General features: G+C 39.9%; 1 protein-coding gene across 12 annotated transcripts; it reads left to right on the plus strand.

The window, feature by feature from the left end:
* The first annotated feature begins 867 nt into the window (after nucleotides 1–867).
* RIC8B (RIC8 guanine nucleotide exchange factor B) lies at nucleotides 868–107070 on the plus strand. Of its 12 annotated transcripts, XR_548290.2 has the most exons (13): nucleotides 868–1444; nucleotides 9377–9424; nucleotides 37150–37758; nucleotides 50997–51091; nucleotides 61767–61995; nucleotides 62743–62838; nucleotides 68308–68452; nucleotides 79887–80031; nucleotides 91058–91177; nucleotides 94379–94462; nucleotides 98710–98847; nucleotides 99499–99675; nucleotides 105675–107070. XR_548290.2 is itself a non-coding variant. In XM_070599812.1 (11 exons), exons 1-10 carry the CDS (start codon nucleotides 1361–1363, stop codon nucleotides 94416–94418), a joined length of 1611 nt encoding a protein of 536 aa, XP_070455913.1. In that variant the 5' UTR covers nucleotides 868–1360; the 3' UTR covers nucleotides 94419–94462; nucleotides 105675–107070. The 12 variants fall into 12 exon arrangements, 5 of the variants coding, with proteins under 5 accessions (XP_070455913.1, XP_008539697.1, XP_070455914.1 ...); XR_548292.2 differs by lacking the exon at nucleotides 99499–99675; XR_548293.2 differs by lacking the exon at nucleotides 94379–94462.
* The last annotated feature ends 37109 nt before the right edge of the window (nucleotides 107071–144179 follow it).

The raw sequence follows: 144179 nt of genomic DNA on the forward strand, positions 1-144179 counted from the left end.
ACAGTACTGAACTGCATTCAGCAGTGCCTGGCACGGCATAGGTTTCCAAATATTTGTAGACTGAATTTGTGAGAAACTGAGATAACACACGTAAAGTATGTAACAGAATGCATGCACGTGGTAAACACCTAGGAAACGCGAGCCTCCACCCTCGTCACTACTATTACTTGTATATCAGTATTATTACATTACTGGCAGTCGTGGAGCAGCCCCCTTTGAGGAAAGACCCGGATTCAAATCTCGAATTCCTCATTTACTAGCTACGTGGCTTAAGACAAATTACTTAACCTATTTGAGTTCCTTTGGTTCCACAAAAATCTGTGTCGTGAGAATCTATATGGAAACCCCCTAACGCTGAGTCTGGAGCCCCCGCGGCACGCGATCCAGGGCAGCGATTATTATTAAGGCACAAAGTCGCCGAGTCCCCTTTTATCTAGATAACTGCCTGCAAGTTCCCACACTACTGTGGCTGGATACACAGCATGACCGCAAACAAGGGAGGAAGGAAAGAATTTCAAAGACACCGAAACCGCTAAACGAGAAAAGAGAGAATTAAACCGATGCTTGGCAGTTCCCACCAAGGGGTGCCAGTTTCCGCGACTGTCAACCAGTCCAACCAGCCAAGGCTCCAGCAGGACCGTCAGCTCCGTAAGGAACAAAAAAAGAGGCAGAGCCCATGCTTGGACCCTCCCCTTAACGGTCTCTTGGCCGCTGTCCTCCGGCAGCCGCCGGACTCCGGTTTCCGGCCCTCGGAGGACCACAGTTCCCAGCATGCCTTTGGCGGGAAGTCTTTCCCGCGGGATGACTACTAATCCCGGCATGCCACACGGCACTCCAATAAATTAGATGGAAGCGTGGAATGACCCCATTGCACGCAGGGAATTGTAGTCCACATAGCTGCTGGCTCTTAGAGGGGCGGGGAAGAGTCGGGTCGCTCTCGTCAGCTGAGGAGAATGATTCATAGAGGAGGGTCAGGAGAGAAGAACAATTCTGTCTGTGAAAGCCCACTTAATAGGCTGGACTCTTCGCGGAGGGAGGGAGAGGCAGGAGAGCAAGCAGGACTTCTGGCCTGACCCCGCCTCAGGTCGCTCGCCAGGCCTCTCTCGAGTCCTGGGCCTTGTCGGGGGCGGCCGCGAGGCGCCGGTTGCTGGGGGACCGGTGACGTAGCGGGGTGAAAGTTGAGGGGCGGTGACGTCGGGCCTGCCCGGGCGGAGGCTGGCGGGTTGGAGGCAGGAGGGAGGGAGGGAAGGAGGGAAGGAAGGAAGCTGGGAAGGAGCGAGCGAGCGGGGGCGCGAGGCGTTTACCTGGAGGCAGCGGCTTGGGCGCGCAGAGCGGCCGCGGCTCCCCCGCACCTGCGGCCATGGATGAGGAGCGCGCCCTCTACATCGTCCGGGCCGGCGAGGCAGGGGCTATCGAGCGGGTCCTGAGGGATTACAGCGATAAGGTAAAGAGCCCTGGCCCCCGGCGTGCGGTAGAGCACCCCCCGGGCCGCCCTCCGGGCTTGCACATCGCATCCCTCCCAACCCCCTTCATTCCGGGGATGCGCACTGCTCTCCCCCGAAAACGTTTCCGGCTCGGGCATGCGTGTTTGTGCCCCCAGCCTTTCCCATCCCTGCATCCTGCATCCCCCCGCCCCCACTCTGGCGCCCACTCCTCCGATTCCGGCCCAGCAGCCTGTCCTACGGTCCTCCTCCCAAGCGTGCAAGTCACACCCCCGGAATCCCTAGATGTGCCCCTGCGTCGTGTGCCCCGCTCTTGGATGCATAAATGCACGCGAAGCTTCCTCACCTGTGTAGCATAAAAATCTGTGTTTCTGTGCGTAAACACGGCCCTTGACATGCATAAAACGTATCAGCCACGATGGCAGTTCTTTATATACCTACAGCACTGTACCGTTTTCAAGGCGTGATGTCTCATATATGCTCTAACTTGATTCTCAGAGTGTTTATAGGGTAGATGGTATCATTCTCCCCATTTAATAGATGAGAAAACCGAGGCGCTAAGAACTGAAATCATGCCAAGGTCATGGACATGCTATGTTGTAAGTGGGGGGGGGGAGACTAATTCCTAGTAATGCCTGTTATTTATATCTCATTAACAGCTTTCCCGTCTCGTTTAATCTTGACAGCGATCCTGGGAGGTTTTATCTGCGTTTTGCGATTGAGATTCTAGATCGGTTAAGTAACTTGCCCAAGGTCATACTTCTGAGCTGGAGTTCCATCCTAGGTCTTAAAACCATTCATTGCTCTTTCCGCTTTATAACTGCAGTAAAAAGGTATCTTGTTGTAAATCCTGGTTACTTCTCTGAGTGTCTCTTTAAGAACCGTTAGCTCTCCATTACTTTTCCTTCCAGGAATTTTACATGCTCACTTCAAAAGGTAGCATACCACACCTTTATTCTTCCATTTGGAAGACTACTTTATGGGAATGACCGACTACTCTCTCCTGTGAAAACACACCCAACTCCCAAGTCACACCCTAGATACAACATCTGTCTTCCTTTCACTTGCCTCCATTCATAATTTCCCCTTCTGTGTTTGCTACAAGCCCACCACTGTACTTTCATACACTTTGCATTATTGAGCTTCCAGGATGCCATTTCTGCCCTGGGTGGAGAAGTTTCCAAAATAAGACGCTTTCATTCCCCTTTAATCTTCCCAAAAACCCTGTGAGGAAAATGGTGCTATGCCCCACTTCACAAATCATAAAACTTAGGATAATGTTGCCCCAAGTTCACAAAGCCATTGAGAGATGGGGCTGAGATCTGAATCTAGGTTGTCTGACTGTTCTTTCTACAGCACTGTGCTGCTTTCTTTGGGAGGATGCATGGATTCAATTCTACTATTGTCTCAGCTCCTTCTCTTTCTGATATGCTTTACTGTTGTGTATTTGCCTAATTTAGGAGAAGTTTAATGCATAGGTATACATATTGTGGAGATTATATTCATTTAACTTAATTTATAACTACTTTCCAAAAAGATTTGAGAAAGCCAGAAACTGATTTTCAAAAGAAACACAACAGAAAACTTACCCATTGTGCTGAATCAACTAGTATGTATTTAGCACTTTATCTGGATATGCCAGATATCCAGCAATAAATAGGAACTTTCTTCTCTAGGGAGGGAAAACCTCTAACTGGATCTTGTCACCTTCTTCAGTATTTCTCCTTCCCTTCATAGCTAAACTAATTAGAACTCCAGATTTGCTTCCTCCAATTTATCTCTTCCTCTCCTTGATCTCCCTCCAGGTTGGTTTCCACTTACCACTCCTGGCCAAGTGCTGTCAAAGCTTCAGTTCTGGACATCTCCAGCTCCCCTTCACATTGGGAATGTTTTTAAAGTTATAATGCCCGAAGTATGTTGTTTAAGGTGGTTCCTGAAGTGTTTGGGAATCCTCCCAAACTCTTGCACTTTTTTGGCCAAGTGTGAGAATGCTGTGACTTAATGCGAACTTGGTCAGTCAGCTCCTTCCGAGAAGAGCTCTCGTATTTAATGCTGGTTATAGCAGGGCCAGAGTACAAAGAAAATAGCTGAATTTCCTGTTGGCAGTGGGGCTTTGCCCCTCAAGGCGAGAGATCTTGGAGGTAGATTAATAGGAAGAAGAAGTATGATGGCAGTGGTCTGGCAATAAGAATGGGGAGGTGAAATTAAATTGCCCAGCTCTATGGGATGTGGAGTCTGAAACCTTGAAAAAGTAGCTAGATACCCTGGCTTCATTTTCCTTATTTGGAAAAATGGATTTGAGACATGTTTAGAATAAGAGGTGATTATGGGGCATTGAGGAGTCTAACCAAGAAGGGAAATGAATGATGTAGAGAGAGAATGATCGGTTCATTGTTTGGGGAAGGACGTTCTTTATGCTCCCTTTATTTCTCTAATAAAGCCATTCCTCAAAAGGAGGCAGTCAAGTACAGTGGAAAGAAGGTGGAATTCGGAGTCAGATAAACCTTGGTTAAAATCTGCTATTTATTAACTTCATGACTATGGATAAATTATTTTAAGCCTGAGTCTCAGTTTCCTTGTCTGTAAAATAGGGATAATATCACCTAAGTTTTTATTAGGCTTAAATTAACTGAAATATAATGCCACACACTGAGCACAATGCACCTAAGAGGCATTTACTCAGTTGAGTTCTGGTTCGAACGATGAAGGTACTCAAAAGGTCCTGTGGCCAGAGCAAGGCTCTGGAGCCAGACTGCCCAGCCTTTGATCCTTAACTTACCATCCGTGTGGCCTAGGGCAAGTTACTTAAATTCACTGTGCCTCAGTTTCCTCATCTGCCAAACAAGGATAATAATAGTACCCACATCCTAGATTTGTTGTCAGGATTAAATAAGTTATATGTGTAAAGCATTTAGAACAGTTCCTGGCACTGAGGAAGAACCCATAACTGTTAGTTTTGAACAAAAAAGGCAGTTACTAAACATGACACTGAGTTGACATAGCCTGATAAAAAAATTGGAGAATACGCACCATTCTTTCTCTTTTTTCTTGACCCTTGCACTTTCTAATCAGTAGCCAAATACCTTGTACCAAGTTTGGAGCAACTGTTACCTGTCTAGCTCCAGGTAACATTTAATTTCTACTTTGTTACAGAGACTCTCATTTCCAAGCCTTCTTGCTTCATTCACTGACCCTTGTTATCTTGAGGAGAAGGAAGACCTATTTATCCCAGAAAAAACAAAACTTGTCTGTTTCTCAAGGGCATAATGCAAGTTGACTCAGCATAGGAAAGTATTAAAAAAAAAAAAATAGGAAGAGTGTAATTCTTTTTCACTCCTCTCAATTTACCTAACGTTTATTGAGTGCCTGCTATGTACTATCTGTTGTCCTGAATGGTTTCACGTCATCATATATGATCTTCTTATGTTAAAAGTTATGATGAAGATGGAAGTATTCTTTTTTTTGAGGGAATAGGAAATTGGGGTTCAGAAAGATAAAGTGACTATCTATGGGCTCAAGGGCACATAGCTAGAAATGGCAAGCCTCATCTTCAGATTCCATATCCAGGGCTCTTTTTGCAAGGCCATGTTGCCTTTTCTTTGTCTATTCTGTGTTTTTGAGCACGGAAGAGAAAGGCTTTTCAGGACCGGTTCTTTTGGCTGGTCTACTGGGGCCCTAATCACCCTCACTCCAGTAATAGAATGAGCTATTAATTATGGAAAATATGTATTGTTCTAGTCTAGGCTGTACAATCTCCTTCTCTTCCTTCAGGGCCTGTTCTGATAACAGATTTAGTAGAGAGATTGGTTGCCTTCATCATGATCATCAACAATAAACAGTGATCAAGGGCTCCGAGGTGCACAGGTAGTATCTTAGTTCCTTGAATCACAGGATATTTAGACTAGAAGGAACCTCAAAGATAATTGGGTCCAATCCTCTCAGTTAATAGGTGCAGAAACTGAGGCCTAGTGTCGTCAGCTATGATAACCAGAGAGGTGGCTTGGTGGTCATAGAGGCCACCTGGGCATATGATTACCCCATAGCAAGCTCCAACAGGATTCCCTTTTGGAAGTGTGTCGTGTTTATGGCCATATGAAAGGTAAAAGTTAGTTAAGATACAGGCAGGTAGGTAGGTCTCCAAGGGTAGTCATCATAAGAGAGAAAAACCACACTGTTAGCAGTGAGGTCTTCATTTATGTGCTGCTAGAAGGACCTGATTGATAGGGACCTGATACTGGGACAGTTCTGGAAATACAGCCTCCGTATTTGAATAGGGTATGTAAATATCCCGGACCATGTAAGAGGACTTTTTCCTTTCCACTTTGAGGTTGAGTTCTGACTCTGAGTTCATTCCACAGATTTTTCAGAGGAGCATGTTTAGTGAACTGTTCCTTTGTTATACCTTTTACTAATTTCCAGATTGGGTTATATAATCTCAGATACTGGCTTTTAGTTCTAGAAGTGATCTCTATTTATGAGACATAGCCCAACACACAGACACAGATCACTGTAGTTAGGTTAATTCCTTTGTATTGGTACTGTTTGAGTATATCTTTAGAAATTGATGAAATAACTCCTAGTTCTCTAGTAGGTCAGTATTTGGCCAGATGCTACATCATAGGCCATGCAGTAATAACAACAGTGGCCACTTCTTGAACACCTGCAATGTGCAGGGTGCTAAACATAAAGATAAGGAAACTCTGACAGGTAGGTCAGTTGAGTAACTTAACCAAGGTCACATTTTTAGTAAGCAGCGGGACTGGACTCAAACCTTATGTTGTCTGACTCCTGAGCCTGAGCTTTTTAGAGTCTATTCATAAGATACAGAAACATAGGATACAGGAGGGAATCTTCATAATGAGTCTGGTGTGTCACTGAGCTGTGGTCTCTAAATTGAACAGTGGTTTTACTCTTTATTTTATATTTGATTTGTTGCTCCTGTTCATCTGGAAATAAGCAATTAAAAAAAGTGAGATGGTTGACTGTTGGTTAGCAGTTCTAGAAAGATATTTATAGCCAGAAATGCTAGTTCCCCTTCCCCTCCCTATCAGCCTTAGAAAGGGGAGAGAATTAAGGGTTAAAGTAACTGAATAGGTTAGGTATGATCTAAGTTGGATACAAGAAGCCAGCCTTAGAGAAGCCAGCATCTTTGGATGCAAACAGTCTTAGAGGGCTGAGCTTCTGAATAGATTGGCACATTCAAAATTCAGTTTGTATTCCCTCACATACCAGTATATGTCCTAATTAAATTAGGCCCTCATGCTAGTTAGATGGAGCTTTTGACAGCTTTTCTTGCTTGCTTGCTTGTTTTTTTTTATGTTGTGGTTTTCTGACAGCATCAGCCTTGCATTTAAAAAGCAGAAAAATTATTCCTTGGTACTATTCTAAATTAGCACTTTAAAAGGTTAATTCTCCATAGAAACAGTTTAAAAGGTATTTTTATAACTTAATGAGGGTCTCTTCAAAAGATGATTTCTTTTTCTGCTCCCTTACCATAAATGCCAAAAAAAGTTTAGGAGAACTGTTATATCGGCAACTAGGTACATTTATTCCAGATAATTTATGGAATTAATATTTCACATATAATGGCAAAAAATAAGCTTTCTTGGTTTCTAAGTGCAGTTATTCATTTTCATTCGTATGGGGCCTTTACTAAGCCTCAGTTTACAACCTTAGCCTGGTGTCTGGTTCTTCTTTATCTTTTATCTAGGGTTTTTACTAAACCTCAGGTCTATAAATTCCTAAGTTATAACCTTCAGATTTACAACTTTTTTCTTCCTTCCTTTTCTTCTTTCTTTCTTTCCTTGTTCATTCATTTATATTTTATTTTTAAACTTTCCCTATTAATTATAAAAATAATATACTAACAATGAATTTTATCAAAGATCACCAGAAATTCCACCACTCTGTGCAATTGCTTTTATTTTTGCGTTGTAACACTCGAGCCTTTGTTCGAATGCATCCCTACATTTATATAGGTATTGTCATCAAAGACGTATAATTTGAAGTTTTACTATTTTTCCACTTGATGCCATCATAAGTAATTTTCCATGTAGTTACAGAGCTATTTAGTCATCTTTTTTAAAAATTGCAATATAAATAGTCTATCAGGTGGATATACAGCAATTTATTTCATCAGTCTCCTGTTGTTGGATATTCAGGTTGTCTCTGTTTTTCTCCCATAATGTTAGATAACACTGCAGTGAATATGCTTACATGTACAATTTTTCTCTCCTTCTGGATGATTTCATTAGGATAAATTCCTGGGAGTAGAAATTCTGGGTCAAAGCGGATGTATATTTTCATGGTTTTTAATATGTAATGCCAAATCACTTTCCCTTTTAAAAGTTTGTGTCAATTTATACTGCTGCCAGCAATATCATGCCTGGATTATTGATGCCTGTTTCTCAGAGGGCTTAAGGTCCTCAGTCTTGCTCTCCTTGGATCTGGCCTGTAAACTACTGCTCAAAATATTCTTCCAGAATGCTCTCCTCTTCACACCTCCCTGAGAGTCTTCCCCTGGTTCTTGTCACCTATCTGCCGGTTCAGGTATAAATTTTTAAATCCAGGCCCTTACCACCTGACATCATCCATTTTAATTTTTTTTACAAGCCATATGTGAGGCAGCCTCTCCTAGGTTTCCTCAAATGACCCTTCTGTCTGACCTCTAAGTCTTCCCTCTGACCATCTCTTACATTCAGAACTACTTCTCGGTCAACATTTCTCCATCTCATTTTATTTCAAAAATTGCTTCTTCTACCAAGCTGTCAATGCAGAACCACCTGTAATGATGATAGCTTTAGAACTTAGTGTACTTAACTTGCCAATAAATGTTTGTCAGTGTAGCCATGAGAGAAATACAAAGGAAAGGCAGAGACATGTTCAGTGGAGACTTTTTTAAAGGAAAGCTTAGGATTCATAAGAGAACTTGGTTCTCCTGAATAAAACTTGAGAAGAGAGTGAGGAATTGTGTGCTCTATTTTGGGGGTACCTTTGCTCTCTCTATGACAGTGGGTAAGTCAACTTACTGCATCCTCTATTTCAGCTACAGAGTGGAAAACATAGGGTTGCTAATCATTTCAGGAGAGTCATGACACTGTCTTCTCTTCCAGTTATTTTTTCCTTAATATCATTGGTATCATCATCATTATAACCCTATTAGTTACTGAGTGTTTACTATTTGCCAGGCACTGAGATGGTGCGTTATATGCCTTAGCTGTTTTAACCCTCACAGCAGCTCTAAGTAGGTGCCTTCTCTTTTCCCATGAGAAATCCAGTTATAAAGAGTTTGTTACTTGCTCAACTAGTAAGTGGAGAAGCCATGATTTAAACCCTCTTTCTTACAGAATTACTTTTCTGAAATACCAATCTATCACCTCTCTTCCCTATCTACAATTCTCTGATGATTTCTTTATTGCATATGAAAAAGAAAATACAAACTCCTCAGCAACATTGGAAGACCCTTCCGAATCTCTCTCCAGTCTCATCTTTCTCCACTCCCCTTATCCCCTAACATGTGTCCTATGTTTTACTCTGACAGAGCTCCTTATTTCACAAATGTCTCATACCGTTTCACACATACGAGCCTTTGATTCTGTCCCTAGAATGCTTTCCATTTTGCCTCCTGGCAAACTCCTATTCATCCCTCAAGGTCCAGCTCAGATGCTCTATATTCTATGCACAGTGTTCTAGATTTCCCTGGGCAGAGTTAGTGGCTTGGTACTCTGCTCCTTTGTGTATATTTCTGCTGTAGTCTTTTCACAGTGCTTTATAATTATTTGCTTATATGCCTCTCTCTCTTACTTTAATAAGAATACTGAGATGTGATCTGGGAAAGCAGCGTTTTTACTGAGACATTTTGTGTATTTAAACATAGTCAAAATTAAAAATCTATGTGTTTAAAATGACATTATTTCCCTTTTTTTCCCCTTCAGCATAGGGCTACTTTCAAATTTGAATCAACAGATGAAGATAAAAGAAAGGTAAGCCTTGGTATGTGTATGTGTGAGCATCTGTGTGTGTGTATTTCTTTGATGGACTTTCTAAACAGTGGGCTTGTTTTCATCTGAAGATTGTTAAGTTTTCAGTTTCCCTTTAGTTTGTTTTTTAAGAATTCTGAGGAGAGAGACAAGTGCCAGGTTTAGTATGGATTACACACACCTCCCTCCTGTTCTGTCTTCACAGGACCATTACACTTGTATAAATCAAGGGAATGGGAAGGGTTCAGAGAGGACTGTCTCTCCATATCTTCTCACTTCCAGAGGTTGACTTTGTTTGGTGGCAGGACTGCAGGCTGCCCAAAATGTATTGCTAATATTGTAAAGCTTGGCTTTAAAATAACGCTTGGCTTTGGGTTAAGTTTTAGGAAAGTAGCTGTTTATGTTGCTGCCTCTCAACCACATATCATTCCCTATACTGGCAGTTAGTTATCTTGTCAGCAGTTGTGACTGGCTTCACAGGCATAGAGGAAATGGAGTCAAGAGACTCACCAAGAGAGGAGTTACTGTAAGAGAGGGTGCATCAGAGATACGACCATGATGTTATGTTTGCCTGTTGGGGTTGCCTGTGGTTGCTTTACTTAGTTGAGTAGAGCATGATGCTAAAGGAGAAGCTCACCAGCTCTGCCTGAGTATTTTGCTGGGCCCTGTACATCTATCCCTGGCCTCACTAATGCCAAGACCAGGTAAGAGAGCATGACTGAATCAGTGTAAACTATCACTGCTGCTGGAAAAATAGCTTAAATCTAGTGCTTTGCTGGTAGTGGCTTGAGAATAGCTTCAAATCATCCCTCTATTCACCTCCACCTCCCCCCACCATCTCATGTCTATGTCCTGCTTATTTTACCTCTTAAGATTTCTTCAGTCCATTCTCTCCTTAACCCTTGCTCCAATTCAAGCCTTCTAATTCAAGCCTTCATCTGGATTACTGTACCAGTTCCCTAACTGTTCTTTCTTTTTCTGCTTATGTGCCCTTCCAATCCATTGTCCATAAATCTAAAACTACAATCTGATCATGTGCCCTTCGCCTCCATTGTCCATAAATCTGAAACAACAATCTGATTGTGTCACTCCCAGCCTTAAAACCCTTGAGTGACTTTCTTTGCCTATAGAATAAAGTTCAGGCTTCTTAACATGACATCCTAGATGCTCAGTGATCTGATCTCTGCCTGCATTTGCAGTCTATCACTTATTTCTCTCCTTTGTATTTTATGCTCTAGCAATGTGAAATGTTTCCAGTTACATACATATATACATCCCTTCTTTTTCTTACGTCCTACCCTTGCATATATTGTTTTCTACCTAGAGTGCCCTCTCCCTCTTATATACCTCTTCTCCTTTTCACCTGGTTAATTCCTACTCAGCTCCAGGAGCACTTCCTTCAGGAAGCTTCCTCTGGCATTCCTGTTAGGGTGAAGTACCCCTCTTCAATATTCCCTAAATTCTATGTAAATGTCTAACACCATGCTTATACGTTGTCTCTTAATTATAAATCTATGTCTCATTGTTAGACCCTGGGAACTCCCTGATGACAGATACTGTTATGTATCTTTATATCCTTGACATCTAGAGTACCTAGCACATAATAGGCAGTCAAAAATTATTTACTGAATGAGTGACATGGAGTATAAACTTTGGAGGTTGAAGATTTAACTCTGCTTTTATTTTGGATTTGAACAATGTAAACAAGACTAGAATACTTTTAAGACAGGGATTCTCAACCAGGAATGTGCTGTTTGGGGAGCTTTTTCAAGATAGGCCTGCTCAGGCCCAACTTCTTATCTACTGAGTCAGAATTTGGGGCGTGGAATCCAGACATGTGTATTTTTATAAATGGTCTTCAGGAAATAAGTACTCACACAATTGGTGGGAGTGCAAAATGACACAATCCCTATGGAACAGAAACTGGCAGTATCTACCAAAATTACAGATGCATTTTGCCCTTTGACCAAGCAGTGTCACTTTTAGAAACCTATCTTGTAGATAGATTGAACCCAAGTAAACAGTTATTCACTGAAGCACTGTACATAATAGCAAGAGATTGGAAACAAACATGTGTCCAGCAATTAAGGCGTTTTTGAAGAAACTATGGTACATCTACCTAATGGAATACTATGGTAAAGAGAGAGGGAGAGGGAGAAGGAGAGAGACTGTTATTTGCAAATGGGAGACAGTTAAATGGAAAAAAAGATGTGAAAAAGAAGATTATTTTTTACATACTCGTGATAAGTATTCAGACTAGCAGGGCAGCTGCTGTTTGTTTAGTTTAGTTGGGAGAATCCCTACCACGTCTGTAGATTCATGGTGCCTTGGGAATCTGACACTAGAAATTTTGCTAGTGCTTTTACTGGTCAAAATAAGTACATTCAGACAGAGATTCCCCCACTCCTTTTAAGTTTCAGCTGAGAGAGAAAAATTTCCCATACAGTTATTAATAAAGCATGTTTATTTCCTGTAGGATAGTAACAAAACCTAATATTTTTAAAGTAATCTTTTACTGCCTTTTAGATCTTTGGAGATAGTAACTTCAGCACTGGTGTTATTTTCAGTATAGTGTATAGATTTCTGCTCCCTGGGAGGTCTGATAGAAACAAATGTCATTAGGGACCTAGCTAGGTAATCTTCGTTAATGGGAAAACATTGGCAAACAAAAACATATCAGTCTCCAAGGCTTAACCATTAGTGACTTTTTTATGCCCAAGGCCCTAAAACTACTGAAATCAAAGCTATTGGACTGCTCTGAAGTATCTACATCCTAACAGCTTTTTAACTTCTCAATGTAGAGAGACATAGAATGTAGGCATGTCTCCACATTAAACCCAATCGGAAAATAAGAGGAACTCAGATTACTGTCCAATTTGTTTTGCTGCTCTAATTCTCTTTTTCCCTTTCCTAAACATGTCTCTGGAGCCTTCTCCCAGCAGCTTCTTGGTGACTGCAGTGCCCCTTTCAATAAACCACAGATGCTGTCTCTGAAAAAAACACCTTTCTTATCTAAAACTTTTGTGACAACTTAAAAAAAATAAAACTTGATGATACTGAGCTTTTTAGGAAATGGTTATAAATTAATGATCCTTAGACCTAATTCCTAACAATTACGTAGTGTTTTGCATTTTTACAAAGATTTGCTTTGCAACAGTAATGCAGTAATGTTGCGAATATGGTGAGAATATCACCATCCCTATTTTATGGATAAGAAACCTGAGGCTCACAGTAATGACAGCTTGCTGACCACTAGTAAGTGGTGGAGCCTCAGATAGAGAAGAGATTTTCTATTATGTGTGGCTCCTTCACTGCTCAGTGCTCCATAGCCCCTACTCATTACCACTTGAGGTATATTTCAGAAGATTTGCTATTATGACGCAGTATCATGTTTTACCTCTTATTTCATACCTTGAAAGACCATTTAGTCAACTAGACTTAAATCAGAAGATAGTGAAAGAAATTACCAACTAGGAGTGCTTAAATTTTTCCAGAGAAGTTTGAAGTCAGATACAACTGCTGTTTGTGCATATAATGCAAATACTTCCAAGTACATGTGGGTCATTGATATTTGGATATGAGCACCTGTGCTTTTTGAAACATTTGCTTTACATCCTCTACCTAAATTGGAGGACTGCGATTATCTACCACCACATAAACAAATATATCATGCAAATATGTAGGATGAGGGGAGATAGGATGACTAATCTGAAAATTTACATCTTGAGGAAATAAAAGCTCTTATATTGGCTTCTAAAACACATCTGATCTCAAGACCAATAAAGAGTACTAATTGCAATAAATGTTGAAAAGTACATATCATAAAATGAGTAAAAGAATTGGAGCTCTTTTGCCTGGAAGATAAGAATACAACCATATCAAATGTGGAAAACTTCAGTTGTTGTCTGAGATAAATCTTTGTGTATATAGTAATTTTCCTCAAAAGAGTGAAGTTAAAAATAGCCAAATTTCACGCATTTATTTCATTACCTTCAAACTCACATAGGTAAGCCCATATTTCTGTGAAGGCAGAAGGTAATTGCTGAGTCGAGAAGTTTTTGAGGACAAGAATTCTGGCTTACTTTTCTTTGTATTTTCAGCCCCCAGCACTGCATGTGGCACAAAATAGGCACCTACAATAAACATCTGTTAAATGAATGAAGGAAACTTGGAGATTGAGTAGAAGCCAGAATTTCTATGACTTGTACATGTTATTTAGTTTTGAGTTTGATATTCTCTTAACTATTCAGCAGAATCTCAACACATCATATATGTCGTTTACTGAAAAAACAGGATACAAAAGTATTTATACCATGTGATCACAACAATGTACAACTAATAAAAATTATAGAAATAAAAGTGACTACAAGGAAATTCACTAAATGATGGCTGTCTGAATATTATTACTGTGGATGATATTTTTCTTCCCCTTTTTGGTATTTTAAACTTTTATATTATAGTAGATTATGATGATATAAGAATATATATATGTTATAAATATATATGTTATAATGCATATTTATATATTTTATAAATATATATTTTTATAATATAAGTATAAAATATTTTTATAATATAAAAATATATTTTTATACACTTTTATAACAGTGTGATTGGAGGCATAAGAAAAACCAATACTTTTTTTTTTTTTTTAAGATTTTTTTATTTTTTCCTTTTTCTCCCCAAAGCCCCCCCGGTACATAGTTGTATATTCTTCGTTGTGGGTCCTTCTAGTTGTGGTATGTGGGACGCTGCCTCAGCGTGGTTTGATGAGCAGTGTCATGTCCGCGCCCAGGATTTGAACCAACGAAACACTGGGCCGCCTGCAGCGGAGCGCGCGAACTTAACCACTCGGCCACGGGGCCAGCCCCGAAAAACCAGTGCTTTTTAAAAAAATCATTAATTTTCTCTAAAATTGAGCATTCTTGATTATCCTACATATTCCTTTTAGGGAAGCATAAAAAAATATTATTAGGTTTGGAGGTAGTATTACTTGTGGAGCCAGTTTATGGAGTGAAATAAATTTATATGAACACAAAAGGCCATTCTACCACGTGAAATATTTCTTCTTTTTACTTTTTACCCCCAGACTTGGATGTACTTGGCATACTTGTAGATATCTCTATAGTCCACAGATATTTTTTCAGTAATTCTGTGTGCCAGATCTTGTGTTAGGCTTTGGTTCCTAAGTTGGCTATTTGCCTATGGTGTTGGGGTTGGCGCTTTCTCAGCTACAGATGCATACTGAGGATTGCCATTGTGAACTGTAGAAAATGAATGGGTAAATTTCCTTATTAGATTCCCCCAAGGAAAATGTGCCAAGATAGAACCACCAGTCCTACACTATGAATCCATGCTTAGGAATAGCTTGAGGCATGGATGCTTGTTCTGAAAGCCCTTTACATTTATTTTAGTCATTTGAAATTGTTAAACTCCAATTTTCACTAAAGCAAGGTGATTTTTTTGTGCCTTGCAAATTTGACTCAAATTTTATTTGATGTCTTTACCTTAGTGAATACTTTGATACGTGATACAAGTACAGTTCTCATTTAGAAACCAATAACTTTTAAAGATAATCATTTTCAATATGTCAGTTTCTTTAAAACACATACACATACATACATACATACATACATATACACACACATACTACCAAAAGCAACCTAAAACCTCTTCCTTTTTAAAGTTCCTGTCCAGCAGGGATCTGGCATAAAACATGACTAGAAGGGTTCAGGTATATTGTAGGCCAGGATGAATGCCTCATAGTAGTTCAAAATAAAACAATTTAAACTTTATGTCAGACTCCATTTTTTATTTTAGCTGCTTTGCCAAGGCATTGAAGGATGAAATGAGGGAGAAAGAACAGAACGGCTCTCCTGACTTAGAAAGCCACAGATGTGGCAGCCCATAGATGCCCTTTGCATCACTTTTTAGGATTTCTGCCTTGGAATGATGAGAATAGTATCTGTTTTGTACTTTTGGAATTTCAGATCCATTTTCTCACACAAAAAACTCATCAAGAAGTTCCACTTCCAGCTATGACAGTGTGAGGAGCTCTATGGACCTGCTCCCTAATGAAACTCATGAAAATTATTTTTTAAAAAACAACTATTTAAAGTCTCTGTAGATAATCCTAAGAGCATATAGTCAATGGAGAAACACTTGCTCAAAAAAATCTATTAAAACTCAATAAAAAAAGTGAAAGTGTATAGTATTTGAACTGAGACCTGCTCCCTACCTTCCCCCTCAGCTGAGTGAGATGGAAACTCTCCTCCAAACTGATGGAGCCAAGAACACAGAACTCCCTCTTCCCTCAGCTCTCAGCTGGAAGGCTGTCTTCCCAGTAGGTGCAGGGGGAGGTCAGCATTTCTCATCCTGCCCCGCTACCTATTGCTTTGACTAAATTCTGGGTGAGTGCAGCTGAGAGGTGAGGTCTCCCTCCTTTCACCTACCCCCGGCTCATGGGACAGAGAGGCTCTCCCTTGGGTATGGCACCATTGAGAATAGTGGGGCCCCAGTTGTCCTTTCCCCAGCTGGTGGGACACAGGTTCCACCTGGAGAGGCAAGCTGAAGAGATCAGCTCGAGCTCCAAGGAGCTCTCCAATTGAGCTCTCAATTGGAGGTGTCACCAGAGAGAAGCCTGCTATTGTCTCTGACCCCAGCATCATAACCAGGGCTCAGAAATTTTGCCCAGAGGGACAAGCAGACTTTGTAACAGAGAGCTCTGAATCTCTCCCCAAAGGAACTGACTACATTTGCCACAGAGTGTAAAGTTCATGCCTGAGGATGCAGGTTGTGGTGAAAGGCAGTTGGGAGGAGATTGGAAATAAAGAGTTGGAGTTGGAAATAAAGGCTAACCAGAAAGTTGGTGAGCTTGTTAGAGAGAAAGGGGGAAAAAGACAGCTGGGAGGAACCCTCCTGTGATTAGAACAAATGTTAAATACTGACCTCAGGAACTATCTCTTCCAAGAAGCTCTAATAGATTGGTTTAGTTTGTGGAGGAATTTATACCCCAGGACATTGTTAAAGACAATAGAGGAATCAGCTAGCAGTTAGTGGAGCTTAACAGCTGGGTGTGTTCAGGGAAAGAGAAAGTGAAAGAGAGGCCTGCCAAAACCACTGTCACTTCTGGATGATTGTGGCATACCCATGGGTGAGCCACCTGAAGAGCAACATCTGCAGGGAGGGAGGGAGAGAATATACTTCACTAAAAATAATTCAGCCAGTCATTGAGCAAATAAACAAGTAAATAGCAATAGCAAGTCTTAGAGGGTAGGGGCAGTATCCAGTGTTGCTACAATATATTCTCTAGAATGTCCAATTTCCAAAGAAAATTATGAGACATGCAAAGCAACATGAGAGAATGACCTATACACTGGGGAAAAATCAGGCAACAGGAACTGCCTGTGAGAATGACCAGATGTTGGTTTTAACAGATAAAGACCTCAAAGTAGCCATTATAAATATAATCAGAGAACTAAAAGAAACCATGATTAAAGAAGTAATTCAAGGTTTGATGACAATGTCACACCAAATGAAGAATATCAATACAAAGATAGAGATTATTAAAAAGAAAAAGAAGAGGAACCAGAAGAAATTTTGGAGTTGAAAACTACAGTAACTGAAATAAAAATTTACTAATAAGGTTTAACATTAGGTTTGAACTGGCAAAAGAAAGAATAAGTAAACTTGAAGATAAATCAGTAGAGAGTATACAAGGTGAAGAACAGACAGAAAAAGGAACAAAAATGAAAGCATCAGAGAAATGTGGGACAAAATTAATGTACCAACATATACATAATGGGAATATCAAAAGGAGAGGAGTGAGAGAAAGAAGAAAAAATATTTGAAAAATTGAATACTAAAAACTTCCCATATTTTTTGGAAAACAGCCTACACGTTCAGGAAGCCCGATAGTATCCAAGTAGGATACACTCAAAGAGATTCATAAATAGATACATCATAGTAAAAATGCAGAGATGAGGAGAAAATTTTGAAAGCAGCTAGAGAAAAATGACTTCTCACTTACAAGGCAACCTCAATAAAATACGCAGCTGACTTCTCATCAGAATTGTAAGTCAGAGACAGTGGGACAACATATTCAAAGAGTTCAAGAAAAAACCTCAACCAAGAATCCTGTATCCAGCAGAGCTATCTTTTAACAAAGACAGTTCCAGATAAATGAAAAACTGAAAGAATTTGTTCCAGAACCACCTTACAAGAAATAGTAAATGTTCTTCAGACTGAAAGCAAATGACAAAACAGCAGTTTGAATCCACACAAAGAAATAAAGAGCACTGGTAAAGGTAATTATGTAAGTGCAAAAGACAGTATAAATACATATTTCTTCTCTTAACTGATCTTAAAAGCATTTGTATAAAACAATATATATAATGTGTTGTTGAGCCAATAACGTATAGAAATGTAATATATGCCAAAAACAGCGCAAAGGTGGATGAGAAGAAAGCTGTATTGGACTAAAGAAGTGACTCCAGATAGTAACTGGAATCCTCAAGAACAAATCAAGAGAACCAGAAATGATAAATAAGAACGCTAATATAACAAAAGCTGTAAGTCTATACTTGCCCTCCTTTCTCTTTCAGCATTTTAAAAGACAAAATTATATAAAGTAATAATAATGTATTGTTGGATTTAACATTTATAGATAGAATGTATATAACAATCATGCCACAGAGGGGAAAGGAATAGTATCATAAAAGTAATGTTTTTTATATTTCACTGAAGTTAATATAAATTTAGAGCTGATTCTGATAAGATGTATATGCTAAGTAAGCCCTAGAGCAACAACTAAGGAAATAACTCAGACTCAGGAAATAACTCAGTTTTATAGAAAACTACAAGACGTTGAAAGAAGTTAAAGAAAATTTAAATGAATGGGCAAATATCTCACATTCATGGATTGGAAGATGTAACTATTGCTAAGATGGCAGTAATTCCCACAATGATCTACATATTTAATGCAATACCTTTTAGAATCCCAGGTAGCTTCTTTGTAGAAATTGACAAGGCAGTTCTAAGATTCATATGGAATCTTATGAATGAATCTGAGATACAGAATAGCCAAACAATCTTGGAAAGAACAAACTTGGAGGACTCACAATTCCTGATTTCAAAACTTACTTCCAAGCAACAATAATCAAAACAGTGTAGTACAAGCATGAGGATAGGTAAATACAAATATATATACAGTCATCGCTTAACAATGGGGATACATTCTGAGAAATGCATCCTTAGGTGATTTCATTGTTGTGCAAACATCATAGGGTGTACTTACACAAACCTAGACAGTTAAGCCTACTATATACCTAGGCTAAATGGTGCTAATCTTATGGAATCACCATTGTATATGTGGTCTGTTGTTTACCAAGACATCATTACGTGGCACATGACTGTATATAGATGTAGATCAGTGGAATAGTCCAGAAATAAACCCGTGTGTCCATGGTCAACAAAGTTTTGACAAGGGTGCCAAGACCATTCAATGGGGAAAGAATAGTCTTTTAAGAAATCGTGCCGCAACAACTGGATAACCGCATATGAAAGAATGCGGTTAAACCTTTACCTCACACCATATACAAAAATTAACTCAAAATGGATCAGACCCAAATGTAAGAGCTAAGACCATAAAACTCAGAGAAGAAAACATAAGAATGAATTTTCATGACCTAGGATTTAGCAGTGGATTCTTAGATATGAAACCAAAGCACAAGCAACAACAACAAAAATATATAAATTGGATTCCATCAAAGTTAACATTTGTGCTTCAAAGCACACTATCAAGAAAGTGAAAAAAACAACCGACAGAATGGGAGACATATTTGCAAATCATATATCTTATAAGAGACTTGTATCTAGAACATATAAAGAGGTCAGTAATAAAAAGCAACCCAGTTTTAAAATGGATAAAAGATCTGAATAGACATTTTTCCAAAGAAGATATACAAATGGCCAATAAACACATGAAGAGGTATTCAATATCATTAATCATCAGGGAAATACAAATCAAAATCACAATGAGACATCAGTTCACACTCACTGGTATGGCTAGAATAAAAAAGTCAGATAATGACAAGTGTTGGCAAGGATGTGGAGAAATCAGAACCCTCATACGTTACTGGTGGGAATGTAAAATGGTGCAGCCACTTTAGAAAACAGTCTGGCAGTTCCTCACAAGGTTAAACAAAGTTACCATGTGACCCAGCAATTATACTCCTAGGTATCTACCCCAAAGAAATGAAGATATATGCTCACACAAAAACTTGTACATGAATGTTCACAGCAGCATTATTCATAATAGCAAAAAGGTAGAAAGAACCCAAATTTCCATCAGCTTGTGTAAGGATAAACAAAATGTGTTATCTCCATACAATGGAATATTATTTGGCTATAAAAAAGAAAAAAGTAACTGATAAGTGCTACAACATGGATGAATCTTGAAAACATTATGCAAGGTGAAAGAAGCCAGGCACAAAAGGCTGTATAGTCTATGATTCCATTTATATGAAATGTCTATAAATGGGCAGATCTGTAGTGGCAGAAATTAAATTAATGTTGCCCAGTAGCTAGGGGGAGTGGGGAATAGGGAGTTACTGCTAATGGGTATTGGGTTTCTTTTTGGGGTGATGAGAATGTTTTAAAATTAGATAGTGATAATGGTTGCACAAATGTGAATATACTAAAAACCAATGAATTGTATACTTTATGGGTCAACTTTATGATATGTGAATTATATCTTCATAAAGCTGTTATTAAATACTAGTAGATAACATACACTACGTGGTCATCATCATTCCAAGCACTGTATGAATATTAACACATTCAATCCTTACAACAAGGCTATAAAGTGTAGGTACTATTATTTGGCTTATTTTAGAGATGAGGAAACTAAGGCACTCAGAGAAATTGCTTACCGAAATTAATGAAGTGGGATGCCATGATACAAGCTTCGGCATTCTGGCTACACAGCCCATCTGCGACACTGTATTGCTACTCATTAATAATTGAATTGACTTGTTGTATAGCTTATGAATCGATTCTATTCATTTTCTGATTTTAGGCATTCAAAATTTGAGATTTGATGCAGAGCATAAACAAAGCTTTGACATTGAACTAATTATTGGCATTGACAGGAAACAGAAGAGCATGCTTTGCAGTGTAAATGACTGGATAGAATAACTCGGGAGGATATCTAGTGTCAGCTCTCCCCATAAGCAGTATAGTACTTGACCTATAGGAGTTAGGCATGCTGCAGATTTTTTTTTTCAGATTCCTCAGGTTTTTTTTTTGCTGAAAATGTAAGGTTTCTTCTTCTCAGCAGTTACCTCTTTTCTTCCTTAAAAAGTTTGATCATGTACTAAGGAAAGTGGAGAACTTGTGCATCTTCGACTAATTAAAAACTCTTAGGCACCTAAAAGAGTTCATGTCTAACCAGACATTTCCAGTGTTTCCAACTTCCCCATTTATAGAAGAAAAACTGAGAGGTTGACTTGCCTAAGGTTACAACGGATGAGTGGAAGAGCTGGGACTCAAACCAGCCTCTGTCTCCTTGTCTGCCTTCAGTGATCGTCTTTGCAGGGCTCCTCCTCAGGGAACTCCCAGTGTAGAAAGGGACCCACAATGTCTTCCAGTGCCGTGGTTTCTTCTAAGCTATCTCACACCAGGGGTCATCACACTGACTGAATACTTTGAGTAATGGGAAGCTCACAGCAGCCACTCTGCTGTTGGATAACTTTAATTGTTAGAAAGCTTTTACTTATATGAATTCCAAATCTGCTTTGGTTGATCCTCCTACCTTACCCATATCCCTCTCTGCCTTTGCCTTTGTCCACCATTTGGCTTGTCCTCCTACCTCCTTTCTGTCACTCTGTCTCTTTCATTTTTTTTCCCCCGCTTAGTACCCAAGACTCACATTTATCAAGAAGCTTTCTCTGGCTAAATTTCCTTCAGTCTTTCCATACTTGGTCTAAATTGCTATATATTTACATTCCTTATTTATTTTACATATGTTCAGTCTCTCTAATATTATTAATAACTTGAGTCATGTGCTTTTATAGCTCCCCAACCCAAAATAGACTTCTTTTCACTTGGTTGGAATTTATGTCTCTTGAATAATTTGCGTGTACTTGAATTTTAAATTTGGAGCATTTTGAGTTTTGTGCTTGTATCAGGATTGTGTACACAAGTACTCAGTTATGAACTCTGTAGATTCCGAATGGACACTATAGAATCTATAAAATTAATACAAAATTGCAGTGTTATAACATCAGTACTTTCCTTTCTCAGGTGGCTTTGCCATTGAAGGCAAGTATTGTACAGATAAAAACTTCCTAGCCCTATTGTGCCTATGTAGAGTGTGCCTGTTAATGTTTTTTGATCTGTTTGTTCATCTGGCCATCTTTATGATGTAATGTACATTAGCCTCTATCCTACCCCAACCGCTATGGTAGGGATTTTTAAATATATCATCTCATTTAATATTTATAAGCCCTAGATGTTATGCCTATTTTTAGAGATGAGGAGATGAGCCACAAGTGTTTGTAAGAAATTTGCCCAAGATCACATAGCCACAAGGGACAAAGCTAGTGTTTGAACCCAGGTGCGTGCTTCTTTTTTTTTTTTTTTTTTTTTGAGGAAGATTAGCCCTGAGCTAACTGCTGCCAGTCCTCCTCTTTTTTGCTGAGGAAGCCTGGCCCTGAGCTAACATCTGTGCCCATCGTCCTCTACTTTATATGTGGGACGCCTGCCACAGCATGACATGCCAGCGGTGCCATGTTCACACCCAGGATCTGAACCAGCAAACCCCAGGCCACCGAGAAGCGGAAGGTGTGAACTTAACCACTCCGCCACCGGGCCTGCCCCAGAACCCAGGTGCTTTCTTTATTTCAATTGTACTGTTTCCCAATAGGTAACATATAAGATGTCTTACACCTTACAATGTGTTTGCTCAGATGCTATCTAAATTAAGTAAATACAATAACTCTGTGAAATACATATATTTCTGCCTTACACATGAGGAAATTTAGCCTCAGATAGATTAAAAATTGCTCCAGATCCAAGTTCAGAAAATAGTAGAACTAGGGACTAGAAAGACCCAAAATAGTGTGTTTCTGTGCTTTATCTGCTATACCAGTAGTGTGTTCCTGTGCCTGTGAAGACCTCTAAAATCTCACAACTGTCTCATTGAGAGAATTTCTTCTTGTCCCTGTTCTTGGCTATCTTAGTCTGCTCAGGCTTCCAGAACGAAATACCATAGAGTGGGTGGCTTAAACAACAGAAATTTGTTCCTCACAGGGTTGGAGGCTGGAAAGTCAAAAATCAAGGTGTTGGCAAGGTAGCTTTCATTCTGAGGTCTCTTCTCTTGGCTTGTAGGTGGATGCCATCTCACTGTGTGCTCGCATGACCTCTTTGTGCAGAGAAAGGAGAGGGGAGAGTGTGAGTGAGTTAGCTCTGTGGCATGTCTTCTTATAAGGGCACTAATCCCATCTGACCAGGGCCCCACCCTCATGACCTCATCTAACCCTAATTACCTCCCCAAAGCCCCTTCTCCAGATATCATCACATTGTGGGTTAGGGCTTCAACATATGAATTTAAGGGGGACACAGACATTCAGTCCATAAGGTCAGCTTATCATCAGAGCCCGTAAGTATTCTCTATATGTTCCTGGGCTACTAGTGCTGAGAACTGGGGATTCAGAGAGAATAACTAGTTCAGACTAAATAGTTGAGTGATGTGGGATAGATCACATTGGAGACAAAATAAATTCCACAGAGACTGTGTATAGGAAAGACTTTGATACAGTGGAAAAGGCAAAGGGGCTATAGAGATCCATGGGACCAGGATCTATCTATCAGCCACCAAGATATGAGGTGTACATTATGACAGAGCATCCATCTTCCAGCTTTGCTAGTATACCACATAATCAAACTATAGTTGTGCTAAGAACTCACTAAAGATTAAATGAGGTAATGATCCCTTATTTGCTAAATTCTAATATGTGACAAATGATGATACTTCTGTATTTGCCAGTATATTAAAATACTAAAATATGGTCTATATACATAGTGGAGAGAAGGGTTTTCTGAAAAATAAGGACTCCTACTTAAGTAGTAAGAGAAGCAGAGTTGGCTGGTACTGTATTTGAAGAGAAATAAAAAGTTTTGGCATGCCAATTTCTGCCCTCAGTCAAGAAAGGAAGGGCAGTTGATTGGTTTTGTAAGCTTTCATTTACACCTAAGCTGTCTTTCCCATCTGTTAATGAACTCTTGATGATGCAACATGTCTTTCTCAGGATTGCTAATTAGAAAGAAACTTGAGCCAAACTCACATAATTGTTGTTACTCTGAACTCTCTTTTCAGTCTTCCTGGCAGGATCACCATGATATAGAACATAGCCAGAAAGATTGCATTACTGAAAAATGTACATGTGCAACAAGGGAAGTAGAGGTGAAATTTAGGAAGTGAGGTAAAAGCTCATTCACAAGGACAGTATCCATTAAATAAAAGGTGAGAATTACCATTGCCTCCCATACTACAAGTAGGAAAAAACCCTAAAGTGTATAGACATAATATTAAGCTAAATAAATGGACCCAGCTGCATGAATATTCATTTAGAAAATCTCTTTAGTTTTTTATAAAGAAATTCCAAATTTGACCTCCAGAATCCTCTCTCTCTTTTATGAAAAGCACATTTTAGAATTCTGGCAGTAAGTCATTAACTGTTTAATATTTTGTAAAATACCATTTTTTAATAGTGGAATTGACAACATTGTTCCAACTATTAATTATAGTAAGCTTATTTTAGAATTTAAGACCTCTCTGTCTCTGTCCTGCACGCAAACACACATGCTCACACACTCACATGTGCTGTATACAGAGGGCAAAAGTTTAGAACTATCAGATTTAGGTGGCTGACCTTCAGCTGTAGTTAAGAACTAAAATTAGATCCCTGTGGAATATATATCCAATGACGTCCATCAGAAGAGTGTGTAGGCATAACCTTGAGAGGCCTGGGACCATCATTCAAGGGATCCTGTCTTAACTGTGAAATTCCTTTGATGTCTGAAAAATTTTCTATCTTAAAAATTCATGTGATTCTTTTGGAGGCTGGCTTGGTGGCATAGTGGTTAAGTTTGTGCGCTCCACTTTGGCAGCCTAGGGTTTGTGGGTTTGGATCCCAGGCACAGACTTACATACCACTTAGCGAGCCATGCTGTGGCAGCATCCCACATACAGAATTGAAGAAGATTGGCGCAGATGTTAGTTCAGGGACAATCTTCCTCACCAAAAAAAAAAAAAAAAAAAAAAATTCCTGTGACTTTTTGTATTGTGATTTATAATGTGTTTTCATGTAATAATTCTTCCCCACCCCTACCCCCAATAAATTGTTTAGTAAAACAGTGGTTAAAGAGGATGCATCAGGGGGCAGGCCCCGTGGCCGAATGGTTGTTTGCATGCTCTGCTTTGGCAGCCCAGGGTTTCACTAGTTCTGATCCTAGGCGTGGACCTAGCACCACTTATCAAGCCATACTGAGGCAGTGTCCCACGTGCGCCCACAACTAGAAGGACCTACAACTAAAATATACAACTCTGTACTGGGGTGGGGGGCTTTGGAGAGAAGGAGGAAAAAAAATTTTTTAAAAAAGAGGATGTACCAGGATTGTCCTGTGACTTTAAGTATCCCTGGCACTCTGCCACATCTCCCAGATGAATGTGCATAGCTTATTTTAAGATCAGGGTTCTATCGCATCACTATAGGAGTACTGGTTGATTGGAATGAGAGCATAAATCAGTCATGCAGCTGACGTTGTAGACATAATGGGCAAAAAAGTTGGGGGGAGGGGAAGTCCATTCTTATTAAAGAGAAAATGGCAGACTGCAAGGATAGGTATTTCACTACCACTACAATAGAAGAACAGAAACATTGAAGAATAATAATAAGTACAACCATGTTTACAGACTTAGTCTGTTTATTTAAGGAGGAAGAAAATCCTCAGTAATTTGTTTTACATGCCTAGCTTAACCTAGAATTGCTTTTAATGTTGGGACACCCAGTTTTGCTTTATTTCTTATATATCACCAGGTACCAGTAGAATGACGAGAGAGTAGGACTGAGAGTCAAATAAGGATCTGAGTCCCCTTTCCCACTGTTGTTTTCTGTGCCACCGTAAGCAAATCATTTAGCCTCTCTGGGAGTCGGTTTTCATATCTAAAATGAAAGAAATATTCCTTAGTCCGGAGTGTGTTATTAGGTATTATTTTTTAAAAGGATTCTGTGGTCAAATAAATAAAGGAAATATCAGTTTTAAAATATTAAACAGGTTTCTTTTCCATGGTACATCTGAGAATCTTAATAAGCCTTATAAGTTTCCTAGACTTACTCTCCCACAAAACCCTTTTTTTATAGAACCTTTGCACTGTTGTTTGTTAATATTAAGTCACTAAAGCCTCTTCTAACTCATAACATTCTGATTCTGGAAATTACACTCATTTTGTTTGGCTCTTCACCTCTTTTCTGGTCTGTAGTTATCATAGAGTTAACTGCCAAGTTGACCTCAGTGCCTGTGCTGTGTCTATAGCCTGCCCCTCTTTCCAGATGAACTGGGAAGTTATTGCATTTTCATGTTTCTTATAAATAAAACAGACATTAGTCCTTGTCTTTTGCAATGATCACTTTCTCTATTCAGTGTTGTTTCATTTTGATTTGGTTATTCAATCATTGGCTCCATTTTTATTCTAAATTAATCTGTGAATCTTTACCTGAATTTCACCAACTAATAGTAAAGATTTTTGAAAACCTCAGCTCATTAAATCCTTTTTTTTTTTTTTTTTTTTAAAGATTTTATTTTTTCCTTTTTCTCCCCAAAGCCCCCCGGTACATAGTTGTGTATTCTTCGTTGTGGGTTCTTCTAGTTGTGGCATGTGGGACGCTGCCTCAGCGTGGTCTGATGAGCAGTGCCATGTCTGCGCCCAGGATTCGAACTAACGAAACACTGGGCCGCCTGCTGCGGAGCGCGCGAACTTAACCACTCGGCCACGGGGCCAGCCCCATCATTAAATCCTTTTGATAAGCACTGATGGTGGAGAGAAAATTAGATGTCAAATCTATATGTGGTCTTATTATTTCAATCAGAAAAACAAGCCTCCTTCAAGATACTGCTATTGACTGAGATCTTTAATTATAAGTCTTGTTCTTGGAAATGTACAATTTTAGCTCTTAGTATATACTGTCATCTAATTTAATGAAACAACACTGTAATACAGAGAGTATTATCCCCATTTTACACATAATGAAACTAAAGCTCAGAAAAGTCAAATAACTTGCCCAGATCTCACAGGTAATAAATAGCAAAGTGAAGTCTCTCTGACTCTGCTACTCATATTCTCTATTATACCATGTAGCCTCTTACTCAGATGTGTGGTAATACAAATGTGGTACATGCATTATAGTTTTAATGTTAAATAACATTTATGGAGTATTTATTTTATTCTAGGATAGTACATACACATTATCTCATTGAATTCCTCCAACAACCCTATGAAGTAGGTACAGTTATACCCATTTTATATCTCATTGAATTCCCCCAACAACCCTATGAAGTAGGTACAGTTATACCCATTTTTTATCTCATTGAATTCCCGCAACAACCCTATGAAGTAGGTACAGTTATACCCATTTTATAGATAAGGAAATTTAAAAGTTGACCAAGTTATTCAAATATGTGGCACCTGGCAATTAAGCCCAGAGCTTTAATGACCTGTTGAATGTCTGGCCATAGTACTTTATAGCAGAAGGTGCTTTGAAGATGTCATACTTAGTATATATGCGTGTAAGTATTTATTCAGTGTATTTGACAGCATCTTTGTACCTGTGGAAGAAAAAGAAGTAGACAAATCCTGCTCCCCGTCCTAAAAGCTGATGAGAGAGATAAGTTGCCATAAATATAATTCAAGGTCGGAGATGTTAAGTGTATAAAAGTGGTAGAGATTAAGTACTCTGAATTTAGAGGTGGAAGAGGTTACTTCCTGCTGGGAGATGGCAAAGGAGATGACACTGGCTTTGAAGACAGAAATGATTTGGGAAGGTCAGGGTGTTTTGAGAAGACATTCTAAGTATGGGAAATAACATGAGAAAAGGCACATAGGTTCACCTAGGTAGTAGAGAGTAGGTTTTTCGGCCTGGATCAAGGCTATTGTGACAACAAGTGGAGTATGAGTTTTGGAAAGGTGAGTTATGGAGAATCTGACCCCTTCCTAGTTGATGAGTTTGGATGCATTTTATTTGAGGTGTCCACTGTGGGACAGGTAAAGAGAAATGTCTACCAGGCATAACATTTTCTTTTTGCTGCCAACTTTCGGAAATGAGTCTCCTATCTCATGAATGAATGATACCACCATCAACCAAGTTGTCCAAGTCAGAAACCTGAGAGGCTCCTTGCCTCCTCTTTCTTTTCCACCCATGATAACCAGTCATTCCACCACTCATTCAGTCACTTCCACTTCCTTAAAATCTCTTAGCTTTCCACTTCTCTGCTTTAGGTCAGACCTCCATCATTTCTCACTTTCTTATAAAAAATAAATGGCACTACGTTGCTTAAGCCAGAAACCTTCCTTTCCCCCACAAACAGCAAGTCCTGTCAATTTTTCCTCAAAAATGCATATCAAATCCATCTACTTCTCTCCCTCTCCACTGCTTATACTTCAGTTGAAGCTGTGTTTGTTCCCCTCCAATCCATTTTCCACTGTGATTTTCCACATTTTCCAATGTGATTTTTTAAAACTTAATTGGGTTGTATTTCTCCTTTGCTTAAACTCCTTTGGTGACTTTTCATAGCATTTAAAGCCTAATCTCCTTATCATGGCCTTTAACACTCCACATGGTCTGGTCCCAGCTTACTCCAGTTGCATCTCACAGCACTCTGCCACTAACATCACCCACACTGGTTTTCAGGACCTTAAACACACCAGGCTCTGCCTGTGATGCTCTTTCTTCTCTTTACACATTTAGCAGCTTCTCACCATCAGAACTTGGTGTAAATGTCACTCTACCTAAAATTGATTCTTTCTCCAGTTATTTCCTGTCATAGCAACCTATTCATTTCCCTTATAACATTTTAGTTATTTTTTATTTATTATCTATCTTCCCCACTAGACTATGATCCCTGTAACACATAACAGAAATGTGTCTGTTTTGTTCACCACTGTACACTTACCACACAGCACAATGCCTTGAATATAGTAGGCACTCAAATATTTGTTAAATGACGGAATGGAAATTGAACATATGTTTCAAGTGTCATCTTAGATGCCACTTCCTTAGGAAGTTTTTTCCTTGAATTGGCCCATTTTCCTCCCGTAAGGTTGGATTAGGTGCCTTAGATTTGTATTGTTGTAGTTTTTTACACTTAAATCAGTTGTTCTTGGGGTGGAGGGGCAGTTTTGCTCCCCAGGAGACATCTGGCAATTTTTGGAGACATTTTTTATTTCCATGACTGGGTGGTGGTGGTGGGAGGGTGTTACTGGCATTTAGTGGGTGGAGGGGGCTTGAGATGCTATTAAATATCCTGTAATACACAGAATAACCTCTTACAACAAAGAATTATCCGGTCCAAAATGTCAACAGTGCCAAGGCTGAGAAACTCTGGCGTAGATCTATTAGAGCATTTATCATGTTAATCTATAATTTGTGTTTCTTTGTAATTCTCTGCCACTCAATTTTAAGTTCCTTGAAAGTTCACCATTGTCTCCCCAGTACCAAGGACATTGCCTTCCATTTATGAAATAGATACTTGATGAATTCTTGGTAAATAGATGAATAGATAAACAAATGAATATGCAAACCATCCATGGCACAACCAGGCCATATTGGTCTAACTCTTGATATTACATGTAAAGAGTAGTTACTTAGTCATTGAGGTGAAATGTAGCTTCTGTTACTTTTGGAGTGATAGTACAAGAGGGTCTGTATGGGGCATTGATTGGACACCATATTTCAAAGGTGCATTCTATCTAAATTTAAAGCTAAGTTGTTGCAACAGAGAGACCCCAAGATAGAAGTGATTTAAGGAATATAAGTGTTTATTACCTTTTCAAGTAACAGTTCTGAGATGATCAACCAGGCTGGTGGGTGGCCCTGCTCTATAAATTTATTCAGTGGCCCAGTTTCTTTGTAAGTTATCAATTCATGCTTCACCATCTGATCATTGTCCTAGCTTATACTGAGCTGCCACTTCTAAGTTCTGAGCTGCAGAAGAGGACAAGAAAGTGGGGAAGGCATGCCCACTGTCTTGAAGACCCAAACCTGAAAATGGCACACAGTGTGTCCACACGCATTCCATTGGCAAGAGCTCAGTCACGGCCATGAAGAAAAGCTGAGGAATGTGATGTAGCTAGGTAGCCATCAGCCTTGCCACAGTTCTGTTACTATAAAGAAGGGGAGAATGGATTTTGGTGGACAACTATTCAGTTTTCACCACAATGCTTAACAATTAAACTAAGTCTTAAATAAGCATATTTATGAGGCTTTATATTATTTCCTCATTACCCTGGGATCTGAGTTAGTTTTACCGCCTTGGGTTGTATAGTTGAAGGAAACTTATACAGGATAAAATGCATTCTCTAGAACAGTGCTTCTCAAATTATTTTTGATTGAACAACCAAAGTTTTTGTTTGTTCATTTTTCCCTAATTTGCGGTAGGCCAGTACTTTTGTAAAATACAATAAAAATGAATCCTTAAAAGAAATGATCACATCTTTGTATATCATAGCAAACTCAAATTCTTACAAAGGTTTCTAAATGCATACTATCAATTTTTTATACCTATCTCAACTTACGTACCTATTGCAATGTGGTCTTGTAACAAACAGTTCATGAACTGGCACCTGTCCACAGACATTTTTGAGTAACACTTGTCTCAAAAGTGTTTTCTAGCAACCTCTTTTGGGTTGCCGGAATATAGTAGACTAACTGTGATGTCTGTCTTTTAAGCAAATACATTTCCTTTATATATAAAACCTGACTTCTAATTTTTTAATGTTTTTAGAAATCACCTTTTAAGACAGTATATAAATCATGATAGATCATTTGACTGCTCACATAAACCTCATAGCATGTTTCGCTTGTTTCATAGCTAAAGCCAAAGCTGATCCTAGTTTTACACATTCATAGTGAAAAGCCTACCATTCCGGAGCTGGAAGAAGGTTGCCTTAGAGAGTCTTAATGCATGGTATAGATGAAGAAAGGGGCCTAATAAAGTACATGCTCAAGATCACGGTTAACAAATGAGAGGCAGCTATGGTATGATCCTTGACTTACAGTGGAAATCACATTGAAGTCAGATCATCTGAATTGAATCCTGGCCTTCTGCTTCTTAGTTAAGTGTCCTTAGGCAGTCGTTTAAAGAATCATATGGTGAGTGTTGGTTCAATAAGCATTTCTTGGATTGAGGAACATATATGAAAGTGTTTGCAAACTGTAAAGCACATAAGCAAACAATATTACTGTAATTATTAAAATTATGAAGCCATCCCTTCTGATGCTAAGTCCACTGCTCTTTCTGGACTCTGCTGTATTTCATGGTGGAGACTTGTTGAGAACCGGAGTCATATTTAATACTGAATTCATTTAAAATTGTATTTATTAGGACTCTGTAGCAATGTGGAAAAATGCTTATAATTAAATTAAAAATTAAATTTAAAAGTCAGGAAAAATTATATACACATGATGATTGTAATTCTTTATATAAAAGTAATATGTATGTTACTGATAACCAAGTAGATTGACTAAGGATAAACCCTTCTGTCCACGGCATATAAAATATACTAGCTAGTATAATTATGAATGTTTTTGCTATTTTCTTTAATAGTTTGAGTCATTTTACATTTTAAAAAATATATATATTTAAGTAATTTAAACTCTTCAGAAAAAAGAACTTTAAGTGAAGAGACATACTTTCTGCTGCTCATATGAAAAGACTTTTACCCAATAGGGCAAACCATCCAACCAGTATAATCACAAGAATAGCCTTTACTACTTCTCTTTTTCCTTCTTAGAAAGGAGAAGTGTTAAGACAACACTAATAGACCTCTACTAATGCTTTAGATTTGGGGAACTTCTCAATCCAGTCAATTTATATTTTGGGTGCTTACTGTGTGCTAGTTGCTCTGCTGAGGGCTACAAGATTATGAAGAAATACAATATAATCATCATCATCATTCACAAGTGTTTATTATGTTCCAGAGTCTGTGAGATATAGGTGATATTATTCACATTTTACAAATGGAAAAGTGAGGCTCAGAGAGGTTAAATAACATGTCTGAATCACACAGTAGCAAAGCCGGGTATTGAACCTAGGTCCTTCTGATTCGAAACCCACTACAGTACATTTTCTTCTCTCATAAAAACAGATGTCCTTTCTGCCTTCAGAGAGCTTTTAGTAGTTGAGGCAAACTCATAAAAAGAAAACTAACAGGAAGAACGTGCTGAGCACTAAATGATTGCTACAAATTGTACTTTGGGTATTCCTTGGAGAGAAAGAATGTTGGGGACTGAAGTGGTTAAGGAGAAAACTTTACATCAAAAGTAAATTTTAAGCTTAGCTGTGGAGACTGTTTAAAACTTAAATAGTCAAAGAGGGAAAAGGACTGATGCTTGTAGAGAGGAGGTGGTAAGAAAGCAGAAGAGCTCAATGTGAGATAATTTGGAAAGGCATATATCTAGAGAGAAGAGTTCGATAGGGGAATAGTATGAAAGAAAAGATTCAAAAGCAGGTTGGAGGATGTTAAATGCTAACTGGAGGACTTTGAGATATGGTCTTATAATAATATATCAAAGATAACCTATACTGAACACTTACTAGTGCACATACTAGGCACTGTTCTAAGTACCATACATGTGTGATGTCATTTAACTCTTAGAGTAAATGAGGCCCAGAGAGGCTGAGTAACTTGCCAAGGCACACCATTAGAAGATGGTACAAGAGCCAAGGGTTTGAACACAAGTAATTTAAATCCAGAACTCCTGCTCTTAATCACAACACTGTTCTGGTTCTAGAGTCTATGGTAAGTTGAACAAGTTTCAAGCTCAGGACCACTGAGCTTAAACAAGTAATATGCTTCGTACCTCTAGACGTTTTTAACATTTAAGTTAAGAAAGGTAATGTGACCAGACCATGACATCCCATCCCTATGCCTGGCACCTTATACATCTTCAGGACAGTCAAGGAGAAGTTAAGGTATTTGTACTAATAGCTTTCAACTCTGCCTGCTTTTCTATGCTCATCTGGTCAGTTACTCTCAGTTAACCCCTACACCCTAACATCCAAGTTGTGTCAGTTCAATGTTAACCATAGTTCAGTGGTTCTCAGAGTATGACTCCTGAACCAGCAGCAGCAGCATCAACTGGGAACTTGTTAGAAGTCCCAATTATGGACCCTCACTCCAGACCCACTGAATGAGAAACTCTGGGTGGGGAGGGGAGGTGCAACAATCTGTGTTTTAACGATCCCTTTACATGATTATGATGCATGCTGAAGTTTGAGAACCACTGCTGTAGAATACCCTAGGGTTTCAATATAGGAACAAACTACTGAAAAACTTTTTAGCAGTACCTGGTAGTAGCATTGGAGAACCAATTGGGATCTTACTCTTGAGTCTCTGCTGCTGAGTCTTGCAGTCTAACTTTATAGAAGTAGCCATGGCTTACTAAGCTAATGAGCATTTTAAAAGGGCTTTTTCTTAGACTCTTTGATTCTTGTAATTATACTTTGTAAGCATACCTAACCTTTGCTTTATGACTTTACTGTCCCTGAAAACCTGACCTCTAAGTAAAAAGTTAGTAAGTCAGAAAATATTTCCATTAATCTTAATGGAATAAATTATATATTCCATGATTATCTATGATACCAAAATAATTTTCAGATTAAAAAATGTGTCAGTTGAACAATGAAAACAAGTTTGTATAAATAAATACTCTGAAAGTAAATAAAAACACTTTGTAAATGTAATGTAATATAGGATGGTTTATTGTACTTGTAAAAAGAGGAAGAGAAGGGGCCGGCCCGGTGGCACAGTGGTTAAGTTTGCACGTTCCGCTTCTCGGCGGCCTGGCATTCACCAGTTCAGATCCCAGGTGCAGACATAGCACCGCTTGGCAAAAGCCATGCTGTGGTGGGCGTCCCACATATAAAGTAGAGGAAGATGGGCACAGATGTTAGCTCAGGGCCAGTCTTCCTCAGCAAAAAAGAAGAGGATTGGCAGTAGTTAGCTCAGGGCTAATCTTCCTCAAAAAAAAAAAAAAAAGGAAGAGAACACTTGATAGTGGGTAGTGGCTGGTGGAGGAGGAATACAAAGGAGTCATTCTTTGGAAGGTGCTGGAGAGTTAGGCGGTAGACTTTAAGGCAGGTAATCTTTGGGAGTTCATGGTTATCTTGAAGTTAAAAATAGTTATAGCACTCCTGGGCCAGCCACTGGGATTATAAAGGCAAAAACTAAATGCTTATTGAAGGCACAAACAGAAAGAGAGAAAAGGAGGGATTGGCTGGGGAGGCTTATAGACCCCTCAGTGCTTGAACTAAACCTTAGAAAAAGAGTGAGGTCCTGACTGTTGGATATGGTGGCAGGCCAAGCCATTCTGAAGGAGCAGTGGGGGAAAGGCTCAGAACTTAGGGTCAGGGTACTGGGACTCAGTTTGGAGCACTTGGAAAAGAAAGAGGAGGGGATCTGTGACAGAGACAGCAGTAGGAAAGGGGATATTGGGCTGTTTTCACCTACATTCTGTGGGCAACAGGGAGCTATGGAAAGAGTTGGAAATGAGCGGGGCATGTTTTAGAGTAAAATCAGCTGAAAAAATAGTCATAGCACAGAAAGGTATTGTTAGGACAAAATAAAGATGAAATACAAGAGCACCTTTGAAACATAGAAGCAATGTACACACTCAACAGATGGAGGAATCCTAAAGAATGCTGCATCTTCAGTCCTCTTGCTTGGTGTACGTATGCAAAGCGAAACTTTTCTCATTCATCCAAATGTGGTACACGATTTATTAATTTGTTCTTTATAATATTCTCTGAATAGAAATTATTGTATTGAGTACAGCAATGAGTATGTCTATTAAATATCACTTATTTTGTTATGTTTTGAGTATGTCTTTGATTTCTAAGTTGTAATACAGAAAAAGGGGAAGGAAGAGTCATTGTCCAAAAAGTGGTATTACTTTTCAAGAGACATTATGGCAAAAAGCTACTTAACACTCATTATGTGAGGCAACTGTGTAATGAGAAATGGCATGTTTAAGACAGCTATGATTGAAAACTGTGCTTTAAAACTAGAACTCTTGTCTTTGGTTGCTAGTGGATCTCCTCCAAGCCTTTAGATGAGGCAGTTTTTAACTATAAATTTTATGGGCACCTCTAATCTCTTTCATGTAGGCTTCTTATGTCTCAAAGTTTCACAGTCCATTTGGTTTATAGTCTTGGCTAGTCCAATTTGCATTCATGCTTTGCTCATTTCCTTTCTTGAGTCTGAAGGTAGAGGAAGAAAGAAGCCATATTGCCCATGGATTTCTTTTGGATTTTGTTGTTGCTGTTGTTTTTGGGTTAGAGAGGAAGGAGTTAAAGATGTCTTTGTTTTATTACATATGTAGAACTCCAAATTCACATACAATATTTTATAATACCTTATTTGTTACATATTTCTTAATTTAAATAGAAATGTAGATGACTTCTCTCTTGAGCAAAATTATATGAGAGCAAGGTTATCTGACTCCATCCCTGGGAATATACCACATAGGAGTATGTAGAATGTATTTTTTTTTGTCTGGAATGTGAAAGATCTGAAACCGGAGAAAATTTTCCCTCTGGGCACATTGTACTTTCCCCCTACCCCAAACTTCATTCATTTAAAAAAAATGCTTTAACAATGATATTAAAACATTAAATCAAAGTCCCTTCCACTTATCAGGTATGGCAGGGATAGAGTTGACGTTATTATGAAATTGTTTTAGCTTGTCAGGGTAATCCTTCCCACCTCCATCTAGAGAACGTAGTACATTTAAAATTGGCATTTCCATAGCCATACAACTAGGATGTACTGAGAAGCTAGACACAGCCTGGGATTCCTGCCAAGATCATAATGCTTGACCCACAGCCCTCTTTTTAAAGAGTTAAAGTCTGATGATAGGTTAATAGAAACTTCGTAAAATCTTATTGGTCATAGTTGTTGTTGCTGTTGTTTTTCTAAAGTATAACAGGTACAGAAATGGTCAGCAGTGGAACGGTTATACTGGCTTACTCCACATTTCAGGCGTGAGCTTGAGGGACCCAGACCTGCAGTTTATGGAGAAGAAAGCTGGACATTGCATTTTGAGAGAATGAACAGTGGTTCTTAAGTTTGGCAATGATAGAAATAAGTTTTGGGGGCCGGCCCTGTGGCTGAGTGGTTAAGTTCTCGCACTCCGCTTCAGCGGCCCAGGGTTTCGCCGGCTTGGATCCTGGGCGTGGACATGGCACTGCTCATTAGGCCACGTTAAGGTGGTGTCCTACATACCACAACTAGAAGGACCCACAACTAAAATATACAATTATGTACTGGGGGGATTTGGGGAGAAAAAGCAGAAAAAAAAAAGAAGATTGGCAACAGTTGTTAGTTCAGGTGCCAATCTGTAAAAAAAAAAAAAAAGAAAGAAGTTTTATTCAAAAAATACAAGATAGAGTACACTTTGGGTTCATCCTAAAAGAATTGTTTCTGAGATAGTGGTAGCAAGGTTTGGAAACAGGACTACTACATGTATTTGTATCATCTGTGCCCTACACCAAGAGAACAAAGAGGAACTAATAAGATCCTGCCCACACTCTGAGCTTCCCAAGCCGTGTGTCCTGGCACAGGGCTGCCCAGAGGAAGAGGTACTTTTTTGTCATTTGTTCACCCAGTAGGAACACTTTTTTGTGGTTAGTAGGCCTAGAGAGGGGTAACTTCTTGTGATTGGCTCAAAGGCATCATATATGCTAGCTGAGCCCTCTTTGGAACCCTACACTTGAAATAATTTTTAGCAGTTTTGTCAAAAGAAGATATTCTCTGGGGTCATTTGATGATTGAATCTTATTACATGTTAGCTAAAGAGAGTTCTAAGCTTTATAAAATATGAGACTACTGCCATAGAACTATAAATCCAGAAGATATAACACAGCTGTAACTCGGCAGAAGTGCATACTTCTTTGTCTTTTTACAAGAGCCTGTACTTGTGGGCAATTGTGAACCAATTCTTGAGGCCTTAATCTTTACTTCCGGGAAGGGAACAGCTATGATTCAGACTGATTGCCCTCCATCCTGATATTATGTGTAGTCTGATGTTAAAAACCATTGAGAATGAAGCTATATAAGAAATTTGAAACTAGTCAATTTAAAAGAGAGTAAGTGATTTTATGGAAAGACTGTTGGGCTGGAAGTTAGGAAACCCATACTGCAGCTCCTGCTACCTCACTAATTCGCTCTGGCCCAGGACAAGTAACTTAACCTCAATTTCCCTATCTGTAAAGTGAAAGCAGTGCACAAAATATAAGTTCTCTTTCAGTTTTAACATTCTGTGATTTTAAAAAAATAAAAATCTTTTCTAACCAGATCCAGAACTGCTATTAAATACATTCGTAGAGAAACGTTCTGTTTTAAATCATTTAGGCCAAATAATGATTTTTGCATACTCGTTCTTATTTTTCAGAAACTCTGTGAAGGCATATTTAAAGTCCTTGTAAAGGACATCCCAACAACATGTCAAGTGTCCTGCCTGGAAGTTCTCCGCATTCTCTCCAGAGACAAAAAGGTTTTAGTTCCTGTAACAACCAAGGAAAATATGCAGATACTGCTGAGACTAGCCAAGCTAAATGAGTCGGATGATTCTTTGGAGAAGGTGTCAGAGTTCCCAGTTATTGTGGAGTCATTAAAATGTCTGTGTAACATAGTGTTCAACAGTCAGATGGCACAGCAGCTCAGCCTGGAACTTAACCTTGCTGCAAAGCTCTGTAACCTCCTGAGAAAGTGCAAGGACCGAAAATTTATCAATGACATTAAGTGCTTTGACTTGCGCTTGCTCTTCCTCTTGTCACTTTTGCACACCGACATCAGGTCACAATTGCGCTATGAGCTCCAGGGACTACCGCTGCTAACCCAGATCTTGGAAAGTGCCTTTAGCATCAAGTGGACCGATGAGTATGAATCGGCCATAGACCATAATGGACCTCCTCTCTCACCTCAGGAGACAGACTGTGCCATTGAGGCCCTCAAAGCTCTCTTCAATGTGACGGTAGACAGTTGGAAGGTGCATAAGGAGGTAAGGCTGAGAAGGTATTCTTATCTACCTGGAATTTAATTGGTCTGGGGCATCCCAAGAGCTGCCTGCGAGGAAGGAATGCTAAGTTTCCAGTTCCCCCATTAATCAGTTGTATGACTCAAGATACATTTCTTTAACCATTGTAAGTCTTATTCTTTCCATTTGTGTAATACTTATCAGAAGAATAGGGTGAAGATGGAATACTGTTTCATAAGATGTCAAATAGAATTCCTTTTCTGAGTTGTACTATCCCGTGTCTTTTTTTTTAAGAGTGCCTCTTTCAGGAACAATGTTTAAATGATAAGATTTGAAGGGAAACAAAACAATGTCGTTCATAAAGGTATAGGCATTTTCAATGGTTGCCATCTTAAAGAAAAGATAAATCAGGCCAGTTGAAGTTGATCAGTCAGAGTTGATGTCTACCCAGAAGAGTAAAACATGCTGTGTGTGTCACCTATGATCCCAGCCTCCTAGTGTATTACTGTATATTGTTAGATAATTATCAGAAGTGTTGGACTACAACTAGATATCCATGCTTGTACACAATCCTAGAAAATAAGCATAATTACATCAGAGTATGGAAAAGAGTAATTTAAACAACTTGACTTATTTCTAGACCAAGATCCTTTTCTGTGGTTTGGACCTTCCAGCAACCCAAAGTGAGGCAGATTTGATAGTTTATATTTAAGTACCCAGAAGAACAATATGCTAAACAAGAAATTTAGTTTAAGGAAGTCAACAATTTTAAGTGAAGTGGACGTAAACTGTTTTCCTTGCTTCTAGAATCCTAACATTTCACATTTACCCTCTCTCTTTAACCTTAAATAGCTGGTGAAATTCAGCCTCTGCTTTAAAAAAGAAAAAAGGAAGAAAAGAAGTATTTTGGTGCCAGAGCAAATTATCTTTTCTGACAATTGACTTTACGAGTTATGCTAACATTTTGCTGTGTCCATTTGAAGCAGTTCTTACCATGAATAAAGATCTGTTTTTGCCAGCAGCCTACTTTGAAAGGATTATCTCAGTGTAGTGCTATAGTGGGAGTATGCAGGCATCTGAGTTTTAAAGTGCAAATAGGTCTATATTTTGAAACCAAATATTTGAAGATCAGTTCTAACAGCTGTTTCAGATGACTGTAGTATGGTCAGTTTTTCCTGGGACTTGGCAGGAGAAGATGTGGAAAGCCCACATGCTCCATTTATGCTCTGAAACCAAATATTTGGAAGTATTTAAAATGTTATGTCTCTATGCTTATTTGGTGCCTTCTATGGTTATTTTTCTTACACTGTTTGTTTTGGTGTTTTTAAGTTCTCCATTTAGTTGCAAGAGCTCTTCTGAGTCTGTTGGTTTGCCATTGTTGGAGCCCCTGTTATTTAAACTGTGTCCAAAATAGTAGCTCACACTGTTCAGATTCCTGACAAAAGGGTTTATAATTCAGTGGCTGCACATCAGTTTATGTATGAGATGACATGTAATAAATATCAGTAAATTGAAATGAGCCCTCATTAGTGTGCTTCAGTTATAAGTAATAGTGGGGCTGTAAGAAGCTTTAGAAAATGTTAAAGTGGCAAATACTCATTCTGTGTTAGCATGTTTATTCTCCAAAAGATATGTGAGAAAGGATCAGTAGTCCTGAAGTAGGCATCTTAACAGACGTAGTGCCTCTTGTCAATCACGGATCAGTTGATACAGCCTTTATAAAATGTGGCCAGTTAATGTGGCTCTGGGCTATTATTGAAGTTGTCAGAAATTTAAACAGTATTAAAAACAGCATCTTGCCAACCCATTTAGGCAAGAGTGTGGGAAAAGTTATTTCAAACCACTTGAGTTTCCATGAGTCTCCAAATTCAAATTTTAGCAAACATTTATTCATTCAGTCAACAAATATTTATGGACAACTGCTAGGTATTATGTTGGGTGTTGTGTAATATATTAGCAAATAATAGGCATAATCCCTATCTTCATGAAATTTCAGTTTTTTTGGTAAGACAAGAATAAATCAGTAAACAAATTATGTAATTCAAATTGTGTTAAGTGCTATGAGAAACAGTGCAATGATTGAGAATACTTCATATAGTCAGAGAAGACTTCTAATGGTCTCTTCTGAAATCTGAAGACAGAATGATTCAGCCATTTGAAGAAGGGGAGGATGAGCATGTCCCAGAAATTGAGCAGCATGTGAAAGGCATGGAAGTTAGAGCATGGAGTACTTTTTAATGAGGTACTCACAACTTAGCATAAAGAAAATCTGTAATAAGGGTGCAGAGAAACTTGCCACTAAGAGTCCATTTACTTGGAATTTAGTATCTCCTTGACTGTCAGACCAAAGACATCTTTCTCCAATTAAGCAAGCACTTAAAGAATTGTTATACTTTAAAATACCAACTGAAAGAAAGGAATATGGAAAACTTACCATACAGAAGAATCTAACTTTAAAATATAATTTAAAAATAATATTATTTTCCTTATGAACATAATACGTGCTCATTGTAGAAGATCTAAGGGGAAAAAGGCATACAAGCAACAATACAAATTACCTATAAAACCATCACTCAAAGATAAGCACTATTACATTTTGACGTATATCTTTCTAACAGTTCTTCACTATATAATATATAAATATAAACATATGTATAATTTTTTTTTTTTTTACAAAAAAGCAGTGGTTTTATAATCTTGATCTTTTTTTCACAATAAATGTTCTTGAAGAGTAGTGGTTTTCAAAATGTGTTCCTTGAAGCCGTGAAGTTCCTAGGAGTACCTAGGAGTAGCCTCTGGGGCTGAGTTGGCGGTGTTCCAGGTTCCCCACCCTCACTTTAAAAAGAGCACCTTTGTTGTTGCTTCTCTTTAAATTTAGGTTATAACTAGATTTGATTTGGGAATAAAAAAAGTTCTGCAACCCAAAGAAAATTTTGACAACCACTTTCTTCTATTTGTTAAAGACTGATAAATCCTTATAATGGAATACTCTCAAGTATTTTTATACTTATGAGTATTCCTTCAATAAGGATTTATCAGTCTTTAACAAATCCCCTGTGTGTAGGCATTCAGATTGTTTGCAAATGTTTGCTATTTTAAATAGTATACAGCGAATTTTCTCTTTGTAAAATCATTGGTGGGCCAAAAAGTTTTTCAAAACTTGAGGGTTTTTGATATATATTGTTAAATTGACCTTCAGAAGAATAGTGCTGGTTTATACCTTTTCAAACCCTGGGCATTTTGCTTTTAAAATCTTTACCTATTTCACAGTTCAACCATTACAGAAAATACAGATCTTTGGTTTTGGTTTTAACTGTTTTAGTAGGTATTTTCATGACTGTTCATTTATAATTCACTAAAAACAGAAAATTAATGTCTAGGTTTTTCTTGAGGTTTAGCAAATTAGTGCCATTTGCTCATTTTAGGTCCGTGCCTCAGAGTTAGATTCCTGCCTGCCTGCTGATGCCATGAGAGGTTAATTTGGAGATTCCTTTCCATTCAGTAGGAAATGTAACTGGTCTTATTTCCACAGGTGTTGTCAGTCTGTCTTGCTCCCTTGCTCCCACTTTCTTTCTCTCTCATTCCTAAAGGTAGTAATGTTTAAGAAGGTCAGATGATTCCTTTAGCAGGATCTGAAGTCAATTCTAGAAAAGTTAATTGAAATGGGCTTGTCTTTCTCCTGCTTTAACACTTTGCTAAATCTTTCTGTTGATGGAGCAATCATATTATTCTAGAGATCCCTTGCTTAGCACATATTCCCTTCTGCAGTGTTTCTTGGGTATCAACGCAGTGTAATGAGAAAATACAAGGATCAACAGACATGTTAGAGCCAGAAAACTAAGTTCAAACAGAGAAGTAGTACAATATCTAAGTAGTGAGAGGATGCTATTTGAATGAGATAAAACAGTGAGTGTCCATAGAAGTTAACTGTGAATGTCACATTGTAACAGAAGTTACTTCCATGATTATTTTAGCGACTGAAGGAAATGTGAAAAAAGTACGTGGTATTAATTAAATAAAAATAAAGCTTCAAGCTGTACCATATTTTTTTGCTGAATCATTTTTTCAACAAATGTTTATTGAGTACCCAATATCTGCCAACTTCCATGTTAGGCACACAAGATGCAAGATAAAGCATCATCATCTAACAGACTAGTAGGAGTATCAGACATATAAACACAGGTGAATATACAACTTTGTTACATTATTTACTGTTCTTCACAATATTTTCTATATGTTTGAAAATAAAAAAGAATACCTCACCAATGCACAGATGCTTCAAGTGCCATATATTCTAGATCTTTGGGGGTATGTCTGACCTCAGTGGCATAGTCTTTCTGCCAAGCAACATACCTAGCACAGAGTAGGCATTCAGTAAATATTTTTTTAGTGAAAAATAAAATGTGATATAGTTTGATATCTCTATAGCAGAAACATATAGGAGAAATAGCCCAAAGTTGACAGGGAGGAAGGAAAGTTTATGATACCTTTTGAATTTTCAAAGCTATTAAAAAATTCTCTAGAAGTCTAAAATATGTAACAACATTGTTAGAGCAGCAGATTTCTAGCCTTTTTGGAGTTATAGCACTCTGTTTTATGACATTTATATCTCCTTTCGTAAATTAATTCAGAAAAGCATTTATTTATGCCCATTGCTATGTTAGATGCAAAGATCTGGAGGTTAAACACATAATCTTTGCCTGTAAGGAGACAGATATTTTTTAATATATGCAGTTTAGTAGGACAAATAACTATGGCAAAGGTGAGCAAAAGGGCTCGGGTAAAACAGCGTGAAATACTACGTGAGGTATAGCTGTATTTCTAGGTAAGTGTGCATGCGTTTGTGTGTGTATGGGTGTCTGTGTGTAGGTTTCACTTTTTATAGAATTGAAATTGAATTTTCATAGGACAAGTTTCCTAAACCTTCTTGAAGTAATTAGGACTACACTGGGATAACAAAACCATATTAGGACTCAATGGTGTGAAGTATTCTCCCTTCAGACTCTCTCTCTGGCATTGATTAGATCAGTTAAAGCTTTGAATGAACAGGTGTGAGAAAATTGATACCTCAAACAAAAGTGAAATCTTCCACAGTTTGCACAGGAGAAAAAAAAGCAACAGTACAGTAGTAGAATCTGTAATTAAGAAGTGAAGGCGTGTAATTAAGAAGTATAAAGAGATCCCAAAGAATTTCCCAAGTTTTTCTCTCTCTTAGCGCTATCTCATTTTGATTTCCTCTATCACAACAAGCCTGCCTGCTTTCTCTCTCTTCTTCCTCCCTTTGCCCTTAGGGACTTTTTTCCTTCTCACCTTTTGGAGATAGTATGATATCAGAGGAGAGGACATTGATGCTCTAAAGATGTCAAAACTAAGATCATGAAGCAAGTCAGTGACAGTTGTATAAACTGTGTTTGTATGTTTTATAAAGAGTAGTTATGTTTAATCCTTCCAGCATCCTTGTGAGACAGGAGCATTGACCCATTGGCAAGTAAGGACTCTAAAGCTCAGAGAGTTTAATTATTTATGGAAAGTCACCCAGCAGAGTAACCAACACTAGGAAGTAGTGTCCACTCTCACCTTTGTGAAGACTTCTTACATGATACCGCTCATTCAGCAAATATTTATTGAGACCTAGACTAATGGAATAGAATAAAGAATCTAGAAATAAATCTACACATATACAGTCAAATGATTTATGATACAGGTAAAATGGACATGCAGTGGGGAAAAGATGGGCTTTTTAAATAAATTACTCAGGATCAATTGTATGACTGTATGGAAAAAATGAATTTGAATCCCTACCTTGTACCATACACAGAAAATTAATTTGAGATGGATAAGAGACCTAAACATAAAAGGTAAAATACAAAGCTTTTAGAAGACAGCAGAAGGTTATCTTCATGACCGTATCTTTTTATTTTTTTATTGAGTTATTGATAGGTTACAATCTTGTGAAGTTTCAATTGTACATTAATGTTTGTCAGTCATGTTGTAGGTGCACCACTTCACCCTTTGTGCCCACCCCCCACCCCACCTTTCCCCTGGTATCCACTAAACTGTTATTGGTCCATAGTTTTAAATTCCTCATATGAGTGGAGTCATACACAGATTATCCTTCTCTTGCTGGCTTATTTCACTTAACATAATTCTCTCAAGGTCCATCCATGTTATTGCAAATGGAATGATTTTGTTCTGTTTTGCAGCTGAGTAGTATTCCATTGTATATATGTATCACATCTTCTTTATCCATTCGTCTGTTGATGGGCACTTAGGTTGCTTCCACGTCTTGGCTATTGTAAACAGTGCTGCAATAAACATTGGGGTGCACAGGACTTTTGGGATTGCTGACTTCAGGCTCTTTGGATAAATACCCAGTAGTGGGATGGCTGGATCGTATGGTAGTTCTATTTTTAGTTTTTTGAGGAATCTCCATACTGTTTTCCATAGTGGCTGCACCAGTTTGCATTCCCACCAGCAGTGTATTAGGGTTCCTTTTTCTCTGCAACCTCTCCAACATTTGTTGCTATTAGTTTTAGATATTTTTGTCATTCTAACGGGTGTAAGGTGATATCTTAGTGTAGTTTTGATCTGCATTTCCCTGATGATCAGCGATGATGAGCATCTTTTCATGTGCCTATTGGCCATCAGTATATCTTCTTTGGAGAAATGTCTGTTCATGTCTCCAGCCCATTTTTTGACTGGGTTGTTTGATGTTTTGTGGTTGAGTTGCGAGAGTTCTTTATATATTAAGGATATTAAGCCTTTGTCAGATATATGACTTGCAAATATTTTTTCCCAGTTAGTGGGTTGTTTTTTTGTTTCAATCCTGTTTTCATTTGCCTTGAAGAAGCTCTTTAATCTGATGAAGTCCCATTTGTTTATTCTTTCTATTGTTTCCCTTCTCTGAGAAGACATGGTGTCCGAAAAGATCCTTTTAATACTGATGTCAAAGAGTGTACTGCCTACGTTTTCTTCCAGAAGCCTTATGGTTTCAGGACTCACCTTTAGGTCTTTAATCCATTTTGAGTTTATTTTGGTGAATGGTGAAAAAGAATGGTCAATTTTCATTCTTTTACATGTGGCTTTCCAGTTTTCCCAGCACCATTTGTTGAAAAGACTTTCTTTTCTCCATTGTATGCCCTCAGCTCCTTTGTCAAAGATAAGCTGACCACAGACGTGTGGTTTTATTTCTGGGCTTTCAATTCTGTTCCATTGATCTGTGCACCTGTTTTTGTACCAGTACCATGCTGTTTTGATTACTGTAGCTTGTAGTATGTTTTGAAGTCAGGGATTGTGATGCCTCCCGTTTTGTTCTTTTTTCTCAGGATTGCTTTAGAAATTCGGGGTCTTTTGTTGCCCCACATGAATTTTAGGATTCTTTGTTCTAATTCTGTAAAGAATGTCATTGGGATTCTGATTGGGATGGCGTTGAATCTGTAGATTGCTTTAGGTAGAATGGACATTTTAACTATGTTTATTCTTCCAATTCATGTACATGGAATGTCTTTCCATCTCCTTATGTCGTCATCCAATTCTCTCAGAAAGGCCTTGTAATTTTCATTATATAGGTCCTTCACTTCCTTAGTTAAGTTTACCCCAAGGTATTTTATTCTTTTTGTTGCGATTGTGAATGGTATTGTATTCTTGAGTTCTTTTTCTGTTGGCTCATTACTGGAGTATAGAAATGCTACTGATTTATGCAAATTGATTTTATACCCTGCAACTTTGCTGTAGTTGTTGATTACTTCTAACAGTTTTCCAATGGATTCTTTGGGGTTTTCTATATATAAGATCATGTCGTCTGCAAACAGCGAGAGTTTCACTTCTTCCCTCCCTATTTGGATTCCTTTTATTCCTTTTTCTTGCCTGATTGCTCTGGCCAGGACCTCCAGTACTGTGTTAAATAAGAGTGGTGATAGAGGGCATCCTTGTCTCGTTCCTGTTTTCAGGGGGATGGGATTCAGTTTTTGCCCATTGAGTATGATGTTGGCTATGGGTTTGTCGTATATGGCCTTTATTATGTTGAGGTAGTTTCCTTCTATGCCCATTTTGTTCGGAGTTTTTATCATAAATGGCTGTTGGATCTTGTCACATGCCTTCTCTGCATCTATTGACATGATCATGTGGTTTTTATTCCTCAGTTTGTTGATGTGGTGTATCGCGTTGATTGATTTGCGGATGTTGAACCATCCCTGTGTCCCTGGTATGAATCCCACCTGATCCTGATGTATGATTCTTTTGATGAATTGCTGAATTCTGGTTGCCAAAATTTTGTTTAGAATTTTTGCATCTATGTTCATCAGTGATATTGGCCTGTAGTTCTCTTTTTTCGTGGTGTCCTTGTCAGGCTTTGGTATCAGCCTGATGTTGGCCTCATAGATTGTGTTAGGAAGTGTTCCATCTTCCCTAATTTTTTGGAATAGCTTGAAAAGGATAGGTATTAAATCCTCTCTGAAAGTTTGGTAGAATTCTCCAGGAAAGCCATCTGGTCCTGGGGTTTTATTCTTTGGGATGTTTTTGATTGCTGTTTCAATCTCTTTCCTTGTGATTGGTCTGTTCAAATTGTCTGCCTCTTCTTGAGTCAGCTTTGGGAGATTGTAGGAGTCCAAGAATTTATCCATTTCCTCTAGGTTATCCATTCTGTTGGCATATAGTTTTTTGTAGTATTCTCTTATAATCTGTTGTATTTCTGCAGAGTCTGTTGTTATTTCTCCTCGCTCATTTCTGATTTTGTTTATTTGAGCTTTCTCCCTTTTTTTCCTTGTAAGTCTGGCTAGTGGTTTGTCAATTTTATTTATCTTCTCAAAAAACCAGCTCTTTGTCTCATTGATCCTTTCTACTGCCTTTTTCATTTCAATAGTATTTATTTCTGCTCTGATTTTTATTATTTCTCTCCTTCTGCTGACTTTGGGCTTCATTTGTTCTTTTTTCTCTAGTTCAGCTAGGTGTGCTTTAAGGTTGCTTATTTGGGATTTTTCTTGTTTGTTAAGATGTGCCTGTATTGCGATGAATTTTCCTCTTAATACAGCTTTTGCTGTATCCCATATGAGTTGGTATGGCATGCTATCATTTTCATTTGTTTCCAGGTATTTTTTTATTTCTTCTTTAATTTCTTCAATGATCCATTGCTTGTTCAGTAGTGTGTTGTTTAGTCTCCACATCTTTGTGCCTTTCTCAGCTTTTTTCTTGTAATTAATTTCTAGCCTTGTAGCACTATGATCTGAGAAGATGCTTGTTATTATTTCAATTTTTTTAAATTTGTAGAGGCTTGCCTTGTTTCCCAACATATGGTTCATGACCGTATCTTAAACAAATCAGATATTTCTTAAATAGGCAAAGATTTCTAAAACAAGACAAAATAAAGGTCAAACCATAAAGGAAAAATTGACGAATTGGTCTTCATTGAAATGAGTTCATCGAGAGAAGAAAGTAAAAAGGTAGGCCACCAAATGGGAGAAGATATTTGCAATGCATATATATAATAAAGGACTCCATCCAGAATACATTAAAAAATCCTACAAATCCATACAGATAAAGTCAGTCACGGGGCCGGCCCGGTGGCGCAGCAGTTAAGTTCACATGCTTCGCTTCTCGGCAGCCCAGGGTTCGCCGGTTCGGATCCCGGGTGCAGACATGGCACCACTTGGCAAGCCATGCTGTGGTAGGCGTCCCACATAGAAAGTAAAGGAAGATGAGTGTGGATGTTAGCTCAGGGCCAGTCTTCCTCAGCAAAAAAGAGGAGGATTGGCAGTAGTTAGCTCAGGGCTAATCTTCCTCAAAAAAAAAAAAAAAAAAAGTCAGTCAACCCAATAGGAAAATAGGCAGAAGGCTTGAACAAGCACTTCACAAAAGAGCTATCCAAATGACCAATAGATATATGAAAAGGTGTTCAACTTTATTAGTTGTCAGGAAAACTCATAATAAAACCAGACCACCACACACCCACAGAATGACTAAAATTAAAAAGGCTGAATATCAAGTGTTTGCACGGATGTAGAGCAACTGATGGGAGTATAAATTGATATAAATACTTTGAAACTGTTTGGTAGTACCTTCTAAAACTTGACTTATCTATATGCCCTGTGACCCAGCATGCCAAATGACATGTAAAAAAGTATGTTCATAGCAGCATTCTTCAGTATAGCCCCAAACTGGAAAGAATCCAAGTGTCCATCAAGCGCAGGGTGGATAAGTAAACTCTAATGTATTCATTTTGTTCAGCAGTGCTTTCTTAACCCAACTGTGGTGAAGGACCAGATTCTTTTCCCTAGCTGTCAGAATGAAACTCTTATATAACAATATTACACAGAATGTCAAACTGCTCTAAAAGTTTCTAAATCACACCTTCTGTAATCATTGCATTGGGAATCAGTGGCAAATAGGGTGTGGGCCAGCAGTAGTCCGCAAACTGCACTTCAAATAGCACTGCTCTCAAGCAATGAAAATGAACAAACCGCAACTACACACAACAACGTGGATGAATCTCACAAGTAGACACAAAAGGGTCTATATTTTATTATTCCATTCATATAAAGTCCAGTGACAGCAAAAAATCACTAAACTGTGATGTTAGATATGAGGATTACCCTTGAGGAGTGGAAAATTGTCATTCGAAAGGGCTATGAGGGGAATTCTGGGCTTCTTTTTGTTTTTTTGGTGAGGAAGATTGGCCCTGAGCTAACATCCATTGCCAATCTTCCTCTTTTTGCTTGAGGAAGATTGTGACTGAGCTAACAATTGTGCCAATCTTCCTCTGTTTTGTATGTGAGACACTGCCACAGCATGGTTTGACGAGTGGTATGTAGGTGTACACCTGGGATCTGAACCTGCAAACCCTGGGCCACTGAAGTGGAGTGTGTGAACTTAACCACTATGCAACCAGGCTGGCCCTGGAATTCTGGGGTTCTTAATCTTGGCATTGCATCATTTTCATGTTGGTTATATATGGATGTGCTCGTTCCATGAAAATTTATCTAGCTGTACACCTATGATTTGGGCACTTTTTTGTTTATGTATATTTTACTTACCATTTACATTAAAAATTATTGAGCACCTATTAAACACATGCCTTCTAAATTCGTAAAGGATATAGATTAGTGGAGAAAGCAGTGTATATGCAAGTATGTAAAGAAATGTGGAATTCTAAAGTATGATTTCATAAAAGAAATCATAATAAAATACAGTGATAGAGAATAAGGAAGGAAGGAATCTACTTAGATAAGGTGATCAAGGAAGGGGCTTCTCTGAGAAGATATTTTAGCTGAGACCTGGAGGATGAAAAGGAATAAGTGATGCCAAGAGTGGAGACAAACAATCCAGGGATTTCAGTAGTTGCTTTGGTAGAGAAAAAGAATTTAGTGGATTTACGGTAGAAAGAGGGCATTGCAGTCATGGAGTACAACATGGGAATTGGTATGAAAATTGGGACAGGAGGAAATGGATGTAAAGAAGTAGGATTTTGGTTTACAGTTGCAAGTAATAGAAAGACCAAAATGGATAGTTTTGCAAGAGGCTTGTCAACATCAGCATGAGAAGAGAATGATTGTATATCTAGAATAAAGGAAAATCTAGTTTAAAAGGAAGTGCATTCCCAGTTAATTTTCAAAACCAAGGAAAATATGATCTTATTAAGAGTTGAGTAATGGATAGGGTTACTTAAGAACGCATGATAGACATGCATTTCAGTGTGCTTCATGTAATTTGAGGTAAGGAAAAACACATTTACATATTAGAGAAGTTTGATTCAGCCATTTGAAGATGGATGGCAAGTGGGACAGCATTCTAAGTGTCTGTGGCATTCCACTGGTCCCTCTTCTTCATTGCCTCTCCCCCGACCCCCCAACACCCAGTTACTTCCTTATCACTCATTTCACCTCTATCAGTCTTACCTTTTATTTCCTTCCTCCCTCATTCTTCTCCCTCACCTTCAAATGTTTCGTTGAAAGTACACTTTCATGTGTATCCTCTTCTTTAATTTAATCTTTTTATAACCCTAACAGTTTCACGTTTGTGGAGATGTATGTGGGGAAACTTTGGCTCAGAGAAGCTATATGACTTGTCTAAGGTCACAACCTAGACTCCTGACTTCAAGAGCAGTGCTTTTTCCATTATGCCACTGAGGCCTTCATCTCTTCCAAATCTACACATGATGGTGTTATGTTTAAAATATTGTCATCTGCATTATGAGTAATGAAAGTGTGTCCTATTGTTAGATTTTATGTTAGATTTTATAAGAGATATCTTCTAGAAGGTTGAGTTATATATATGAATATAGGCTATGTATAATATGTGAATATATTTCACTTTATATCAACTTGAAATAAATGGTGTATATAGTAAAGTTTTAAAATTTTTATTAGCTTTTGAAGTAAACAGAGCCTTCCTCAAGTGTAGCATATCCATGGTCTCATAATTATCACTAATTTCATATGTCTTCTTAATTACTAAAAATCTAGAAGGAGAGATGCTATTGAGGCAAATGATTAAAGAAATTGTAGTGGCCCAAGATCTCACTAAAAATGAGGAGGTAAAGCAAATGATTGTTCAGAGCTTAGTTTATTTCCAACTGTTTGCCTTCTTCCCTCTGACTCTCTCTCTGTGTCTTTAATACCACTGCCAATGAGTAAACACTGGAAACACAGGAGGTTAAACTCAGATCAGTTGTTTTATCACTTGCTGGTAGCTCTGGGGGAACTAGGAGATTAAGAAGATTGGTTAAAATGAAGTTGATAGATTATAGATTTTAATCCATTACTTTTGAAAGTTAAGAGATGAGACATTTTTATTATGGATGTGCAACCCACTCTTAAAATATCTGATAATATTACATCTGTTGGAACTTTTATAGTGGTTAGTAAACTGGAACAGTATACTATCAAACACAAGAGTCTAGACTTTGTAAAAGTGGAGAAGATCCCTGGCTGAGTCGCAGCTTAAGGTGAAGTAAAGTCTAGACACATGGCTGCTGATCCTGCCTCTCTTTGCCTGATGTGCCGTCAGGGAGTGGCTGGATCCACAACGTCTGGTTTCAGCCGTTTCCGGAGGTGGTCGTAGCTGTACATATGAGAGAATGACTGTTACTTAATACTGCCTTGGGAATTCTTGCTAGAATATCCTGACTTCTACCATGCATGGGATAAGAATGACTGTTTGGGGAGGCAGAAGGGCCATGAGATGACTCCCAGGAAGTGGTAATGCACCAGACTCCTTCACTGAGGTATTCAATCCCCAATTTTTCCTCTCCTCTTTTTTATTTGCCGTAGAGTGATTCTCATCAGTTCCGTGTCATGGCAGCTGTCCTTCGCCATTGTTTACTAATCGTAGGTCCAACCGAAGACAAAACAGAGGAGCTGCACAGGTAGGTAACTTCTGTATTGATATCTCAGTGAAGGTATCATCAGTTCTTATTGTTTTTATGCATCTGACTTTAATTGTTACAAGCGTAAGAAAGTGAAAGTATTACAGTAAATCAGATAAATCAGAAATCATTACTATACCCTGAAGAGAAATTTTCATTCTGTCCCCTTGACTTTGTTATATTGAGCCCCAACAAGACAAGTAAATTTGGCATTTGTTGTATTCAGCAGTAAAGCCCAGAACACAATAATAATAATAGCACTCAGTTATTAAATACTGTGTGTAACATTATGCTAAGTGCTTTATAAAGATTAACTTCTTTTAATCATCACACCAACCTTAGGAGGTAAATACCGCTATTTTTCCCTTTCAGTAGATGATGAAACTGAGGCATAGAAAGATCAAGCAATTTCTCAGAGGTCACATAGGCCTAATAAGTGAAAGAGCTTGGATTTGAACCCTGCTTTTAATTACTACACTTAAACTAATACTCTCACTAATTTCGTTGTAAGAGTATTTACCAAAAAGTGTATCTTTTTCTTTTTTTTTTTGGTGAGGAAGATTGTCCCTGAGCTAATATCTGTTGCCAATCTTCCTCTTTTTGCTTGAGGATGATTGTTGCTGAGCTAACATCTGTGCCAGTCTTCCTCTGTTTTATATGTGGGATGCCGCCACAACAAGGCCTTATAAGTGGTGTGTAGGTCCACGCCCAGGATCCCCAGCAAACTCTGGGCTGCCAAAACAGAGCGAATGAACCTAACCACTACACCACTGGGCCAGCCCTCAAAAAGTGTATCTTAAGCACTATAAATTAAATTTTTTTAAGTTATAAGAGTTGGGTCACAGTCTCAAGTATTACCGTATGAAAAATGGTTCAAGTTTTGTGACTTGCCTGTTAGAGCTATTGATGGACTGCTGTTAAAATTTACTATTCTCTGAGAACTGAGTAAGTATTAATGCATTTTTCTAGTTCTCTTACTTTTATTCTGTGTCGGATTTGCAGTAACAACACTTTTGACTTTAATATGAGACTGCTCAGGGTGCTTGAGTCTGTAAGAATACAAATGGTATTTTAAACAGTTCAAATCTGCAAAGAACTCTGGCATTAACTTTGCTTTACAAATAAATTTAAAATTGGGTTCTCTTAATAGTAGAAATTACCTTTAGGACATTTACAGTATTCTGTTTTCCAAAATATGGCTTAAATAAAACTTTATAGAAGCACAAACAGAGTGTAAAATGAAACTTACCCTTAATTGTTATTTTTCCATCAAATCCATGTTATTTTAGTTATGATCAGCTATTTATTATTTGATATTGCACTGAGTTTGTTGGTAGGTTGCCTTTATGTATTCTCACCTACAAGCCTTCAAAAGATTGTTTTCTTCACAATTAAAATGTATGATTTTTTTCTGCAGCTACAGATCAAAAGTTCCTTTCATTTTCTTGAGACTGTGCCTTTAAAAAATAATCAGAGTAACTGCAATAAATCATATGCTCTAAAAAAGATTTTATTAAGCATTTTGATGTACTGTAATTTCTCTCATAATCAAGAGACAGTAGAAATCTAGGTACTAAAACTAAAAGAAAATGGGTTTATAAGCCTAGGAGTAAATTCATATATTTTTTTTTTTGGAAATCAGATATCACAAGTTAAATAGCATTCATATAAGAATGTGAGGAGAAAGCGTTTTGACAGGAATTGTTACACTAGTCACAAAAACATTGTTAAGGATTTCTGTGAAGAATGAATGTAATATTTTAACCCAGCATTTGTCAAAAGAGAGCAAAACTATATAGATGTTTTAAAAATAAGATTTTTTTTTTTTTGAGGAAGATTAGCCCTGAGCTAACATCTGGTGCCAATCCTCCTCTTTTTGCTGAGGAAGGCTGGCCCTGAGCTAACATCCGTGCCCATCCTCCTCTACTTTCTATCTCGGATGCCTACCACAGCATGGCTTGCTGAGCGGTGCCGTGTCCTGTGCGAACTTAACCGCTGCACTACTGAGCCGGCCCCTTAAAAAGAAGATTTTTTTAAAAGTCATCAGATTTATTTTCCTTTCTGATGATATTTGCTTTAAATATTCATTTTTCTTAAATAAACTTTAAAGATATTTTTCTTTAAATTTGCTTTTATCTTAAAAGTTACTTTGATAAAATATCTGTTAGCTACACCATAAATAAGGACTATCCCTAGGGCCCCAGCCGGGATTTACGATTATTTCGCAAAGGCTTTCCTGGGAGATTGAGGTTGCTGCTGACTTGACAGTTTATCCGGAATGGCCTTGCATGTCCCTTTAATCAGAATTAAAGTGATTAGTATCATTTGAGCAATCATGACTCTAGGCTAATCCATTTAAATACAGAGAAAACTGCCCCAACCTCAAAGGGCTATTTTAGGAACCTTACTAGAATTGTAATAACTACTAATTTCTGCTCATTTGTAGTGACCTTGAGCAGTTTGTGTGTGTGTGTTTAAAGTATAAGTTTAAAACAAAAGCAGAGTGTTTCATAGTAACATCCCATTCCATTTTTTTTAAGTTGTTTTCTAAGTTTGTTTTTTTGCCCTTTTTTTTGGACACTTTGATTTGTTTAAAGGAAAAATGTAATGAAATAGGTGAACCTAGATAGTATAGTGTACAGTTTTGCATTATCATCAAACTCAAAGGGTTATAATCATGATTAAATGAAAAATTAATACAGCACTCTGTCCCTGGCACAGAGTGAGCTCTCAGTAAACAGGGGAGCTGCCACTCACTGCTACTTCTGTTACTATTATAATAAGCATATTGGCTTTTAGATCCAATATTTAGTTCCAAATCTCTCTTTAAAAGTTGTTTCTTGATTTTGATATTTGTTTAGGAACTTATTTCTCTGTATATCCTATGATTGTGTAGCAAAATCTGTTTTCTGTTAATCTGAGTTTTTCTCAAGCCAGATGGATTCTAGGATACATGCTTGTCGAGAGCCTATTAAAGTGCTGTAGGAGACATGTGAGTATAAGACTGGCCCGGCAGCAGCTTTTTCTGATATGTTGTCTCTGTAAGACAGTGCCTTTTTTTTTGCCCCCCAGAGAAATCAAGCGGCTATGGACATAAAGATAAAATGAGTTAGCTCACAAAGACAGCTGACCTTGACCTTTATTTCCACTAATCAGTATCTTAGATAGTTTTAAAAATTTATTTGTTCTCTTTCATTTCCTTTTGTCTGTTCTGATGGTAGCAAGTAAATTGTTGGCATGATCCACCTTTTTTGCTACAGTAAAGGACATCCTAATTCTGTTTGTCTCTATTATCTGCCTGAAAGTATTTTCAGCCCTCTTGTCCATAATCAATAATCTTATGCGTAAACACTTAGCCAAAAGTTGCATCTGGATGTGGTTGTGGCTTTGTTTTATTTTGGAGAAGGGTGAAGATGGGGATGGCCTATACGCTGGAGAGGAGAGGGCAGGAATAAATCTTATTTAATTTCTTTTAGTCTCTCAATCTCATTTCTTTCACTTAGCACATTGGCATCTATAAAGCTTTTTTTTTTCTCTTCCCCCCCTTTTTTTGGCATCCAAAAGAGCCAGTGAGTCTTTAAAAAGTACTTACCTCTCTGCTTTTTTTGGTTGGTGTTTCTTTATTTAGACCAATTCATTTTCTTACATATTGAAGGGGACAGTTTAGTATCTAATGATACCTCATTACAATTCTAAGCATAATGCCTTTTTTTTCAGCTTTATTGAGACATAATTGACATATAACATTGTTTAAGTTTAAGGTGTACACCGTGCTGATTTGATACACTTACACATTGAAAAATGATTACCACCATAGTGTTAGCTAAGGATAATGTCTTACACGTGGCAGACTTAATGTTTGAAAATTGGATGATTTCATTTTGGTTTCTGTTAACTGAGCACTTACTATGTGTTAGGCACTGTGTTGAGCTATAAGGCAACAAAGATGAATACAATGTGATCTGTGTTCTCCAGGGCTCACCAACTAGGGGATAAAACAGACTTCTAAGTAAGTAAGAGCAGTTGTTTCAGTGAGTGTTGTGTCAGACATGAACAAGTTTACATAGTGGACAGAAAAAGGAGAGTTCACTTTGGAGAGATTGGGGAAAGGTGGGTTTATTTTTTGTTGTGTTATTATTAAAGCTCTTAGCTCTTTAACCTGATTCTCACTGTGAATAGCAGTTATCTAGGTGAACAGATATTTTCTGAACTATAGATAGTCCCCAATTTATGATGGTTCAACTTATGATTTTTCAACTTTACAATGGTGGGAAAGCACTAATCACTCATTAGAAACCATCCTTTGAAATTTGAATTTTGATCTTTTCCTAGCTAGCGATCTGTGGTGGGATATTCTCTGGTGATGCTGGGCAGCGGCAGCGAGCCACAGCCACACCATCATGAGGGTGAACAACCGATACACTTACAACCATTCTGTTTTTCACTTTCAGTACAGTATTCAATAAACTACACAAGATATTCAATACTTTATTAGAAAATGAGCTTTCTGTTAGATGGTTTTACCCAAATGTAGGTTGATGTAACTGTTCTGAGCACATTTAAGGCAGGCTAGGGTAAGCTGTGATGTTCAGTAGGTTAGGTGTATTAAATGCATTTTTGACCTACAATATTTTCATCATCTTTCTTTGGGATATAACCCCATCGTAAGTTAAGGAAGATTTGTATAGCTAAGCACCATGCTAAGTCCACGAAGGACTCCACGTTACATACTCTGGAGGAAGATAGAGTCTAACTGGAGAGACAAGACATAAATATTATGAAAAGTTAAATAACAATTCAAGATAAGAATAGAAGAGATATCACAAGATAGTTTTTGAATAGTTTCCCAGTGAATTAATTATCCAAATACTAATTGCTAATAGAATCTGAAGGACAAGCTCACTGTGGTCTAGCACGACGAGGAAAGTCTTCCTCACTTATACTATACCTGTTCTTCATCCTCGTCCAGACCTCTGGTCCCCTCCCGATTCCTTTTTCTCCTATCGATAAGCCCCCTTATAGGTTTACTTTCTTCCCTCTCTATTCTAAAGCACTGATTCATCATTTCAGCCTCTCTCCACACCCTCATTGTCATGTCCTGCCAGTCTTCAAACAGCTGACCCCAGATCTGTCAGACCACTTTCCTTCTCCACTTCTAAACTCAGGCTGCTCAGTCCTGTGGGAAAGTTTTACCTAACTTGACAGATTGGCCCATCCTCTCCACTGCATGCAATCATTTCTCAGTAAGCAAATCTCTGCTTAGAATCTTCCCATGGCTCCCCTCTGTCTTTATGATTAAGAGCAATCTTCTTTTGTCTCTCTGCATTTATTAATGATCTGCAGCTTCATCTGAGAAATCTATATTTCCCTGGCTTCTGCACCTACTCTTTTTCCAGGACAACTCTGGTTTCAGGTCATCAGTAACCTGTCTGGCCATAATGTCCATCTCATTGTGACAGTCCCCTTACGATCTCCCCCACTCGACTCCACACACACATACACACACCTTTCTGGTCTTGTTGCCTACTAAGTCCCCTCCTTTAGAGGCCTTGTCCTTTGCTTTAGACTTAGGGACCTGTTTTCAGTTCCCCACAGATAGCATATTCTCTCCTTCCTCCAAATTTTTCCCATTCCCTCCTATAGTGCAATATGTCTACTGTTCAAAAGCTCCTTAATAGTTGCCATTTACTATGTACTGGGCAGAGTACTTTGCATGCCTTTTTTCTTTTAATCCTCACATCAACCTAGTGGGATAAATTTATTTCCCTTTACTTTAGAGATAAGGACACCAGGGCCTAGAAGAGGTCCTGTAATTTGCCCATGGCACTCTTTTACTAAGAGACAATCTAGAATTCAAACCATTGCTCTACAAGTTATGTTATGCTGCCTTCTCTTAGGAAAAGAAGTGTGTGTGTGTGTGTGTGTGTATTATTATTATTTACTTATTTTTTTTGGTGAGGAAGATTGTCCCTGAGCTAACATGTGTAGCCAATCTTCCTCCTTTTGCTTGAGGAAGATTGTCCCCGTGCTAACATCTGTGCCAATCTTCCACTGTTTTGTATGTGGGACACCACCACAGCATGGCTTGATGAGCAGTGTGTAGGTCCAGGCCCAGGATCTGAACCCACGAACCCCAGGTCACCAAAGTAGAGTGCACAAACTTAACGACTGTGCCATCAGGCCAGCCCTGAGGAGTATATTTTATTTATTTTTGTATACTTAATGCCTAGCAGAGGGCATAGTAAATATCTGTTGAGAGTGAAGTGAGGTTTGAGGTAGTCTTTTTTTTTTTTTTTTTTTTTTGAGGAAGATTAGCTCTGAGCTAACTGCTGCCAGTCCTCCTCTTTTTGCTGAGGAAGCTGGCCCTGAGCTAACATCCGTGCCCATCTTCCTCTGCTTTCTATGTGGGACGCCTACCACAGCATGGCTTGCCAAGCGGTGCCATGTCCACACCGGGGATCCGAACTGGTGAACCCTGGGCCATCAAAGCGAAACGTGCGCACTTAACTGCTGTGCCACCAGGCTGGCCCCTTGAGGTAGTCTTGATGAGAATGTTCTAAGCAAGAAAAAACATGGACAAATACAGACATGAGAATATGTCTCTGGCACATTTAGAGAACAATGACCAGATCACTGTGGATTAAAAAGATAGACTTTGCTGAGCGTAGCATTCAGGGGTCTTTCCATCCATAACTTATCCAGAGTTTTCTTGACACTTCCCTACCTGCTTCTGCTCCAATCTCTCTCGCCTTTTGCAGCAAAACTCCTCTCAGTGTTGACTGATTCTTCTCCTATTCTCTCTACTAAGGTTTTAGTCTCACTACTCCACCAGAATGGCAATTATTAAGGTCACTAGTGACTTCTGTGTTGCTAAATCCAGTGGACATCCTCAGTTGTCATCTTACTTGATCTGTCCACTTCATTTGACAAAGCGATCACTCCATTCTTACTTATATACTTTCTTCAAAGATACCATACTATCTTAATTTTCCTCCCACCTCACTAGTTCTAATTTCTTCCTCTACTCCGCAGCCTCTGGACAATGGAGTGCTCCAGGCTCAGCCCTCGTAGTCTTTCAGTTCACACTCATTCTCTTACTGATCTAATTCAGTTTTCTGTCTTTGAATACCACCTACATGCTGCTGACTCCTCAGTTTATATCTCTAATCCAGATCTCCCTCCCTGAACTCCACACTCTTACTAACGTCCTACTAACATCTAATAGACGTCCCAAACTTAACATATCCAAAATTAAACTCTTTATCTTCCTCTAAAAAGCTACTTCACCTGCTGTGTTTCCCATTTCAGTTGATGGCAACTCCAGCTTTCCACTTGCTAAGGCTAGAACCTTGGATTCTCACACTCTACAATTAGCATGTAAGGAAGTCCTTCAAAATCTAACCAGTTCACTGTTAGCACCCTGTTCACCTCACCTGAATTATTATAGTAACACCCTAACTCATCCTTCTCCTTTGTTGTGCTAACAACTGTTCTCACTGCAGTAGCCAGAGTGACCCTTTTAAGATAGAGTATTTATCACCATGCAAAATTCTGCAATGGCTCTCCATTTCACTCAGAACAAAACTAAAGTTGTAATAGCCTGCAAGACTACTCTGGCCTCCCCATACCTGTATGATCTCCTGTCCTACTCCTCTCCCTGTGTATGGTGGTTCAGCCACACCAGCCTCTTTGCATTTCTTCAAACATGCCACTGCTCCTGCCCTGGGGCCTTTGCTCTTCTTCCTGGAATGCTCTTTCCCCAGATAGTCACATGGTTCACTCTAACTTCCTTCGAGTTTTTGCTTAAATGACAGCATCTCAGTGAGGTCTGCCCTAACCTCCCTATTCAAAATCGCAAGCCAAATGTACTATCTTACCCTCCTGGGTTTTCCCTCCAGACTCCTTATCACCTTCTAGCATGCTATTCAATTAACTTTTTGTTTTGTTTACTTTTCATTGACTGTTCTCTCCATGCTGGAAAATAAGCTCTATAAAGGCAGGGATTTGTCTCTGTTTTCTTCATAATACCTTCCTAAAACAATGCCTGGGATAAGTAATTAATAAATAATTACTGAACTGAGTTAAAGTTAGGTATTTACATCTGAAAATCTTTTGGAGGTGTAAAGGTTCATTTAAGTAGATTTTCCAGCCATGAAAAAAGATATGTGAACCCCAAATATACAGAAAATACATTTGACCTCGAAGATTTGTTAACAGTTGTAGGTCTGCATGTACTATTATCATGCTCCTCAATGTCATTTGGTATTAAATTATGTTTAGTCCAGTGATTGATACAGGAGTGGGTTTTAGATTGCCTTCCCTCTCCCACAACCAACAAGGCTTTAATCAGGGCATTAAGGAGCTCTAAATAGGCCTTGTTTTTGAATCTGCATATCAGGAGGGGGCTGGGAGCATGAGTAGGAGGATGTCATGTCCCAGTGATTAATGATCTCTAGGAAGCTGAAAAGGGGAGAGTAATATACACAGTATTTCTACCCCCTGGAGTAGGAATGCAAACACCATTGTGCGGATCTGTGCATAGTCACTGACTTCCTGGTAGCTGGAGAATTTCATACACTCTTCTACCACAAATAAAACTGTCAGAGAAGTGACAGAGCTCAAAAAGCTGGCCTTCCTTACTTAAAAAGAATAGCTCAAACACAGTGAGCCAGAAAATTAATTTTGTAGTTGTTTGGGAACCCAGTTGTTTAATAAGAAACGAGAAAATGGGAACTTTTCCTGAAAAGCCTAAAACCTCCAAATATTTGTTGAATCAAACTCTACATTTGGTTTCTTAAATTTACTGAATTCCTTGAAACTGCTTATTTTAAATGAATTTAAAGGGAAACATTCCTTTGTAATGAAATGCATTGTCTTAAACTTTTCAGTGTGGTCTCTGGTAGATTCTGAGAATCAGACTATCAATGGACTCCAGAGCCTATTGCCCTGTGTGTTGAAAAAAAGTCCTAACGTTTCACAATGGCTTATACAGTTTTAGAAAGTAATTCTAAGGTAGAATTCTTTAGTTTTTTTTTTTTCTTTTAACCCCAGTGAATCTATGATATTTGATAACAGTTTCCAAATGCTTAAGTCAGAAGCAGAACATTTTTAACTCTGGATAAGGAACTACAGATGTTTGCAAAAATTTTAAAACGAAAGTTTGTGGGAAAAGCATTATATTTGGACCAATTGTGACTATTTACAAATAACCAAAATTAGGAAGCTTGTTTAACAGTAATAGTAGTTACAGCAGCAGCAGTAGCAGTAGTAGATTTTTAGGGGGGACAACCAGATAGCTTGTATTTTACGAGGAACCATTCATTTATAGGACTTGTTAAATTACTTTTGTTCTTGGTTCAGATTTTTTGATACCCTTTACAGTACCACTCGTTCTGCACTGTCTCATTTTTAAACTGTGATTTCTTATGAATTTTTTTCCCCATAATATAAAAAGAAAGAAAGGAAATGTTCATTCTTGGGGAAATGGAACCATACTTCACGGTAAAGGGAAGAAAAAATTTTGTATTTTATTTCTGTTTTGTTGTTGTTTATTTTGTTTTATTTTTTAGGGTGTCATTATAATCTAAAATAAAATGAACTACTATGGTCTAAATTAAGATAACATCAGATAGATTAAGCCCTGAACTTGGTTCCCAAGTGGTTAGACCTTTAAATTGCATTTGGACGAGTTTATTTTTAGTCAGGATGTGGTTATTTTTAGATCTGCTTCTCTGTCACTAGGAAATGTAATGCCTGTCTTTCCATTGTTGTTTATCAGGAAGTTCTGAGGCACAGGCTTGTAAGATCCAGTTAGCAGAGAATACCCCCTCTCCTTTTAGGTGAAATAATATGAAATAATGCATGAAGGAAAATATATTAATTGAGAACATGTCTAATTTTTAAATGATTAGTGTCATTTTAATCTCTTATACACTGAGCAACAGAACCAGATTTTTAGAGAATACCAGAAATACAAGGTTTGGGTTCCCCCTGCTGGTGTGCATCCCCGGCTCGTGTATTCATTAATACATAGCAAGAAGGCCTTGGGAATAGAGATTCGAAATTGCTACTTCGGCCTCTTTTAAAAATACTTGATGATGAGAGAGGGAGAAAAAGCACATTACCCATTTTCTACAAATGTCTTACAAAAAATGGGATGATCTAAAAATTGTATTTTCTACATCTAAAAAGAACAAAACTTAATCCTACAATATTTGGTTTTTAATATTGTTGCCTCTGTGATAAGCTGCTTATATACAGCTTCTCAAATGCTTTATGTTGTAATCTAAGGAATAATAAAACACCAGTGGCTTCACAAAAGGATTTAAAACCCCAAGGAAAAAATGCAAAGCTAGCATTGTGTCATAATAAAATTAAAGAGCTCATGTTAAAGCTTACTAATTCCTATTTTAGCATTTCAGAGAGTGACATGACATCATGTGATTGTGTGTCCATTTAACATCTGTTCTTTCTAATTTATCATATATGTATTTGAAACAGTTCTCTTTATTTTCTGTTTCTTAGTCAATAAATGCTAAGTAATATTAAAGGCTCATTTTGAAAAAGAAAAATTTTAATTGACTCCTAAAAGTCACTTCTCAACTTACAATTATGTTCACATTTTAAAGGACTATTCAGTCAAATTAAAATATTGTATTTTTAAATTGCTTTTCAGCAATGCAGTCAACCTTTTAAGCAATGTTCCAGTCTCTTGTTTGGATGTTCTCATTTGTCCATTAACCCATGAAGAAACAGCCCAAGAGGCAACGACTTTAGATGAACTGCCCAGTGATAAAACAGCTGAGAAAGAAACAGTTTTGAAAAACAATACCATGGTATACAATGGTATGAATATGGAGGCCATTCATGTTTTACTCAATTTTATGGAGAAGAGAATAGACAAGGTAAGGCTGATAAAATGGAGGTCTTGGGAAAATGCTTCTAAAGAACGTAAATGTGCCATACATGCAGACATCACAGGACATAATTTTTAAATCTAAACTTTTTTTATAGCTGACATCTTACATAATTGTTCTCTGGAATGCATTTTATTACAATATATGATAAATTACTGAAACCAAGTGAGTTTATTTTTTAAAGCTGAAAATTGTGTTGATGCAACACCAAAATTCTGACTGGTGCCAAGGAAAAATTAATTAGTTTTCCACGTAGGTATTTTCTAAGTCCTAGGAGTAAAAATTATGCCCCTAAAAAAGCTTGATGATAAATACATTCTATAATGCCTAAAAGACATCTTTTTAAAAAAAAAATCATCAACTCTCCATTTGTCGTGAGATGCTTATCTTCTCTCATCTGTCACTTCCTTTGTCAGATAACTATATTAAAAGGCAGCAAGGTAGTATGGGTGGGTCATCAAAACCTTTGCCTCAGTTAAGCCCATTGGCTGAGCCAGTGAGGACCCTACAAAATCTAGGAAAATCCAGGAAGGATAAAAATGGGCATTAGTAAACATGAAAAGTTCGCTGATGAAATGGAAATATTGTTGGGGAAATAATTTTTAAAATAGTTTGTAAAGTTTTGGTAACAAAATATTGTCTCCCCCTTAAAAAAAGGAGTTATGCTCAGTTATATGGAACAAAGTAATACTGTTAGAAATTAAACTAATGTAGCATGTATGATTTTCTTTATAGGGAAGCAGCTATAGAGAAGGTCTAACTCCAGTTCTCAGCTTATTAACAGAATGTTCTCGAGCCCATCGAAACATCAGAAAATTTCTCAAAGATCAGGTAACTGCTTAATGTCTATTACATCTTAAAGTTAATCTTCTTATGTGTTTTTTTAACATAGAATTAATGAGTTGAATTCTTTCATAGGGTTTTCTGTCAGAAATTCAGAAACTCAGAAAAGTTAGTTTTAATCTTTGAAATCTTCCTAGTCCAGAAATAAGTGGATCCTGTATACTTTTTTGTTATTCATTCATTAATTCAGCAAATGCTTATTGAGATCTACGATGTTCTGTGTTGTAAGCATTGTTCTAAGCTTTGAAAGGCAGATGAAGTCTTTGCCTTGTGGAGTTTACCTTATAGTTGGGGGACAAAAAGTAAACAAATATATGATGTAATGGCAAGTGGTGGTAAGTGTTCTGAAGAAAGATACAGGAGAAGGAGAAGAGGAGACTTAGGGTGATACGGGAAGGCCTCTCTGAGGAAATGACATTTGAGCAGAAACTTGGATAAATACAAAAAGGATCTCTGAGAATGTCTGGAAGAGGATATTCTCTGAGAATATTCTGGAACAGGAAAATACCAGAGAGAATAAGTTCAAAGTCCCTGAGATGAGAGGATGCTTTGGTATGCTTAAGGAAAAACAAGAAGGCTAGACAACAATACACAAGGGGGCAGAGAGGTGGATGGAGTAAAAGATGTAAGCTAGAACCAAATAACAGAAGGTTGTGTCGGACTTTTGATTCTCTTCTAAACGAGATTGGAAAGCATTGGACAGTTTTGAGAAGAGAAGAGATGGGACCTCATCTATATTTAAAGATACTCTGGCTGCTGTTTGTAGGATAGACTAGAGGAGTGTGAGGAGACGTGAGGAGACCAGCCCAAAAGAGAGCTGGTGATGAAGTTTGGAGCAGGATGGTAACAGAATTCATGGTAAGAAATCATTTTTCCACCACTGCATCTAGTGTCTGTCTGCATCCGTACCGCCATATCCTTTGTCTCCTTTCTATCACAATGGATGAATTGTCCCTGCTTCCTTCTGTGGCCAGCCTCTGCACTCGTATCCTGGATCCCTTTCCCTCTCACCAAGAACTTTGCTCCTGCATTTGTTTCCTCTCTTTCTTCTTAGGTTAATCTTTTTTTTTTTTAACGTATTGGATCATTTCTGTCCACACCCAAACACATCTTCCATCTTAAAAACAAAAAAACCTTCCCTTAATCCCACTTCTTAATCTGCCTCCCCATTTCTCTGCTCTTCTTTATGCACTGTTCCTCAGAAGAATTTCCTATACTCACCCTCTCTGTTCTTTTTACTCATCTTTGATTCTCTCCTGAACCCACTGAAATGAGGCTTTCATGCTTTCTACCCCATTGCAAAGGTGTTTATCAAAAGTCATCAACCCAATATTGCCCAATCTAATAGTTCTCAAATCTTTCTTTTTAATTCTCCAATAGCATTTTGATGTAATTGAGTACTCCCTCCTTTTTGAAATATTTTCTTTACTTGGTTTCTAGGACACAATAGGGAACCTCTTCTTTGCAGTGCCCCAAGGCAATATTGTCTTTGTCTCCATTTCCACTCCCTTGGTGATCTCATTCAGCGGTCATGGTTTGGAAAATCATCTGTAGGCACATGACTCCCAAATTTCTATCTCCAGCCCTGATCTGTCCCCTAAGCTTCAGACACATAACAAACTGCATACTCATCTCTTCTCCTGGGATGTAGTAGGTATCTTAAGTTTAACATATCTCAAACTAATCTCTTGATTTCCCATCCCCCACCCTCTTTCTTCCTCTTCTTTCCACATTTCAATACACGGTACTACCATTGACCCTGTTGTTTATTTACTGCCATATAGAATTTCCTCTAATAAATGAACCAGGTTCTTTTTTCCCCTCTGTGGTCAAGCTTTAGTAAGCACTTCACTATGTGTAGAGCACATTAATAGATAATGCTGATAAGGGGACATTAGAAAGTAGGGACTCTATCTTTGAGGAGTTTACAGTCTATTGGAAGAAGAGAGAGGCACCATGAAAGCATAAGCAATCATTTAAGCAAAATAAACTAGTTAATTAATGAATTAATGTCATTTCCAAGTTTGATTATTTTAAGACATTCTACCATGACTAGGAAGACTTGGTGAAGAATAATAAATGAAAATACTTTGTTTTCTGTATTTTAGCTTTTTCACATAGAAGATCCAGTTTCGACTAAACTGTTTAGATTTTGCTATCTCTAACCTGGAGAGCCAAAAAAACTTACTTGTTAAACAGCTTCTTTATATGAAGACGTTGGGCTACTCATTATGTATATTCAAAAGATTATGAGACCCACTCCTTATCCTCAAAGAAACACTATAGTATAGATAAAGAGATGAGACGTAACAAGTAAAAGATAACTAAAGATACAAGACACAATTCAAAAATCAACTTTCCTTCTGAGAAGGATGCGCTGTAGACCATGATGATCAAGAAAAGCAGAGCTTATGGGGCCAGCCCAGTGGTGCAGCGGTTAAGTTTGCACATTCCACTTTGGCGGCCCAGGGTTCACCAGTTCAGATCTTGGGTGCAGACCTATGCACCACTTATCAAGCCATGCTGTGGCAGGTGTCCCACATATAAAGTAGACAAAGATGGGCACAGATCTTAGCTCAGGGCCAGTCTTCCTCAGCAAAAAGAGGAGGATTGGCAGCAGATGTTAGCTCAGGGCTAATCTTCCTCAAAAAAAAAAAAAGAAAAGCAGGACTTAAAGTAACAAATGATTAGCTTTGATAATAATGTAAAGGGAATCATGGCTAATTAATTATGTGCTATAGTTGATACCTGATTAAATCCAATTCATGCATGCCAAAGAAAATTGGTTTTGACTATTCTATATTTGGGCAGGTAGAAAGAGAACAGATGGTAGAAATTACTGACCCAGGTTGGATTAGTCTGGAGAGGCTTATAGAAGAGATGAGGATTCTGTGGGTTTGAAAGAGGAACTGGACAAGATTTGTCAAAGAAAAGAAAAAATTAGTTGGAAGGTAGTATTTAGGGGGAAATAGAAAGGGTCTGTACATATGCAGTTTGTCGGGGAGTGATATATATCAATAAAAACAACAAAATTTCACTTTAAAAAACTTGTTTTAAGGAATCCCAAACATAGCTAACAAAGTTTTTGTGTGATACCCTTGGTTAATAGATTCTTGACTCTGGAACTTAGGCACATACTACATGAAGTCACTTGTTACATGCCTCATTCTTCTAAAAATAGGAGATAAACTCAGTCTGGTTGGCTGAATCAAATAATCAGAATTTATCATATAATGAGTCTTTGCCTATAGAGCACAAAGAGCATTGTACTCTCCCCACCAGAGGTGTTGAAATATGGATTCTGTAAACACTCGGCTAGACTCCTCAGTTTTCTGAGATTTAGTTTCCACTTTTGTTCACAGTATGTCTCCAGTGCCTCCAGGACCTCCTGATACATGGTAGGCACTCAGTCTAGAAAGAGAGGCAAGAAAGAAAGTCAGTTGAATGGATTCAATAAAATAGTATACATGTAAAGGGCCTGGCACTGTAAATTATTATTTGACTTTGTGTCTATCCTCATTTCCTAGCATAGTGCCTAGCTTATAGAAAGCACTTTTAAAAAGTGACTTGAATTAATTCATTCTTCTTTAATCAGCAAATGTTTATTGAACACCTGTACTATGACAGGCAGTGAGAGCAATGAACAAAACAGAAAGAAATCCCTGCACCCATGGAACTGACTCTTGTGGAAGAAGAAAGACAGTAAAGAAATCAATATATACTGTGTCAGGTGGTGATAAGAGCTTTGAGGAAAATTAAAGCAGAGTTGGAAGAGGGATAAGAAAGAGAATGCTAAAGGCTAGTTATATAGAGTGGTCAGGAAATGTCCTGCTATAAATGACATTTGAACAGAATCCTGAAGGAAGTAAGGGAATGAGCCATGCCAGTTTCTAGAAAAAGTTTCTGGGCAGAAGGAACAGTAAATGCAAAGACTGTGAGGCAGGAAAGTGTTTGGTATGTTTAAGGAGCTCCATGGAGATCTGTGTGGCTGTAGCGATGTAAGCAAGGAGTGTAGTAGAAATGAAGTCAGAAAAGTAGAAGGAAGCTGGATTATGTGAAACCTAAGGGAATTGTAAGAACTTCATCTTTTACTGTCAGTAAGCTGAGAAGCCATGGGAACTGGAGGACTTTGAGAACAGGAATGACATCATCTGACTGTCAAAAGATTATCCTAGCTTCTATGTAGAGAATAAATCATAGAAGGACCAGTATGGAATCAGGGAGCACTTGGGAGGCTGTGGTAATAATCCAGGCGATAAATATTGTAGTTTGGTTTTGGTAATACTAGAGGAGGTAGTGAGAAGTCGTTAGATTATGAATATATTTCAAAAGTAGAGCCAAAGTAATTTGCTGATGGATTGGATGTGGGGTATGAAAGAGAGGAGTCAAAGATATTTCCAAGGTTATTGTACTGAACAGTTGGAAAAATGGACTTTCCATTTAGTGAGATGGAAAACTGCAGAAGGAACAACTTTGGTGGGAGCATCAAGAGTTCCATTTAGGACATGCTAAATTTGAGAGGCCTATGAAAGTCTTGAGCTCAGGGAAGAAATCAAGGTGGAGATATAATTCAGGGCATTATCAGTAGATAGAGAACGTATAAAGCCATAAAACTGGATGAGATCACCAATAGAATGAGTGAAAATAGTAAAGAAATGTTGTGCAAGAGCTCAACCTTTGAATATTCCAACACTTAGAAAACAAGAAGAGAAAAGAGAATTGGCAAAAGAGGCTGAGATGAAGCAACCCATGAGGTAGGAGGAGAACCAGACGAGAAGGGGTCTAGGTCGATAGATGGGTGAGTAAGTGAGCAAACAAACAGAAGAACCAAGCCCTCTGAGGATCAATGTATAAAATAGGGATGATGGTGATGTTACTACCTCCTTTGCAAGGTCACTGTGAGGACTGATTCTAGAGAATGTATGTATACAGCAACTAGCGCATAGGAAGTACTCAATAATTAATAGCAATTTTTTTATTGTAAAATAAAACAACTAGACAACATAAGTACAGATTTTTTTAGTAAATACTGAAAGTGCTGCAGGAATTAAAAGAGGGAGAAAATCAATATGAGTCAGGGTATTAAGGAAGTCTCCATGGAAGAAAGAGAAACTTCACCCAGACTTTAAAATGAATTTTGCTAGAGGCAAGCAGAGGCATTCCGGGTGCTGAGATGAGGGAAAACTCAGAAATGGATTTGAATATATCATGGTGGTATAGTGAAGAGATGTTTCTCTTCAAATGAAATTTCATTACAGTCATGAAATTATTTGAGGTTTGTTTTTTGTTGTTGTTAGTTTTATTTTATTTGGAAGCAAACCTATTTATTTTTTTAAATGTTTTTTCCACTCATAAAACTGAGCTCAGTTGACATTCAAGACTGACCAGTTGTGTGGTACCACTCTTGCTTTCTCTAGTACTTATGACTGATGATGGTTTCTGCATTTGTGCCATTAGGTTTTACCACCATTGAGGGATGTGACAAATCGACCTGAAGTTGGCTCAACTGTGCGAAATAAGCTGGTGCGCCTCATGACACATGTTGACCTTGGAGTCAAGCAAATTGCTGCTGAATTCCTTTTTGTCCTTTGCAAAGAGAGAGGTAGGTTAAACTCTTTGCCCTCTAATTTTTTATCTTTCTGGGGGAATTTGAGAAATCTTTTTGTTAGTAGTGCCCATCTCATTCTACTCTTTTCAGAGTTTTCTCTTTATCTGTTCTATTAGAGGGCTTGAGGAGATATTAAAAATTAATAATTTAAAAACGCTTTCTGTACGCTTCTGAATTCATTGAGACATGGGGACAGAAATATTACCAAACACACTCACATTTAAACTTTGCCTCTGTTTCCTTAACCCAGACTTCTTAATCTTGATGAGTCAGGACCTGGAGCCATTATGAAAAACCTCTCTAAGTAATTCAAGTGCTACTATTTTGATAACCATGCAAAGACCCGGGTTAGTTCCCCTTTAATTCCTCTCAGAATTAAAGCTATAGGAGTTTTGGTTTTTTCATTAAGTTCTTTAATCAATTGTTATTGAATGTGAGCTATACAATATATTGGATGGAAGTACAAAAATATCTAAGAAATACCCCTTACCCTTGAGATAAGGGTAAGAGTAACTACTACAATATAATAAATAATACTCTGTAAGTATATAAAGTGATTGTCTTCTGAGATACGTCCAACAATTAAAAATATTTCCTAAAATTGTATGGGTTATTTTTGCTTGGCAAAAGGCAAGTTCTTCAAACAACGAACTTTTACTAAGTTATTCAGATATTCTTACCTATTTCTTTCTTCATCTCCTACTTTATAAATGTGCTAGTATAAAAGTCCCATCTAAGCAGATTTTATATTCTACTTTTTTAAAGTGCCCCAGTTTTGTGAAATAGATAATTTGGAGGTAGAAAACTTCACTCACTTCCTCAAAATCTTAAGTCAGTTGAATTCTTTTTTCCCCCCAGCTTTATTTAGGTGTAATTGATGAATAAAATTGTATATATTTAAAGTATACAAAATGATGATTTTATATACATATACATTGTGAAATGATTACTGCAATCAGGTTAATTAATAGATCCACCACCTCACATAGTTACCCTTTTTTTTTGTAGTGAGAATACTTAAGATCTACTCTCAGCAAATTTCAAGTGTACGCTACAGTATTATTAACTATAGTCACCATGCTGTACATTAGATCCCCAAAACTTAGTCATCTTATAGCTGAAGGCTTATATCCTTTGACAAGCATCTCCCCATTTCCCCCACCCCCTAACCCCTGGTAAGCACCATTCTACCCTCTGTTTCTATGCATTTGAATTTTTGGGAGGCTTCCACATACAAGTGAGATCATAACGGTATTTGCCTTTGTCTGGCTTATTCATGTTGTCGCAAAGCAGGATTTCCTTCTTGTCATGGCTGAAATTATAAAATATATATATAATATTCCATTATATACCACATCTCCTTTATCCCTTCATCTGTCAGTGGACAGTTAGCTTGTTTCCATATCTTGGCTATTGTGAATAATGCTGCAATGAACATGGGAGTGCAAGCATCTTTTGGGGGTACTGATCTCTTTTCCTTTGGATATACCCAGAAGTGGGATTACTGGATCATATGGTAGTTCTATTTTTAATTTTTGAGGAACCTCCATAACTGTTTTCCGTAGTGGCTACTCCAATTTACATTCCCATCCACAGTGTACCAAGCTTCCCTTTTAACCACATCCTTGCTAACACTTATTATGTCTTGTCTTTTTGCCATCCTAACAGGAGTGAGGTGATCTCTCATTGTAGTTTTGATTTGCATTTCCCTGATGATTAGTGGTGTTGGACACCTTTTCCTATATCTGCTAGCCATTTGTATGTCTTCTGTGAAAAAATGTCTATTCAGGTCCTTTGCCCATTTTTTAATTGAATTATTTGCTTTTTTGCTCTTGAGCTGTATCCATTGAATTCTTAAACTTCATTTCTGACTGATTAATCTAACCACTTCAGTTTCTAAGATGGTATATTAGCAACATAATTTGATCAATATCATAACAATGATAATAAACATATCTATTATGTATTGAGATATCATGTGCTGGACATTTATGCATAATTTCATTTAATTCTCATAAGGACTCTGTAAGCTAAATATTATTGTTATTATTTTAGTATCATAAATGTGGCAACCTGGCGCTTAAGAGCCTTTCAGTAATTTATCCAAGGTCGCACTGTTGCTTAAGGCTGAAGCCCAAATTTGAGGCCTGTCTGTCCATTCTGCCAGATTTCCTCTCATAATAATCTCGACTACTATCATAGACTAGTTTATTTAACATCCGCTCTTTTAAACACTTCAATTCTTTCATGACTTTTAAAAAAGATTGATTTAGCATCTTGGAATTAAGTGACTGGTATAGTGTCTTGTATATAGTACTCTGTAAATACTGGCTGAATTGAATCAATTTTTCTGAAATCAGAAATTAGCTGTTTTTTTAAAGTGTAATTATGTATGTATATACATAAATCTAAACCACACATATGTGTATCTATTCATTAAAAAAGATTTACCAAAATATTATCCAGTTACCTCTGAGTAGTAGGATGACTGGTGATTTTGTTTTTAGTTTCTCTGTATTTTATAATTTTTCTGCAGTGAGTATGCATTTCTTGGGTATTTTGTAAAAAGTGTTTAAAAGAGGAAAAATAAAGTTTATTTCTTCTAGAATTTCATATCTAAGTATATAAGTTAACGTATCTAAATATAACCACCTTACTAATAAGTTTAGTGAGTGTCATAGCAAATATGGTATATACATTTATAAATGAATTTGTTAATTGTTTTTCATTTGAAACGGTTAGCTTTATCTCTATTGGACCCATTATTTGAGGTTTCATAGTCCTAACTTTGAGCCCAAAGCCAACTCATGTTAACAAAATTGTATCTTTTTCATTTGACCTGTAACAATTCTATATGTACTCATCTGCTTTTCCTTCCAATTTGATTTTAAGTTTAGTAGATGTATTCTTCTGGATAAAAATTTACTCATTCATCAAATACTTTTTGAGCTAGACCCTAGGAATACAGAGGTATACAAGATAAACGAGATCTCTGCCCTCATATTATTTGCTTTCTTATCAGGGGTCACAAACTCAAATGCCTACAAGTGCCAAGCTGGTAATGAAAGTAAGTCAAATGCACTGGACATAAGATGATAAATGAAAACTGACACTTGGCTCATTGTTGGGGAGACAGTGGGTTGGGAATGGAGGAGCAAGGGGACTGGAAAGAGGACATTGCTGCTATCTAGCTCTAGCTGATTGTTACTATGAAGGCATATGTGGCCACTGTTAGCAAATCTTTCATATTTTTTAGGAAAAGCCAGGACTCTGGATTTTCACATAAAATCTCCCAGTTTTTAAATGCTGTCAACGAATTCTAATTTAAAACCTTCTGGCAGAAAAAAAGTATTTGTAGTCCGCATTCAACTTGTAAGTCAATTTTTGGAGTTTGGGTTGGATTTTGAGGCAGACTATATCAAAATCAAATAAATTTCAAATAATTTATCAGAGTGGCTGAACTTTTCTCTTAAGGATGTTCAAAGCTAGGTTTGAATGTACCTGATCAAAGGTCAGACCACTAAGTAGAGACAGCAAGCAGCAATCAATTTGGGTTAGGACCACAGAGACTAGATTAAGAAGGAAAATTAAAAATGGGGCGAGATACAAAGGGCAAAATTTTATGGAATACTTGGCACAGAAAGAGCCATCCAAGTGTCTTAAATACCGATCTGTGCCAGGCTAAACAGTATCTCCAGCTGATAGTGCCTCACAAGTTAACTTGTGTCACCAACTTGTTTTGTTGAGCTCTGACAAAACTAAACTTATTATCTGCTCTGCAAATTGTGTACATTCTACAGGGGGCCCAAAGATAGGCCTTACATAGTTTAAGAAAAGAAAATAATTTGTAAAACAACCCGCTGCCAGGGTATAAAATCAATTTGCATAAATCAGTAGCATTTCTATACTCCAGTAATGAGCCAACAGAAAAAGAACTCAAGAATACAATACCATTCACAATCGCAACAAAAAGAATAAAATACCTTGGGGTAAACTTAACTAAGGAAGTGAAGGACCTATATAATGAAAATTACAAGGCCTTTCTGAGAGAATTGGATGACGACATAAGGAGATGGAAAGACATTCCATGTACATGAATTGGAAGAATAAACATAGTTAAAATGTCCATTCTACCTAAAGCAATCTACAGATTCAACGCCATCCCAATCAGAATCCCAATGACATTCTTTACAGAATTAGAACAAAGAATCCTAAAATTCATGTGGGGCAACAAAAGACCCCGAATTTCTAAAGCAATCCTGAGAAAAAAGAACAAAACGGGAGGCATCACAATCCCTGACTTCAAAACATACTACAAAGCTACAGTAATCAAAACAGCATGGTACTGGTACAAAAACAGGTGGACAGATCAATGGAACAGAATTGAAAGCCCAGAAATAAAACCACACGTCTGTGGTCAGCTTATCTTTGACAAAGGAGCTGAGGGCATACAATGGAGAAAAGAAAGTCTTTTCAACAAATGGTGCTGGGAAAACTGGAAAGCCACATGTAAAAGAATGAAAATTGACCATTCTTTTTCACCATTCACCAAAATAAACTCAAAATGGATTAAAGACCTAAAGGTGAGTCCTGAAACCATAAGGCTTCTGGAAGAAAACGTAGGCAGTACACTCTTTGACATCAGTATTAAAAGGATCTTTTCGGACACCATGTCTTCTCAGAGAAGGGAAACAATAGAAAGAATAAACAAATGGGACTTCATCAGATTAAAGAGCTTCTTCAAGGCAAATGAAAACAGGATTGAAACAAAAAAACAACCCACTAACTGGGAAAAAATATTTGCAAGTCATATATCTGACAAAGGCTTAATATCCTTAATATATAAAGAACTCTCGCAACTCAACCACAAAACATCAAACAACCCAGTCAAAAAATGGGCTGGAGACATGAACAGACATTTCTCCAAAGAAGATATACTGATGGCCAATAGGCACATGAAAAGATGCTCATCATCGCTGATCATCAGGGAAATGCAGATCAAAACTACACTAAGATATCACCTTACACCCGTTAGAATGACAAAAATATCTAAAACTAATAGCAACAAATGTTGGAGAGGTTGCGGAGAAAAAGGAACCCTAATACACTGCTGGTGGGAATGCAAACTGGTGCAGCCACTATGGAAAACAGTATGGAGATTCCTCAAAAAACTAAAAATAGAACTACCATACGATCCAGCCATCCCACTACTGGGTATTTATCCAAAGAGCCTGAAGTCAGCAATCCCAAAAGTCCTGTGCACCCCAATGTTTATTGCAGCACTGTTTACAATAGCCAAGACGTGGAAGCAACCTAAGTGCCCATCAACAGACGAATGGATAAAGAAGATGTGGTACATATATACAATGGAATACTACTCAGCTGCAAAACAGAACAAAATCATTCCATTTGCAATAACATGGATGGACCTTGAGAGAATTATGTTAAGTGAAATAAGCCAGCAAGAGAAGGATAATCTGTGTATGACTCCACTCATATGAGGAATTTAAAACTATGGACCAATAACAGTTTAGTGGATACCAGGGGAAAGGTGGGGTGGGGGGTGGGCACAAAGGGTGAAGTGGTGCACCTACAACATGACTGACAAACATTAATGTACAATTGAAATTTCACAAGATTGTAACCTATCAATAACTCAATTAAAAAAAAAGGAAAAAAAAAAAAACAACAACCCGCTGCCTTTGTGAGGGGTTTCCCCCCTTTTAACACATTCATTAATTTCCAGTACATGCTAGGCATTATGACAAGGACTGAATTGCAGAGATAAATAAGGCTTGAACTTCTTCAGCACATAGCCCCAGCCCCACACCTATAAACTTACTTTTGTCTCCTTTATTTCAGTCTCAGAGGAATAGGTGTTTGTTTAGCTCAGAGCTGAAGTCTCCCTTTCCTGTTGATCTTTTCTCTTCCTGTCTTCTCAGGAAGCCTTGTTACCTTCTATTCCTTTGTTTTTTAACTCTCCCTATGTGGTTCCCTTAACCTATATACATCTTCATGTCACTGTCCTTCACATCTTAGCATCTTGAAAGACTAACATGTTTTTCTCTTTAGTCTCCTTACTACCCACTCAGGCTTCAGCTTGCTGCAAGTCAGGCTTTCTAACACCATTCCCTGCCCCTCAGACTCCACTGAAAATGCTCTCAGTAAGGTCACAAATTAATTTTCAAAAGCAATGGATATTTTTAACCTTTATCTTACTATGTTTCTCATAACAGTTGACACCGTTGAGCACTCTCTTTGTTTCTGTGCTTCCACACACTCCTAGATTTCCTTTAAGCTGTTCTTTTCAGTCTCCTTTGCTAATTACTCTCTTTGTCCACATGTAATTGCTGGTGTTCCCTAGAGCTCTCTTCTGGCCCCTGTTCTCACTTTACATTGCTCCCTGGGTGATCTCATCTTATTCCTTGGCTTCTGCTTCAGCCTATTTGCTGGGGATTCCCAAATCTGTGTATGTCTCAAACTATTAAAATAGTTATAGCTCTCTGCTTCTGGCCAGGTTTTCTTCTGTCTTCCACGTGGCTAGCAGAAGGATTGCTCTACAATACAAATATAATCTTGTCATTCTCCCTTATATGACTCCCTGTCACCTGCATGGTAAAATCCAAATTTACCTCCATGGCCTATCTCTGTAGTATATTCTAAATCCACTGTACACTCTCTACTTAATCATACTAAATTTTTTATTCTTGCCTGATTATACTCTGCTGTTTCTTGGCATATATCCATGGCTTGGCAGATGCTGTTCCTCTTACATAGAATGCCTTTCTCCATCTTTGTTAGCATGGTGAGCTTTATTTATCCTTGAAGATCAGCTTTAGCATCATCTCTGTGAAGATTTCTCTGATCATCCAAGGCAGAGTTAATCATTATCTGCCTTGTACCATTTTTACTTATCTCTGTTTTTAATACTTCTGACATTTGCTATGTTGTAACTCTTTATTTGTCAAACTTGCATTATAGACATTGAGTTTTCATTAAATCAGAGATTGTGTCTTCTTCATCTTTGGATCCCCAGTGTTTAACGAAGAACCTTATAGATAGTAGATGCCCCCATAAATGTTTAATGAAAGAGCAAATATTTGTGCTCTCTATGAATTCACTGTGGTAAATACACTGTCTTGTGGATTTCTCCATATCAAGTAATAATATCAGTACACTGTTGTAACACCATAAGAGAGGAATGTGCCAGGTAGTCTGGTAACCTGGAAGAGGGAAGGATTGGGTGGTGTGGAAAAGGTCAGAAAAAGTCTTCACAGAGAAATGGGAAACAGCCTTGGTATGTACAGAAAAGAAACTAGTTCAAGGTATGAGGAATCCCCAGTGTGCAGGAGTAATAGGAGATGACTTTGGAAAAGAAGGCAGAGGCCACAAAATGAAGAACACTTTACGCCCTACTTTAGAACTTGAGCTTTACCCTATAGGGGAGATAGTAAAGGTTTTATCCAGGAAGGTGATAACATATTTTTGCTTTTCAAAGATAGGCAGTTGTGTGGAACAAGGAATGAAGGAGTGTGAGAATGGAAATAGAGAGACTAGTTAGAAGAAGCTACTAGTATAGGATTTCTAAATAGTATTTGACTAGAAGGAAAAGAATTATAAATCCTTCTCTGTGTAACAGAGAAGGGGGAATGGTCTCTGGGTAGACCTGGCTCTGCTGTTCTCTCTCTTTGGTAAAAGAGCAAAACCTCTTTTTTGTTCTCATGGTAGAGTGTGGTAAACCCCCATTTGTGTCAGCAGTTAATACCATTACTCCTAGTGCAGTTCTCACGTGGTGTGCGGCGGTGGCTGCGTTCCTCTGTTCATAGTGCCCTCTAGCATCTTGGTAAAACAGCGATAAAATATTTCTTGCAACTTTCTGACTGAATGCTGATTTGTTTCATTTCTACAGCAGTTTCACCTAACTGTATGGATGATTACTATGACCAAAAAACAGATATATCTGTCTCTTTTTTTTCCCCGAGGACCAACTGAAGAATCTTTGCAGCTTACCTTAACATCCAAGTCGAATCCATTTTTCTTTTACTACTTTCCCAATTCAAATAGGATGTTAAACGGTGTATTTGAAAATAAACTAAAAAGGATCTAGAAACACTCTACCAAATACAGTGCACTCTCGTATCCCTGGGTTCTGCATCTGCAGATTCAACCAACTGCAGAGTGAAAGGCCTACATGGTTGCGTCATGGTTTTGAGCACATACAGACTTGTTTTTCTTGTCATTATTCCCTAAACTATATAGCAACTATGTACATAGCATTTGCATTGTATTAGTAATCTAGAGATGATTTAAAGTATATGGGAGGATGTACGTAGGTTATATGCAAATACTACACCATTTTATATAAGGGACTTGAGCTTATATAGGATTTTGGTATCCACACCCATTCCTGGAACCAATCCCCTGGGGATACTGAGGGACTACTGTAATGTCAATCAGAACTTTACAAAGAAAATGCTTCTCACTGTGAGAATTTTGTAATCCGTTTGTCTCTACTCCCCCAAGCCCCAATTTTAAGTATTTTATTGTTAACAGAAGTTCATTTGACTTTAGAACTACTGGTTATATAGCCTTATAGAAGGTAAGGTGTGTCTTAATCTTTGTAACCCAAACTGTCACAGAGTTGACACAATGTTTCTTCCAGTAAATGAACAGTAAGCTTTATTTACTTATTTATTTTAAAGATTGGCAACAGATGTTAGCTTGGCACACCTAAGCTAACATCTGTTGCCAATCTTCTTTGGTTTTTTTCTTCTGCTTCTCACCGAAGCCCCCCAGTACATAGTTGTATATTACAGTTGTGACCCTGCTGATTGTGCTGTGTGGGATGCCGCCTCAGCATGGCCTGATGTGTGGTTCCATGTCTACGCCCAGGATCCGACCCAGCGAAACTCTGGGCTGCCAAAGCGGAGCACACGAACTTAACCACTCGGCCACCGGCCAACCCCAGTAAACTTTATTTTTATAAAAATGTTAGGGATTTTTGCTATTAACTAGCTTCAAGGAGGATTTTCTGCATAAGAAAGCAGGTTATTTAGTGTTCCATTTACTTCTTTCTAACCTGTTTTGATCTTTCATGAATTCTGCATTCTTTTTTCTTTTAATTTTTTTTTTGTGAGGAAGATTGGCCCTGAGCTAACATCTGTTGCCAGTCTTCCTCTATTTTGTATGTGGGACACCTCCACAGCATGGCTTGATGAGCAGTGTATAGGTTTGCATCTGGGATCCGAACCGTGAACCCCGGGCTGCCAAAGCAGAGCATGCAAACTTAACCACTATGCCACTGGGCCAGCCCCAAACTCTCCATTGTTAAGCTGTTTTAATCTTTAGCCATTGTAGGTTATTTACATTTTATGTCTTTTTTTATTATCGTTATTTTGTTTTTAAGTATATTCTTTTAAACCATTTATTCATATCATCTCAATTTAGACTTTAACAATTTCAATGAATATTTCTTTTCTGGAACCACCAAACATCCTTATTTGTTAAAAAATAAACCTCATCAAAAATGCTTACAATGAGAGTATCAGTGCCATGTGGGAAGATCCTTCAGGCTCAGTGACTTTGTGTCTGACCATGTCATTAAAGTCATGTCTGAATTCGATGAATATTAATGATACCTGTATACACTGGATATTCACTTCCTACCCATTAAGAATTCATTATTTCTCTAAACCACTGCATCTTGCAGAGGCACTGATGGCAAGAGGGAGCATATCAGATTTATTCAGAGGGCTTTCAAATTATTCCACTATCATCCCCCATTAAATTCTAATATGGTTCTATCCAGCATCCACTTAGAATTAATACCAAAGAGGCTACAGTTACCAATAGGTTTTAAGGTAGAAAATGGTTGAAAGCAACAAGTATAAACTTTATTTAATCTACTTATATGATTAATCCATGTTTCCTTTTGCACAAATTTCACCAGTGTGCTGTATCCTTTGAAAGCAAGACTACATTTTATTTGTCCCCAAACTACCTATTTTCAATGTCAAAGGAGGTACCCTCTTGTTGAAGTATTTGAAAATTTAATGGACAACTCTGTCCTGGACTGTTTGTCCTCTCCATGCCCTTCAGGAGCAGATTCTGACCCTACATCTCCCTTTTCCTTACCCACGCATTTCCCTATCCACTGCCCCTGTCAGCTCCCCAAAGTTATTTTAATTGCCCTCCTCTGAAACTTCTCTAGCTTTATTTTGTCTTCTTTGAGTAAGTGATCTGAATTACAATTATAATTCAGATGTAGATTTTACTAGGGCTTTATACATGGATGAGACAGTGTTATGTTTTGTTTCCTACAGTTGTCTTTAGGATGACATTTTATTGAAAGCCTTAAATAAATTTTACCAATTTTTACCTTTTGATTGAATATTCTAGTGTTCACTTTGAAATTGTACCTGAAGAAAAGAGAGTGCTCCTAAATAAAGCTGCTAATAATTGCTTAGTATCTTCCTTAAAGTTGCTTAGAAATCATCACAAAAAAAAATTTCTACAATTCAGGGCTTCCCTGCAAAAGTGTACGTGTCTGCTCATCTTAGAGATATCACCTTACACTGATGACAAGGTAATACCTACCGAGGACCTGCACCAAATTCTACACTGGGCTTTTTTTCTTTTTTTGGTTGACTAAGATAAGTCTAAAATGATCATTTTACCAAGGAAAAAAAAGAATGAGTGTTTACTTCGTGCCGGATACTTTTCTAAGCACTTTGCATGTACTTATCTGTGAGGTAGATATTACTATTCCAATTCTCCAGATTAGAAAATTGGGGTACAGACCTAAAAACTAACTTACCCAAGGCCAACCATCTAGGCATTGGTAGCGCCTCCAACCAGTCTAATTCCTGGGCCTGCCTTCTCGGTGGGTGTCATGTACTTACATATTGTTGCTGACTTTTTTGAAAAAGCAGTAACTTAGCCTATCCTATTTGCTAATATCTTCAAGTTTTCTTATTTCCTATACTCTTTCTCTCCAATTCCTATAAAGTGTATGAAAAAGATTTTATGTTATGTGCTATATTGGTAAAAACCCAATTTGGCTTTCATTAACACCAGCTTCTAATCATCATTTCTCTAAAACTGGATAAAGAGATAAGATTTGTGAACAGAAACTTACAGCATCACCCTTTCCAGGGCCCAGTGGTTAGAGGCCCCACTCCTCCCACACAGTATATTCAAAACAGCTCCATTTGAATTTCTGATACCTGAAAAAAGGTTTTTGGCCCTCAAAGCATGTAGGAGAATTTGTAGGTAATTCAGTGTAACCACTACCACGCTTTGGAAACCTCTCAAGTTTTAAGATTTACTGCCGCAGCGTATATCTCCAACCTCCCTGTGTTGGTGAGTAGTTGGTGACAATACTGCGCACCCAAGGATTCCTGACTAAAAACCTATTCTGTTTTTGCAGTGGATAGCCTGCTGAAATACACTGGCTATGGGAATGCTGCAGGACTGTTGGCGGCCAGGGGCCTCTTGGCTGGAGGAAGAGGAGATAATTGGTACTCAGAGGACGAGGACACAGACACTGAAGAATACAAAAATGCAAAACCAAAGTATAGTATCAAGTTTCTTTTCACCTAACTATGTCTTTGCCTTTGAGTTGGTTATTTGCCCTTTCACTTCTTTTGTCTTTCACTTCCAAGCATTTCTTTTCTTTTGTGGATTTGGAAGCTTTCCATTTAATAGTGTTTTTAGAGGCAGTTTCATAGCTAGTGGGCTTAGAGAGTGACTTCAAGTGATTGAGGAAGGATAATATGGCAGGAAGTGTTCTGCTGCGTGACATCTTCAACATGCTCATTACCCTCTCCAAGCATTGAGAGAGGGTGTCTTTAGAGATCTGCTGTCATATACTTTAAAAGTATTGTTGCTTACTCTTTGCTTTCTTTTCCATAGGTTGAAATTTGTAAGGTATAACAGAACCAAGGGTTTAAATATCTTTCTCAGAAATCTAAATGTAGGTTCCATACATTCTGATCTTCCCTCTTACACAGAAACCCTGAGGACTCAATAGAATAAAGCAGCGAGGCACATCACTAGCGAAAGGAAGGAAGTCTGGCTCCACAGTAAATTTTAATCAGACACTTAGGGAATCATCTTTTACCAGATGCATTAGTGCACTGAACAGGCAAACCAGAAACTCTAGCAAGTCTTCCCTGAGTCAGTGCTTACAAATCAAAGACACTAATTCTTCTCTTATCCCAAAACAAACCACCTCTACTTCCTTCTATTCCCTCCCCATCCTTTTTGTCCCCCTCTCAACCCTCATTTTAAGTAAATTTTTTAGTTTCCACTTATTAGGAGTTATTTGAACTCAGTTTTCTGAATGTTAAAAGAGCACGCCCTTTCCTTGTGGCTTATCAATGATGTTGACATGCTGTCTCCTACTGGCAGTCTTCTGAGTGTGATGTGAATCATGTAGTAGTTGATCAAAAAAAGAAAATCATTATCTGCAAAATTAGGCCTCTTTTTTTTATGTGTAGATTGTGTCTTGTGGACATGGAAGTAATGATTTGTCAGAAAGTAAAAGAAAAGATCATTCCGTAATCAGACAGGACTTATATGGCCTGTATTCTTGGCAAATCAGGTCCGAGTAGGTAGTGTTACTTACAGCATCCCCAGTGTTACAGCCTCAGCAGGATTTTATGGAGTATGTCCTAGAAAAAAAGACTTTTGTGGAAAAAAGCTAGCAGTGACTCTAAGCAGTAAATTCTTAAGACTGTCACCATTTAGATGTTATAAATTGGGCATCTCTATCAAGTATTTGAAGCTAAGTTAGAGGACTCATACTTTAATCTTTCCCTAATTATAGAAATCATCATTCTTAGTCTTGCTAGCTCTTGATTTTTCCATTCCATAAACTATATTTCCATATCAGTTTAATATTTTATATCTCTCCATTTGAGACTTGAAAATATGCCACTTGAGAAATCTTATTTTTAAATGAAGGTAGAAATAATATTAGGCATTCATTGTGTCCCAGAGTATGTGGACACAGTCAACTAAGATAGAAAACTCTTAGGTACTCGAGGATGGTTGATATTGTTGCATCCCAGTGTGTATTGTTGATTTTCTTTGGTAGATGACTTCTATAAAGGTAACAGTCACTTATCTAGCAAACACCAGGATGTTACTATATCAAGAAAGAGCTCAGAGAAAATGCAAGAACATTGAGTCTCTCCCAATAGTTTGGGAAATAGAAATGTGTTACATTATGGCAATGATGTTAGATTTCAGGAGAACACCTTTTGTTTAAATCAAGGACTATGATGTTGATATTGTTATTGTCTTGGCTCTCTGTCATAGGAAGATTCTATATGGAGGCCTTAACATTCCTAACTGGAATCTTCTTCAGCCTTTGGACCTGGCCTATACTGTTCATAGGAATGGTGTGTGAGTGTGGTCAGAACAGTGACCATTATGAGATCTTGTTGTATTTCTTAAACATCGCTCATTACAGGTATAAACATGCGTTCTTCACATAGCATCACACTTTCCCCGTTCAGATAGATTAGCATCTTTTTTTCTTACATCTTCCCTCTTTCAAGTGAAACAGTGTAGTGGGATGTTTAATTTGTTAATTTAAAATGCTTATTCAAATGGTCCCTGTAGAAGTGGTGGTGAATAAAGTACTTTGGAAGCGAGACAATCCTTTGTGCTCTGGGGAGTGATCCACAGAGCTCGAACAACTTTTTCCCTAAAAATTGTTATGAAAACTTTTTACCAATCTGGTCAAGCTTGTGAAGTCAGCCTCTGAAAGGATTGCTTACCTCACCAATCAGTGTGCCCAAGATCACAGTCCGCTTTTTTTGTGATGCATTTATTTACAACAGTTGCTAGTGTTGGCAGAAGCAGAGAAATTGCCCTTGATCCAGTTGGCCCTAGTCCCATTGTCAAAAATGTAAGTGGACTTTGAATAACGCACCAAGGTAACCTGTAATCCTTTAGTGGAATCTGAAACCAAGAATTGTATGGAGCTTACACGCGGGCTATGAGAGACAGTTAATATCACAACAATGCTTTTTGTGTCAAAATAAATTTATTTAATGGACTGGAAATGGCTTTCTGCAATTAGCAAACTCAGACAAACTACACTCATAGAATTACATGCCACACAGGTTTTTGGTGTACATCTAGCCATGTTTGTTAAAAGTTTTCAGATAAACTTTGGTCCTGTATCAAAAAGAAACCAAATCTCTAAATTCTAAATTTTATACCCGTTTGTTTTATGCTTCTGAGCATGGAGACCCCTTGACTGTTTAGATGGTATAATACAACTGACTAATACGATTTGTACATCATTCCAAACATCAATTGAAAGATGTGTACCTAATGACATTTGTCTCCTTTTAGATCAGTAGCATTAGGCTGGATATATAGGAGCCTACTGGTCCAAAGAGGTGTCTGTAAAGGGCTGCTGTATAGAGGGGCAGAGGAGGGGATGGCCAAAGTGGGCAGAATTCTAGGATACCTCCTTAGATTCCTAATACCCCACACTAGTTCATAATCACATCCAGAAGCTTTAAACCTTTGTACCAAGCAACTCAGGGGAGTTTCCTTCTGGACTATATTTCTCTCAGCAGTAGCTGTGGCAGCAGCTGTATAGATAGTTGCTTTAGCACAAGGCAAGGGACTTTGTCTTTTGTCAAGGTTTTGTTATGCTGCTTTAAGTCCCATTATAATTGTCTTTACATATCAGGGCTATACAAATGAAAAGATAGCTTTGTTTTTAATATTGCTTGAAGTAAATGAACCAGAAACCAGAACTTGAAGATTTTTCTCTTTGCCTAGTTTGGGCTTTGTTGTTATATTTATGTATAATAGGATTTAACTAGCAATTCTGGGAACTGGAATTTATTTACTATAAGCAGTCATAAAAAACAATCTAAATTCAGATCTTGCAAAGACCAGAATCGAACATGAAATCATTGCCACTTCTGCCATGTACACTGGTTCCAAAAGTTAACCAGCCTTTGTGATATTTGCAGTCATACCAGTTTTGCCCTTTCAAAACTGAGTCTCCTAATTTTTCTTTTGTATTACAATTTGAGTAAACGGCTAGCAAAAGGCCAGATCTGTTAGCTGATCTACTGTTGAGCTTTTCTCGAGGTTTCACTTCCTATAGATTCACAACATAGTTTTCTATATCATTTATGTCAAGAATATCACTCTTAATCCAACAGCCTAACACAGGAAACAGGAAACATTTAAAAAGCAATATAATTTTAAAAAGGCATTTTGGAACTTTTTAAATTGCCTAAGTGCAACTTGGTATTCATGTATGTATGTGTATTCAGTATGTATATTTGTATGGCTGATACATGATAGACACTTAATAAATATTTGATTTGATAAATGAATAAACAAATGACTACAACATTATCCTAGTTCTTTACATTGCTAATAGAATGTAAAAACTTGGATTAAGATGTTTCATAATTTACCCTCTTTCTTTAATGTAGAATCAGTGTTACATTTACATGGTAATTCTCAAATTACTTGAGGCATTTTCAGCCTCGGTCTCCATTAACTGGTGTCTCTTCAAAACGTCTTATATCTGAATTTACCTATAGCAAACTCCAGAAAACACCTAGTTGTTGCATGGCTTCTTTAGTTAATGAAGATTACACATGCAGCTCCATAGCGATGATTTAAGCAAATCATCCAAGGCCTTCTGGCTTATTTCTTAGCAAGTGGCTCACTTATGCCAATAATAATAGCTGCTATTGGGGCCGGCTCCGTGGCCGAGTGGTTAAGTTCGCGCGCTCCGCTGCGGCGGCCCAGGGTTTGGATCCTGGGCGCGGACATGGCACCGCTCATCAGGCCACGTTGAGGCAGCGTCCCACATCCCACAACTAGAAGGACTGGCAACTAAGATATACAACTGTGTACAGGGGGGGTTTGGGGAGATAAAGCAGAAAAAAAATAATAATAGCTGCTATTTATTGAGTGTCTAATATGTGCCAGGTACTTGTTCTAAGAACTTTCCTGATATTATCTCATTTAATCTTCACGGCAACCCTTTGGGATAGGGTTATCCCCATCTTACAGACGAGGAAACCAAAGCTCAGTGACATCAAGTAACTTGTCCAGGGCACACAGTTCATGAGCGGTCAAGTGGCCTGACTCCAGAGCCTGTGTTTTTTGAGAATTTTGTTGTTGCTTTGCCTACCTTAAAAAAACAAATTTTATTGTGGTTTTCCCTTGCCTTATTATTTTGGGGGTAAAATATTTATAACATAAAATAGACAATTTTAAGTGTACAGATCTGTGGCATTACATATATTCACATTGTTGAGCAACCATCACACCATTCCTCTCCAGAACTTTTTCATCTTCCCCCACTGAAACTGTATTCATTCCCCTCTCCCCACAGCCCTTGGTAACCACCATTCTACTTTGTGTCTCTATGAATTTGACTAGGAACCTCATATAAATGGAATCTAAGTACCTCCTGTAAGTAAAATCATATACAGTATTCTTTTGTGCCTGGCTAATTTCACAGAGAATGTCTTTAAGATTCATCCATATTATAGCATATGTCAAAATTGCCTTCCTTTTTAAGGCTGAATAATATTCCCTTGTATGTATATACCACATTTTGTGTATCCACTCATTCCTCAACTGACACTTAGGTTTATTTCCACCTTTTGGCAGTTGTGAATAATGCTGCTGTGAACATAGGTATACAAATATCTATTCAAGTCTCTGTTTTCACTTCTTTTGGGTATATAATCAGAATTGGAATTGCTGGATCATATGGTAGTTTGTTTAATTTTTTTAGAAACTCCATCCCATTTTACATTGCCACCAGCATTGCACAAGGTTTCAGTTTCTCCACAGCCTTGTCAATACTTATTTTCTGTGTTTTTTTTTAATATAATAGCCATCCTAGCAGATGTGAAGTCAGCACTTATGTTTTGACTGCTACTATATTGTTCCTCAAAGCCAGTCAAAGGGAGAGATGTGTGCCCTTTAAATAGTTTTCTCTGTTCTTAGAGCATCTGTTATCTTTCTTTGATGTAACCAAAATAGAAAATAAGAGAAAGAAAATGTATTTTTATAAACCCTAACATCCTTGAAAGCATGAAAGTTCTATTCAGTTCATTTTAACTTACATAAATCTGTCAGGTAATTCTGTCTCTACCTTCATAATACATTCAGAATCTAGTCACTCCTTACTGCCATCACTGCTACCAGTCTAGTCCAATCTAAAATTTTGTCTCTCGCCAGGATCATTTTAAATAGCCTTCTAACTGGTCTTGTTACTTCTACCTTTGTCCCTCTTCAGTCTGTTCTCAACACAGCAGCCAGCATGATCCTTATAAAATATAAGTCAGACAGTATCACTGCTCAGAGCTCTGCAATGGCTAAAAACCAAGTCCTCACAGGAATGTACTTGCACCCTTTCTCCTTGTGCTCTCATCACACCGGTCTCTTCACTGGTTGTCATGCTCCAAACACACTCCTGCCTGGGGCCTTTGCATTGACTCTTCCTTCTGCCTGGAATGCCTGTTCTCCAAACAGCTACATCTTACTCCCTCACCTCCTTCAAGTTGAATATCATCTTCTTAGTGAAGCCTGTTCTGTCCCCTTATTAAAAATAGCAGTGCTCCTACCTTCACCCCTTCACCTCGCACTTCCTTATATTGCTTTTCTTCATAGCACTTATCGCCTTCTAACATACCCTATAATTTACTAATTCATTTAGTCTGTTTTCCCCACTAGAAGATAAGCTTCATAAGGCAAGAAATTTTTGTGTGTTTTCATTCATTGAGATGTCCCCAGAATAGTGCCTGGCACACAGTAGGCATTCAGTAAATTTTGGTTGAATAAATTAATTTTTTGAGTTGTTGAATAAATTTGAGTCAGTCAGCCCTTTCTGAGTGTTAGGCTTCCAAGGCGATTGAGGTTCCTGCCCTTATCACGCTCTATATCTAGTTGGGGAGTGGGAGCCAGGGAATGGAGTTCAGGAACATCAGGATATGGCCAATTTCCACTCTGTTCTTTTTATTGTTTTGTTGGGGGGCAAATATTCTCGGGAGTTTTTCCTGGAGAGACATTTCTAGCTTCATTAACATATAATGTCTCCTTTCCCACCTCACCTGCCCTCTTCTTCCCTGGTCTGGACTCAGGAATACCAAATACCGTGTCCTGAAAACCCTGATGCCTTTCCTAGAGGTTGCAAATTGTCAGCCACAGGCTAGATTTAGCCCACAAGTAGGTTCTGCTTGACTTGCCTGATGTTACATTGGGTTGTTTGGTTTTATGTTTTTATTTTTTGTTTTACATAGTGCTTAAAGTAATTTAATTACTTGTCAAAATTTAGAATTCAGCTATCACAAAAGAAAATTTGGATTTCTAACTTCTTTTGAGACAGTGGAAGTTCTGGTAACATTAGGCCTGCGTTCTCACATGGCAGCCAGTGGATGGAGTTGAGTGGTCATAGTTCCCCTCATACCAGGCCTAAGCTCCTTGGGTTTGACAGCATGTCCTTTTCGTTCTTCTTACTGCCTCGCCCCTGCAGGCTTTGACTCAGTAGCGCCTTCTTTAACCAGAATGCTTTGGGTAAAATTTAATCTACACTTTTAGAGATTGAAGTTAACTTTCATATAGCTCAGGGCTCTTTTTTGTTAAGTGACCTAGTGCTGTTGACATTGGCCTGATGTAACAATTTGAAGAAAGAGCAAAAGTCTGGAAATTTCTCTCAGCTTTTATGCATTCATTTGCTCCTACCTTTTTAGTATGTCTCAATGTCTTCATCTCCAGGCTCATAGCTGCTGTCAGATCATATAATGGCCTTATGCAATACAGAATTCTCTATGCAATACCACAGATAGGAGTTTAGGTACTTCTTGTCACCTAATTGGAAGACAAGATTGGAGTGCGGGGAAGATGTGGGAAGGGAACAGAGACAAGGTAGGAAAAATCATAGTAAATATAAAATTACCCAATAAAATATCCACCATAATTAGTGTACTTAAAGCATCTTAAGACTCAGAGTCTTGGAAAAAATAAAACTGACCCCAGAATTTCAGTGTTAAGACCATGAAACCTGGAAGGTTAAGTCTCAGACTATACCATTTGAGGTTATAAAAGTGGCAAGTGTTTGTTCAACCAAAAATAATTTTATGAAACCTCACATCATTTTGTTAGGGTGACTATCATTTGTTTTCTCTTCCTCTCTGAGTAGTAAACTGCATGAGACTGGTTTGAAGTGGGGAGTAGGAGGGGAGAGAGCATCTAGGTCTGCTTCCTGCCCCCAGCATATTAACGTTTTCCCATAAGAGAGTGGCATAGTTCAGTGCCCCAATTTGTGTTTTCTGTGGTGGTGTTTACATTCTGAGTACAGGGGGAGGAAGAGATGACTTTTTAAAGGAAAAAAAAAAATGAAACCTGAATCCCTGGAGTGACACTGGGGGGGTGGAATGTTTTCCTGTATGGGCAATGGATGGTAAGTTCTTACTCTGTACGAATGAATTTCTGGCTGCTGCTTTTATGCTCAGTAAGCAAAGGATTTTGTGACTTCAATAGCTAATTTCAGAGCAAGCTGTTAAGTCATTTTTAGTAGCAGAGGACTTGAGGTCAGTTATGGAAGATGGACATCATTTACACCAAGCCCTTATAAAGAACCAAGAAAAGAATTTAATGTGCCCTGATTCAGGAATTCATGTCCTGACTTTGTATGCTGCGGTATCCATAATATCACAGAGCTCACCAGTGTGTCCTCCTGACACATTTTTTTCTTTCCTTAAGGCACATGATGGCTTGTGCTAGTGTCATTATATTCTAAAACAGTCTGTGGATCTGATTTTTTAAATCACCCCTTCATTGAACTTGAAGAGAGCAGCTTTTTCTCAAGAGGCAAATGAGCATGATCTACATAATTAATACATCTACCTTCCTTATATTTTCCTCTGAGGCCTGATTTCCTTTGTCTGCTTGGGGAGTGGTATGTGCCTGTAATATAAGTACCTTTACTTATTTATAAGACTAGTTGTTTTTCCAATTTAGCAGGCAGAAGAGAAACTAGTAAAAACATGTCCCATTGTTACATGCCTAAACAAATAATAGATGAGCGGTGGACTTACATTTTCAGTATGGCATCTGGATACATCTTAAAACTCTGTAGTTCTCAGAAGCCTTGTCTGGGTCCTCTTTTGTGACTTTTGGGAAATATGATGACCCCAATTCAGCATTTTTGTTAATGGCCACTAACTAGAGGCCTTTTCTCTTTTTTTATGAGTACTGAAAAAAAGGAGAAGGAATAGTAGCACATAATGAGTGTCTGAAGTAGGCACTCTAGCCCAGTGGTTTTAACCTCATGGTGTATCAGAATCACCAGGAAAACAAAAAAATACTTACAGATTTAGTTGGCCTCAGGTGAGGCCCAAGCCTTTTCTTTAAAGTTTCCTAAGTATTTCTAATGTACAGCCAAGGCTAACAATCACTGATAGCCTGAGGGTTTTCAGGCTGTGGCCCGGAGTTCCTGAAAGTGCCTTCAGGGCTACCTTAAGAGGAAACAAATGAGTGTGGACAAATCGAAGGGTTTAGGCCCCAACTCTCCTTGGCCATCCCTATCCCCTCTTCTGCCTAAGCAGTTCCACTTTTGTCTATTTTATATATCAGCTTTCTGTGTAGATTTCATTTGTTTAAAAAGTGGGGAAGGGAGTCCCTCTGCTTTAAAAAAGTTTTTTAACCATGGCTCTAGACATAGGTCTTAACGCAAGAATGGGAAAACAGATGTTTTAGATCTGGTTTTTGAGGATGGTGAGCACTGAGTCCTTCCACAACAATCCATATGCCATGTAGCCTCTGAGGAATGTAAAAAAAGAAAAGGAAATCTTTTAATAGTAGATAATAGTACCTAGTGACAAAGCTCTTACTCCAAATGAGAAAAGCCCTGGTCATTAAAGAAAGTTAACTTGCCCAAGTAAAAGTCTAAAGCAGGGAGGGCTTGTAAGCTAGCTGCCAGAGGACCTAATTGGTCACAATGTCTTTGTTTTGGCTGGCATGATATTTTTCTCTAGCACTGTTCTCCAGTTTACCCTAGTCCCCAACACTCCTCATTGTTTATACTTGACCAATTCATTCATTTGCTTATCCTGAAGTCTTGGCCCCTGAAAGCATTTGTGTTTGTAGACCCTAGAAAGCAATTTATTAGCAATTTGCTGTTTTCAGGGATATTTCATTTGATCATTAAAAACAAACTGGGGCTGGCCCCGTGGCCGAGTGGTTAAGTTCGCACGCTCCGCTGCAGGCGGCCCAGTGTTTCATTAGTTCGAATCCTGGGCGCGGACATGGCACTGCTCATCAGACCACGCTGAGGCAGCGTCCCACATGCCACAACTAGAAGAACCCACAATGAAGAATACACAACTATGTACCGGGGGGCTTTGGGGAGAAAAAGGAAAAAATAAAATCTTTAAAAAAAAAAAAAACAAAAAAAACAAAAACAAACTGACTGTACTTCAAGGGGCCGGCCCCATGGTGTAGTGGTTAAGTCTGGCGTACTCCACTTTGGCAGCCCAGGATCACAGGTTCAGATCCCAGGCATGGACCCACTCCACTCGTCAGCCATGCTGTGGTGGTGACCCACATACAAAATAAAGGAAGATTGGCACAGATATTAGCTCAGGGCTAATCTTCCTCCAGCAAAAAAAAAAAAAAAAAAGGGAAGATTGGCAGTAGATGTTAGTTCCAAGCAAAAAAGAAAACCCAACTGTCTGTACTTGGCTGGTACAAAATGCTATAACCTCCTGTCTGCTTCTCCAGAAAGATGTTTAACTATAGATATTTAGCAGCTATTGAAAGAATTATCTTTTATTTCACGTCCTCAAAAAAAAAATTAGTGTGGCTTTTTTTCTAAGGGGATAGCTTGTTTGGTTTTAGAACTTCATGCAAAGTTTATGGAATGTATTCATTTTAAGTACTTTATTAAATCTATTTCCAAAAAGCCAGATGATACACCTGTCACTTGATAGGCTAGATTTCATTCCTCCTTTTATCTAGGTCAGATCAAATCAAATTAAAATTGTTCCTCTGCTTTATCTTTTATTATTTAAACACTCATTGCCTTCTGTGGTCTCACTAATGGACTAATTTCCTGAAATTATAAATTGGCATGCTTTCATTTTCAGACTCCAGCCTCTCTGTCATCATTTTTCAATTTTTTTGACATATTTGTTTTATGCTGTATCACAAAATGGATTTCTCCTTCTCTGAAATCATTTGCCCCCTTCTAATTAATGAATAAGCTGTGCATCCACGGATATTTATCCTAATGGCACCAATCAAATTTCACATTTTTAAAAAGCAGCACCTTTTTTATTTAAAAAAAAAGTTGGCAAGTTAGTTTTACTTTTTTAAAAACAATAGCTATCACTCATTTCCCAAAGCAAATTAGTAGGAAAAGTCAATTTTTAAAGAATTCCTATAGCAGTTCTATACCATAAAATTGCTATTATTGCCAATTTTTTGGCTATTATACTCTTTCTTATTATAATTTACAACTTGGACCAGAAAAGTATAGAAAGAGCATAATTTTAAAACATACAGCATAACTTTTTTTTCTTTTTGTAGCATTAATCTTATCACTGGTCATTTAGAGGAACCAATGCCAAACCCCATAGATGAAATGACAGAAGAACAAAAAGAATATGAAGCCATGAAACTTGTCAACATGCTTGATAAACTTTCCAGGTATTGTATTCCCATCCATTTTTTGCTTGGTTTCAAAAATGTTCTATTTCTTTGTCTCTCTCACTGAGAGTTACCATAGAACAGCAACTCTGGAAATCCATGTTGCTCGGAACAGGGTGGCTCAGGCAGCGGTAGTTCCGATCTCTCTTGGCTCCCATGGTTTTCTAGATGTGCCGCTTCTGGATGTGCGTTCCTAAACATTTAAACTCTCAAGGCTAGGGTAGTAACTACTAGATCACTGTGACATTTAACCCACTAACCTCCCTGTCTTCAAAAAGATGCTGTGAGCTAGGTTCAATGATTTTGCTGCTGCTTGTATTTTTTGTTTTAGTCTGTTTTGGTTTTTGTTCCAAATCATGATGCTTTTTTTTCCTTCATTTTTGGTGTGCAAGTTTGCAATTCTGTCTTTTTGGTTTGCTGCTGAAAACAAGAATTCTAAAATGTCATGCACCCAACAGGAAAAAGTGAAGAGGAATAGCTCAAATGAAGGATTTTCCGAAAGCAGGCACTTGTATTAATTAGGGGTTCTAAAAACAATCTCCCCTCCCCTTCTTGCTTCACACTTCCTTCCCCTCCAAAAATAGCCAGTTTTGAAAATAATTAAATATATACTAATCAGCAACTAGTCATCTTGGAGGAGTTACTAGAAAATATTAATTCCTTTCACACTTGCCTGAAGTGCTCTATTTTCCAGTCATACATTGAGTCACTATCTCCTTTAAGCCATCTTGAGTGAGTGCTTCTGTGTGTTGGTGGCAGCTGCCACTTAAAGATGAATTTCTTCTGCTCATCTCTTTTTTCACAGCTATGTATAGGCTAGCATCCCTCAGTCAAGAGAAGTAGCAACTGGAATGGGAAAGCCAGGAAACCAACCCTTGAGGGAAAAGATGTGACAAAGAAACAAGCAGAGGCTAAGAGCACAGCAAGAAGCTTAGAGTAGAAATGTTCAAAAACAAGAGGCTGACATGGGCAGTGTGACAAGTATGGGTATTTAGACACTTTGCAGAGTCTGAACTTTTTTCAAATGATGCTGGTAATGTGGTAGAAGTTATATAGAAGTAAGTAGCTTCATCATCTACAAAGCTAGTATGACTAGAATTTATGACTTCCAGCTAGTCTTTTTAACTTTTCATCCTTTCCCAAGAAGGTTAGAATTTACAGCTAACTAATTATGCTAAAGACATTTGTTATCTGTTTGCAAATGACGTTCTCCATACCTTTGTATAGAACAGACATGTTCCTTCCCTGAAGGAAGTTGCAAAAAGAGAAAATACTGATAGGGCAAACCTATAGGAGGCAAAATAGCAAGTTCTGAATGAATATATAAAAATAAGATCTGTGCTTGGCTACTTCCAAAAGGATCTGATGTAACTAATACAACACAGTGGTATAAGTATAACAGTTAGGATGAGAACCAACAGAAGCTGGTAGAAGCTGGAAAGGGAGTGTTAACAAGGACCTGAGTGGAGCATATTAGTGTGTTAGGACAGTAAAACAGTTCAGTTGCATAAATTTCATTTTCATAAATTTCATTTCAATAATATGAGTTCTTAGAAGATACCACAGATGCTATTCAACTGGCTCATATACCCTGGATAAATAAACTCCAAGACAGGAAAGTAGGAGATGGGGGAAAGAACTGCCTAAGGTAATGTGGCATAATCTAGGTACTTGACTTACTGAAAGAGACAAGACCACTTCATAAGGCATCCCTGTAACAGGGTCAGAAAACGGTGCTCACTCCTTCTCCTTTTAATCTCTGGGGAATCCACATATTCTCAAAGCTGCCAACAAATAAATACACAAGCGTCAAGTCGGAACTACCCAAGCTTCCAATTGATTTAATCTATGCCTCAAAGAAGATATGTACTTACCCAACAAATGCCCAACTCAATCAAGAAGGTGATACTGATTTTTGCATGTATAAAGCAGAGCAAATATGTCTTGTGGTAACTTTGATGGTACCAATTTTGCTATTAAAATTGAAGCTAAAGACAACTTTGATAACAGTCCTAAATCACATAGACTTTTTGCATGGTGTGGTGGGTTTTTTACATTGTCTGCCTTTGTATGCTTTCTAACATTTGCTCTCACTAATAACAATGACAAAACTGTATGAAGATCAGCAGTGGGCATTCCAAAGCAGGAATGCAAAGAATGAAGCCATTCTTTATGCATCTTACATGTTTGTCTTAAGTTTCTTCTCTCTTTTCACTGTTGTTTTTTGGTTTTTGGTTTTTGTTTTTTTGAGGTAAAAAAGATGCCATAAAACCAAAGTAAACTAAATTCAGTACAATTCAGGGAACATTTATTAAGCAGCTATTCTGTGCAAGGCACTAGGCTAGGAAGATAAAGGAAATTCAGAGGTCAGTGTGACAGTCTGCTTTTGGAAAACTCACATTCTAGTGGAGGAGTGGCTGTAATCTATTCTAGAATATAAGGTAGAAGGAAATAATGACAAAATAAGGTCTATGTTGAACTGTAAGCACCCAGGAAAAGGAGCAGTTCATTCTGTCTGGATGAATCAGGGACTGTTTCATAGGGAAGGTAGCATTTATGCTGATCCTTGAAGTTTAAGAGGTATTTAATAGACAAATGGAAAAATGACCATTCATTCCAGGTAGAGGGAAATTTACTTTATTAAGATAAATTTTTGGCATTCACATACTACATCTTTCTTCCAAAGAGCTCAGGTTGTTTTATCATTATTTGATTAATACAATGTTATGAGATTTATCATTGGAGCAAGGCCCAAAGATTTGCCCTGAACATTTCCAAGCTAATAACTGGTAATAATCCATTCCTTTAACAGTTTACAGAACACTTTCACATACATTCTCTTTCTAGCTTCATAATAAAGTGAGACTAGGAACTTCATTTTCCAGACCTCAAGACTTTTGCTCTGTCCACTGTGCTACTGTGTCTGTCTGGGTCAGTGTTTGCCAGAACACTTCCTAATCATCCTCTTCAGCATTGTGCTACTGGTTAGTTCCCTCAGCTGTCACTCTGAGGACGTTCTACATCCCACCAAGTCTCTATTGTGTTAAGAGTGTACTGTAGCTTTGTCTGATTAACTTTCCTTTTCAAGAATGAAATTATTTTCTCCTGGGCCTGAATTGAAAGGCATGTGAGTAAAGGATAGGGTTGGAGGTGACGTGGCCAGTGAATGGACACTAGACACTTCCTTTTTTCCATCCATAGGAGAGCAGATGTGAAGGACCTGTACCAGGATGGTGGTTAGCAACAGTGGCCCGTGCCAAAGCACTTACCAAAGTGATGACTAAGGTTGGTCATGCCGAGTACTGTTACTGAGCCTGGTGTAGGGTATAGATGTTATTCACTACCATTAACTGTAAAACCACCAATGCAAAAAATTAAAATTACATTTCCATTTTGCCTCCATGCTGGACATAGGCACTGCCTCAAGGAGCTCACCACCTTAGCAGCTGTATCTCAGCTAGATTCCCAAGGACACTGGAGAGATTGGTGCTCAAACATTTTCTTCCCATTGAGTACGAACTGACTTAGTAGTATTCTAAGTGATTTTTTTTCGTATAAGGATTGTATTTGTGACAGATGTAGATAAGGAGATTGGCAGTGGATTTGGAAGTCTCTCTTAAGAATAATCTGAACCCTATACATCCCATCATGTCTAGCTAGTACAGTGCCTTGTTACCCTCTGGGTTCCCCAGTGTGTGATGATGAAATAATGAACACAGCTGATCCCCAAATCTGAAGATCAATTTTTTGCTCCATAAAATGGCCTACATGGTTTAAGACTTTAAAATATACTTTTGTCAGTTCTTTTTCTTGACCAGATGTCATAAAATTCAGGGCTAGAAAGGAACTCCATAAAGCTACTTTGGCCCATGACTGGCTAATTTAAATATTGGGGTGCATAATTCCTTTAATATAGTATAATAATTATATTTATCAAACATAAGCATTAAGGCCTGAGGCATGAGATTATAGAAAGCTTCCTTTGACATTTTTAATGTGAGAGCAGAGGTAGTAAAGGGGATGAAACTTGCCTGCCTTTCCGCCTCCTCTTTCCTTCTCTGAACTGGAAAAAAAGTAAGTCCCTGCAGTTTAAGGGGGAGATTAGGATGGGGATTGTGTGTGGTTGAGCAAGTCCAGTGTGGCTAATGCAACTGCATTCACCTGAGCTGCAGCAGACAACTCATATATAGTATAATGCAGCCTCCTCTAGAACAGGGAAGACAGAATTAATTGACCTAAGCTTAAACTAACCAAGGGAAATAATATTTCAAGTTTCAGCTTTGTTTTGACTTTTCTAATTCCCTTTAGTTCCTTAATTAGAACCAAGACTGATTAATCTTCTACCCAACCCTGACCCTGTCTGTTTAACAAGGTGCATTGCCTTTTTGCTTATATATTCTACTATCAGAATCTTCTAAAATTGACATATATGTAACTAAATAAATAATAGTTGTCTTCCCATTTCTTATCTACTCCTTATCCAATTATTATTATTATTATTTTTGCCAGCCATTGTGTAGTATTTGGGACATGGCTTTCTTAATAAATGCAGGTACCAAATATAGGAATAGTTCCCTTTAATCCAAAGATTGTTTTTAAACTTACTAAAGCTGGGACAGATGATTTATGATTCAAAAGTAACAAATACCTAATTTTTTCCTCATAAATAAGTTACTCTGCTTACAAAAATGTTGCCAACTGTGATTACACTCATGTTTATCATCAGTCAAGGAAATGCTTTTCAGGTACATTTCAGAAACATGATCCAATTTTTAAAGCATTGTGAGAACTATTGTAGGTATGAAAGTAAAAAGATGTTGTTTACATCAGAAAATCCTTTGCATACGTGCTGTGCAGTATGGTAACCACCAGCCATATGTGACTCTTGAGCCCTTGAAATGTGGTTAGCCTGAATTAGGATGTTCTAAAAGTGTTAAATACTCACACTTTCAAAGACTGAGTACAAAAAGAGAATGTAAAATATCTCAAATGTTTAATGTGGATTTTACGTTGAAATAATATTTTTGATATATTGGGTTAAACAAAATACATTAAAATTACTTTTCCCTATCTTCTCTTACTTTTTCAATGTGGCTACTAGAACATTTCAGATTACATATATGGCTTACTTTTGTAGCATACATTGTATTTCTATTAGACAGCACTGTTCTACATCATTAAAGTACACTGTAAGGTTGCTTGGAAGTTCAATTAAGGGAACTTGGATCCAGTTATATTATTATACCCATAAAGTGGCCAGGGAGGATTAATTTGAGAAAGTTGATAGTGTATATCTTTATGTTGTAGAGGGCCCTTCCACTGGCTAGACACCTCTAAGAAGGTTGTCACACTACCTTTGTATTGCCTATTGGTAGTCATTGTCCTTTAACTCTGTAGTAGGAACGACTACTTTGAGCTCCTGGTTTGAGCACTAGCTGAAATGGCTTCTGTCTGTTAGAGAAACATCAAGTGAGAATAATCTCCACTGGCTATTTGCTTTCTTAGTTAGCCTCCTCCCTTAACTTTTAAATCGTCCCAATTGGGAAGAGCATGTAAGAACTTCTGTTTCTACTGCCTTATTCAACAGTGTCATTTGGCATGCTGACCTCTTATTAGTATTTACTTTGCTAATTTGGACAACAGGATAGAAAAGTTCTATAGAGGAATTACCAAGAAATATTGAAGAACACCTTCGCCTAAGGATAAAACTGAATTTTATTCTTCTAGCACTATCCCTAACCCCTTTCTCTATTATTTTCTTAACCATGCTCTTTAATGTGAGGTGGGTAGCATACTTTTAGAAGCTTTGCATGTGATCTTCTAACAGAAATGAGAACAATAATAAAAAACTAATATTTATATAGTGCTTTAAAGTTTAAAAAGTGCTCCCATATATATTATCTCCATTGAACATTAAAACAGCCCTCTGAATTAATTAGATAGGGCAAGAGGTATTTTACTGAGGAGGAAATGGGACCAATGATTAAGTGACTGACCCAAGATTATGCATCTGGTTAATGACATAGCCAGGACTCGGTTCTCTGTCTTCAAGACTCCAGATCTTTTGTTATCTTGAAAAATTACTAACAGCTCTCAAAAATGTGTCAGTCTGATAATTTTTAATAAGACATTCTAAATTTTAAATAAATGCAAAGCACAAAGACAGGAAGCATATTTACCTAATGAGAGAATTAAGATTTGGAGGATATGCATTCCTGCTTTTTTATTCCATAATTGAGCCCTTCTCAAATATCAGGTCAGGTGCTAAATAAATAGCTTACATCAAAAACAAAAACAGCTTTATATGAAGGGAACCAGTAAAACTGCTATGATTTGATGTTAATAATAAGGTCTTTTAATTATTTTGACAAGAGAACGGTTGTAGGTATTCTAAAAAATTCTTACATGGAATGTGATCACATTAAGAAAGCCCAGCTTTAAAAAGGCTTCCCTATGGGACTATGTAAATAACTCCCAATTACCCTTACAAAGTGGAAGGACATGGCGTGGACAATATGCCATATCAATTTGTCTTGGGAACGATGTCTTTAGCCACATACTTTACCTTCCCAATTGTACCCAATCCTAAAGCACAATGATGAGACTGAAGGAAGAATCTCAGAATTATTTTTTGAAAGTTGCAGCCTGACAACCTCAAATTTGCTACAGATAAGCCACTATACCCCTTCTACATACTGGGTTAGTGGCTTAGTGCAAGATCGGTATAACCAGTCAGCACTAAGAAGCCATTAGATGAAAGATATAATGAAAGATGAAGAATCAGGGTTCAAGCCCAAAAAACGCTCTTTCACAGTATGTAACTGAACATGTTAACCAGTGCCAAAGGTTATAATATTATTTCTATAAGAATAAAGGGTTCAGAACACTTACAGAATATAACAAGTTATTGGCAAATCCACTGTACTTCAGTGGATTATGAACTGTTCCAGTGATGCTGAAATCTTGAAATAAGATGCACTGTCAGACTTGGAATTATAGCAAAGATTACAGAGCTTCTTTCTCTGAACTATCACAGGCTCCATTCTAGCAGGCATTTTTGGAAAAGCTCTGTGTTAATTAAAATGCTTTATATACCAATTTCTCATCCTATCTTTCAAATGTGAAAAGGAATTAAATATGAAATGGCTAATTTAATATGTCAGGGTTCTTTTTTCCAAGCCAACCCTACATTAAGAGCAGGAATCCCTGTGCCAAAGAAATGGTTCCCAATTATCCCGTCTTGGGTTTTGTTATACATTGTACAGAAGTCAACAAAACAAGTATGTAACAGAGCCTGCCTAAATAGCAGCCACCCTCATTAAAAACAGAGAATGAAGCAGGGGGTGACTGAAGGAAGCAGTGTCTCATAGGTTCCCCCCTTTTCTTCTTTTCTAATCATAGAACAAAATATGTTACAGAAAAGGCTCGGAACTATTATGCAGTACTCAATTAGAGGGAGGTGAATAGGTCTCTAACATGCTGTTTTATCAAAAGAGCAGACTGGTGTTTGCATGACTGTTGTTTCATTACAGACCCTGTCATTAATTCCATGTGTCAATACTGCCCTGTAGTACACAGAGCAGACAAGAAAGAAGAGCCCTTGAAAACAGGGAATGACTTTTGAGTCGTTATCAAGCTAAGTGGCAAGCGGGAAGCTGAAACTCGTATAGGTAAATTCGAAGGGACTCTTGGGAGATCTGCAAGTGGGAAACAAGAATGCATTTTACCAACTGCTTAATTATGTCCTGTTTTTCAACAAGTACCCTTGAATTGAATGCTTTGTTTGTAGTGCACAAAAACATGTGCTGTGGGCAAGAGTATTCTCTTGCTTCCAGGTCAAGTAAGGTGTTTTATACACATACACATCTGGCCTATTCTATGATGTGCGATTGGGTATGTTGCTATCTGAGCCCCAATATTGCACTGTCATTTCTGGGGGGAAGAGTTACATAGGAACCAGAAGCCCTAAAAAGTGGAACCTTCTTCACTAAGGTTCTGAAAAGTTATATAAGCCCAGGCATCCCAGAGGACCATACTTAACAGGGAAATGGTGGCTCAGGAAAATGTTAAAATGTATGTGGAAAACAAAAAAAAACAGACCAGAAAATTTAAAATATGGTATAAATCCCATAATCTCCCACCCCTGAATCTTAAAGTACTTTTTGGTTTCCATTAGCAGTCCTAAGGGTTAGGCTGGGGCAAAATAGGATTTCCTTTCTTGGACGTGCTTTATCTGTGTCCTCGTGCCTGGCCAAGCCCTTAGAGATTATGATTCCTTATCGTTTAGTAAGATCAAATTTCTAAATGATGTTTCGTTCCAGTTGAACATTCTTGGAGGCTTATCTCTTCCCTGGCCAGATGCCTGATCAGATGAGAAGCCCGCCATGATACTGTCACAGTGCCTAGAATGGGCTCTTTATCCAGTAGACATCACTGTACTTTTTGATGATAACGAGGGCAGTCTTAACTTATGTTAAGGCCTGTATATAGCATTGAAGGTAAGTATGAAGGAGTTGTTGCTATGTGAATATCTTAATCCTGATGCACATTTCAATATAGTATCTCCATTTAACCATGATGTACATATATCTGACACCTAGCCATCCTTTTTAGGTGGGACCTTCATAATTTAGGACCAGTAACTCTTCATGAAATGGCCTATTTATTGAGGGCCATGATTGAATTTAGATCCTTCCTTGTAACATTTGCCATTGCTTTGATTTACTTTTGTAATCATTCTAATCATCTGCTGGTAGTTTTGCAGAAAGGATTTCTGGTCTTGGTGTATGTCAGTGACAATTAGGTAGGATGCTTTGTTTGACTCAGCCTTAGACTATCTTGATTAGAAACTAAAGGCTTAGCAGTATTGAGTTTTAGTGTCTTAAAAACCTAGCAGCTTTTTAAATAGATTAGAATTATTTAGTAGCCTAATATTTAGACTCTTAGAATTATAATAGAATCTTGGGGATCATCTTGTCCAACCCTTTATTTTATATTGAGGAAACTCAAGCCCAGAGAAGGAAATGACTTGCCCAAGGACACCCAGCAAGTTAGTAGAAGGTCTGAGACAAGAATCTAGACCTCCTGATGCCCCATATATAAAAAGCTGAGTTATACCAGTTGGTGGTTGGGAATCCAGGCTGTATGGTACAAAGAGGGCCTGACTTCTGCTGGATGGTCAGAATGTCTGATGACATTGACTCATCAGGGAAATAATTTCAATTAAAATAATATGAGAATGATTCCTGACAAATAGTTCTCTACCATTCTCCATTTATGCTGTGACCCATGTATTATATTCTTTCCATAAACATTTACTGAGCATCTACTGTGTGCCCCATCCTGTACTAGATACTGCAAATTACAGCCAGGTAAGACATGGACTCTGCCCTCAAGTTGCTCACAGTCTAGTAGAGAACGAGAAATCCTGGAAAGCATTATGCAGAATTTCCTGTATAATGCTAATACCCTTCCTAACTCTGTAAATCTTGATGATGAAAGTGAATCTTATACCCAAAGATGCAGCTTTTCTCTTGGTTGTGGTTTATTATTAGGAGTCCCATAAAACACCATACCTTTCCTTTCTGTGAAAGTGCAAGATAATATCGACTGCAACTAAATTTAGTTAATAAACACTTACTGAGGGTCTGCTGTGTGCCAGGCGCTGTGCTAGACACATAGGGACATGAGAACTGAATGAGTCAAGCATAGAACTTTTATTTTTAATATGTCAGAGCAATATTGTTTCATAGCTTTCAAACTTTGTAATGAGAATTATTTTTAATCAGTATTCTTAAATGTGGGGCCCTTACAATAGAAGACAAAAATACCTCTGTACTATAATCCAGACTTGTCAGCCTAGGATTTCAGAGTCTCCATTCAATTCCTCTTTCGTACCCCATATCTGTTTTGAGCTTTCTTTTTCCTTTACCTCAGCCAAGCCAACCTGCTTGCCGATCCCTGCACACAACTAACTCTTGCTTCTGTGCCTTTGCTTGACTGATTCTTCCGCTTCTGGGATGCCTTTCTCCCCATGAATCCATGTCCATCACTGTCATTACAGTCTGGCCCTGAGTCCACCTCCTGCAAGGAGCCTGTGATCAGCATCCGCATCTCTTCCGTGTCCCTCCCACATGTACATAGCCCATATGACTGGTGGAGTAACATTTCTGTGGTATTCATTAATGCGGCCCATTCTCTGTCCACATCTTGCTGATCTACATACAACAAATCTTATTAAATGAAACAGTCTAGTATAACCAGGTCCTTTATCAGACCTTTTAGGTGTGAGTCTCTATATCAAACATTTCATTTTAGTATTTGTGGGCTGCTAATTGTATGATAGAGAGAAAGAAGATCAGAAACATTAAGATGGGGATTTGAAAAGTAAGCTGGGGGGCCCATAAGGAAAAGACAGTCACATATCTATAAGTGATCTTCTCTCCTTCCACTCCCAAACAGGACAAGAAATCTCCTTTAAACAAATTTCAATTACAGTAGGGCTATATGGGTGAACTGTCAAGCTAGGGAAAGCAGGGCTGCCTGTTAATCATCTCAAGCTTGTTGATCTGCTGTTCTGTAATTCTTTTAATATTGTGTAATGTGTGTGTGTTTTATCTTCTGAACTGACTAAAAGCTTCTTGAGGACAGGGACCATGTCTTTTATTTGCTTCTGCATATTCTTCCCCCACTTATTCCCAAAGAGTGCCCTAATAAGCTTGGGGAAACCTTCCATAAGCACATAAAGGACAGGAAATGCAATTCGTGGGGTCCAGCTACATTCCAGCCATTACACTGTACACTTTATATGTACAATGACCTTTTGCCCTCATGACAGCTCAGTGACATGGGTATTCCCATCCAATTCTAGAGATAAGGCAATTGAAGTTCAGAGAGTTCAAGGTCATACTGTTATGAGTGATGAATCCAGGATTAGAAGCTAGTCTGTCTGATTCCAAAACCTAGATGTGCCTTTCACTGTACCACAGTAATAACAGCTAGTATTTAGTACTCCTTCACAGTTCGTAGAACTCTTTATCTACATTACTACTATTACTACTACCACTACTAGTACTATTACTTTTTATATCATCATTAGGAAGTGGGTAGAGCTAGTATTATCATTACCCCCATTTCACAGATGGGGAAACTGAGACTCAGAGGCTTGCCCAAGATCACACAACTGGTAAGTGGATAAGCCAGGACTTCAAACAGACTTCCTGACTCCAGATCGTTTTGTTCTTTCCACTGCATCACAGTACTGCCTTAATTCATTTGCCTGAATGCATGATTATGTGGCCAGTTATCACTGACACCTCCTCCCACAGAAATGTCAGTAGGTCCAAGCATAACATGGAGCCACGTGAAAAAGAAAATTCATACCTTCAGAGGACCTTCCCTGTTAGCAGAGGGGTGATACAAAGGACCCAAAAAATAAATGCTTGACAAAGGATAGTTCACAAGTGAGAATTAAAATATGGGGCCCTTTATTCCGTAGATGAATACCCATAATTTGGCCATAAAATTTTTGTCATGTTCTTAATTATTTCCACTGTAAAATTGGATTAGGGAGTAGAGATGAAACCAATGGACTTGATTTGAAAATATTCTTCCTGGGTTTGGATGAGAAAGTGCTAGCTACTTTGTATAAGTTGGTAGCTAGCCCCAGTATCATCCTGTTATCAAGGAAACGCAGTCGTGGTAGTAATGTTAGGGTGATGGTATATCCACCCAGCAATTCATCACTATCTTGATAGAATTACTTTAGTCCCATCTGCTGATCCTACTTCGACCTAACCCTACCCTCAGCCTACCCCACCTTACTGTCCCTCAGTCCACCAATCCTGGTAGACCTTTGAACTTTCTTATCTCTTAATGTTTCATTCCCAGAAGATTGTCCCCTTCTCCTTTTGCATCAATTATTAGTAAATAGTGTCCAATATCACAAAGTCCTTCACAATCAGTTGGGAAACTGTGTTATAAAAATATAGATATGTAGTGCATATCAGAGCTAGAGAGAAGTTTTAATGGGAACAGATTATTTCTGACTCCAAATAAACATTTCTACCTGGTTGTCATGCAAGGACCTCAAACTCTTCATGTCCTAAAAGATGTTAGCATCTCCCCAACAAATCCACTCCATCTGCTGTGTTCTTGCTCCAGTGAATGGTATCACCATCCACTTGGTCGTCTGAGCTAGAAGACAAAGGGGCACTCTACTCCTTACTCTCCTTCACCAACCCCCTGCCCTTCCAGTGGATCAGAGATCTACCTCAGAAATGTTGCCTTTTCTTTCCACAACGACAGCCATAATCCAGCTTTCTGTCTCCTCTGACACACACTGTTACAATGACATCCTAATGACTTGTCTCTCTGCCACCAGTTTCCTCCTATTCCAGTGTGTCTACCACACTGCTGCCAGAGATGCCTCCCTATAAAACAGACCTGATCGGGCATTCCTTGCAGGGTAAGACCCGAGCCCCTTACTTTGGCATTTAAGACACTTGACTACTAGACCCCAAACTACCCTTGCAGCCGTATCTCCTGCCGCACCTTCATTGACCCTCACCACTCTCTAAACACTGGGACCTTTTTCACAGCTTCATGAAAAGAAATTGACACAATCCAAAAGTCTACCAAATCACACAAGTAGATGGAACCATACAGAGCCCTTTACACAGTCTCCTTTGCCTGAATGCTCTGTGCCTTCTTTGCCTGGCATGGGACACCTCACTGGTGGTACTGTCCCTACCTTCCCCAGGCAGTTTGGTCTGTGCTTCATCTCGGGAGCTGTCACAGTTCTTTGTTCGTGATTCTGTTACAGCATTTACCCCATTTGTTCTAAGTTATTTTTCATATATACGTTTCACCCACTGCTCAAGGGCAGCTACTGTGCCCAGTCTTCCTTTTCTCCCCAGTATATTAACTAGTTCCTGGCACACATAGTTATTGAGCAGATGTGGAACAGTTGAACTCAGAGTTTGCTCCTCCAGTGCAATTAGAGCTATTAATCCAGATGTGGTGCGCTACAAAGAGCACAGGACTGGGATTCAGGAGACCTGGGTCCCAGGTCCACCTTTGCCACTAGATATGTGACCTTGGGTAAGTCACTCAGTCTCCTTTATTAAATGAGGGGGTTGGACTAAATGATCTCTAAGGCCCCTTCAACTTTAAGCTCAATGATTCTGACCCCTTTTCTTAGATCAGGAAACACGTTTCCTACTTTATAACATTCAGGAGCCTCAACTTAGCCAGTCAGCCATCCACATTACTCAAATAGATTTTTCAAACTGTCAGCAGCCGTCTTCTGGTGCCAGTGAGAGCTGCTTGATTAGGCTCCTCCTGGCTTATCCAGTGACCACTGAGCTGTTCTTACCCCTCCCCAGGATATTTCACTGCGCCTCTAACACGGTCACACTGCTGTGTGGCCAGCCTTTCCCAAGAGGGACTCCTTCTTTGCGCCGGCCTAAGGGACAACAGCATGGAGGCAGAGGGAGAGTTTTTATAATTCCCCTTCACTCCGAATCCCAGCAGTATCACAGCTGCTGCCATGTAGGTTCTCGATTATAGACGTTTCCAGGGAGTGATGCCCATTTCGATGAGAAACGCATCTTAAGCAGCTCATGGGCCTCTCCAAGGCTACTCCTAAAGTACACTGCTAACCTTCTCGGGGTGGGAGGAGGACTAGAGTTAGCAGCTCAACAGGTACCTTTGCCATAATCTCCCTGTAATAAATAAGAGCCTATGAAAAGATTAAATAAATCTTTCCTAATGCTTTTTGATTGGCTTAATCAATAATTAATCATCTTTAGATGAGGCTGTAACTTGTGGAGTAGATATAATTGGATTAGCTGAAAAGAGGCAGTTGGGGAGCTTTGAAGAGATTAAAATGGCTGTCAATCCCATAATTAAACTGCTACAAACAAAAGCAATGGTATTTTTTTTAAAAAAGGAGGAGGAAAGAAAAGGGAGGGAGAAAGTTGGGGAAGGCCAACTGATTTGAAATGAATCAATAAGTACTTATGTATAACTAGAGATTGGAGAGGCAAAATCAAATCTGACAGATTTATTTCATTGAAGAAATCCACATATATCAAATCAGCCATTTAATTGGATGCCTGGCCCACTGGGACAGATGAAATTTTGGCAGCTTCAGCTTCACTAAAACAAAACGAATCCACAAAAGGAAGGGAAAAAAAGGTTAATCATTAAAAACAGAAGGACCTGCTCCTTGTCCTGAGCCCGTTTAGACCTTGACTTTTCATACTTTTAATTGGCTTAGTAGGTTTGGCCTGTGTGAATGAAGTCTTTTATCTCCCTCTTTTTCTTTCCATGCCCCTTTCATCTTTCCTGTTACAAACACACAGAGAGAGCTTGAGGAAAAATACTTTGGTTTTTAAAGACTTTTCTTTTTAAAAGGATGTGGATTTGGGTGGGAGGAGGGGTGTATGTGTGACGCTGGTGAATACTTTTTTTCCTCTTTTCTCTCTTTTTCCAGAGAGGAGTTGCTTAAACCAATGGGACTAAAACCTGATGGGACAATAACGCCTTTGGAGGAAGCACTCAACCAGTACTCTGTCATCGAAGAGACCAGCTCCGACACAGACTGAAAGCATCACCTGCTCAACTCTCAATATTGCTTTTATCAGCATCTTTTCTCTGTAGCTCCAGGGGAATCTTTTCTCTAAAACATTTATGCCCTTGCTTTGGCTAGAAACACATTAACTGGTTTACTCATTGAGAATCCAGTGTATTTAAGAGGTGATCCTGTGTTTTTGCGATATCGAGGCATTCATACCGAGCTGCAGTTAGACGGAGTTGCAGGGGCTAGAAGCAGAAAAAAAAGAATTCCATTTCATCAGTATGGAACTGAAGGACTTCATTCTATAAAGCAGCCCTGGCTGAATCTTTCATTCTGTTTGCCAAGATTCTTAGCAGAAGATTTGGCCGTGTCCCTCCTCTCACTTGTGTGAGCTGCCCCGTCTGAATCTCTCCAGCAGACAGAAGCGTGTGAGAAGCAGGATGAGCTGCTAAATAAGGGCCGAGGCAAGCGACTTGCGAGATCAAGACTGACTAAATGGAAGCCAAGCAGCTGCTCCTTAAACCTAGCCCCACTCTTCACTTCATTTCAATTTTGTATAAATAGATAGAAATGCACACACAAACACACACACACACACAGCCCCAGACTTGCAAACTGACTACACTCTAAAAGTTTGTATATCACTTATCTAGAACTTCAGAATACATTTCTCCCTATAAAGAGTTATAAATGATGGTTTAGTTCTGAGGCAGCTACAAATGCCTATTTATTCCCTCATGTACCTGAACACTAGTACCGTAGAACTGAGCCCCCATCTGTATCGTTGCATGGGGAGCATGCATTCTGAGGTCTAACTCGGGGTGCCAGGAACACATGTCCCCCAACCCAGCAGAGGGAATGGGGACTCCCTGAGTACTGGGGTTCTTTGGTGGCCTCTGCTGGGGGTGGGGGAGTCGGCAGCACCCATTTGTACTTATAGGTCATTCATACGTCACATGTTTTAACTTGGGGACTGTGTGTGTGCTTGTGTGTGTGAGTTCTCCCTTTCTACCATATGTGATCAGTTTAATGGTAACTTTATTTATTTAAAAAAAAAGAAACACAAATAGTTACTGTTAAACTGATTAAGGCTGTTTATTTTTACTTTTAGAATTGGTCTTATGAAGTAGAAACTGAATCATGCAGTAGACAGTGGGCCTAGTTAATCAGTGGCTAAAGTTGAAAAGGGGTTGGTTTCCTTTTATGTATATGTATGTATGTATGTATACATACATATATATACACATAAATAATGTGCTTAACCACTGCCTTTTAAAACTTTAAATTAAATAAAACATTGGGGTTGATTCAATTTAGCCATCTGTGTGTGTTTCTTTATAGATACATGGGGCAAACAATGCTATTTCACCGTTTATGCTTTTTTAAAGTGCTTTTACATCCATTATCTCACTTACCATAATAGCCTTTCTAAGGATAGGTAAAGTACAGAGAGTATTCCTGAAAATGCCATTTATCCAGAAGTCACTTCTGGCAAAACAACAGATCAGGAACTGAGTGTTAAAGGCCTTCGAGCTGCCAAAAGAGATGTCAAAGTTTCTTACAATTTCCTGATAGGAGAGCTCGTAAAGCATCTCCCTTTTTGCCTCTTTACTAAAATTTGCATACATTTCTAACATGTTTTTTTATCTGGCTTTCAAGCCCACCAAAAAAAAAAAAAAAATGGCAAAGGAGGAGGCCGCTAGATAGAGGGCAGGCCTACTTGAAAGCAACAAAAGGCCAACTGAAAACCGCATAGAAAGGCAGAAGAATGAAAAAATTACTCAAGACATCACAAGTCTGGGACGATCTGTTTCCCACAGGACACTCTAGTTGACCCAGAAAGTATCTGTATAACAGTATGGCCCATAGACTAATTCTCATAATGATGAGTCTTAGTTTCTCTAAAAAGATAAATTAATCCAGAATGTTCTATAAAGGGCTAGGAAGAATACATTTTAGGATTTTCATCCAAAATAGTTGGAGTAGTTGTGGGTGACCCATGTCTTAACAGTAACTGAAATGAAACTTGGCTTCATAATTTTAGATTATGTGAAAAAAGTTTAGAAAAAAAGAATTTAAGTATTTTTATTACTTCATTCTATAAATGCATTTTTAAAGTATTTTTATAATCTCTACAATCAAATAGCTTTGGCATGAGTGTCAGCTTGCCTAAATGAAGACATGTTTAGTGAAATACCATCTTGCCAGCTTTATGCAGAGTGACTGGACGGTCCTGTTTAAGTAGCTGTGCTCTTCTACTTTCAGTGAGTTCTGTTTCATTTTGAGTTTCCCTGCGCTGGGCACTAAGCTGTGTTTTTGAAGAGAAAATTTGCAGGCAGAGAATGAGTGACCTCATTGTTCAAATGGGAAGAGAACTAACATCTGGTTAGTGCTTTCTATGCACTGGGCTTTTTATGTGTGTTCTGTCGTGTAACCTCATCACATCTCATATTAGAGACATGTCTAGAAAGCTAGTTACCCAACATCGCACAGGAAGTGAGAGTCCAACTCTGGCCGGCCTGACTCCCACACCTCTCCTTCACCTTCACCCTGACCACCTGGGTCCATGTTGTGCCTCCTTGTGACTGGAATGCTGGGAGAGTGGTAATTCTCAGGCCATTTTAAGCAATAACTATTTCAACAGAACCAGTTTAAAGAACTTTTTAAGCAGAGAGGTAGCCTGGAATTGAACTGTGAGTGGAAAGGTCGCTCAGTACAGATTTCAAACAAGGACCAGGAATCCTTTAGATCAGAATGACCAGGGCTGCAGGCTCACCCCAGACATCCGGCATCTGTGGCCTGCCGTGGGGGTGTGAGAAGGCATTGGCCAACGGCACTGCAGGCCCGTGTCCACATCCCTCCTGACCTTTGAAACGGTATGGAAGCGTGTGTCCTAAAATAAGGCACTTGAGCTGCTGCTTTAGAGTAACAATCAACATACACTTGGGGCCCTTTCACACACCCAGTGGTCCTGGGAGGCAGGCAGGACAGACGCTGTCATCCCTCCTTTATAAATGAGGACACGGGCTGAGGCAGTACAAGTACTAAATATCCTCTTACTGCCACTTCACTCTTGCCCCCTCCCAGTACTAGCAGTCACATGTATTGACTTTCTTTTCCCCCTCAGTTATAAAAGTAATATATGTTCATTGTGGGAAGTTTGGGAAATGCAGAAAATAATGAAGTTAATAATTCACCCCAAATCCCACCGCCCTGAGATAATCACTGTTAATGTTTTAGTGTATTTCCATCCTGTATTTTTTCTATGCGTATATAATTTATATTACAAGATTGGGATCATGCTGTATTTACAGATTTGTATCCTGCTTTCTTCTTTAACATATTGTGAGCATTTTCCCATGTCAATAAATATTCTTCAAAAATTAACGGCTATATGACACTCCATCATATGAATTATGGTAAACACTGCTAATTGCCTCCCCAATATTCTTCCTTACTAACAGGAGACATCATGACCCACACCTCCCCCTTAAAACAGGTGCTCACTGCCTTTCTGGGAGGCAGCATGCCCCTTGTCGGCACTGGAGATCAGCAGGAAACAGGAAGGGCACGAGTTGATCTGCCATACAGCACCCGTCTTGCAGAAGCCTCAGCAGCACAAATCATGATACAGTTAGATTAAGTGCCCAGATAACTCTATAGTTCTTGTCAAGGAGAGGTATTTGAAAATAGCAAGGGATCCAGATGACTTTAAAAAGTCTGCATGTGAAAAAGAAAAAAAAAAAGCTGTCAGTCATGTCTACCGCTGTGTAGTCCAGTTATTGACATGAATTTTCTCGGAGACATTCTTCCCTGCAATTCCAGAGGTGGAGTGTGGTACACAAGGACGGGGAGAGAGGTGTAGCAAGGTGATCCTGTCAGAACTATTGGCTATATGGTGAACACAACATGAAGAAGGAACAAATGAATGGGGTTCTAGAAACAAATATGGGTAAGGGAGGGAGACATTTTTAATAACTGCCATCAGTGAGAAGATTCAAGGAGCAGAAGGGTTTCTAGAGAGGACTTAGGAGAGTGCGACTCCAACGCGCTACGGAGAGCCCCTGCACCAGGTCTTCAAGAAGCCCCAGAGGGGCCGGCTCCGTGGCCGAGTGGTTGGGTTAGCGCGCTCCGCTGTGGCGGCCCAGGGTTCGGATCCTGGGTGCGGACATGGCACTGCTCGTCGGGCCACGTTGGGGCGGCGTCCCACGTCCCACGACTGGAGGGACCTGCAACTAAGATATACAACTATGTATGGGGGCGGGGTGTTGGGGAGATAAAGCAGAAAAAAAAAAAAGATTGGCAACAGTTGTTAGCCCGGGTGCCTATCTTTAAAAAAAAAAAAAAAGCCCCAGAGCAGCCTTTCTTAAAGGTCAAGGGGTGGGAGATGATTAAGCCTCAGTGCCCTAAACCATGCATTGTATGTAGTGAAGCAGCTTCTCTCCTGTTCGTCTAGACTAGTGTTAGTTATGTAGCATCCTCGAGGGAGAGAAAACAATCACTCTGTTAATTTTCTGAGTTCTGTGGTTCAGACAAACCCTAGGTGAGAAAGGCTATCCTAAAGAAAAGATCAAGATTACTCGCCAAGGCTTCTGGAGTCAGATTTATGTTTTCTTTTAATATAACACAGTGAAGATCCTGGGCCATAGAGTCTCCAGCTGTGTTCGGGTCTCACTCACCTTTACCTTTTCTCCATTGAACAATTACAGTTGTGTACTTTTACTGAGTAATTACTGTGCCAGATACTGTGCTGAGCACTTTACAGGCACTTTCTAATTTCATCTTCATGACAATCTTATGAAGTAAGTACTATTATAATAATTCCCACTTTTCAGATGAGAAAACTAAGGTATAAAGATGTTAAGTACTATGTAGAAGCACACAGCCACTGAGTAGCAAAACTTGAACTCAAGCCTGTCTGATGTCCATGTAAATACTACGCTATGTGTTGCTTTTGCAATCAGAGAAAAATTCAATAAAGTCTTATTTATTTGGGAGTAAAAATGTGAGAAGAGACTAAAATGAGAAAAAGCAGAATACAGAAAATAATTTTAACACATTTTTCTAGCTCTATTTCCACATCTCTACAATACAGGGAATCCCATTCAGGAGCTAGTCTCAAAGAGAGGCCCATGGTCACAGCATGTCAATCCACATCAGTTTGTTCAGTAAACAGTTACTGGGCATCTCCTATGTACCAGGCACTGTCCAAGGTGCTTGGAGATATAAACATGACTAAAAGTTCCTATTCCCAGAGTGCCCACAGGGTGAAAAGTCCAAACTAAAGCCTGCACAAAGTGCTCCAGGATGCCAGGAAAAGGTGTGGCTAACTCTGGCCAGAGGATTGTGGGGGATGAAGAACAAAGTCTCATCAGTGACATTTGAGCTGAGCATGAGCTTGCTGTGTATAGGAGAAAGACTGTTCCCACCAAAGAACTGGTTCAAATGAAAGCTCGTGGGCAAAAGGTACACGATGTGTTTACAGGTCACAAGCAATTGAGCATGACTGAAACCAAGATATCCCATGTCTCATGATGGAACACGGGAGCAGCAGCATTTCAGGCAAGGAAAGGACACAACCAGAAAGATCACACTGGTTGCAATATAGACAATGGATTGGACGAGGGACAGACAGTAAGAAAAAAGACCAGACAGAAGGCTGATGCATCAACATATGTGAGGGGTAAGTGGGCCTGGACTGGAGCTGTGACAGGAGGTGTAGAAGAGAAAGGATGGATTCCAGAAACGCTTAGAAGCTGGAATAAACAAAACTGCTGTTGGAGAAAGAGCTCATTCAAATTCAGGTGAGAATGACTTTGGGGAAAAGGAATCTAAAACACTGGCTCCCATCCTGTGAATTAAGCAACTTTGAGTTTGGGAGCAGGAGGGTGGAGCTAAGAGTCATTTCAAGGAATCTGCAAATTTGTATGGTCACCAAGCATCATTGATACACTGAATAAACAGCGTCTTGGACATGCAAGTACTCGTCTTTTACAAATACTGTATATATACACATGTTGATGTGATGAATAAAAGTTGATAAGCACTACTGAATTCATAGCATCCTCTTGCTCACCCGTATTGGCTATATTTTTCCAGTCAAAATGCACTAATGATAAACATCCATCACATGGAATGGAGATCAACAAAGTTCAGGCTTCAAAAAAAAAGTTCTTGCACAACCAGAGGCACTCACAACTAGAATTTACAACTATATACTGGGGGGCTTTGGGGAGAAGAAAAAAAAAAGTTCTCATAACTGAAAAGACAGAACTCTTGGTAACAAGAATCAGAAACTCCAAATGAGCTTAGTGGGGGAAGAACAGAGGGGGGTTGGTTGTAAAAGAAGGAGATGAACAAACTGTGGAGAGAGTGGAGGTGCAGTGGGGTCTCAGTCACAACTGAAACCTGGATCTTGTTATATTACATGGGGAGATAAAAAAGGATTTTATAAAATCCTTTTTAACAATAAATTATGACTTTTAAGCCTCTTATTTTTGTCTCCAAAGTTAAAAAACTAAATAATTTTTATTACTTTTTTCTTTCCTGCTGTAATAATTCCCTCCTCTACCTCAAGACAGATGATACGCTCACCAGGTAAAGTCATGAATTCAGGAAAGAAAAGTACATATTGATAGATTTAAAAAAACACTACCTCCATTTTACCCAAAACAAAGACCCTTGAAACGAAAAATTTTACTATGGTTTAATGTCTGATATCTAAGTGGTTAAAAGAAAAGAGTTACCGGAGCTGGCCCAGTGGTATAGTGGTTAAGTTTGCACGCTCTGCTTCAGGGGCCCAGGGTTAGTGGGTTTGGATCCCGGGGACAGACCAACACATTGCTCATCAAGCCATGCTGTGGCGGCATGCCCCATACAAAACAGAGGAAGATTGCCACAGATGTTAGCTCAGTGACAATCTTCCTCAAGTCAAAAGTGAAAGATTGGCAACAGATGTTAGCTTAGGGTCAATCTTCCTCACCAAAACAAACAAACAAAAAATGAGCTACTATCTCAGTGTTAAAACAATTTTCATACCAAAAGCACATTAAGCAATGGAAATTAACTAAGTTAATTGCACACTAAAGGTTTATGTGAGCCATACATGGTTACCAGCTATTCAACAGTGAAAACGAAAAAAAATATATACATAGGCCAAAGAATATAGTCATAAAGTACATTTTTAAGGATGTATATGCAAGAAGTTAACATTCTAATTGGAGACACTTCTGATTAAACAAAGCATTTTGAAGACATGCATTTACCTTGACCACCTCCTGAAAACCCATTAAAATGGCAGTAAATGGATATTTTCAGTAATACTTAAGCCCAGTAGGAGATTGAGAAAGGAGATGACAGCAGTAAAAAGGAATCAAGAAAATTTTGGAAACTGGAAATTAGATGAGACAGGGATAATTGACATAGAAAGAAGACACAAGATATCGAATACTTAAAGCCTATGAGAGTGAGGAAATCCAAAGGCAAGGTCACACGTGCTGGAACTAGCTTATGAGAGCTGATTATTAAATTTTTTAGGAATCTTACAAGCTCATTAAAACCAGCCATTATGAAAAATTATGCAAAATTCAATTAAATTATATTAAAAACAAAGGTAAGAAATGTTCAAAACTCCTCATTTCCTAATTATTTTGCTAGGTTTTGTTATCTATGCTCTTGAAGTTATTAACAATCTATTGTGTCTGCAAGATGGAAATACTGGTCCTGCTGATCCCTTCCCAGCTCTGCGTTCAGTGATGTCATGTTGGGAGCTCAATTCATTTATGGTGGGGGTGTTTAAACCATGGGAATGAGCAAACACCACAAATCAAGGCTTTTTCCCCTGGAGTGTCAATATTTACCAGCACATCACCGCAGAATGGCTTAGGAATCAGAGATAACAGGTGCATCTGAGAATAAGAGTGGGGTGGGGTTTAGAACAAGCAATCAGGTTCCCCTCCACAACTTGCATCTACACACACAAGGCGATTCCTATTCTACCTCCCCAGTAAAAGCCAGGATTCCCCCCAGAAGAGGTTAGTCCAAAAGGTCTGCAGCTAAGGACTCAGGCGCAGATGACGACAGTGGTACCTTACTGGAAACAGGAGGAGCAGGTAAAAAGACCTCAAATTATTGGACCTTCAGCCTCCTGCCCCTGGTCAACTCCACGAGCACTGGCAGCTAGAGCTTTTCTGGTTGGGAAAATTGGACCAAAAGAAGGATCTAAAGAGAATGAAAGTTAGAGATCTTCCAATGAAATGCCCAAATCCCAGCCCTGTCACACTCGGTGACGCCACCATTCACTCAAGCATGCATTCATTCATTCATTCAACAAATATGCATTGAATACATGCTAACGTGCCAAGCACTGCTTCAGGTGCAATAGACACATTAGCGAACAAAATAAAGACCCTGACCTTGTGCAGCTTTAATTCCTCTGGATAAAGACAGACAACAAGTAAATACAGCATATTAGTAAATCTAACATAGCATGCTCTACCTGATGCCATGCCAGGTGGCAATAACACCTTTGGATACTAAAGGAGAGTTAAGGCCCAGGTAGAATTTATAAAGGGCTGTCAGGGAAGGCCTCTTCAATAAAGCATCATTTGAGCAGAGACCTGAAAAAAGCGAAGTCAGGTGAAATCTACATGATGTTCTCTCCAGGCAGAGGGAACAGCAAGTGCAAAGGCCTTGAAGCAATAACAAACGTGGTGTGACTGGGGAACTGCAAGATGTCCAGCGTGGCTGGAGGGAGACGTGGGGAGAAGAGGAGGAGATGAGGTCGGAGAGATATGATGAGGCCAGACCACGCAGGCCTCAGAGGATACACAAGAAGCCCCACAGAGCTTGCAATGAGGTTTTCAGCGTCTCACTCTTAAATATGAAGGGGCAGTCAAGGGTCAATGGATATTTGAGGAAACACTCTCACGTGAAAAACAGAGACCAAAACAAACAGAAAAGCAGGGAGCCAAAGAAAACTTCTACAAAACTATAGTTAATTACAATTATAGACTTCAACTCCATTATCAGAATAGAGATTAAGTAAGCAATAACCAAAAATAAATAGATCCAGAGCTGAACAATACAATTAAATAAAGTAGAATTAACTGATAAGCAGTAAGCTTGGTAGTTAGACACTTGCTTTAAAGTCTACTGGGGTTACTCGGAAAAACTGATGACATACTGGTACTGGTCCCAGAGTATGACAAATATTGTGTGAAATACAACTGGGAGCAAGCCAGCCACGGGAGGGTAAGAAAACTCAAGCCACAGGGTTTCAGGCTTCTTGCACTTCCTGTGTTTGTTTCCACTTCGTTTTCTCTTACTTTTTTAATAAGGTTCTTTTTTGTTTTGTTTAGTATTGTTTTTTTTTAAGTTCTTACCAGTCTTAGCTGTATTTAGGGAAACTAAGGGAGGGGAGTTTTTTCTAAGCTTGCACAAAAATGCATGTGAGTAGGAAAATCCAGTCCTCCTCCTGCGTTTCCCCTTTACTCTCTCACCTCTACCACGCTCGCACTTCTGGCACCAGATGTGGGAGGAAGTCCCACAACAAGCGATTCTCTGAGAGCAGATTGTGTCCTTGGATCCAACTCAATTCTGATGCCATGCCACCTACCTAGAGCCAGCGTCGGATCCCACAGCTTAAGGGCGCAGTCCAGCGAGACTACCACCTCCCCCGCACCCCGCCCCGACCTCAGATGCCAATCACAGCCCAGGTTGTCACCTCTGCCTCTGACCAACCAGCTATGGACTAGAAGTTCCCACACCCCTCTCCTTGCTTTCAATTAACTTGCTAGAGTGGCTCACAGAACTCAGAGAAACAGTTTACTCACCAGATTACTGGTTTCTTATAAAAGGATATAGTTCAGGAATAGCCGGATGGAAGAGATGCACAGGGCAAGGTATGGGGAAAGGACGCAGAGCTCCCAAGCTCCCTGAGCACACCACTCTCCCCAAATCTCCCTGAATCATGACACACGCATGATTGATTAAATCATTGGCGCTGGGTGATTAATTCAACCTGACCCCCGCTACCCCGGGAGGTCAGGGGGCTGGCACTGAAAGGTCCAACCCTCTAATAAGCTGATTGGTTCCCCTGGCAACCAGCCCCTATCCTTAGGTGTTTTCTAAAAGTTGCCTTATTAAAAAAAGATAATTTTAGCGCTCTCATCACTTAGGAAATTCGAAGGATTTTAGGAGGTCTGTGCCAGGAATGGCACAAAGACCAAATATATATTTCTTATTGTAAATCACAACATCACCACTTGCTTTCATCCTCAGCATCATCAAGCACAGTGGCAAGGGTGGGAAAGGAACTGTGAGAACCACGATGAAGGTAAAACTCAGCAGGACCGTGTTCTAAGTCCTTCGGCAGTAACTCCCTCCCCTGGAAAATCTTCCTGAGTGAAATCGTAGGGATCCTCACTTATACCGCATTAAAGAAGTCCAGCCTTGCTGTGCGTGACCCTCCCCACAGCGACAGCCTATTGTACGCTGTTGCTTTCTCCAGCGCAAAACACAAGGTAGGTAGACTCGCAGGAAAGAGGACGGATGTAAATACTACATGCGTTACTCACTTAATGCACCAACAGGTAAGGATTCTTATACCCTTTAAGTGATGAGGAAATTGAAGCTCAGACAGATAAAGTAACTTGTCCAAAGTCACGAAGCTGGACTTGTTAGAGCAGGGATTTCCTGCCTTCCACGTGACCCCCGAATGGTTTTACGTTACTATACCACGCTGTCTTATGAACGGATTTCCAGTTGATTCTGAAGAAACCTGTGCTAAGTAATTGCTCTCTTTTACATATCAGGCGGGCAGGAAGGAAAGAAAGGAGGGAAGGAAGGGAATCATCACCAGTCTCCATTTTGCACCTCTGAGTTCTCAGGAATAATAACTAAACATAATAAGTACTTCCTCTATGACACGAGGGCTTTGTATGATTAATCTCTTTTAGTCCTCACAACAACTTTATGGCATAGCCACTGTAATTATTCCTAATTTTCAGATGAGAAATGGAGGCCGAAAGGATAGGTCACCTAACTAGTCAGCAGCTGAGCCAGGCTCAGACGCAGATCAGCAGATTGTCAGCCGTGCTATCTACCTGTCAAAGGCGCTGTACTCAGCTCTGCGGCCTGATCCCATATGCCTCTGTGCTCTCATCTAAGAGGCTTTCTGAGCATCCCTTGATACCATTTCTAGTTTCAAGTCTGAATGTCTCGGAAAACAGTCTAGCCATCGTACAGCCCAGATATCCTGACCTGGGCTCCACTTCCTGGTTCAGAATCCGTTTCATCAAACATCTTCATGGGCCATAGAATGCCTGCCAGAGACATCCTCCACATGAGCTCATGTGCTGCTCCCAGCAATGCTGTGCGGTGGCAGTTTTCCACTACCACCCTCAGTGCACAGACAGGGGCCCTGTGGCTGGGAGAGGTGTGTCAAGAGCTGGTACATGGCAAAGCCAGGACCTGAGCTCAGGTCTCTGGATTCCACCTCTGGTTGTTTGTACCATACCGACAGCTGGGTCTCAGGAGTGGATAAGCCAGCCCTTGTTCCAGCTGCATTAGAAAACTTGGTCCTATTTCCTGTGGCCCAGTCCTCAAGGCCTGCTCCCTTCCCCACAGGCAGAGTCAGGTTCAGATCACAAGAGGAGGGAACTGCCCAACGGTGGGCAGCACGGGGACACCTTCTGGCCATCTTCTCCAACCATGGTGTGTTTCATTCTGTACCTCTAATCTCTCACCATAATCCTAACAACCATCACGTCAACATCAGGCCTTTAAGATTGCTGAGAAGATACCACTCTCAGAGGAGCAACTACTTCCACCCACCACACTGCCCACTGCCCTCTGCCCTCTGCCCTCTTGCCCTGCACCTGGTCAGACCCAGCCATCCAGACACACACAGGGAGCCTCCAGGCAGCCCTCCACCTTGAAAGTCAGTGAACACAGAAGGAGTTTCCTCTCCCCTAGAGCTGAGAAAATCACCGCATCTTAAAAGACCGGACCACAAGCCTCCCAGTCTTAACGTTTCATGAAACAGAAGCTAGAAGTAAAAAGACCCTGCCAGCCTGGAGGCCGCCATTCCTGGCCTGGCAAACTTATTTGACAGGCTCCTCAGCGTAGAAAGGAAAAGGGAATTGGAGATGGAGTTCATGGGTTAGCTGCAGACACCCGCTCCCTATTTTTCTTGGTGTCAATTAGAATAATTTAAAAGGCGAGGCGAAAAAACTGGTTATCTGTGTGACTGCTTTCATGCTTTGAACTTTTCTCTCCTTTGGGGCTGATTATGACCAAGTGACCCACATTTAAAAAGCATTTACAATAAAATGATGCACTTTCTTTTGTACCATCGGCTTCCCTGATGAAAAGCAAAAATGTTTTAAAATTGTCCCTTTTTATCAGCGGTAATGGCTGTGCTATATTTCAGCTCGTCCCCCTTGTGGGCACAGAAAGGGCTGCGTAATAAAGGCACAGCTGTAGACACTTTATGGCTTGCCGGGTGGGGTAGGGGGAGGGGAGTGGAGGCAAGAAGCAGATTGACTGTGTGTCAACAAATGCATCTGGGAAAAGAGAAAGCTCTTAAAGACCTCTGCGACTCAAAGTCCAAGATAAATGATGGTCCTATTTGGAGAGGAAAAAAAAATGGAGGTGAAATTCAATAAAGCCTGGCTGAAAAGAGAAGGGCTCCGAAAGCCTTTCTCTGCAGCTAGGCAGCTCCCAAGAGAAATGAGCAAAAGTGGCCATAGGCGAGGGGGTTGTGCAGCCCAGAGAGACAATAAGGACCCATCCCTGCCAAGGCAGGACCATGCCAGGCCTGGCAAAGCTGGGCTCAGGGAACCACTGCCAGATTGGGGGTGGGGACAGTCTGGTTCAGAGAAATGCCTCAGGAAACTGACACAGTTCTACTTCAGGGCCCACTTAGGCCTTGTATTTGGGGAAAAGGCAGAAAAGCATACGATGACCCCTCAGGGGAAAGGCTGAGTCACGTTATGATAAAACATTGCACTGGGCGTCAGGAGACCAGATCGAGTCCCAGCTCCGGCGCTGACGAGCTCTGAGAGTGGAGCATGTGGACCAGGAGTGCTAGCCCTGGCATGTCTGCAGCCCCGAGAGTTTACAGAAACATTCGTCTCCATCATCTCATGGATTGTCACAGTACCCTGTGAGGCAAACTGGGCTCCTTGGCCCCCAGTTTACAGATAAGAAAACTAAGGGTTGAGGAGGTGACATGCTTGCCGAGGGTCACGCTCTAATAAGTGGCAGAGGCAGCAGTCATCTCCAGCAGCATCTGCCTCTGCAGCTCACGATCTTCCTTTATGTCCCATCGGCCTGCAGGAGGCAGTTTGCCTTGGTGAATGGAGAGAGAAGCTTTCCCTCATGGGAAGCCCACAGGGAAAGCCTTCGGGAAGAGGCATCTGAGTTTCAGGGCACAAGAGGTCCCCACAGATGTTGGTGGGCACCAACTTTAAAGCAAGTTGTATCCATTAGGATGCAAGGGACAGAAGCTTCTACTCAATCTGGCTTAGACTAGATTAGATTCTTCTTAGATTAGAAGAAAACGTACCACCTCACAAAAACCAGAAGTCTAAGGTGGTTGATGTTAAAGAGAACATCACTTCACCTCAAAGCGAGTCGCAAGATGGCAGAAGGTCCAGACACGACATCACGTTCAGACATGCCGCTATCTAAGAAGGTCATCTTTCCCCGTGGCTCTCTGTTGAGAGGAAGGAAACTTGCCCCAAATCTTCCCAATAGACCTTCTGAAGATTCTTTGGACAGAATCGGGTCACCTGCCCATTTCTGAACCAATTATTATTAAGGAGAGAAGGATTTCCCTCAGTTAAATAAAGCCTATGCGTGGAACCAGAGCTAAGGTCAGCTTCCCCTGAAGCCCATGGTAAGGAGTGGAGACATGAGAAAAAACAGGATTCTGTTGGAAAGAAAGGCATGGAAATGAATTCTGGGTAGGCAACCAATAGCGACCGCTAAACCAATAGCATCCACTAAAGAGGCGTAAGAAATACGTGGGCTTTGACCACACACCCACCAGAATGGCTAAAATGAAAAAGATGAAATGTGCCCAAAGATAAACTACGTTGGCAAGGAAGTGAAGCAACCAGACCTCCCATACATAGCTGATGGGAGTGTACATGGTACACCCGCTTTAGTATTTACTAAAGCTGAATATATGTGTATTCTGTGACCCGGCAATTCTACTCCTAGGACTACGCCCAAAGAAATTCATCCACATGTCCACCGTAAGACATGTACTAGAATGTTCACATATTCATAAGAGCCTAAAAGTGGGAAGCCACCCAAATGCCCATTAACAGTAGATCAGGTAAATAAGTGGTATATTCACACAGCAAGGAGAATAAACACTCTACATCACATGCAACAATATGTGTGAATTTCACAAACACAATGTTGAGCAAAAGAAGCCAGGGAACACATCACCTCACAAAAACTGGAAGTCCAAGGTGGTTGATTCAGCAATTCCGTGATGACGAAAGAGAAGACCCTGTATTATTATTCCATTTATATAAAATACAAAAACAGGCAATTAATCTCTACAAGTAGAAGTCAGGGCAGAAATTACCCTTGGAAGGTTAGTGCCTGGAAGGAAGCATGAGGGCTGGAGGGACATCTGTACACTTATGAGATGGGTACTTGCCTGCATGTATATCTTGATATTTTAAAAATACAGACTCTGGAGTCATACAAGCTTGGATCTGAATCCTTGATACAAGAGCAACTTGCAGTGTGACTTGGGGCAAGTGACTTCACCTCCTTGAGCCTCATTTTTTCATATATTACATGGAGATAATTGCAATACTCATGCAATAGACGCTTGTGCACATGAAATGAGACAATGCACATAAAGTGCTTAGCACAATACCAGGCACATAGTAAGTGAACAAAAAATAGTATCTATCATTATCATTATTATTATTAACAATACTGACAGTGCCTTCTCAGGGGTTGAGGGTGTTGGCTCTGAAGGGCTTCAGGGGGCAAATCAGCAGTTTTAGGGTCGTTGGTGACAGAGACTTCACTGCAATGAGCTGGAGCAGGCCAGGAGGAAAATGGCAGGCTCCACAGGGGAACCCAGACCAGCGCTTCTCAAACTTTGCTGGACACACAAATGCCCTGGGAACGTCTAGTCCACTCCCCGTACTTTACAGATGAGGAAACCGAGGTGCAGAGAGGTATAAGAACTTGCCCAAAGTCACACTGCCATTTTGTGGCCAAGCCAGGGATTGGACTTGGATTCTCTAGCTCTCAAGTCCTGTGCCCTTTCCCCCAACGCTGCCATCCTCAGCCAGAACCTTCTGCTGGATTCCGCTCAGGGGGTGGAAGAGTCACACTGACACTTGGCGGAAGACTCTTCCAGTCTCAAGAGTGCATCCCAATGCTAAGACTGGGGCATCCTCGTGGCGCTCACGGAGGAGGGCGGCCTTTGAAGCCATGGTGGCTGAACTGCACCCAGGAGCTAAGACCAGTGATGGATCATGAGCGGGCAGCCCCGAGTGCCCCAGACCTACCGACCAAAGACAATCACAGCCAATGGTTTAGTGCGTCTTTTCTTTAAAGCGTATTTTACAATTGTGATCATATTGTATAGAATTTTATACACTCTTTTCTCTTACTATAACAAGAACCCTTCCCCCTGTGATATTGTATTCTGAAACACTTGGTTTTAGTAACTTACACGGTATTGCTTCACTGGCTGTGCTGTCCTTAACTTTCGCATTCCCCCATGGCCGGATGATCAGGTTGCTCACTATTTACGTTTTTATTATTTGGGCCTTATGATAATGGCATCAGTGAATGGCTCTGTAAGTAAATCTTTGTATCTCTTATCACTTGCTTAGTGTAGATTCCTAGATGTGGGATTACTGGATAACAAGGAATAAACATTCTTAAGGCTTTTGTTACGTCCAGCCAAACTGCCTTCCGGTGAGTAACCCTATATTTTCTAAGGAACAGTTCAGTGCCTCAATTTTCTATGTAACTAGTTACATTGGAGGCTCTGAGAATTGGTTTCACCAAAGAATATCAGTCCTTTTATTCCATGGCCATTTCCCCACCCTGTGTCTACACATGGTAAATCATTCAGGTCATTCATTCATTCAATTAACATTGAGTAAATGCTCTCTATAGCGTATCTGCTCTATGTAGTATATGGTCTATGGCCATATAGTCTATGGACTAGTGCTTAATATACGTATATTTATATACATTATATTCTTTAATCCAACTAACAAATCTAAGAAATGGTACTCTTCTTTTGCTCATTTTACAGTTGAGGAAACTAAATACTTAGGGAAGTTGAGTAACTTCTCTAAGGTCATATCACAGTAAGCCATAGAACTGGAATTCCAACCCAGGGCCACCCGACTCAAAGCGCATTGGCTTTCCACCACCAGCCAACAGTTACTGACCGCACGTGTGGGCCGCTGGGCTGGCCCATGGCGCTAATGCTCAGAGGCCTTCAAGGCCCTTCACCAATCTCTCTTTCTGTCTCTCAGTATCTGTTTAGCCTGATGTGTCATTATGCCCAGCGTGAGCCGCGATCCCCTCCCCCCAACCATTTATTGAGCAAATACATTTTGAGCACCTACTGTATGCCAGGTCCCCGCAAACAAAACAGTGGCAAATAAAAAGACTCGATGCTGTCTCCACGGAGCATCCAGTCTAGTTGTTGGGAGAGAGAGATGAGAAGAAAGTAAGCAAACACTTGTGTCATCTCAAATCGGAAAAGCGCTAGAGAGAGAATCCTCGGGGCAGGGGGCAGAAGGAGGACACAGAAAAGCTGGAACGGGATGGCCTGTCACAGGCGGAAGCACAAGTCAAGCTGTGAGTTTCAGGCCCTCCCCTCTTGGCCCAAGACCTCCTTTCTTCAAGAAAACTAAGGACCCAGAAGATCCCTTCTAATCTTGAGATCTTTTAAATTCTAAGACATCTGTGACTAATGCCCAGGGGCTATGCCATCTCTGCAATTTTCAGTACTTTTGTTCCAGCTCCACATTTTAATTTCTATCTCTTGACAAGTGGGCCTGCAAATATTTTTGACGGTATATGCCATCAGCAGCCACCTGAGCTGCACGTATATGTTTTTTCATTTCTGTATTAATTTACATACATAAACTACAGTATAAATGGACAGTCTAGGGGACGGCCCAGTGGCGTAGTGGTTAAGTTCACATGCTCCAATTGGGTGGCCAGGGGTTCAAAGGTTCAGATCTTGGGAGCAGACCTGGAACCACTCATCAAGCCACGCTGTGGCAGCATCCTACATAACATAAGGAAAGAATGGCACAGATGTTAGCTCAGCGACAATCTTCCTCAAGTAAAAGAGAAGAAGACTGGCAACAGGTGTTAGCTCAGGGCCAATCTTCCTCACCAAAAAAAAAAAAAAAAAAGGACAGTCTAAACCCATGCTATCATGTAGTCACTAGCCATGTGTGGCTATTTAAATTTAAGTTAATTTAAAATTTAAAAACTTAAAAATTCAGTTCCTCAGTTGTATAAGCTACATTTCAAGCACTGATATAAAACATTTCCATCATCACAAAAAGTCCTATTGGACAGTGCTATTCTAAACTTTATACCAAAATAGAAATATTTAAAGGGTAAGATTGAAAGTTAAAATAGAAATTCTCATATTTTCTCTCCACATCTCCTGAAGATCATCTAGCACTTCCCTCGGAGGCATACAACCCACCCCCTTCTTTAGAGATCACTGTTTTAGATGTCTGATCTACATAGTGGATTAAAAGAAAAAATCTTCCTTCTTAACAAGTATGCCTGAAGTTATATGTCCGAGGAAGTGTTGTTCCCATCCTCCTACTTCTCTCCCCACCCACACCCCCTGTACCCAACATCCAGCCACACTTACCCAATCACCATTCCCACAATGCCTGACGTGCTTCTTCACACCTGCCGGAGCTATTCGGGAAAGACGGATCTCCACTTCTCTACTTGTGAACTCGGCTCTCCAAATCCACCTCAAAGTCACCTCCTCTGTGAAGCTTTCCAGGAGCTCCCGGGGGAAAAAAAAAAAAAGAAATCAGCGATTTTCTCCTTCCATTGTGCTTATTTATTTATTCACTGAACACTTTTTTTATAAAGTGGCTATAATGAGCCAGAGTACAAAGACTGAAATGAATGAATCTACGTAAAGAAGTGAGAACAGTGCAGAGCCCACTGAAAGCACAGCCTAAGTGTTAGCTACAATGACGATGAGGACGGTGGTGATGATGACGACGGCAAGGACGACAAAGATGCTGCTGGATGTCACAGAGAGAGATGATTGAAACGCAATGCATGATTCAAGAAGCCTAGAGCTGCTGACAAGGGCCCACAAGAAATTACAAGGCCGTGCAACAAGCACCTGGTAATAAGCCCAGGGCGCTGTGGGATCACCTAGACAGTTTTCTAATCCAGTTTAGGTTCTAGACAAGGGCAGAAAAGTTCCCCCAAGGAGGGAGTCTTAGTCCATTCAGACCGCTATAACAAAATGCCACAAACTAGGTGCCTTATAAACGACAGAAACTTATTCCTCACGGTCCTGGAGGCTGGAAACCCAAGGTCAGGGTGCCAGTGTGGGCGGGTGAAGGCCCTCTTCCGGGGTACAGACTTCTCCTTGTGTCCTCATCTGGTGAAAGGGGTAAGGGAGCGTCCTCAGGCCTCTTTCATAAGGGGACTAATCTCATTCGGGAGAACTCTACCCTCATGTCCTGTCACCTCCCAAAGGCCCCACCTCCTACCACCACCACATTGGGCATTAGGACTTCAATACATGAGTCTGAGGGGGCCATAAACATTCAGACCACAGCAGAGGGGGCACAGAATGGAGCTGTATAAACAAACAAACACATGTTCCAAGAAACTGCCAAGCCTCCCACCTTTCTGGACCACTCTTTGGAAGTTCCTGAGAGCCAGTTTATACAAGGTTTTAGAGTCCAGCTTCGTTTCTGACCCAAGTCCACTGCCCAGCCTGACCGACCACCCATCGTGTCCAGGACACCCAGCTTGTAAGTGGCAGTGCCAGAATTCGGGTCTAGACCTGACTAGGAAGCTTCCGGAGGGAAGTCTACCCTGGTCCCCAAGAGACTCACATAGCTCCCTGTATTTTTCTTTCACAACTCTTCTCACAATTATAATTATATGATTATATATTTGTGAGTGTGTGTTTACTGTCTGTCTCCTGACTGGGCTGTCAGCATTTTGCTCGCCACTGTATTCTCAGGGCCTGGCTCTCTGGAAAGACAGCAAAAGCTTGCTGTTCAGTTTTCGGGGGACCAACACGGCCCATCCCCAGGCCCCACCCCTCCACACAGCCCCGCCCACTCCCTGATAGGCGCCCCCTCCCCAGGGTGCCTGGGGCAGAAGCTAGGGTGCTGGTGGCCTGTCACCAGGAGGGACAGGAGGCCAGCTTCCTGCTTATTGACCGTCCTTGGAGGGTGCTGAGGGAGGAGAGGGGAGCCCTGATGTCAGAGCTTACCGGCTTTCTTGACTGTAGATGGTCCCGACTTTCAGGGTTCGACTTTATGACGGTGTGAACGCCATTTGCATTCAGTAGAAACCGTATTTCGAACTTTGAATTTTGATCTTTTCCCGAGCTAGCCATACGCAGTAGGATACTCTCTGATGATGCTGGGCAGTGGCAAAGAGCTGCAGCTCCCCTTTAGCCACGTCACCACGAAGATAAATAACCGATGTGCTTACAACCCTTCTGTAGCCACACAGTCATTCTGTTTTTCACTCTCAGTACAGCATTCAATGTTACATGAGATGTTCAACACTTCATCGTAAAATAGGCTTTGTGTTAGATGATTGGCCCAACTGTAGGCTGACGCAAGCGTTCTCAGCATGTTTAAGGCAGACTAGCCTAAGCTGTGTTATTTGGTAGCTTAAATGTACTAAACGCATTTTTTACTTACATTATTTTCAACTTAACATGGGGTAGCAGGTTGTAACCCCCATCATTAGTTGAGGAAGATCTGTACTGGGGTCTCCCTGCTTTCCACATATCTGCCAAGTTTGGTGGGACCCAGGCCTAGTGAGGAGCACAGGGCAGCTGAGGAGTGGGCAGGACCTGTGGGCGGGGCCTGGGTGAGAGGGTGGGGCCATGGGCAAGAGAAGAGGGTCCTGATGGGGAGGGTGTGGGGATTGATGGTAGGTGGGCAGCGTGGGTAACATGGCCCAGCCTGGTGAGGTCCTGGCCTGGGCTGGTGTCTCTTCCCAGTGCTCTACCGAGATTCCATAAGGGTCTAAGACACTGCAGGGTGAACAGTCCCTGTCTGACGGTAGCCCCTTCCAACCAGTTCATCCTCCATCATGTGGACACTGAGCTTTCAAAAATGCACATTCTAACTGTTACAGGGGCTCCTCCCCACCTTCAGAGTAAAATTCAAATCTTAAATGGAAGCTCTAAGCTCTTTATTCAGTACTATTTTTTTTTTAAGATTTTATTTTTTTCCTTTTTCTCCCCAAAGCCCCCCGGTACATAGTTGTATATTCTTTGCTGTGGGTCCTTCTAGTTGTGGCATGTGGGATGCTGCCTCAGGGTGGTTTGATGAGCAGTGCCATGTCTGTGCCCAGGATTTGAACCAACGAAACACTGGGCCGCCTGCAGCGGAGCACGCAAACTTAACCACTCGGCCACGGGGCCAGCCCCCTATTCAGTACTATTTTAAATCAACTCTTATTGTTACCTTCTAGAATTTTCTAAAAATATTTAAGCATTAAGATACTTTAAGAAGCAACTCATATATATGTTACCGCACAAAGATGGAGTTCTCCTACCCAGTGCACATAAAAAAAGCTGATTATTACCGGCATCACCTTTTGGGAAAAGCAAACAGCTTTATTGGGAGATCGATCTGCAAGGAGGCAGGAGGCATGTGCTCTCAGATCTGTCTACCTGATCCAGGGCCTGGAGGACAATTTATAGGATGAAGGGCAGGGCAGTCTGAAGTGTGGAGACAGATGATTGGAGGTAAGGAGAAGGGAGGTAATTGATGATCGGTGCAAGCATGGTCAAGCTTCACGGCTCTTCAAAGGACACATGTTCACAAAATGGCGGTGTTCCCATGATCTGAGGGTGCAGTTTTCAGCCCCTTGACATCAAAGGGTCACCTACTGGTCATCTGCACAGGCCCACTTGATGAGTCAGTGGTCTTAACCAGCATGAGCTGGACAAGGAGTCATTTCTCAGTTCCTGAAAAACCACTCTTAATTACTCTGTTAGCGAGATAGGGTCAGTTGAACTGGTCCTAGAGGGCCTGTGGTTACGTATATGTGACAAAATTGCACAGAACTAATACACAAACAGGTGTGTGTAAAACTGGTGAAATCTGTATAAATTCAGTGGATTGTATCAATATCAATTTCCTGATTGTGATATTGTACTATAGTTATGCAAGATGTTTTATTTCTTACACCTACATGTGAGTCGCTAATTGCCTCAAAATAAGGAGTTTTTTTTTTAAACCAACCCAGATTGGTTATATAATAGAAAATAATTTCTATTTTTAAAGTATATTTTTATGTATACCTTGTGTCCCCTGAAAGGTGCTCGAGGGTAAAAATCAGTCCGGGTTAATTTTGTAACAGTAATAGGAGCTAGTAATTAGGCCAGGGTTTTGTACACAGCACAAATGAATTTCAATGAATTCCCAGGCCACAGCACAGCACCTAACTTTATAACTATACTCACGAGTGTTAGGCTCTGGGGAGGCAAGAGTCCTTGCCTTCAGGGAGCTGGCAAGAGGACACAGAAGAGTAACCCCACAAATACAATACCATGTAGTCAGGGCAGTGAGGGAGGGAAACAATGGGTCCAGTGGGAGCATTCAGAGAGGGCTTCCTGGAGGAGGTGGAGTTGTAGCTGATACCTGACAGAGGCAGGCTTACCTTGAACTCAAGGAAGATAAAGCTTCTGGGCCCCTTTAAGGCCCTGGGAGAGACCCTGGCAAAGGGACACATGATCCTATATTTTTGTAAAACTTGAAAAATTAAGATATTTTAATGGCCATGTTTTAAAATCACTGTTTCTTTTAACTCCATGTTTCTTTTTTCACACTCTCCTTCCATCAGATGGCATTGTCCTGGCTGAGGGCATTTTGGGGTCTTGCTAAGGAGTGGTTGAGTTGGGAATGCTTTATTTTAACCACAATTTGGAAAGATCCTTTGACGACTTTTAAATAAAACAAGTGAGACATTTGCACACCCCTGATGTGGATATGTAAGGAGAGTAACTTCTTTTGCATCTTTAAGTATATTTACGAAATCTTCTGGAGAAAATTTGTAAAATAAAAAAATGACATGCGAAACGAAAAGAAATAAAGATGAGCAATGAAATCCAAGGAAATTATTCTGACACTGAAAAAAAAAATCAATTTCAGATAATACCCCAAACAGTAATTCATTGAGAAGTAGAGACACATTGCAAACAGGAGTAATAATTAGGCCTTTGGCTTAACAATGTAATTAATGAAGAAGAGTGAATCACAGAAACATATGGGGAACAGATTTGAATTTCTTACTGATTTGTCAAGAGGTACTGACAATTCTGAAGATACTTTAAACATCTAATACATACTACCATAAGAAATTAAGGACATGCTGGTTATTGGACATCACCAATTCAATGAGTATTTAATAGAAGTCACTGTGCAAGAAAACTTTAAATGCCCTGAAATCTTACAGTTCATTCGTGACAGGAGCTTGATTATTTTCTCAAATGAGACAAAACGATCCTAAAAAACTTATATGACATCACTGGTATATGACATTCGTTGCTATGGAGTTGAAACAAATATTTCTAAACTACATAAAAAATAAATGTTGATCAATCGCACTAAAAGAGAGGCTGAATTATCTTTCTATTTTCTCTATGGAAAATATAACAAAATCACTGTCAGTATCAAGAAGTGATCAAAGAGTATAATCAAATAACTATAATAGAGGATATCAAGTAACTAATTAAAAAATACTGTGTATTTTTCTGAACTTTGCTGTGTTTGCGGTACTGGACAATTTTTAAAATTTTGTATCTGTTGTGGTTCCTTTCATCCTTCTGACCAAAGATTCACTTTCATGCCTACCTTTGGATTCACAATTTTGCACACTTTTCTTAGAGCAACAAGAACTGTCTAAGCCTCAGGCTTCACACACTTGGATCTGTCTCTTTCTCCGTAACTGAAGGGCACGCGTTGGGCCCTGCTGACTGCTTCCATCCACCACCCACCAACCCGCACCACACAGACACGGGGTGTTCCAAGCGCCAGAAAGCATGGGTGTTACCTCCCTCATCTTCACACAAACCCTCTGAGCTAGGTACTGTCTTTATTCCCACACCAAGGATGTAATGGCAGAGCAGGAATTGGAACCCAGGTAATTAGGTTCCAGCATCCACGCTCTTAACCACGACGCTTGACTGCCTCTCAACGTTGGTCATATCTCTAACATTCATCAAGATCTTATGACTAACAGTGCTGGAGACATACAGGCGTTATCACTGAATCCTCCTAACAACCTAGGGAGACAGGTACTATCACTGTCCCTAATTTATAGAAGAGGAACCTGAGGCTTGTCCCAGATCACGTATCTCATCAGCTGAGGGCCTGGGGAAGCCTCAGTGAATGGTTTACTCTCCCTAGGATGTTCCATGTCTGTCTTGCATGCAGACCTTTACAGCTGCCTTTTCCATTACCTGAACCAGAACCCTCCCTCCCCACTTCCAACTTGCTCGTTTCTGCTTTATTCTAAAGATCAGTTCGAGCATCAGCTCCTCTAGGAAAGTGTGCTTGTCACTCTCTTCTCTCTGTCCAAGGCTGAGGTGGGTGCCGTTTTCCCCCTTGGTATCTTGTGCTCATCTCCATCTGAGCAGCCCCAGTCAGGCTGGGTTGAGAGCAGGCTCACTCACTCGTCCATCTCTGCCTCTTGACTGAAGTGTCAAGAAAGACGTGGAACAGGTGTTGCAAACCAAACCTCGTTGTGTTAAGGCTCTGACATTGCGGAGGATGGTTTTGTTTTGTGTTAAGATTGACACGAGCTAACATCTGTTGCCAATCTTTTATTTTCTTCCTCTTGTTTTCCCTAAAGCCCCCCAGGACATAGTTGTATATTGCAGTTGTAGGTCCTTCTGGTTCTGCTATGTGGGACACTGCCTCAGCAAGGCTTGATGAGTGGTACTAGGTCCATGACCAGGATGCAAACCGGCGAAACCCTGGGCCACCTAAGCCGAGCATGTGAACCTAACCACTGGGCCAAGGGCCTGCCCCTGTGGAGGATGTTTGTTTCTGCAGCATATCCTACCTTATCCTGACTGATACACCCCTACAATTTCTTGAGTGGAAGTGGGGAGAGAGATCCAATCAATCACATATGCTAACAGCCATGCTTCCAGCCCAATGGAGAAAGCTGATCGGAGAAAGCTGATCTGAAAAAAGAAAAGCAGGGATGGAGGGAAGGTGGTGATAAGCAGAGGCCCTTTGTTCTGGGTGTTTCTGAAGCCAACTGGACCGTTCCTTACAGTTATGTGAACCTATAAAATCCTGGGCTGCCCCTCAGGTAATACTACAAAACATATCCAAACCGCCATATGACTGAGTTCCAAAACAAGACATAAACGACAGAGAATCAGAACTGGAATAAACCTTCAAGACCCAGTCCTCTGCGGGAGGAGTGATCCGCCCAGTGTCAGTTAGGAAGATTGCTAAAGGAGCTTAAGCGACCAGCACACAGACATCCTGACCCCCAGAGGCCCCCCCACAGCGCTGGTTCTGCTCGAGAAAGTGACATTGAGAAGTTAGCCAGCGGGAACTCCATTTCTGAAGTCCCAGAGGGTCTCGGGGGAGTGAGTGTGAACAAACCAGAAAGCCATTTTGAAAAAAGGGGGGGGAAAGTACTGGAAATGTGGGTTCTGTGTGCTGAGAAGGCAGCCCTCCAGCCCTCCATGAGGTGGAACAAAGGGGAAAAGGAGGTGCTGGAAGCCATATGCAAATGAGCCCTGGGGCGGCGGAGGGGCGGGCACGTGGGAACAGGCCTGAGATTGGTGGGTGTGAGTCCTGGAACAGTCACCCTGGGCTTCCAGACCGTCATTGAATCTTTACAAAACTGGGAAGAGCTGAGAAAGAGGCCTGCGAATCATCTGGGAAACCCTAGCTCAAAGGACGGTCTCCTCAAATCCCGGGCTTTCTGGACTCTTCACTGAGCATTCTACCCCCTTGTAGCTGTGGCTGACCTTTCCCCGGCCTGCCCAGCCCCCGCTGCTTCCCTGCGAGCTGCTCCCACCCTGCCCACGCTCAGAGCCTTCTCGGTAACACCTGTGCCCGCCAGCCCTGGCCCCAGCCGAGTGGCACAGACAGGGAGGAAAGGCAGACACAAAGAGCCAAGACCGTGTGGCTCTGGGAGTGCCACATGGGAGTCATCGCAGGCCTGGATTTTCCAGGACCTTGTTCAAGGCCTGGTGTACTTCCATCCATTTGTTTGCTTGTTTGTTTAAGCCAGTTGAGTGGGTTCTAGCAATGGTTTCTAACCTTTTCTGGGCCATGGATCACTCTAGGAATCCTAAGAGGACACCGGAACTACGCCCCAGAAAAAGGCACATGTGCAAACAATTTGACCAACAGCGTTGGGGAGTTGCAGACTCCCGAAATGGATCCATGGACCCTAGGTTAAGAACCCTTAGCCTAGAGGCTGAGGAAATTTAGGTAAAGAAGGCTGGACAGAGGGTCCCAAGACCATGACGGAGAGCCGATGTGGTGGAAGGATCAGGGAGATCCAGATTCAAAGTCTAGTCCCGTAATAGTCACGTATGAGAATCTGTGTGTGCTGGGCGGGGCAAGGATGACACACATACAGAGAGTCAGAAGGCATAAGTCCTTAAGCACAGCTCAATGACTTATCATCAAGCGCACGGCTGCGAAACTCCGAGTTAAAAGATTAGAACATTGCCAGCACTCCAGAAACGTCCCTCATACTTCTCTCCAATTGTCAAACATCCCCTTTCCAAACCCCACCCAAGGATGATCGCTGACTTTTACTGCAATCATTGCCATGCTTTTCTTTATGATTTTACCATCCAGTGTGCATCCCTAAACAGACAGATTTACATTTGCTTATTTTTGAACTTTGCACACGTGGAAGCCTACAGTAGGAATTCTTTTGGGTCTGGCTTCTTTCCTTTAACCTTCTATTTGTAAGATTTATCCTTGCTGTTGCATGTATCTATGGTTGTGTTCATTTCCATTGTCATGTTATACTCCTTTCCATGACTACCACAATTTACTTATCCTTTCCACCATTGATGGACATTTGGGTGCTTCCAGATTGGGGCTATTACAAATAAGACTCCTATGAACATTTTTGTACCTGTCTCTTGATAGTTTGCGGCTCATTTCTGTAGGCTATACACCTGTGAGTGGAAATGCTGAACCATAGGATATGGATGTTTCCAATAGAGTAGATAACAGCAAATGGTTTTCCAAAGTGGATGTATTAATTTATACTCTCTACAGTGGTGTATACAAGTTCTTGTTGTTCCCATCCTCTCTCTCTCCATCATCTGTTCTCCAGAGTCTTCCAGTTTGGGTCATTAAGGTACTTAGACCCCATCTCAGGTGAAGCAAAAAGCAGAGTCCTTGGTGGCATCTCTTGGGCCAAACCCTTGTGCTCTTGACAGCTCCTGTCGTTCCCACAAGGTGGTGAGTTCTGGAACATGGCTTCCTGACTAGCATCAGGCCCTTCCTAGGACTGAGAGTGAAAGCGAGCACCCAGGCTGACCCACTCATGGAGGAAGCGAGGGCGGGGGAAGGCAGAACTGGCAGACTTAGGAAGCTGGACCAGAATTTAGGAGATCTGTACCCGCTCTCTGTAGGGCCATTAATTAGCTCTGTTCTTGGGTGCACAAATTAGCCTCTCTGAGCACCCATTTCTTCCTCTGGGGAAAAAACCCACTAATACCTGCCTACCTCCTAGGTGGGGGCAATTCTGGGCATCACAAAATCATAGGCAAGAATGCCATCAGAAAAGAATTTTAAAATTCAGGTCACATTGTGGTTTGTATTACTTCCTGATTTTGCTAATTAGAGTAATATGCAAAACCACCCCTTCCCTTTTTTTCCTCCTATCTATAAAAATTCTATAATGGCCATTTTATTTCTCAGTTTTTCAAAAAGCCTAACCAGAGGGACCGGCCCAGTGGCATAGTGGTTAAGTTTGCGTGCTCCACTTCAGCAGCATGGGTTTGCAGGTTCAGATCTCAGGTGTGGACCTAGCACAGCTCATCAAGCCATGCTGTGGCGGCATGCCATATAAAATAGAGGAAGATGGGCACAGATGTTAGCTCAGCGACAACCTTGTTCACACACAAAAAAACCCTAGCCAGAGCCTTTGGGGCTTCCAGTAGGGGAAGAAAGCCTTTCTTGTGAAGAGAGGATAGCATAGATTCCTCCTGTGGTCAAGTGTTAATACCCAAAGAGAAGTTCACTTCACTACTCACAAGTGACAGTTGGAATCCCCTAGTTCCAGTCTGAGGGTTGGCCCCACAGTGTCACCCATTGAGAACTCCTGGGTGATGATAACCCAATGGGCTCTCTAGCAAATGCCACTCCCATCTCCGGAAGTGATGGGGGGAGGAAGCTAAATACATTTGACACTAAATGCAAGGCACCATGTCTCTTTGGCACATTAGAAACAGGCTGTATGATCCTTATATTCCAATAGGGGAAACTGAGTTTCAGAGCAACAAAGCTTTCCCAAGCTAACTTAGCTGGTTGGCTGCAGACTTTGCCTGCAAACCTAGGCCTGCACTGGCTCCAGAAGCCGTGACCCTCCACTCTAGCTTGTTTCCAACGGAGTAGATAATGGCAAATGGTTTTCTAAACCATTCTGGAATTACACTTTTAGAACTACACTTTCCTGATTCCATACAGCCAGACCAGGAGTCTCTACAAATGGGAAATTTCACAAAGTCTTCAGTCAACAGTGAATTGGAGAATCTCCCCAGAAAAGCGCTGAGCATCTATCAAATGCAGGGTAGGAGAGGGGCTGACGATTTTAGTTCTGGTTCTTTCTGAGGCTTGACTTTATTTCCCCCCCTTGGAGGCCATGAGATGCCCCCATATCCTTCCCATACTTTGGTCTTTTTTGATTAGGCAGGGAGAATAGGTTTTCTTTCTTGCAATCAGATATACCATGATTAAGATAGAAACAAATCGATCCAGTTCTTTTCTCTCTCACCTTTTTAAACCCTTCCTGGAAGCCTCAACGATGAAATTTATGAAGTCTCAGATGCCAAAAATGTCTCCACAGCTGGTCAAGGGGAGGAGCACAAACAATTCTTCCACCTTTGTCTTCCCATAGTGACAAGCTCTGCCGGGTACACACCACACTTTCTCCCAGCTACTTCCTGGATTTAAAGGAAGCACGGCCTGGTGGGAGAAGCTTAGGTTTGGGTACGAAAGTGATTAGAGTTCGAATCAGGGTGCTACAGACTTGAGCAAGCAGCTTCACTTCCCTGAACTTCAGCACTTCCTCAACTGTAAAATGGTAATAATAATCTGTAACAGCCTGCTCGGGCTGCCATGACAAATACCACAGATGGGGTGACTTAAACAACAGAAATTTATTTTCTCATAGTTCTGGAGACTAGAAGTTCAAGATCAAGGTGGTGGGAGAATGGTGTCTTCTGAGGCCTCTCTCCTTGGTTGGCAGATGGCCACCTTCTCTGTCTGTCTTCACATGGTCGTCCCTCGGTCTGTGTTGCCTCTGTCCTAATCTCCTCTTCTTAAAAGGACACCCGTCATATTGTATTAAGGCCCACTCTGGCGACCTCATTTTACCTTAACTACCTCTTCAAAGGTCCTATCCCCAAGTACAGTCACATGCTGAGGTCCTTGGGGTCAGGACTTCAACATACAAATTTGGAGGGGGTGTAATTGGCCCATAACACCGTAACACCAAACAGGTTGTTTTTTAAGGCTCTTAGCTGGTGAAGTCTGTAAAACAGCCAGCACAGAGAGGGTATAAATAAGGGGTAAGGGGCTGGAGGCTCAGCCCGCCCTGGGGCTCACCTGCCCTGGAATTCCAGCACCACCACCGTGTCCCCCTGGGGCCAGCGAGAACGCCCTGAAGCACCTCGTGGAGGAACTCAAGCTGGAGGCTGGGGTGGAAAAGATCAAGGTCTCCTGAATGTGCAGAGCTGCAACAACACAGCATGTGGAGTGTCTGCGTGAGTGACTCGCTGGTCTGCACTCCAGGGGGAAGCAATCCCTGCCGAGACCCCATATCGTGGGCTTTGCTCTGGGGACTGTGGGAAAGAAGTTTGGTGAGGAATACCTTCATGCACAGAGCGGTAAACGACTGCTTCCACTTCTCAAGAAAGCACTTTTCTCTAGTCACATGACTTTTAGATATTTCAGACCTCTCCTGTGGCCTGGCACTGTAGCCAAAATTCTACAGAAACTGATGAGGCAATTCGAATAAAGGAATTGGGTGAAGGAGCGGACTTTTAAGTAATTATGACCTGGTTCTTTTGGTGAAGTGCTTTATACTTAAACAAAAATCTTACCACCAAATATACCAAAACACATGTCTTTTATAAGTGAGTTACTGATATTTCTATTTCTGGAATATCATTTATGTTTTATTTACTGGATGTTTACATTTGAAGAAGGAAAACATTTTTGTTTATTTAAAAATTTTTAAATATTTGTAATTTGATGTTCCTAAGATTTTTATACTATAATAAAGTTTGTTCTTTTCTCATGAATTTACAATTTCTAAATGAAGACCAGCATGTATAAAATTAAGGGAAAGAATCGGCTTTACTAACAAATGGTGTCTTGATTTTTCTAAATGAGAAGACTGTTTCAGTTTTAACACTAAATGTGGGAGCTGTTCCTTAGCAAACGTTGAAAGATCAATGCTGTGTGGTGTATTAGGTTGGCTCATCGGGTGTATGAAGCAGATTTGATTTTTATCTTTTTTAGTTCCTCATATAGTTGTGGTTGTACTTTAAAAAAAATACTACATTATTTCGTACCTTTAAAAAACATTTAAAATCTGACCACAGAACGTTGCAAACCTTTAAAAACAAAGCAATGTGAGATATTACAACCTAAAAGAATTCTTAATATCACAAATGGTTTACTTTGATGATATGCCTTTGATTTAATTTGCGGCACTTTTAAAAGTTAATGTAACTTTTATTTACATTTGTAATAAACTTTGAAGAGCTTGGAAATAAAATTTCTGCAGAATTCATCAAAAAGAAGTTGTAAATATTACTTTTCTTCGAACCTCAGATTTTCAGGGACGATCCTTATAGTATTCCCTCCTATGGTTCTTGTAAATGGTGGGGTTATCCTGGACATTCCAGAATTTTGGTTTCCAGTCTCTAGAACTGAGACCTCAGGTCTCAGAGTGGTGTGGAATATGTGGTCCTCGCACTTCAGACCTGGGCTCCAGGAAGGGTGCGTGGTGGCAGAAGCAGCTCATTGGTCCCTAACAGGGGAACTTCATCCCCTCCAGGCTTGGGAATCCTGCTCTCCGGTGCCCACTTCTCAGAGCGGGCAGCATTGTCCCCGCTGCCCCATAGAGCTGCGATTCAGGGCCTTGGTCGGCCCTGCCAAGCTCCCGGAGAGCTCTGCATCCTGCCTGAGCGGTCATCTGCCTTCAGTGCCAGTGTGTGAAAAGAAGCCACTTTACATCTGATACAAAGCGTCAGCCGGTCTCATTCACAGTGCCCGGAACATGCTAAACTCCAGACACAGGGCTGGAAAGTGGCGCTTCAGCACCAACTCCCTCTCCTGCCTCCCCATCCGCAAGGCTTCACAGGAACATGCAGTGGCTTATCTTTTCCAGCCCTCGTCTCGCCAGGTGTCAAGAGATGTTGTTCCGGGGAACAGCTGGAGAAACACCCTATTCTGCTCTCTCCTCCTCACCTGCCAAGAAGCCCCGGCCCCGCAGGTGCCTGGCGAGGCTGAGGAGCTGCCCCGAAGCGTCAGGCCACTCATGCGAGTTGAGACACGGCCTCCTCTGTGCCAAGTCCCAACCTTGGCAGCTCCGTCCACGGGGCCTGGTTCTCATGCAGCACTTGTCTGCTCAGGCCTCAAACCCCAGCTCCCATCCCGCGCTTCACTCAAGTGCAGGTGGACCCCATGCCGAGGGCCTTCCTGGGAGCCGTGGTTCCTCCTCTGACAAAGCCCCGCGTGTTTGAATCACTGAGTCTCAGGGAGGTCTCGAGTCCCAGAAATAAGAGAAGCTGAGAGACTGATGAACTTACCCAAAGTGTTCTTTTTACAGATGGAGAAATTCAGGTGGAGACAGGAGAGGGACGTTGGAGAGTATCATCAGATCCAGGAGTTCTCAACCCTGGCTGCAGTCAGAGTCACCTGGGGGAAACTTTAAAAAATAAGATTCCGATTTAAATGGTCTGGTGGGTGGGGGTGGGGAGTGGATGAGGGAAGACCCCTCAGTGCAGCCAGGTTGGGAATCCCTGATGTCGTTCAACCCACTTGTTTCACAGAGAAGAGAAACCAAAGTCCCCACAGAAGGAGCTTTTGAGATTGTTAATCTTGACCAATCCACCTGTTTTACAGATGGAAAAACTGAGGCCCAGAGAGGTTAAGTAGAATCACACAAGGCTCCATAGCTAGTAGGGGATATCTTTTAGAATTTTTGGCAGTTTGACTTTTAATTGTTTCAAAATGGTTCTACTTCTATCGTTATCTAGTTTTATTATCATAAAACTCTGCTTGAAACCCATCATGTTCCCTACTGCTCAAGAAATAGAGTCTGTACTCCTTAACACGGCATCCAAGGCTCCATCACGACCTGGCCCCCACTTACCTTTCTAGAAGTACCACTTCCATACCCAGGCGAACTGGGGCTCCTGCCCTGGTCTCGTCCTGGGACAAGGAGTCCATAGCATCTAGGAGACGTGCTCACTGGATTATGCTGAATCTCAGTTCACCCGTAGAGCCGGTGCAGACTTCTTCCTTACTTCTGTGTCTGAAAAAGTTAGCACTGTCAGGATGCATCCCCCTAGACCTTTCTAATTTTTGCCAGATCACTGGTATAAAAACTATATCTCATTGTTGCTCTTCATTTGAATTTTTAAAAATTAGTACTGTCTTAGTCCATTCAGGCTCCTATAACAGAATACCTTATAAACAACAGAAACTTATTTCTCACAGTTCTGGAGGCTGGATGTCCCGGATCAGGGTGCCAGTGTAGGGGGTTCTGGTGAGAGAGCCCTCTTCTGGGTTGCAGAGGGACTTTTCTTGTTGTGTCCTCATATGGCAGAGAGAGCAAGAAATCTCCCTGGGGTCCCTTTTATAAGGACACTAATCCCATTCATGAGGGCTCCACCCTCATGACCTAATTACCTCCCAAAGGCTCCACCTCCTGATATCATCACATTGGGGGCTAGGATTTCAACATCCGAGTTTTGGGGGGGACACGTTTAGTCCATAACGATTACTAATGATTTTGAGCAGTTCGTCATGTGCCTGTTAGCTTCAGTCAGCTCCAGATCCTCCCACGGGCCGCTGTGCAGCCCACCTTTCTCTGGGTTCTCTGCAAGGATAGCTGGGGAGACCAGGAACTGGTCTGCGGATACCCAGATGCACTCTGACACGGAGTAGTGGAGACACCGCTGGTGCTACAGCATTTGCCACGCCTGTTTATTCTCATCTCTTTAGGACTTCCTCACCGACCTTCTTGCCCCTCCAGCTCTCCGTTCTCCAGCCGCACTGGCCATGAACATGCGAAGCCATCCCCACCTCAGGGACTTTTGCTCCCACTCTTCCCTCTGCCTGGACCACTGACATTCTCAAGGCTTCTTCCCTCCCTTGAGTTTCTGTCCAAATGTCATCTCATCAGTGACATCTTCTGTCCTTTGTATCTTTTTTTTTTTAAAGATAGGCAACTGAGCTAACAACTGTTGCCAATCTTCTTTTTTTTTTTCTTCTCCCCAAAGCCCCCCAGTACATAGTTGTATATTCTAGTTGTGAGTGCCTCTGGCTGTGCTATGTGGGATGCCGCCTCAGCATGGCCTGGCGAGCGGTGCCATGTCAGGCCATGATGAGCTGTGGGATCTGAACCAGCGAAACCCCAGGCCCCCAAAGTGGAGCACCCGAGCTGAACCCCTCGGCCACAGGGCTGGCCCCTGTCCTTTGTATCTAAAGTAGCTCTTTGACTACTTTTTCCCCTTAATGTTTTCCTCTTAGCACCTCCCCCACCCAACCTGGCCTGTTATGGTATGGATCTACTGGTCTCTTTACTTAGGTGCCAAGACAGCAAGGCCCATGTCGCTGCTATATTCTAAGGGCCTGGAAGGGTTCCTGGCACATAGCAGGACTCAATAATCACGTGTTGAGTTGAATAAATTCTTATCAGTTCCTCTTGCCTAGACATATTGACACAACACTTAATTGCAGACATTCATCAGTTTTCTCAGAACAGTTTTTAGGTCTTTAAATAAATGGGTTAATGTGGGGAGAGGCATGACAGAATGACAAAACCCACAAACAGGTAAATAAACCACGGACTGAGTAGATTTCCCGTAGAGATTAAATTAGTTGTCTCTAGTGCATTCCCCAGTTGACTGGATCAATATATTTCCAGATCTGAAAATCTTTGAAAAAAAGACTTTAAAAAAAAAAAAAAGCTCTGAAAAAAATGGAAGTTTCTTCTAAATGTGAGATTATTTCCTACAGTTCATATAGCACAAATTACTTCATTTGTCTTGTACTGCTTTTACTGTCTTTAGTCCTAAACGTTATTTTCTTATTTACTAAAATTACATCTTTCAATACAAAGTGATCAGTTTTTAGGCTTAAAATTTTAGTGCAACACAGTGACAGATAATTAGAAAAGCACCTGGTCACAGTTGCACAAACTCTTTCTAAAAAACTCAACTCTACTAGCTTTCTCAGAAACTTGCAAAAAAAAAAAAAAAAAAAGTGGTTAGGAAGCACTGGGGCTAGAATTCAGCCACAGCCATGTCTTTCTTAAAAAAAAAAAAACACCAGGCAGTTGGAGTGCCAGTTGTATAGGCACTGTCCATTGTTTCAAAAAAAAAAAGTTTAAACCCCAGGGTGGAAAAACTAACATTGTCACTAGGATATGAAGAAACCATGGCGAAGAACTAGCCACAGTGAGGCCCCGCAGAATGGCCGCGGCATCTGCTCCGAGGGCCTTTATCAGCAGCCTTGTACGTTCTATTCAAGACTCTCAGAACGATTGTTGGCATGATGTAGACAAATTGACGCAAATTAGTTTAGCACGGGCTATGCAAAGTTTAAGCTCGTTGAGCAGCACACGTGGACCACAGAGCAACAGCTCCCAACATTATGCAAAAGGTGTAGGATGCAAAGTACTAACCACGCAGACCGTCCTCTTCCAGATTGGAAGCAGAATTTGCAAATCACTGGTGGAGGCTGGGGGAGGGATTGAGGGGGCCAGGAAGTTGGCAACAGAGGCTGAAGCCCCCACACTGACCCCGAAGGCCAGCGATAGTTGAGAAGAATGTCTCCTGAAAGTGCCGCTTGCGCTGTCTAAAACCGACTGCCTGTTATTTCATGGCCACAAATCCTCAAAGGATTGGTCCCCAAAGATTAAGGGGATTCCGCCACGTTGCTCTTTACTTTTGGGTCAAATATCTCAAGACAATTCCTCGGGGGGCTAGTGTCACACAGACCCCCTGGGGGGGCCTTCTAATTGTATTTACAGTAATTTAATTACAGGAGGGAGAGCTTCAGAAGGCAGGATTTACCAAGATCGATACTCTAGGGGCCGCTGGTAGAGTTTTAAGCTGTTAAATCAACAGAGAAATGGTGAAAATAAAGCCACTCCAGGATTTGGAAACCACTTCATAGATTTTTTTTTTTTCCTTTTCTTTTTTAGGGGAGGTTGGGAGGGAGCAGGAGACATTTTCCTGAGGTCCACAGCTTTCCCACTTTTGTTCATGTTATTTTGTACTCCATGTACACATTATATCTATCTGATCACACACACACACACACACACACACACGAGTCTGCATATTATAAATGCACCACAGCCAAGTGTGTGTGTGTGTGTGTGCCTGTGTGTGTTTAATTAAACATATCTCTGGATAGTTATTCAAGAACTTACTAGCAGGGGAGCTTCTGGGGAGGACCCCTGGGGGAATAAGGGGTGGAGTGGGAGGCAGACTTACTTTTAACCTCATTCCCATTCTTTTGTACTGCTGCTTTATTTTTTCCAAAACCTTTTTTTTTTTTCCTTTGTGAGGAAGATTCACCCTGAGCTAACATCCATTGCCAATCCTCCTCTTTTTTCGCTTGAGGAAGATTAGCCCTGAGCTAACATCTGTGCCAATCTCCCTGGACTTTTTGTATGTGGGATGCCTCCACAGCATGGCTGACGAGTGGAGTAGGTCTGTGGCCAGGATCCAAACCTGTGAACCCAGGCCACTGAAGAAGAGCAGGTGGAACTTTAACCACTTGGCCGCGAGACTGGCCCAGTTTTCCAAAACATTTGTACACCAAACATTTAAAATAGTTTTTCAGTGAATCCATAAGGAAATTTTTCCTGCAAATATTAAATCACAAAAGTCTGCAACCTGTATACAATTCAGTCCATTTAGATTGTTTGGCTAACTAGCTACCTAGCCTTGGCAGATGTCTTTCCCTTTGGGGACCTCAGCTTTCCAATCTGTAAAATGGGAGGAAATGGACCAGCTACTCCTGAAGGCCCCTTCCCCTCTAACAGTGAGATTAGACCAAAGTCTAATCACAGCGTGTGCTGCTACTGCCATCTAGCAGTCCAACTGGGGCTGTGAGGGTCCACCTTTTCTTGGGCATTTTGAGAGAAGTCTGGTGGCTATTGGCTATGTGGACATCCTGCAGCCCTTGATTGCTTTCTGGAACAGGAAAGAGTATAAATATCTACACAAATTTAATAAAATAGTTCTGAGCCTGTAATATTTGACTAACAGTAAAAACCCTCATCGCAATTCAGTGGCCTCAGGGGCCTCTGGGGATGTCCTCAAGCTGCTCAATGTAATAGATATCCGTTGGGTACCCAGTGTGTGTGCAGGGCACTGTGCAGATGTGTGTGTGGCGGAAAGACACAGGAATTCAGTGTCATGCAGTTCAGCCACTGTAGCCCTACAAGGATAGAGACTGAGACCTTTTTGGGGTGTACTCCCCATAGCCTACTCATCTCCAGCAGCTAGCATAGTACTGGCACATACCAGGAACTTCATAAGTGTTTCCGATGATTGAACCAAAGAATGAACAAAGGACCTGGATTTGAATCCATCTTCACTCCTTATGCAGGCTTTTTCTTCTCTGAGCCCCCGTTTCCTACTCTGCAAGATAGAAATGATAACCCTTGTCCCTGATTGTGAGGATCCAGTGATATGACAAAGGGCAATGCCTCTATCAACTGGAGAACACTAAAAGAAGGAGGTAAAGTAGGGGACTCTCCATATTTTGAGGCTCATCAGTGATTTACTTTGTATGACTATAGAAATATATTCTTTACTCTCCAAATTGATATTTCCATTTGAGAACTAGAAAATGTCTTCTGCCATGTATTTTAAGTTTACTTGACTAGCTAAAAGGGATGTTGTGGAAATAACCTAAATTCAGTGTGAAGTACACACAGGTGGTTCTCTCCACCTCTTCTCCCAACCCCACCCTTTCCTGGCAAATGAATAGGTTGTGCTCTTTGTTTTTGCTTCATCTCCGGGTTTCCAGATATGTAAACTGAGGGAGTCGAATTAGAGAAACTCTAAAGTCTCTTCTTTTAAAAACAGATTCTAACAAGGAAAGTTACCTGGCAAGGACACCATGGCCTGCCCAGGGTCGGGAAGAAACCGTGATATGCTGCCACCTGTTGGTGATGCATTAAATTATTTTAAATTTTAAGCAAAGCTGAAATTTAGCATTTAAATGTTAACTGCAGCCTAATGAATTTACACACACGTTTTAGTAGAAATTCATTACAATGCCAAGGCAAAGAGATATTTTCCCCCCGAAGTAATAATACTAGTCAACACTTAAGAAAAGTCATTGAGTACCAAGTGCTTCGTGCATTCTCTCACCTAAATCCTCAGTCACCTTATCCCGCGGTTCTTTGATTATCCCCACTTCATGGATGAGGCAACTGATAGTCAGTGAGGTCACAACTTGCCCCAGGTCACACAGGTGGTAAGTAACAGAGGCGGAACTCCAGTCCAGTCCTTTCTGACCCCAGAGCCCCAACATTAACATTAATATGCTCCCAGCAGGTGTACTCTACAGTGCTGATTTCCTCGCTTCTGATTAGAAAAGTACTTAACATCTTTGTAGAAATTTTATAAATTACAAAGAAGAAAATAAAAATAACTTGAAATACTACAGCTAAAATGAAATCAATGTTAACATTTTGTTCATATCTATCCAGTATTTTTAATGCTTATACTGTGTGTATATTTATATGTTTATATATAATTTGTTGTCAAAAGATCTTTTTCTTTTCTTTTGTTTTATTTTATTTTTTAAGGAAGATTAGTCCTGAGCTAAGATCTGCCGCCAATCCTCCTCTTTTTGCTGAGGAAGACTGGCCCTGAGCTAACATCCGTGCCCATCTTCCTCTCTTTTATCTGGGATGCCTGCCACAGCATGGCTTGACAATCGGTGCCATGTCTGCACCGGGGACCCAAACCGGCGAACCCCGGGGCCACCGAAGTGGAATGTGTAAACTTAACCGCTGTACCACAGGGCCGGCTCTGATCTTTTTCTTTTTAAATTTGTTCATTTAGCCAATTAAATTTAGCAAATGCTTCCTTTGTGCCAGGCAGAGATACAATGGATGAGATTAAAAAACAAGAAAAATGGCATGATCACCACCCTTGTGAAGCTAACGGTCTAGAAGAAGTGGACAAATAATCACAATACTCCAAAGGAAAATAGCTCCAGGAGGACAGGCGACAAGGGAAGCTGCTCTACACTAGGGGACCACAGAAGGCTTCGCTGAGAAGGGGACGCTTAGAAAGATATGGACAATTTGTGTATCTCTTTTCCCTACCCCTACAACCAACTTTCCAAGCAATTCTTGGCTTCAAGGAGGGGAAAGCCTGCCCTCTCCATTCTCTTCCCACTGCTCAGGACGCCACGGGGAGAGACTGGCAAGCCCTTCCCTAAGCAGATGAAAGAGTGGGAATAAGATGCTCTTCTTCTCTTATTGTAGGCATCCCGATATTTACAAGTGATTCTTTTGGGACCTCCCCTCTCTTGGCTTCAGGTAGAGGAAAGCGTCTCCCCACAAACACTGTATTTCCACTCCCACACTAAAGGGTGGGTGTCTAGTCCCAATTGTTGGTGCCTTTCTTGGGGAAGAGCTAGAGTCTATGGTTTTCTG

The sequence above is a fragment of the Equus przewalskii genome, chromosome 29, assembly GCF_037783145.1.
Source record: "Equus przewalskii isolate Varuska chromosome 29, EquPr2, whole genome shotgun sequence".
Taxonomy (NCBI): Eukaryota; Metazoa; Chordata; class Mammalia; order Perissodactyla; family Equidae; genus Equus; species Equus przewalskii.

What these genes read in the sequence shown, in the direction of transcription:
- RIC8B (XM_008541475.2), top strand. Translation starts at nt 1,361, where the DNA reads ATGGATGAGGAGCGCGCCCTCTACATCGTCCGGGCCGGCGAGGCAGGG. An exon ending in GTTGGAAGGTGCATAAGGAG is followed by an intron (nt 37,759 to 50,996) that starts GTAAGGCTGAGA and finishes TATTTGCCGTAG; the next exon opens with AGTGATTCTCATCAGTTCCG. An exon ending in TGTCCTTTGCAAAGAGAGAG is followed by an intron (nt 68,453 to 79,886) that starts GTAGGTTAAACT and finishes CTGTTTTTGCAG; the next exon opens with TGGATAGCCTGCTGAAATAC.